This window comes from Lactuca virosa, chromosome 5 (assembly GCF_052849685.1).
Source record: "Lactuca virosa cultivar CGN04683 chromosome 5, Lactuca_virosa_CGN04683_v6, whole genome shotgun sequence".
Lineage (NCBI taxonomy): Eukaryota > Viridiplantae > Streptophyta > Magnoliopsida > Asterales > Asteraceae > Lactuca > Lactuca virosa.
This window is the reverse complement of record NC_136430.1, coordinates 27198773-27342951: the sequence shown is the minus strand read 5'-3', so window position 1 is coordinate 27342951 and position 144179 is coordinate 27198773.

Sequence of the window (144179 nt, the reverse complement as noted above, 5' to 3'; positions counted from 1 at the left end):
TTCCTAACACTCATTACTTGAATGTACAAGGCTCAGAACACTGAAACAGACTCTAAATTGTGCTAAACGATTGCAGGAGTGAGTTTGACTCTGAGTTGAGTTGACTGACTGAGCTTTCAAAGCAAAAAAATTTCGGGTTGTCACATTATACTTTTAAAACAACCCAAAAATCATCATTGTTTACAAATAGTTTTCAAAATAGGTTTAATATCAGAGTACTCCCGAAATCATGAAACAAAACATGAGGAGGTGCACAATCACACCTTCTCCTTCTCGCAATCCACTGAGGTACCTGAAACATAATCCAAAACTGTAGCCCCAAAGCTTAGTGAGTTCCCCAAAAATACCAATACACAAACAAATAGTACATATATACTAATAGCATGCAATGGGTCCATGGCTAAAAGTCTGGATTACCCCTGATCCCACAGCATAAGTCTGGCTTGCCCTCGGCCCACAGCTTATGTATGGCTTGCTCCCCGGCCTGATCAATCTTCAGACTGAACACCACTAAGCCCTCAGTACGAGTTTGACATGCCCTTCCCGACCCTCAGCTTGTATCTGGAATGCTCATGAGCCCTCAGTATGAGTTTGGTATGACCTCCCCGACCCTCATCTCATATTTGGTTTGCTCCATGGTTTGTTGGCTACAGCACGGAGCAGTACAACCTCAACCCAACCCACACAATATGTCGACATATAACAAACATAATCATATACATATAAACAGACAATATCACAAGTGTCCTACAGATCTACCGAACTAGTATTTCAAGACTAGCATGTATATGTATTCCATACTCAACATATCAACAACATCAGGTTATTAAACCAAATGGCCGGACTTGGTGCCTTCGACCCGAAAGTATAGTGAGGAAACTCACCTCACAAGCTCCACAGAACTGATAAGGTCCGACTCTAAATCTCAGCTCTCTACTCAATGCCTACATCCACCAAGTGACCAATTTCCATCAAAATCCTAAAATACCCTCGAAGTCAAACTTGGTCAAACTTGGTCAACTCAAAGTTAACTAGTCAAAGTCCATAAACCCACTTAGTCAACCCAACCGAGTTAACTCAACATGGGTTGACCCTTGCAAGTACGTGGAGCGTACTCTGGAGGTACGCTCAGCATACACGGAGCTTTGCAGAAACCATCATCGGGGTGGCTGACCGGGTACGCGGGGCGTACACCAGGCTATGCGGGGCGTACACCAGGCTATGCGGGGCGTACCCTTGCAAATCCCAAATTCTTCATTAAATTCTTAATGGCTTTAGCACTTAACCTCATACTTCAGATCAAAGGTCCATAGACATACTAGGGTCATAAAGTTTCCAAATTTATGACTTTACAAGTCCATAAAGTCTTCAACAAAAGGTCTTAATCCATTAAGACCTTCTACAAGATTGATGGATGCAAACTAGCTAAAAGGACCTCATTTGTATGGCTTAGGACCCTTCCTAGGGTCTAAAAGGATAGTCCAAAACTTCTATAGCCAAACATCCATAAAAAGGGGACTTTTGAGACAAGAAGAACATCATAAAGCTACAAAAATGAGATCCAAGCAATCAAAGCATCAAGGTGAAGAATTTTACCTTCTGGAGCTTCTCAAGAAGGTAATGATCCAAGATCCACAAGCTTGATTCCACTTCTAAGCTCCTTGCTGCAACACCTTCTCCCTTAAGCACACTAAAACACACTTTTTAGCTCAAACACACTCTTGAGGGGATAGGGTTTTGCAAGGGACGACTCAAGGCTTTGGAGGCTGAAAAGGTGGGGATAAATGATCCATAAAGATGTTTAAATACCCCCACAAACCCTAAAAATTAGGGTTTCCTTCGGACATGAGTATGCCCAGTGTACTAGGGCGCGCCCTAGTACGGTTCGCGTACCCACATATACGCTTAGCCTATACCTCCTGCCCCAATTCAAGGCCAAAAATGACATAATTTAAAACCAAGGGATTAATTGAAAATACCTGAAAACCGGGGTTTTACAACTCTCCCCCACTTGCTCTAGACTTCGTCCTTGAAGTCTGCCGTCGTGAACAAATCCGGATAATGCTCCCGCATCTCAGCCACCGTCTCCCAGGTCCACTTGGAGACCCTCCGATGTTGCCATCGTACCTTTACCAAAGGTACTTCCTTGCTTTGCAAAACCTTCACCTTCCTCTCCAAAATAGCTACTGGCCTCTCAACATTGTTCAGGCGCTCATCAACCTAAATATCATCCAAGCAAACCAGCGCATCCTCATCCAACATGCACTTTTGCAGCTGCGAAACATGGAAAGTGCTGTGAATCTGATTGAGCTCCTCAGGAAGATCCAATCTATAAGCAACCTTGCCAACCCTGGCGATCACTCAAAATGGCCCAATATATCGAGGACCCAAATTCCCCCTCTTTCTGAAGCGAATCACACCTTTCCAAGGTGATACCTTCAGTAACACCATGTCACCGACCTGAAACTCCAACTCGGATCGTCGTACGTCGGCATATCTCTTTTGCCGACTCTGAGCAGTCTTCAATCTCTTCCTGATCTGTTGAATCATCTCCGTAGTCTGAAGGATCACTTCGGTCGGCCCCATAACCCTGTGACCAACCTCGCCCCAGCAAACCGGGGTACGACATCTCCGCCGATACAAAATCTCAAAAGGCGGAGCACCAATGCTAGAGTGATGACTGTTGTTGTAGGAGAACTCCGCAAGAGGTAGGTAGGAGTCCCACATCCTACCAAAATCGATGACACATGCTCGCAACATATCCTAAAGGGTCTGTATCATCGACTCACTCTGATCGTTGGTCTACGGATGATAAGCTGTGCTGAAGGGAAACCTCGTGCCTAGATCCTCATGGAACTTCTGCCAAAAGTGGGAGGTGAACCGAACATCACAGTCTGAAACAATGGAGACTGGAACCCTATGTCGAGTAACGGTCTCATGGATATACACATCGGCCAACTTCTCGGCCGAAGAACTCTTCCGAATCGCCAAAAAGTGAGCACTCTTGTTCAATCGATCCATGATGACCCAAATAGCATCAAAACCCATTGTCATCTTCGGCAACTTGGTGATGAAATCCATTGAAATTTGCACCCATTTCCACATGGGAACCTCCAAAGGCTGCATCTTGTCATGCGGCCTCTGGTGTTCAACCTTGACCATCCTGCAGGTCATGCACCTCTCCACGTACCAGGCGATGTCCCTCTTCATACACGACCACCAATAGCTCAATCTCAGATCCCGATACATCTTGGTGGCCCCCAGATGGATAGAAAAACGAGACTTGTGAGCCTCTTCAAACATAATCTGTATGACCCCACCAGACATTGGAAACCATACCCGACCACAACAGGTCAACAATCCACGACTATCCAGAACAAATATGGCGATCTCACCCATGATCCTATCTATCTTCCGGTTCTCTTCCCGGACACCCTCGGCCTGAGCCTCTGTAATCAATCCTGAAAGCGGAGAATCCATTGATATCCTCATACACGCTACCCCATCTGAAGACCCAGCCGACTTGCGGCTCAAAGCATCCGCCACCACAATTGCTTTACCCGGATGATAAAGGATCTCGCAGTCATAATCCTTGACTACGTCCAGCCACCTGTGCTGCCTCATGTTCAAGTTTGGATGATCCATAATATATCTCAAACTCTTGTGATCTGTGTAGATAGTACAGCGGACCCCATAAAGATAATGCCCCGAAATCTAGAGGGCAAAAACCATTGCCGCCAACTCCAAATTGTCACACCCCAAAACCGGAACGGTGGAAACGTTCGGGGGTGGAGAACGTCATGTACAGTATCACAACAAAGCATAGTAGTAAACAAGCAACAACATCATCCATTGAATTAATAATATAATTTAATACAAGTGTGTTCTGTGAAGTTTATAAGACACCAAAAATGTAAAACAAAATAAGAGATGAGTCTTGATCGAGCTCCATCTTCTCAAAACCTGGCATCGGTACCTGTCTACTGATGACCTGAGAATACAAGTTATTTTGAAAGAGTTTATCAGCTTTAAAGTTGGTGAGATCATAAGCATTTTAGTGTCACTGTTTGTATGAAAATGTTTATAAGTGTTTGATGTATATGTTTGTAAATGTTTGTAGTAAATGTTTGTATCTCCTCGAAAATCCTGTATTTTCTACTAAACGTAGCCTTCTACCAAGGCATCAAATGTCCTGTATGTTTGTTTCTTGTAAAAGTGTGTATTTTCCCAAGTATGACTATCATTAACCAAAAATATAGTTTCTACATTACTGTTTATGTGAGAAGATCACATTGAATATTGTAGTGTTGTATTATAGTAACTACTGCAGTACTTACTACCTTAAACCAATTGATATTTAAGGTATGCTGTTACCTGATGTTACCTGATTGTACCATAGATCTATACACAAATTCACGCTCTCCCTCTAGGAGATTCTGGATACAAAACGGGCCATGACAGGTGATGCCATGCCCCACAACGTGGCTCACATTTATGTTATAGTATTCTTGTATATGTATTGTATGTACTTGTGTAATGTATGTTCTCTCTGTCTAGTATGTAGTATGTTCTTTTTGTTTCTCATCATAGTATGTTTTCTTAGTTTCTCATAATAGTATGTATTGACTCATGTATGAACTGACTCTTTGTATGGTTCATTGATCTAGTAATAGTATTAGTAACTTCCTAAACTATACCTATTATAGTTTACTAGCAATGTTGTTGAATGAATGAACATGTTTGTATACCTTTGCTACCCAAAGATATTGCACTGAATGAAGGAACTTTTATATCTATACACATATACATAATATATAATTAAGATTCAAACGACCTTCGGACAAAAAACCGATACCCTAAGTCCACAACCAAACAAGGAACAGGGAGTAGGGCGAGCTATCAGTCCTAAGTCCTTTCAATCCTACTTATATAACTATATCTATATATATATGCATTTGACAAAATATAAGTTTAAAAGAGTTTAATATAAAGTATTTAACATGTAAAAGAGTTTATAAAACGGTTTGAAGTAGTTTGTTTGATAACACAGTTTGAAAAGTAAGAAATCCACTTGTTTGGTAGTTATTAATCACATGTGATTGATATAATGACTATAATAGTTCAACTTGTATCCCCCCCATAAAAGCATTTAGAATCATTTAGAAGATAAGTTAAGGGGTATGAACTCACCTGCAGTGAGTGGTTTGGATGAAAGTGTTGTATAGGATGCTAAGTGTCAAGTGAAGACTTGAGCACACACACGGATCCTATTTAACAATGTAATGGCACATATATGTATCTAATTAGCTAATTAAAACAACTAATAATGAAATGGAACAACCTTAGGGACTAGTAAACACTTGTAATGAAGTGTTAAACCACATAGGGTTGCATATAAGGGATGTAGGGCCTCACATAGGAGTTTACAGCCCAAATGGTATTAACCACTTGTGTTTACGGCCCAAGGGTTTACGGTCCAATGTGTTTACGGCCGTAAACTCATGGTATCTTGTACCATTTTGATGTTTAAGGTCCTATACTCCTATTGGAAGTTTTCTAGGTTCGAGTATAAGCTTTAGGAAGGAGTGGTGGCACAATTGCACCACTAATTAGTGTTTACGGCCCAAGGTGATTGCTTTGGCCGTAAACACCATATGTTCTTGAGTTTCTTGATGTTTTCTAAGTGTTTAACAAGTGATTCAAGCATATAACAAGCTAAGTGTAGTGTACTTACTTATAAGAAGCTTGTAAGGGTGTTTAAGGTCCAAGAACACTAGTGTGTGTTCTTAGTGTTCTTGGTGAAATGAAGAACACTTGAAGATCTATCAAAATGAAGAGATTTCATGGATGAAATCATGTACAATCAATAGATATTGAAGGATATCAACTAATAAAGGGAAGAAACACTTACAATCTTGAAGATCTTAGTAAAAAATGGGATGATACTTGAGAGAGAATGAGTTCTTTGGCTTAAAATGGTAAAAGTGACTAAAAATGACTAAGTGTCATTTATATACCATAGAGTTTACGGCCGTAAACTCCATTTTATGGCCGTAAACTCTAATTCTTGGAGTTTTGAGACTTGAATGTTGCACAATGAACTCTAGAGTATACTTCCTATAATTACCTCTTGAAGGTACTAGGCTTTAGAACACTCAAACAGACTCTAAACAATGCTAAAAGTTAGCAGAAATAAGTCTGACTTCGATTTAAGTGAATGGTTGTACAAGATAGAAATTTCGAGTTGTCACCTCATCCCCCCGTTAGAGGGAATTTCGTCTCGAAATTAGAGTTTAAGCAAATAAGTAGTTACAAATAACTAAGTAAAAGATGAGGAGATTTCAATTTCATTTGATCCTCGCACTCCCAAGTGAATTCAAGTCCTCGCTTGGCGTTCCAGCGAACCTTCACTATCGGGATACGGCTTTGCTTCGTTTGCTTGACCTCCCGGTCCATGATCTCTAAAAGTTCTTCCACGAAGTTGAGGCTCTCGTTGATCTCGATCTCGTCGAGTGGGATTACAGGAGTCTCGCCGGACAGACACTTTTTCAAGTTCTAGACGTGGAAAGTAGAATGTACGTTACTAAGCTCGCGGGGTAAGTTGAGTTTGTAAGCTACAGGGCCGATTCTAGTGAGAATCTCGAAAGGCCCTACGTATCTTGGATTTAGCTTTCCACGATTTCCGAAGCGTATCAAGCCTTTCCAGGGTGAGACCTTCAATAGAACACGGTCGTCCACCTGGAATTCCAACGGTTTCCTTCGTTTATCTACGTAGCTTTTCTGTCGGTCTCTAGAGGCTTTCAATCGTTCACGAATCTGAACGATCTTCTCTGTCGTTTCCCGAATGATCTCCGGACCGGTGAGAGTGCTGTCAGGAACTCATCCTTTAGCTAATTGGGTGGCACCCACCTCAGCCCTGCACAGAGGGGATCTGCACTTTCGGCCATAGAGGGCTTCAAATGGAGCAGCCTTTATGCTCGTGTGATAACTGTTGTTGTAGGAAAACTCGACAAGGGGCAAATGAGTATCCCATGCCTTCCCAAAGTCGATCACACAGGCTCGCAACATATCCTCTAAGGTTTGGATAGTCCTCTCACTTTGTCCGTCGGTCTATGATGGGAGGCTGTACTCATGTCCAGCCTAGTTCCTAGGGAACTTTGTAGCGACTACCAGAACCTCGAAGTGAATCTACTATCTCTATCAGAGATAATAGATATGGGAACACCGTGCAGTCGTACAATCTCCCGAATGTATGTTCTTGTGAGCTTCTCCATCTTGTCAGTTTCTCTGATAGGTAGGAAGTGTGCGGACTTGGTTAACCTGTCAACGATAACCCATATGGTATCGAGACCACCCGTTGTCTTGGGAAACTTGGTTATGAAGTCCATTGTGATTCGCTCCCACTTCCATTCAGGTATCACGGGTTGCTGTAGTAAACCTGGGATTTTCTGGTATTCGACCTTGAACTTGGCGCAAGTAAGGCATTTACTCACGAAGGTAGCAATCTCTGCTTTCATGTTAGTCCACCAGTATAACTTTTTAAGATCCAGATACATCTTATCTAAACCTGGGTGGACGGAATATCGAGTGTTGTGCGCCTCGGTCATGACCAAGTCGCTGAAACCACCGTGTTTTGGTGTCCAGATCCGGTCCATGAGATATAAGGCTCCACCATCCTTGACTTCCAAGTTCTTATCCATCCCTCTAAGGGATTCACTCGCCACATTTTCAGGTTTCAAAGCATCGAGCTCAGCTTCCTTAATTTGTGTGGACAAGTGTGAATGGATAGTCATAGTCAATGATTTGACCCTACGACCAGAGTATTCTTTCCGACTTAGGGAGTCAGCTACTACGTTGGCTTTACCCGGATGATAACGAATTTCGCATTCGTAATCACTGAGTAGCTCGACCCACCGTCGTTGTCTCATGTTGAGCTCCTTCTGGTCGAATATATGTTGTAGGCTTTTGTGGTCTGTAAAGATAGTGCTTTTCGTACCGTACAGGTAGTGTCTCCAGATCTTCAGAGCAAACACAACTGCTCCTAACTCAAGATCATGCGTGGTGTAGTTGACCTCATGTGTCTTCAGCTTGCTTGAGGCATAGGCGATGACCTTACCTCTTTGCATCAGAACACAACCGAGCCCTTGATTGGATGCATCGCAATAGACCACAAAGTCTTCTATTCCTTCTGGGAGGGATAGTATCGGTGTGGTGCATAAGGCTCGTTTCAGCGTTTGGAACGCTTTCTCTTGCTTCTCTTCCCAGTCAAAGGCCACACCCTTCTGGGTCAAAGTCGTAAGAGGTTTCGCGATTCGAGAGAAGTTCTGAATGAACCTACGATAGTAGCCAGCGAGGCCTAGAAATTGAAGAATTTCCGTAGGCGTCTTCGGTGCTGACCAGTTCTCAATGCCTTTGATTTTGGAAGGGTCCACATGAATTCCCTCTTCACTAACAACGTGACCCAGGAATTCGACTCCTCGAATCCAAAACTCGCATTTAGAGAACTTCGCGTAGAGCTTCTCTGATCATAACGTTTCCAAGATCTGACGTAGATGCTTACTATGCTCTTCCTTACTACGAGAGTAGATAAGTATGTCATCTATGAAGACGATGACGAACTGATCCAAGTAAGGACGGCATACCCTATTCATTAAGTCCACGAATACTGCAGGCGCATTAGTCAATCCGAATGGCATCACTACAAACTCGTAGTGTCCGTAACGAGTTCGGAAGGCTGTCTTCGGGACATCCTCCTCTAGCACTCGCAACTGATGATACCCGGATCTCAGATCTATCTTTGAAAAGTAATTCGCCCTTTGCAGTTGGTCGAACAAATCGTCTATACGAGGTAGAGGGTAACGATTCTTAATGGTAAGCTTATTGAGCTCCCTGTAGTCGATGCACATACGAAACGATCCGTCTTTCTTCTTGACGAACAAGACTGGAGCTCCCCAGGGTGAGAAGCTTGGTCTAATAAAGCCCTTGCTGAGCAGTTCGTTAAGTTGACCAGAGATTTCTTGCATCTCTGCAGGTGCTAGTCGATAGGGCTATTTGGCTACTGGGGTAGCCCCTGGAACTAAGTCGATTCTGAACTCGACTTGACGTTGTGGAGGTAATCCTGGGAGTTCTTCTGGAAAGATGTCGGGAAAGTCGTGTACTACTTGGATGTTCTTAATGTCCTTCAGCTCTTGGCTCATATCGACAACATGGGCAAGGAATGCGTGACATTCCTTCCGCAAGTATTTTTGGGCTTGAATACTCTAGATGATACGAAGGTTAGTGTCGGGTTTGTCGCCATAGACTACTAAAGTTTCGCCAGACGGCAAATTAAGGCGAACAACCTTTTCATAACACATGATGTCGGCACGATGCAGACTCAACCAATCCATGCCGATAATGACGTCGAAACTTTTAATTGAGACCGGCATGAGGTCAATTGAAAATGAATGGCTATCTACAGTTAGAGTACATCCTATATATATACTGCTAGTGCTCTCAGTCTTTCTGTTAGCCATTTCTACAGTGAACGGTTCTTTAAGTGCTCGTGATTGTTGCTTAAGTAAATGAGAAAATTTTTGGTTCACGAAACTCCTCTCCGCTCCACTATCAAACAGAATGCATGCATAAGAGTTATCGAGGAGAAACGTACCAGTGACCACTGTGGGGTCGGCAACTGCTTCCTTGTGGCCTATAGCCAAAACTCTTCCTACTCCACCGGCGTTCCCTGCCTTCGGGCAGTTCCTTTTGTAGTGGCCCTCTTAGCCACAACCGTAGCAAGCTTGGCCCACACCAGCGCTGGGGACTTGGTTGATTAGCCTCGCCAGAGCTTTGTAGAAACGGGCAGTATGCCCCTTCCTGTTGCAGTTTGAACACTGCATTTCCCGGCAGGCTCCTATGTGGTGGAAGTTGCATTTGTTGCACTTGGGCAAACTTCCAGCGTATTGCTTTACCGGAGCAGCAGCGGCAGGTGCTATCGTAACATGAACTGCCACGACCTGCTGCTTCTTGGCAGCCTTCTGCTTCTTCTTGTCATCCCAGAATTTCCACTTGGTATCAGCGGTTTTGGAGGGTTCTGAGATGGCAAGGGTTGTTCTTGACGACGGGGTACGGACCCCATGGTCAATGAGCCGTTATGCCAACCGCTTGGCACTATCAAATGTAGTGGGTTTGAAGCCAAGACATTTCCTTGAAATGGAGGCACCAGCCCCCAGATGTACCTCTCTATTTTCTTTCCTTCCGTGTGAACCATGTTGGGACACAGGGCCACCAGCTCGCAGAATTTGGCTGTATAGGTAACTATGTCGGAGCCCTTCATGGTTAGGCTCCATAGTTCTTGTTCCAGTTTCTGTATTTCGCCCCTCGGACAGTATTCTTCAATCATGAGCTCTCTCAGAGCTTCCCAGCCCATAGAATTTGCCACTACTAGAGATAGTGACTTGACATGGCTATTCCACCATGTCAGGGCTTTTGCCTCGAAGGTGCACGCAACAAATTTGACTTTGCTCCCTTCTGGGCATGAGCAGATCTCAAAAATCGACTCTGTCTTTTCGAACCATTACGAGAGGGCAATGACTTCGCCAGTCCCTTTAAAGGACATAGGCTTGCAATTGGTGAAGTCCTTGTAGGAGCACTCTCTCGAGCGCACGGGGACCTCACCTTGAGTAGGTTGAACAGATGCTCCACCTCCGCTAGCATTGGTAGTATGATATTGAGCCATGGCTGTTGCCACAGCCACAGCTACTGCAACATTTAGAGCTGCCGTATCGATTTGTGGAGGAAGTGGTGGTGTTGGAGTTACTCGAGGCTCGCGTCTCGTTGATTGGCGCGGAGGCATCTTTTAAACTAAAAGTTTACAAAGATGAAGATACTAGTCAGAATTTAATAGAGAGAGATGATGAGAATGACTCATGGACTAACTCTTCATAGCCCAACAACACAATTGAATAGTATGATTGAATGTAGATCTAGTACTAAGAGACGATAGCATTTTGGATAATAATTTCCATGAGATGAGATATCTGTCAATAATGCTGGTATTACAGATGTAATAAGTTCGGGAAAAATGACCTAGAAGTAGGTCTTACATCAAACCAAGATGGGAAAATTTTGATAGAATTACGACCTAATGAAGACTTAACAGATCCAAAGTCTTCACAATGACAGGAAATTAAACTAGAGTTTTACATAACTTATGTTATATCCAAAAGAGAAAGTTGAGTAGGCTTTATCTACGACGAAAACCACTAGAATGAGTCCTTGATTCTGACAGACGACGCTCCATGTCTCTCATGCGCCTTTCAGACATTGCCTGCTGTAACATCCGAATTTCCAGGCATGACGATTTGAGTATTTCTTTTTGAGTTATAAGGAGGGACTCGACGAGTCGACGCCTAGACTCGTCGAGTAGGATCGCGAATTGCTGACTGGATTAATGAAGGGACTCGACGAGTCGATGGGTGGACTCGACGAGTCCGCGCTGTGGATTGAAACCCTAATTGTCGGGGTATGTGCCCTATTTAAAGGCCTTTATGGCCTCCATTTGCGGCCACTTCACCCCTGAGAAACCCTAGAGAGCAGAGAGATCGTTTGTGGTTCAAGAGGAAGGCTAATTCACCATTTTTTGTGTGTTTTAGCAAGAAGGAAGGAGGTAGAACAAGCTAAGCGGGTTGAGGAGCTTGGATCCACTTCTATTTGATCAGAGGAAGCTGTTGGAGGTAACAATCTGTGCCATTCTCGTGTTTTTAATGATTCTAGTGAAATCTAGGGTTTTCTTTATGCCTCTTTTAGTTAAATCTGGAGTATGTGAGGTCCCAAGGTGAGATGATTCATAGATCTGGACCTTAAGAGGTCCAGAGAGTCCTTACCACTCTGCTTTATGCCATACCTTTTGAGTTATGAGCCTAGGAGGCCATTTTAGAGGTTATTTCACCAAAAGAAGCTTTGGGTGTGTTGAATGTGTACCAAGATTCGACCTTTACGTGATTATCATGCTTGGGAAGGTCAGATATATAGATTAGAGAAGCAGATCTGACCTTAGAAGGTCATTTGGGTATGAACATGGAAGCAACTCGCCGAGTTCATAAGTGGACTTGACGAGTCGAGTCGGGGTTGCCCCACGATTCGTGACAGGAGGAACCCGTCGAGTGGAAGGATGACTCGACGAGCCAAGAGAGGCTAGAAGGATTCAGAGGATCCGTATGGACTCGCCGAGTCGCCCGTGTGCACTCGACGAGTCGGGTCAAAGTTTGACCGTTGACTTTCGTTGACCTTAGGGTTCTGGTCAAGACTGATTCAAGAGAGTTCAGGGAGGGGTAGAATAGCCTTCTACCCAATCTTTAAAGATGAGACTATGATAGAGTATTGATCGGGGATGTTATTTGAATGATAGGAGGAGGCTAGGTCGGGACGTTAAGCACGAGAGTTATCCGACTTCATTGAGGTGAGTCTTCTCACTATACTGTACCTGGAAGGGTACCTATGTGTGACTGGAAGGTCTTATATGCTATGAGATGTATGTGTTGTATGCTGTTATGTGATATGTATGTGTTATGAATGTTATGTATGATAAGGACCGGAAGGTCAAGATGATATGGACCGGAAGGTCGATACGGGTAGGACCGGAAGGTCTACCGGGATTCGGGACGGAAGTCCCCTGAGACACTTGGATCGGAAGATCCTACAGAGCTATGGCCTGGAAAGGCGTATGTGTTGTATGTGGTATATTGGGGAACTCACTAAGCATTTATGCTTACAGTTGCTGTGTTATGTGTTTCAGATACTAGCGACGATCGTGGGAAGGCGCCGGCATGATCCGTACACACTCATAGAGATTATGTTTTGAGATTCTGGGATTTGTCTGTTATGATGACATTGGATACAATTTGTTTGATATTGTTTTGATGATCGAAATTATGATTTAAAAATGAAAAAATTGTTTTGAAAATTTACGTTGTTACAAGTTGGTATCAGAGCCTTGGTTTGAGGGATTCGGATGCACCTTCCGGCGTATCTGAACTCAAACTGAGGATTTGAGAAAGTTTTTCATAAAAAGGAAATTTTTTTTTCTAAAAGAGTAAAAGACTTTGAGAAATGCAGAAAGGAGCAGTGTGTACGATAAGCCAGCGCCCGAACGGTGATTTCCCAAAATACCCTTACATTATGTATTATGAGATATGATATGATATGCTATGCATGCTAGAGTAGGCTAGGTATTCATATTAGGACTAGAGTGGCCTGATTTGTGATGCCTTAGCCTAGGAGATTACTACTGCTATGTGATGCTTCGAGAGTGAGTATGTAGCAGTGAGGAGCTTATGAGAGGTCTACCGAAGGGTAGCCTATGCTTAGCAAGGTGTAGAGTACTTGTGATCTGGGATCCTAGGAGGAGGACTTGGGATGAATACTGATGCGGTGTGAAAGGTAGTATAGGGCCGGTACTACTGAAAACACCGGATCAGTGAGCAGTCCAAGTAAGAATCCTTAGGGCACCAAGGAACAAGTAGGGTTGGGTGGTCGAGTGCGAGTATACTCGATCGAGTCTCTGGTATCTTCGTGTTGTGTTTCAGAGACATCATGGTTGGTACACCACACACACACCGGAGAGCAGCGGTGTTAGCGATGATGAGATTCACCGTATGATTCACGACGAGATGACTGTGGCGATCCGGAAGGCTACTCCAGAGGATGATAAGTAGAGGATGATAAGTAGCGGTTAGTATTTCTGGTTTTTACAGGTTATTCCGTGGGGATTGTCTAGACTGAGATCAGAGGTGAATGAGTATGGGGCCAGAAGGCCTTGATGAACTAGTTTTAGTGGAGCATCCCTTGAAAAGGGAAATCGAGTGAGCTCCGAGGTATTGTTGGTGATATGCCAGTTGGAGTCGCAAGACTCAGGGATGAGTATGGATGGTGCGTTATGGGAGAATACGGTCTGGGCTGGGCGACCGGCCGATAGTGGAGAGGTCACTTTCTGTGACCCGAGTGGTGCTATTTCCGTTTCCTGTGGGAGACGTAAGAGGTAATGAGATTTTGGTTTTTGAGTTTGGGGGTGAGCCTTGTGGGATTGCACGAATGGTGATCTCCAACCAGAGTATATGGCAGTAGATCTGCCGCGAGGTAAAGATATAGCTTGAACAGGTCGTCAGTGGGGGCTGAGATGGTCAAGGACCAGGATACACCCTAATTGAGTATATAGTAGGGCATGTTTTAGCTGCAGCATCGGATGATCAAGAGGAGTATATCAGGGCGGTGGCCCTTATTGTCTTTAATGGGTATTAAGAGTGGAAATATGGTTTCTGCTCATATGATAAGTGGTGTGATGGAACGTTGGTTGAGGAGTCGATGATGAGGAGTACGGTAGATCATTACTTCCAGACTAAGAGGCAGAGTTAATACTGGACAGTTGGGAGGTCCGGTGATGGAATGGTGTGAGATTCTGAATGACTAGAGGCAGTCATGGTGGGAACTTCTGAGGATTTCATCTGAGTTTCAGGGCATTTGGAGCTGCTCGATCTCTGTCGGGAGATCATCGAGCATTGCGTGGCACCTTCCAAGAGTAGGTGCGGTGATTACTGGTGGAAACAGTGGGTGTGATAGGTTGCTGGCACGCCGATTGGGGATGGTTCGAACCCTAAGTGGGGGAGAACCGGGTATTTTATTGAGGGGATCAGAGGTTCGATCGAGAATGGTTAAGAGATCTGGATATAGAGATCGGCGGTGCGAATTCATTGAGCCCAAGGTTGTTGGTGATTGAGACGAGGTGCAGAGCGAGATAATGCATGATTTATGTTTGAAAAGGATGAGTTCCTCCACGGAAAGTGGCCGTGGATCGGAAACCTTGGGGTGAACGGGAATTCTTCAAGGTTATAATGGTGAATTCGAGATGGTTGGCTCGTAGGGTGAGTTCGGCGGTTGAGAAATTCTGGTTCAATAATGGGGATGTTATTCAGCTTGGAAAGGGCAGAAGTTGATTAGACAACCAATTTCAGGTTGTGGCACAGGAAGATCAGTGGATGAGACGAGACTTCATGAGGTCCTATGAGGTGTATCGAGGTATCCGAATTTAATGCATTGGATTTCGGATAATTTTGAGTCTTGAGCGGAGACGGCAAGTAGTGGGTCAAGCATCGATGATTCCAGTGGGAGCCCTTTCGCTTAATGACAGCAAGTGAGATTGTCCAAGAATATGGATCGTAGCAGGGAAGGATGTTTGTTATGACGGTTGCCACCAGATATAGTGATGCATCATTTGGGTAAGTGCATGCACCTATCTATGATTGATCCGCGGATTGTGAACCAGTCAGAGGTTATTGTGATGCTACGGGAAGCCATAGTACTCACTAGTCAGAGGTTGTTGTGATGCTACGGGAAGCCGTAGTACTTACTAGTCAGAGGTTGTTGTGATGCTACGGGAAGCCGTAGTACTCACTAGTCAGAGGTTGTTGTGATGCTACGGGAAGCCGTAGTACTCACTAGTCAGAGGTTGTTGTGATGCTACGGGAAGCCGTAGTACTCACTAGTCAGAGGTTGTTGTGATGCTACGGGAATCCGTAGTACTCACTAGTTAGAGGTTGTTGTGATGCTACGGGAAGGCTTAGTACTCACTAGTCAGAGGTTGTTGTGATGCTACGGGAAGCCGTAGTACTCACCAGTCAGTGAGAGGTTGTGGTGATACCTCGGGAAGCCGTAGTATTCAACAGTCAGTGAGAGGTTGATGTGATGCTACGGGAAGACGTAGTACACACTAGTCAGCAAGAAGTTGTCATGATAAGGTACTCTTTGATCAGAGCATGGCGCAGAAGAGTTTTAGGCATGGGGTGGCCCTAATTTATGACTTTTTGGGAACCTGGTGGTCGGACCAGGGGCGAGACCGGGGTCTCCTCAATGATAGGGAGTCATTATGTTCTGAGTAAGGTATGGTCATCGCAATCCGAAATAATGGGATAAGTGAGGTACGCATGGGTTGCGGGAAATGAGTTCTGAGTTGAGTGCTTCGTTGGGACGAGTGGTTCCAACTCTGGGTCGGACCAAACTCTCGAGTTTGAGTTTGGCTCTGGTGGTGCGTTGGATAGGCAAGATCAGATTCTGGATTCGGAGGTGAGTTCCATATTGAGGAGTATTGTTTGTCATCTGATGTCTTAGACCTGTGTGGGTCAGTACTCGGGTACGAGAGGTACCGCAAGTCGTATGGAACGATGAGTAACAGGTGAAAAAGGTCGGGGTTGAGTCGATCTCCAGTTGGGGAGGTAGCATTCGCTTAGGGTTTAGCGAAATTCGTTATTTGTGTGTCACATTGGGTCGATGTGGCTATAGTAAGAAGAAAACCATGGAGACGGTTGGGATAATGCAACAGATGACCCTGGAGGTTCAACTGTTGGGTCGAGATCAGATCTGGTACTCAGTATTAGAAAGGGATATGAGGGATGCAACCGAGGCTTATGATTTTAGATGTCTGAGGACTTCTGAGCGAGCACGATTCTCTTGTGTCATAGAACATGATGTTGAAAGTTTATTGTTCGGATGGATTCTGATAGTAGTTCAGTGGATGAGCCATGGTGGGATGTAAACCCTTTCGTTTCTTGTGGCGTGATTCGGACTGTTTTGGTACGTTGGTATGAGCGATCGGTAGCCGATTGTCGGATTTTGTCTTGTGAGAATCAGAGGAGCAGGGAGTTGGTGATATGCCAGTTGGAGTCGCAAGACTCAGGGATGAGTATGGATGGTGTGTTATGGGAGAATACGGTCTGGGCTGGGCGACCGGCCGATAGTGGAGAGGTCACTTTCTGTGACCCGAGTGGTGCTATTTCCGTTTCCTGTGGGAGACGTAAGAGGTAATGAGATTTCGGTTTTTGAGTTTGGGGGTGAGCCTTGTGGGATTGCATGAATGGTGATCTCCAACCAGAGTATATGGCAGTAGATCTGCCGCGAGGTAAAGATATAGCTTGAACAGGTCGTCAGTGGGGGCTGAGATGGTCAAGGACCAGGATACACCCTAATTGAGTATATAGTAGGGTATGTTTTAGCTGCAGCATCGGATGATCAAGAGGAGTATATCAGGGCGGTGGCCCTTATTGTCTTTAATGGGTATTAAGAGTGGAAATATGGTTTCTGCTCTTATGATAAGTGGTGTGATGGAACGTTGGTTGAGGAGTCGATGATGAGGAGTACGGTAGATCATTACTTCCAGACTAAGAGGCAGAGTTAATACTGGACAGTTGGGAGGTCCGGTGATGGAATGGTGTGAGATTCTGAATGACTAGAGACAGTCATGGTGGGAAGTTCTGAGGATTTCATCTGAGTTTCAGGGCATTTGGAGCTGCTCGATCTCTGTCGGGAGATCATCGAGCATTGCGTGGCACCTTCCAAGAGTAGGTGCGGTGATTACTGGTGGAAACAGTCGGTGTGATAGGTTGTTGGCACGCCGATTGGGGATGGTTCGAACCCTAAGTGGGGGAGAACCGGGTATTTTATTGAGGGGATCAGAGATTCGATCGAGAATGGTTAAGAGATCTGGATATAGAGATCGGCGGTGCGAATTCATTGAGCCCAAGGTTGTTGGTGATTGAGACGAGGTGCAGAGCGAGATAATGCATGTTTTATGATTGAAAAGGATGAGTTCCTCCACGGCAAGTGGCCGTGGATCGGAAACCTTGGGGTGAACGGGAATTCTTCAAGGTCATAATGGTGAATTCGAGATGGTTGGCTCGTAGGGTGAGTTCGGCGGTTGAGAAATTCTGGTTCAATAATGGGGATGTTATTCAGCTTGGAAAGGGCAGAAGTTGATTAGACAACAAATTTCAGGTTGTGGCACAGGAAGATCAGTGGATGAGACGAGACTTCATGAGGTCCTATGAGGTGTATCGAGGTATCCGAATTTAATGCATTGGATTTCGGATAATTTTGAGTCTTGAGCGGAGACGGCAAGTAGTGGGTCAAGCATCGATGATTCCAATGGGAGCCCTTTCGCTTAATGACAGCAAGTGAGATTGTCCAAGAATATGGATCGTAGCAGGGAAGGATGTTTTGTTATGACGGTTGCCACCAGATATAGTGATGCATCATTTGGGTAAGTGCATGCACCTATCTATGATTGATCCGCAGATTGTGAACCAGTCAGAGGTTGTTGTGATGCTACGGGAAGCCGTAGTACTCACTAGTCAGAGGTTGTTGTGATGCTACGGGAAGCCGTAGTACTCACTAGTCAGAGGTTGTTGTGATGCTACGGGAAGCCTTAGTAGTCAGAGGTTGTTGTGATGCTACGGGAAGCCGTAGTACTCACTAGTCAGAGGTTGTTGTGATGCTACGGGAAGCCGTAGTACTCACTAGTCAGAGGTTGTTGTGATGCTACGGGAAGCCGTAGTACTCACTAGTCAGAGGTTGTTGTGATGCTACGGGAATCCGTAGTACTCACTAGTCAGAGGTTGTTGTGATGCTACGGGAAGCCGTAGTACTCACTAGTCAGAGGTTGTTGTGATGCTACGGGAAGCCGTAGTACTCACCAGTCAGTGAGAGGTTGTGGTGATACCGCGGGAAGCCATAGTATTCAACAGTGAGTGAGAGGTTGATGTGATGCTACGGGAAGACGTAGTACACACTAGTCAGCGAGAAGTTGTCATGATAAGGTACTGTTTGATCAGAGCATGGCGCATAAGAGTTTGATCGGACCAGGGGCGAGACCAGGGTCTCCTCAATGATAGGGAGTCATTATGTTCTGAGTAAGGTATGGTCATCGCAATCCGAAATAATGGGATAAGTGAGGTACGCATGGGTTGCGGGAAATAAGTTCTAAGTTGAGTGCTTCGTTGGGACGAGTGGTTCCAACTCTGGGTCGGACCAAACTCTCGAGTTTGAGTTTGGCTCTGGTGGTGCGTTGGATAGGCAAGATCAGTTTGGCTCTGGTGGCTCTAGTTCCATATTGAGGAGTATTGTTTGTCATCTGATGTCTTAGACCTGTGTGGGTCAGTACTCGGGTACGGGAGGTACCGCAAGTCGCATGGAACGATGAGTAACAGATGAAAAAGGTCGGGGTTGAGTCGATCTCCAGTTGGGGAGGTAGCATTCGCTTATGGTTAAACGAACTTCGTTATTTGTGTGTCACATTGGGTCGATGTGGCTATAGTAAGAAGAAAACCATGGAGACGGTTGGGATAATGCAACGGATGACCCTGGAGGTTCAACTGTTGGGTCGAGATCAGATCTGGTACTCAGTATTAGAAAGGGATATGAGGGATGCAGCCGAGGCTTATGATTTTAGATGTCTGAGGACTTATGAGCGAGCACGATTCTCTTGTGTCATAGAACAGGATGTTGAAAGTTTATTGTTCGGATGGATTCTGATAGTAGTTCAGTGGATGAGCCATGGTGGGGTGTAAAGCCTTTCGTTTCTTGGGGCGTGATTCGGACTGTTTTGGTACGTTGGTATGAGCGATCGGTAGCCGATTGTCGGATTTTGTCTTGTGAGAATCAGAGGAGCAGGGAGTTATCAGGGTTTGATGTTCGAAGAGCGAATATCATGGTGATAGCGTGAGTGGAGGATCTGGCGGCAGGCCAGGCCACTAGAGTTTCTCGATTCTGGGAAGGTCAGGAAGGGGTATTTTAGCAACAGAGGGGCCGGTTTTGTTCCAAATTTGGAGTTCCTGGTCGGATCCAGGTATTCATGGGGAAGGATATCGTTTTGGTGTGAGAACCTCTCACTGGTGCTTTTCGAGTGTTTGGTTTCCATCTATGTGGGCGAGGAGCGATTTCGAGGGCGAAATCTATTTCAAGTGGGGGAGAATTGTAACATCCGGATTTCCAGGCATGACGATTTGAGTATTTCTTTTTTAGTTATAAAGAGGAACTCGACGAGTCGACGCCTAGACTCGTCGAGTAGGATCGTGAATTGCTGACTGGATTAATGAAGGGACTCGACGAGTCCGCGCTGTGGATTGAAACCCAAATTCTCGGGGTCTGTGCCCTATTTAAAGGCCTTTATGGCCTCCATTTGCGGCCACTTCACCCCTGAGAAACCCTAGAGAGCAGAGTGATCGTTTGTGGTTCAAGAGGAAGGCTAATTCACCATTTCTTGTGTGTTTTAGCAAGAAGGAAGGAGGTAGAACAAGCTAAGCGGGTTGAGGAGCTTGGATCCACTTCTATTTGACCAGAGGAAGCTGTTGGAGGTAACAATATGTGCCATTCTCGTGTTTATAATGATTCTAGTGAAATCTAGGGTTTTCTTTATGCCTCTTTTATTTGAATCTGGAGTATGTGAGGTCCCAAGGCGAGATGGTTCATAGATCTGGACCTTAAGAGGTCCAGAGAGTCCTTAACACTCTGCTTTATGCCATACCTTTTGAGTTATGAGCCTAGGAGGCCATTTTAGAGGTTATTTCATTAAAAGAAGCTTTGGGTGTGTTGCATCTGTACCAAGATTCGACCTTTATGTGATTATCATGCTTGGGAAGGTCAGATCTATAGATTAGAGAAGCAGATCTGACCTTAGAAGGTCATTTGGGTATGAACATGGAAGCAACTCGGCGAGTTCATAAGTGGACTCGACGAGTCGAGTCGGGGTTGCCCCGCGATTCGTGACAGGAGGAACCCATCGAGTGGAAGGATGACTCGACGAGCCAAGAGAGGCTAGAAGGATTCAGAGGATCCGCATGGACTCGCCGAGTCGCCCGTGTGCACTCGACGAGTCGGGTCAAAGTTTGACCGTTGACTTTCGTTGACCTTAGGGTTCTGGTCAAGACTAATTCAAGAGAGTTCAGGGAGGGGTAGAATGGCCTTCTACCCAATCTTTAGAGATGAGACTATGAGAGAGTATTGATCGGGGATGTTATTTGAATGATAGGAGGAGGCTAGGTCGGGACGTTGAGCACGAGAGTTATCCGACTTCATTGAGGTGAGTCTTCTCACTATACTGTACCTGGAAGGGTACCTATGTGTGACCGAAAGGTCTTATATGCTATGAGATGTATGTGCTGTATGTTGTTATGTGATATGTATGTGCTATGAATGTTATGTATGATAAGGACCGGAAGGTCAAGATGATATGGACCGGAAGGTCGGGAGGTTACGGACTGGAAGGTCGATACGGGTAGGACTGGAAGGTCTACCGGGATTCGAGACGGAATTCCCCTGAGACACTTGGATCGGAAGATCCTACAGAGCTATGGCATGGAAAGGCGTATGTGTTGTATGTGGTATATTGGGGAACTCACTAAGCATTTATGCTTACAGTTGCTGTGTTATGTGTTTCAGGTACTAGCGAGGATCGCGGGAAGGCGCCGACATGATCCGTACACACTCATAGAGATTATGTTTTGAGATTCTGGGATTTGTCTGTTATGATGACATTGGATACAGTTTGTTTGATATTGTTTTGATGATCGAAAATATGATTTAAAAATGAAAAAATTGTTTAGAAAATTTACGTTGTTACACCTGCCGAGCTCGAAGTTCCCTGACTTCCGCTTGGGATGCAGCAAGATCTCTCTGCAGAGCCTCATTGGTTCTCCTAGTCCCATCAGAGCCTCTTTTAGACGGCGAATGCGGACCGTGTTAACGCCAGAGTTGGCGTCAACTTCCATGACTCGGTCGATGGCTGCCCAACCTTGCTCGACATTTCGAGCAATCCTACGGACCATGATGGGCAGGACTCGGTCAGCTAAGCCTCCCTCGCTTAAATTGTAAAAGCTTCAGTCTCCATTGAAGGGTAAGGGCTGACCCTGCTCATCACTCCAACGGTTCAAGTTTGTCGCCCACAAGGGTGTGGGACCTAAAAATGCTGGTCGGGGGTTAAGGTTTGGGATTTGAGCCTCTTGTGGTAGGTTGTTGACTTCTGGCTCAGAGTCAGAACTATCAGAAAAGCCTTCAGCATGGTGATCATCCAAAGGAATTGGATAATCATTTTCTGGCCCTTCTTCAAGCCATCCAGCATTACCTTCGTTTGGGAAGTATGGGTCGACGTGAGGATGGAATCCAACCATGTTATCTACGTGAGAAAAGGGGTAAAGAAGAAATTAATAGACGTACTAATTAGATAATTATAAGATGATCTTTATCAGTTACTTCAATCCTTGCTTAGTGTATACCAGTTATATGTAATCAAAACAGGATAGACCTTCGAATAAGTGACCCTAACTCCAAATCCACAACCAAACAAGGAACAGGAGGTAAAGCGAAGATCATAGATTCTAAGTCTATGATATCCTAGTCACATCTAACCTTAGTGTATCCACTTAGCAACTATTGACCTATTAATATAGACCTTTTTAGTTCTCAAATAAGTAATTATAGTAACACAAAACACTCCTATAGTATTTTAGGTTTATGTTTTGTTCTAATGTTTTCATTGTAGTAGTGTTGGTAAGTTTTTAGACTTGTTGCAACCTCACAACCACTCTTAGGCACATGCTAGTCACTCCTCGGAAAATATAGTTGATCAGGCTATATCATTCCTAGGGTTGACTACATGTCTCTAAGTCTAATTGTGTTGCCCAACAATCGTAATACTTTTGTTTTGTCCTAGTGACACTGATTTTAGTATGAATGCAGGTATGTATACTTGGTTAAATATTTTAGTATTTAAAAGTATAAACTCTTGATCAGAGTATTTTAATCTCGCTGTGTTTATAGTTTGTATATCTTTTATGGGTTGATATACTCGATTCACTATAAACGATGCTCTGATACCAATCTGTCACACCCCAAAACCGGAACGGCAGAAACGTTCGGGGGTGGGGGACGTCATGTACAGTATCACAACAAAGCATAGTAGTAAACAAGCAACAACATCATCCATTGCATTAATAATATAATTTAATACAAGTGTGTTCTGTGAAATTTATAAGACACCAAAAATGTAAATCAAAATGAGAGATGAGTCTTGATCGAGCTCCGTCTTCTCAAAACCTGGCATCAATACCTGTCTACTGATGACCTGAGAATACAAGTTATTTTGAAAGAGTTTATCAGCTTTAAAGCTGATGAGATCATAAGCATTTTAGTGTCATTGTTTGTATGAAAATGTTTATAAGTTTTTGATGTATAAGTTTGTAAATGTTTGTAGTAAATGTTTGTATCTCCTAGAAAATCCTATATTTTCTAATAAATGTAGCCTTCTACCAAGGCATCAAATGTCCTGTATGTTTGTTTCTTGTAAAAGTGTGTATTTTCCCAAGTATGACTATCATTAACCAAAAAGATAGTTTCTACATTACGGTTTATGTGAGAAGATCACATTGAATGCAATGGGGAAATAATAAAGTACTGTAGTGTTGTATTATAGTAACTACTGCTGTACTTACTAACTTAAACCAATTGATATTTAAGGTATGATGTGACCTGATTGTACCATACTATCGACTAATAATACGACGATGAAAGACGTCAGAAGAAATGACATTTGGCACCCGTAGACTTGCAAGTCCCACTGTAGCGAACATCAAGGTGTAGGATAGTCAATCCAGTATAGATCTATACACAAATTCACGCTCTCCCTCTAGGAGATTCTGGATACAAAACGGGCCATGACAGGTGATGCCATGCCCCGAAACGTGGCTCACATTTATGTTATAGTATTCTTGTATATGTATTGTATGTACTAGTGTAATGTATGTTCTCTTTGTCTAGTATGTAGTATGTTCTCTTTGTTTCTCATCATAGTATGTTTTCTTAGTTTCTCATAATAGTATGTTCTTTTAGTTTCTCATAATAGTATGTATTGACTCATGTATGAACTGACTCTTTGTATGGTTCATTGATCTAGTAATAGTATTAGTAACTTCCTAAACTATACCTATTATAGTTTACTAGCAATGTTGTTGAATGAATGAACATGTTTGTATACTTTTGCTACCCAAAGATATTGAACTGAATGAAGGAACTTTTATATCTATACACATATACATAATATATAATTAAGATTCAAACGACCTTTAGACAAACAATCGATACCCTAAGTTCACAACCAAACAAGGAACAGGGAGTAGGGCGAGCTATCAGTCCTAAGTCCTTTCAATCCTACTTATATAACTATATCTATATAGATATGCATTTGACAAAATATAAGTTTAAAAGAGTTTAATAGAAAGTATTTAACATGTAAAAGAGTTTATAAAACGATTTGAAGTAGTTTGTTTGATAACACAGTTTGAAAAGTAAGAAATCCACTTGTTTGGTAGTTATTAATCACATGTGATTGATATAATAACTATAATAATTCAACTTGTATCCCCCCCCATAAAAGCATTTAAAATCATTTAAAGATAAGTTAAGGGGTATGAACTCACCTGCAGTGAGTGGTTTGGATGAAAGTGCTGTATAGGATGCTAAGTGTCAAGTGAAGACTTGAGCACACACACGGATCCTATTTAACATATAATGACACATATATGTATCTAATTAGCTAATTAAAACAACTAATAATGAAATGGAACAACCTTAGGGACTAGTAAACACTTGTAATGAAGTGTTAAACCACATAGGGTTGCATATAAGGGCTGTAGGGCCTCACATAGGAGTTTACGGCCGAAATGGTATTAACCACTTGTGTTTACGGCCCAAGGGTTTAGGGCCCAATGTGTTTACGGCCGTAAACTCATGGTATCTTGTACCATTTTAATGTTTAAGGTCCTATACTCATCTTGGAAGTGTTCTAGGTTCGAGTCTAAGCCTTAGGAAGCAGTGGTGGCACAATTGCACCACTAATTAGTGTTTACAGACCAAGGTGATTGCCTTGGCCGTAAACACCATATGTTCTTGAGTTTATTGATGTTTTCTAAGTGATTAACAAGTGATTCAAGCATATAACAAGCTAAGAGTAGTGTACTTACTTATAAGAAGCTTGTAAGGGTGTTTAAGGTCCAAGAACACTAGTGTGTGTTCTTGGTGAAATGAAGAACACTTGAAGATCTATCAAAATGAAGAGATTTCATGGATGAAATCATGTACAATCACTAGATATTGAAGGATATCAACTAATCAAGGGAAGAAACACTTACAATCTTGAAGATCTTAGTAAAAAATGGGATGATACTTGAGAGAGAATGAGTTCTTTGGCTTAAAATGGTAAAAGTGACTAAAAATGACTAAGTGTCATTTATATACCATAAAGTTTACGGCCGTAAACTCCATTTTATGGTTGTAAACTCCAATTCTTGGAGTTTTGAGACTTGAATGTTGCACAATGAACTCTAGAGTATACTTCCTATAGTTACCTCTTGAAGGTAGTAGGCTTTAGAACACTCAAACATACTCTAAACAGTGCTAAAAGTTAGCAGAAACAAGTTTGACTTCGATTTAAGTGAATGGTTGTACAAGATAGAAATTTCGAGTTGTCACACAAATCATGAATGGGATATCATGTCTCGTGCAACTTTAGCTGCCGTGAAGCATAGGCTATCACCCATCCGAGGGAGATTTTGGAACCTCCAACTGCATCACAGCATCGATCTTGGCCGGATCGACCAATATCCCATCCTGGTTAACGAGGTTTCCAAGGAATTGAACCTCTCATAACCAAAACTCGCACTTTAAGAACTTAGCATAAAGCCATTCCCGCCTCAAAACCCCCAGAAGCTCACGAAGATGCTCCTAATTCTGCTCTCTGGTCTTGGAATATACCAAGATATTGTCAATGAACACAATAATCGAACGATCGAGCATCGTCTTGCATACTCGATTCATCAAATCCATAAATATTGCAGGCGCATTGGTGAGCCCAAATGGCATCATCACGAACTCGTAATGCCCATAACGATTCCGAAACGCGGTCTTCTCCATGTCCTCCACTCTCACCTTAACTTGATGATACCTGGACCTTAGATCTATCTTGGAGAACCAAGATGCACCCTGAAACTGATCAAAGAGGTCATCAATCCGCATAAGGGGCTAACTTTTCTTTACTATTAGCTTGTTCAACTCCCGGTAATCAATGCACATCCGATTTGAACCATCCTTCTTCTTGACGAAAAAAACCATGAACCCATCCTGCTGCCCTCCCCATAGATAACTAGTTCTCCCCCACTTGGGGTTCGAACTACCACATGTTGGCCCTCACAATCAATCATAGCAACGAAACGGCTCAACCAGTCCATCCCCACAATCATGCAAACATCCCACATGGGGATCAGGATCAAATCAATCGGATATGGAAACCCGAAGATCTCCAGAATACAACCCTGATATACTGATGATGTAGAAACCCCGTGTTCGTTGGCAATAGAAACTCGCAACGGACACTCTAACTCCCCAATGGGCATATCAAACTCTCTACTGAATGATCGTGAAACAAAAGACCGACTCGCACCCGAGTCAAACAATACTAGAGCAGGCAAAGGGTTCACTAGGAACGTACCTAACAGAGGCAGATAGATAAGCATAACATAAAACATAATCAACAGAACAAGAGATAGAAACATACCAGTCAAAACATCTGGAGCTGCTCTGGCCTCCTTAGCAGTGAGCTGGAAAGCACGACCTCGGGCCCTCGGGGGCTCCCATACAGTCAGCCAAAGCCTGAACAGGAGAGTGGTTCCCAAAATACCCATACTTGTTATATGCGTTGAGTTCTTAATTTTGTTGATATGATTTTTATGATAGAACATCATGCTAGTAATAGGCTAGGGATCTTCAGGAATTGCATGATAAAATTCCCTGATGTATGATATCTGATAGCCTAGGCGTGCCTCTTGTATGAAATTGACATCATTACTGTAGTTGCTTAGTGTATGCATCATAGCCATACATAACTAAGATTTTATAGCCTGAGAATGTTTGGTTTTCTCTTATTTCCCATTCATTGTTTGGTTGTGGGATTAGGGTAGAATCAAGTATTCAACTATCTATAGGATCCATTGTTATGTATGATTAGCATACACGAGTGTTGCAGGGTTGGTGGAAGTTTCATGGATGAGTATATACGTGAGTAGCCGGCCAGATGTAAAGTGTTTAGCCACTCACGAGAGAGTGAGGATAGGATGTATGCATATCCTATTTGTGGTATTTGTGTTGGGCGGTTGTGATGATCCTTGAGACAAATACGGGTAGGTGTGGAAGGTATTATGGGCCCATACTGCTGAAAGAACAAGAACTATACACGTAGCAAGGAAATCACAAACCCCGAGGAATCGAGTCTAGTCTTGCAATTGTAGCAATGTGTAACGTGGGATTCTGATATATTCTGGTTTATTTTCAGTATGGTGTTTACGAGAGGATCCGGTTCCGGGTCTAGAGCAAGTGGCCAGGATAGGCCAGGGTTGACTAATGATCAGATTTGAGAGATCATCGACACTCAGGTGGTTGCTTCTGTTCAATGTTCTATGTTGGATATGTTTGTGTCTATCAAGACCACCACGATTGAGCATTTTAATGATCGGTATGCTGCTTTTTTGGATGTTGTTGTTGCTGCAGGCACCGTGGTGGTTTCTATGGCCGGGATTCAAGGGGAGAGATCTTTCCAGTGTCGAGATTTCGACAATACGAAGCCTCGGGAGTTTGATGGGGTTGGGGACCCGATTGTAGCGATGAGGTGGTTGTCTAATGTGGAGGGTTGTTTTTCACTTGCCCTTTCCCTCCTGAATAGAAGGTCAAGTGCGCCATGAACCTTATCAGGTTGGGGGTAAATAATTGGTGGAGATTGGTGACCAGTGCTTACACCTCTGAGAAGAGAGCTGTTATTACCTGGGAGTAGTTCTCAGAGATATTCTATGCAATAGATGTTCCCTTGGTGGAGAGCGAGAGGTTGGCTTAGGAGTATTTCGATTTGAGCCAGATTATTGAGACGGTGACGGAGATCACCAAGATGTTTACGGAGAGGGCTCTCTTCTTCCCTGAGTTTGTAACCTCTGATCAGGCTTAGATGACTCGGTAATTTAGTATGCTCAAGGCGAATATTTGGTAGTTTGTGTCTACCCAGCGATACAGTACCATCGCTGAGCTTCAAGATGTCGCAAGGAGGTGTGTAACATCCCAAAAATAAGACCTAAAAATTTCATTTTTAAATTAATAAAACCAGTATCCCAAAAACATCATCATAAAAATCCAGAATAAACAAATGTATCAATCATAATATCACATCAGAGTAAATCAAGAAACTGCAGAACAATCCTGAACTCAACCTGCCTCTCCGGAGGCACCCCCGGAAAATCCTTCATAAACACATCTAGGTAATCCTGCACAACCAACACATCATCCATGGTCGCCTTACCCTTATCCCGAGTATCAATAACATAGGCGACATAACTGGAACAACCCTGCTGAATATAGCATCTGGCCCTCACTGTTGAACACAAAATCGACCCACGCTGAGATCTCTCCCCATGAACCACTAACTCTCCCCCACTTGGGGTCCAAACCCGAACTAACTGTTGCTCAGTATCGATCACCGCCCCATTAGGGCTTAACCAATCCATACACACAATAACCTTTTTCCTACGCAGAGGAATGGAAACCAAATCGATTGTATACTGGTCAATGAATAACTGAAGAGTACAACCCTGATGAACCCGAACAGACCTATTATTCACAATCTTAACATGTAGAGGACAATCTAGCTCCCCCGGAGCTCCGGAAAACCTCTTGCTAAGCGCAAGCGATACAAACGATCGGGTAGCCCCGGAATCAAACAATACTAAAGCAGAAATACCATTCAAAAGGAACGATACTAAAATAAAACACATAAATATAAGCAACAATTCAATATAAATAAAGAGATAAGGAGAAGATACATACCTGTCACCACGACGGGAGCTGCTCGAGCCTCATCGGCTATCAACTGAAAATCCCTGCTCTTCACCACAGGTGCATCCGCCCCGCCCTGGCGACCATCAGTAATCCGAAGAGTTGCAGGAGCGGGTGCTGACACAGGTCCTGCAGGAGCCAAACTCGGACAATGGGCCTTCTTGTGGCCCCTCTGATTACACTGAAAGTGAATCAGATCAGATAATGGGTGGTGGTGGTAGTAGCAGTGAATCCCTGCTAATATAACATGTCTGTCGACACTTGAAGCAGCCCGAACCACCCACCCTGCACGCTCCCTCGTGCACCTTGTCGTATTTTCCATAACGGCTCCGGCCCTAATGGCCTCTCGACCTGGAATCAGATACCTTGGGCCTCTTTCCCGAACCCTCAGCACTCGGCACATAATCTGTCTTCTTCTTCTTCTCCATCTCCAGATCAATCTCCCTCTCTCTAGCCCTCGCTATAATATCCTCCAGCGTCTTGTAGCTGGATCGGCTCACAAACTGCCACATGTCACTCCTCAACATCTCATGATACCTAACATTCCTCATCTCCTCATCCGCCACATACTGCGGAACCAAAAGTGCCCTCTACCAAAACATCGCGGTGATCTCAGCCACCGTCTTAGTAGTCTGGCGAAGATCCTAAAACTCTCATGCCAACTGTTGTACCTCAATCATCGGTGCGAACTCAGCCCTGAACCTGGTCACAAAAACATCCCAGGTCATCGAATCAACAACCTCATCACCAACTGTTCGCCCGACCTCCTCCCACCAATCTCGTGCCCTGTCCTTCAGAAGACAGGAATCAAGTCTGACCTTTTCCCCCTCAGGGAAACTGTAGGTGCGGAAGGTGTTAACAACATCCCCTAACCACCTCCTGCTCGCTATCGGGTCCTTCGCCCCGTGATAGTTAGGAGTTCTACATGCCCGAAACTCCTTGAAAGTCAATGAACGCGCCCCCACCAAGTCCACTATCTCATAACGAAAGGCACTCAACCTCTCATCTAAAATCTCCAGAATACCCTCGTTGATCATGTTGGATATAGTGTCTAAGTCCATAACTATATTTGGTATGTACTTGACCCGACCCGGCATGGTCTATTTGGGTTGCACTTCACCCGAACAATTTATGGATAATCGTTTGAGAATAGTATAAGTTATGATTTATTAATATATTATAAGTCCTAATATATTAATATAAAATCATATTATTTAATTAGTATTGATCTATAATTAATTTAGAATTAATTTAGAGATCAAAAGTATGACTAATTAAATATGGGCTCTTGTATTTATATAGTGTGGGCTAATGCTTATTTGGAATGGGCTAGGCTTGCATGGAAAGTCCATGGATACTCCATGGAGAATTAACCCATGGATCTCATGGAAATGAAAAGACATGGGTATTAGGGTTTACATGGATGTAACCCTAATCCACCACACTATATAAAGGAAGCTTTGGTTCTTGAAATTGCACTAGTTGATGTGTGTAAACTAAGAGGGCCGATTTCAAGAAGTTTGTGACTATTCTCTCAAGTTTCCAAGTTTGTGGTGATTTGTGACTTCCATTTGAGGCATCCACATTATTGGTGCTAGGCTCTCAAACTCCAAGCAATCAACTACTACTACAAGGTAAGTAATCCTACTAGTTTTATTTGATTCAAGTATCCCCTGCCATGCTAGTTAGGATAAGAACCTTGGAAAAATAATTATTTGCATGTATCTTAGTCAAACATAGATCCAAGGTTTCTAGGGTTGCATGTACACCATAGGAGTGTTAGAATGCTCAAAGCCCATCAGTGGTATCAGAGCCAGGTTTGTTTATTTGATACTTGATGCAAAAAAAAAAAAAAAAAAACTTGAAAATCGAAGTTTTGTTCAAAAGCTCGTATCAAAATTTCAAGTTTTGTATATGTACTTACGATTCTTGAAATTTTTTATATGAACACTCATAAACATATGAGTTTAGAAGATCATAGAAATATGTGCTAATAATTGATTAGATTAATTCTTGATCTTTATGTGTTTTAATGGAGTCCATAACTAGTTCTTAAGTTATGGATAACCAAAAGTCACATTTATAAATAACCATTAAAAGAACACATAGGTTACAAAAAATGAAGAGTCTTCATTTTTAATAACCATTAACTCATAAGTTATGAGAAATGAAAAGTTTTGAAAGTTTACAAAACTTGCCCTCAAGTTTTGGAACATGTAAAGTCATATTAAAAACTTTAGTTCCAACCCCTAGAATTTTAAAAGTTAAAATTCAACCCTTATACTTTATAATATTATAAGTTTAATAATATTTATATATACGTATAAGATCAAGTCGTCTTACCGCTAGTACGCCTCATTCACGAAGCCAGTCTATAAGGGGGGTATAAGGTTGTTGCCTATAAAATGGCAACTTAATGGGTGTCCACTCTCACCCACCGCTTCCTTGATCGGTGGAGGGTCGTTAGCCGAACGGGTAGGACAAGGACTTATAAATTCTCATTAAAAGTATAATGATAATACTAAAGTAACTAAACTTTATTGAATTCCCAATCTTAGTTATTTTAGGAAAATGGGAATAAGGTGCTAATCCATGAAATTACACTTTACACTTTGTTTAAGTAGTTAGTGGAGCGTGTGTGGTTAACCGGCACACTAACTTGAACTTAACAAGGTAGGTAAAGGGTGACTTAATGTTTATCATAGTATCGATGGAGCATGTGTGGTTAACCGGCACATCGATTGAGGGGTAATACATTAAGGGTACCAAGTAATTTGCATGGTTACCTTGTTTTGTGATCCTCGGCATCCCAGTCACAAAACTTGAAGGGCACACTCGAGATTGAATCATGCCATTGAAGAAAGTTCAATGAATCTCAAAGAATCTAGGAGTTTCTAAACCAATTAAAACCTAATTAAATATTTCGTTTTTCATGGTGGAAATTGGTGAATCGTCATTCACCTACCTTCAAATATCTTATAGCTTAGATTACGACATCCCTCTTCTAAGTTATAAAATATTGTGTTGGGTCCTAGCCTTAATATTACATTTGGGTGTTTTGTTAAGGACTATCTCTATATCTAATCTAATCTATTCCCTCTTCTTTTCAGATGTCTTCTAATAACAATGCTTCTGGCTCAAACCCTACTAGCTCCTTCTCTCTCATGAATCTTTGTGGGAGAGTCATCTTTGATGGGTCCAACTTTACAGATTGGATCAAAAACATCAGGATGGTCACTCGGTATGAGAACAAAGAATATGTTCTCGACAAGGAGCTGAAGGTACCCGAGCCAACTGCTACTCCTGAAGAGCTTGCTGAATATGAGGTACATGAAAGAGATGCTACAAAAGTGGCATGCATCATGATGGCCACCATGACAGCCGAGCTCCAAAAGTCCTATGAGGACTATTATCCTTTTGATATGCACTAGGACTTGATGGACCGCTACCATCAAAGTGCTCGTCAAGAGCGATATGAAATAATCTCCTCCATGATAACAACCCGAATGAAGGATGGTGAACCCATCACGGGCCACATGCAGAAAATACAAAGGTATGTGGACCGTTCACTAAAGCTGAATGTGAACTTCCCTGAGGAGTTAGCAATAGACATCATTTTGCACTCCTTGCCATCGTGTTATGATCAATTCCGCATGACATATCACATGAACAAGGAAGAAGTCACCCTCAGCAAACTTCAAGGACTCTTGAAGACCGCCGAAAGTGGTCTAAAGCGTAAGTCGGTTGTTACTACTCCTAATCCTACTCCAACTGCGGCCAATGTCTTGGCAATCGGGCATGGCAAAGGGAAGAAGAGAAAGAACCCTTCTAAGGGTACCAAGGGTAAGACCCTTGAAGGCTCCTCTTCAAGCAAAACCAAGAAAGGTTTTGTCACTCCTTCTGCTAACCCTAATGAGGCTGAATGCTTCTATTGCCATGAAAAGTCGCACTGGAAGCGTAACTGCCCAAAGTACCAGCAAGATTTGAAGGATGGGAAAGTAAAACCCAAGCATGCAGGTATATACACTATATTGTCTAATAACTCACCTCATTCTAAGTCTTGGGTCCTTGATACATGTTGTGGTTTTCACATATGTTGTGATTTGCAGGGACTAAAAAGAAGTGAGAATGTGGAGCAGGGAAAGATAAACTTGATCATGGGAAACAGGAAAGCTTCACCTGTCACCAAGATAGGAGTTTATTCCTTAGTGCTAAATAGTGGGTTTACATTAGATTTGAATAAATGTTATTATTCGCCAGAAATGGCAAGAAATGTTATTTCCTTTCATGCATTGTATAAACAAGGTTTTACCTTTTATTTTGATAATAATGATGGTAGTATTGATGCTTTCTTTAATAATGTTCTTTATTTTAAAGCATTACCTTGTGATGAAGTGTATGAAACTGTATCTGTTGTAGATAATCTAGGAAATAATGTATTGTGTATTAACTCTTCCACTAGCTTAGATAAAGCATCCTTATGGCATTGTCGTCTTGGACATGTAAGAAAGAAACGCATAGGCCAACTCCAAAAGGATGGAGTCTTGGAGTCATTTGACCTAAAGTCAGATGATAGTTGTGAATCTTGTTTGCTTGGTAAAATGACAAAATCACCTTTTACTGGCACTTGTGCTAGGGGTGAAGGTTTGTTGGACCTCATACACACGGATGTGTGTGGACCCTTCAGAACCGCCACAAGAGATGCTAATCGGTTCTATGTGACTTTTACTGATGATTTTAGTAGATATGGATATGTCTACCTAATCAAGCATAAGTCAGAAACCTTTGAGAAATTCAAAGAGTTTAAGCAAGAAGTGGAGAATCAGTTGGGCAGGAACATTAAGATGCTTCGATTGTCTCACAATTGACACCTCCTAGGACACATTAAGATGCTTCGATTGTCTCACAGTTAGGCAGGAACATTAAGATGCTTCGTGGTGGTGAGTATCTTAGTACTGAGCTCCTTGACTATCTTAAGGAATGTAGGATTGTCTCACAATTGACACCTCCTAGGACACCACAGTTGAATGGTGTAGCTGAGAGGCGCAATCGGACCTTGTTGGACATGGTTCGTTCCATGATGAGTCGAGCTTCGCTACCAATCTCATTTTGGGGGTACGCCTTAGAGACTGCCGCCCATATCCTTAATCTAGTCCCTACAAAGAAGGTTGCCAAAACACCTCACGAGGTGTGGACTGGAAAAGTTCCCAATCTAGACCACATCAAGATTTGGGGTTGCGAGGCTTTCGTGAGACGCGAGACTCACGATAAGCTCGAACCCCGAAGCGAAAGGTGTATTTTCATCGGCTACCCACATAAATCCTTTGGTTACATCTTCTAGAGACCCAGTGATAATGTGGTCTTTGTAGCAAGAAGAGGATTCTTTCGAGAGAGAGAATTCATGAGCCAAGGAGACAGTGGGAGGCAAATTGACCTTGAGGAAATTCAAGAGTCAAGTGGTGAAGGAACCTCAAACCCTAGCCCTCAACCTGAGGAGGAAACTCCTGTTGAGCCGACTGAAGAATCTATACCTCTGAGGCGTTCCACCAGAGTTAGGAATGCACCTGAGCATTATTATGGTTTGCATATTACTGCAGAAGGTGAGTTACCCATCCAGAGTAACGGCAGATTAAGTAAGACACAAAGCCCTAGTACTGAGGCTGAGATAGCAGAAATGAGTCAAATACCTTATGCTTCAGCTGTAGGATCGATCATGTATGCTATGACGTGTACTCGACCTGATGTAGCCTTTGCTTTGAGCATGGTTAGCAGGTATCAGGGGAACCCTGGCAAGGCACACTGGACTGCGGTAAAGAATATCCTCAAGTACCTACGGAGGACTAAGGACTGGGTCCTTACCCTCGGTGGCAGTGAGGACTTGAGAGTTGTAGGGTACAGTGATGCTAGCTTTCAGACTGGCAGGGATAATTTCCGCTCTCAGTCGGGCTGGGTCTTTACTCTAAACGGAGGGGCAATTACTTGGAAAAGTTCCAAGTAGGAGACAGTGGCTGATTCCACTTGTGAATAAGAGTATATAGCAGCAAGCGAGGCAGCAAAGGAGGCTATATGGCTAAAGAACTTCATCAGAGACCTTGGAGTTGTACCAGCTATAAAGGAGCCTATGGAGATTTTTTGTGACAGCAATAGTGCGGTTGCCTTAGCCAAGGAACCAAGAGATCATGGGAGATCAAGACACAGTGACAGAAAATATCACTTCATCAGACATCGAATAGAAGAAGGAATCCTCGTGGAAAAGAGGGTATCATCGGATGAGAACCCATCAGATCCCCTCACGAAGGGACTGACTCGGGCTAAGCATCTCCAGCATGGTCGGAGCATAGGGATGAAGGATGATATTAGTTTTAGTAGTTAGATAATCTTGAAATTTGTAAAATGTAATTGACATTTGATGATAAATAAAAGCTGTTATTTATGAGTAAAGCTGTTATTATTCAAACTCTCCACAGTCGGTCATATGTTGGAAGTAGATATGAATCAAGACTGTCATGGGTTGGCTTGTAGAGGTCTAAGATGTTAGACAAAGCGGGGCTACAGCACTCATGAGTGCTCATAAGTTCTGAGTATTGGATTCAACCCACGCTCACTTGTATCACTTCATGGAATTTATCTCGAGTGATCGTGAGACGGTAATATCATATAAGTCTTCAAACCTTGAGATATGATTTGTTGCCTATGAGTTGGTTATGCATTGATTGCACGAAAACGCATTGGTAACTCGATGTTATAAACCGTGCTTTTGTGTGTAATTCAACAAGTAGTAGGGCAAACATATGAGTCGAAGTTTATCTGTTCCTTCTAGAATTAGAAGCGATATCTGGGCCCCTTTATGATTTTGTTTTGACCTATGTACCGGGCCCGGTCAGAACTAAATTGATGTGTTCAGTTAAGTTCTATGTCAAACAAATCGGAAATCGGGAAACAAATGCTGGACAATAAGCAAGACCATGTTCCATGTATTTGTCCGGCTGATATCTAGAACAGAGGATTATATGATCACTTATCTAAAATGGCGCTTCATAGTTCAACAGAGTTTAAAGAGCTACGATTGCTGATCGGTTCCTAAAGTCATACTTGCAACTATAGTTATTAGACTTATCCAAGTGGGAGACTGTTGGATATAGTGTCTAAGTCCATAACTATATTTGGTATGTACTTGACCCGACCTGGCATGGTCCATTTGGGTTGCACTTCACCCGAACAATTTATGGATAATCGTTTGAGAATAGTATAAGTTATGATTTATTAATATATTATAAGTCCTAATATATTAATATAAAATCATATTATTTAATTAGTATTGATCTATAATTAATTTAGAATTAATTTAGAGATCAAAAGTATGGCTAATTAAATATGGGCTCTTGTATTTATATAGTGTGGGCTAATGCTTATTTGGAATGGGCTAGGCTTTCATGGAAAGTCCATGGATACTCCATGGAGCATTAACCCATGGATCTCATGGAAATGAAAAGACATGGGTATTAGGGTTTACATGGATGTAACCCTAATCCACCACACTATATAAAGGAAGCTTTGGTTCTTGAAATTGCACTAGTTGATGTGTGTAAACTAAGATGGCCGATTTCAAGAAGTTTGTGACTATTCTCTCAAGTTTCCAAGTTTGTGGTGATTTGTGACTTCCATTTGAGGCATCCACATTATTGGTGCTAGGCTCTCAAACTCCAAGCGATCAACTACTACTACTACAAGGTAAGTAATTCTACTAGTTTTATTTGATTCAAGTATCCCATGCCATGCTAGTTAGGATAAGAACCTTGGAAAAATAATTATTTGCATGTATCTTAGTCAAACATAGATCCAAGGTTTCTAGGGTTGCATGTACACCATAGGAGTGTTAGAATGCTCAAAACCCATCAGATCATGCCAAAGATCACAGGAGTCTGCTCAAGAATGCAACACGTAATCTCAAATGAGATAAACTCCCTAGTCTGATCATCTAGCTCCATAGCTCTAGAACCTGACCCCAAGCCCTCTCCAACACCAGAACTGGCAACAAGTCTGCCTCGCAATGTCACCATACTAAAAATAGACCATCTAAACCATCAGAATAAGCATCAGAATATATCGAGGGATCACAATCTCTACAAGCTTCCTCGTTTTCATCGCAGCTCTCCTTGACTCGAGTACGTATCCTCTGCTTCTAGTAGTATGGGCACATAATACCTTCTACATCTAGCTGTACTTTTCTCAAGGATTGCCGCCAAGTCACCCTATATCCATACAATCAACTCTCATGAAGACAAGGCTCCCAACACTAGATATCATCCTAGGTTTCCTAGGTTAAACTTTGATGGGTTTTGAGCACAATAACATCCCTATGGTGCACATACAACCCTAATGCTTTGGATCTAAGTTTTCTCAAGTTATACATGCAATAAAATTATCCAAAGCATGAAACCTACAACTAGCATACAACTTTGATATTTGAAACATAAAAACTAGTTAGATGAATACCTCTTTGTTGTACCTTGTAAAACTTGACCTTTCAAGAGCATAGCACCTCAAATGTGATGCCTCAAAAGAGTCACAAACACCACCAACAATCAGTCCCCGTTAATTTAATCAGTCTCTTTTGATCACTAAATTAATTCCAATTAATTCTTGACCAATACCAATTAAATAATATGATTTCTCAATTAATATATTATTCTTATAATATATTAATAAATCACAAATACCCTTTTTCTCAAATATCCATCCTATCAAATTACTCCGGTGAAGGCAACCCAAAAGGACCATGCTACTATCGGGTCAAGTAAATACCAATTATTTTTATGGGCTTAGACACGTAATCCAACAGTCTCCCACTTGGATAAGTCTAATAACTATTATTGCAAGTACGACTTTAGAATCCGATTAGCAATCGTAGCTCTCGAAAGCAGTTATTGAACTCTGATCTTATCAGTAATGAGTCCTTTAGATAAGGGATCATATATTCCTCCATGCTTCAAGATATCGTATGGACTGAGACATGGATTATAATCATTCTCTCTGTCCATGTGTTGTTTCCCGACTTTCGATTTATGACGACTGACATTGGACTACATTGAACACATCAACTTAGTCCAGGCTTGGCCAAACGCTTAGGGTGTCATCACTAAATCATCGAGGGGGGCCACAGATATCGCTTTTATCCCTCTTAGGGTAAAAGGAACGGATAAACTTCGTCTCATATGCTTGTACTATTTACTCATCAAATCACACACGACAATACGTTTTATAACATCAAGTTACTGATGCGTTTACGTATTATCAATGTGCAACCGACTTGTAAACAACAACTCATATCTCTCTGTTTCAAGAATATAAGATATTATCGTCTCACAATCACTCTTGATAAAATCCATGAAGTGATTCAAATGAGCGTGGGTTTAATCCAACACTCAAATTCTTATTTCAGGAGTACTCAAGAACACTGTAGCAAACTTGTGCCATGTCTAAGAACTTAGACAATCTACAGTCAGATTCATGACAGTCTTGCCTCATTACTTACTTCCAAAGTATGATCAACTATGGATGTTTGAATGATCTTATTATTCGGGAAGTAAAACATGTAAAGTGAAACACTAAAACAATCAAATACGGTCTCAAAACTTTTGAATATAAATAAAACACTTATTATATAATCACCATATTGATTAGAACTTATTCATTGTATAATGTTTCGAACAATCAACTTAATACTTGAATTAAAACAATAGTTATCCCATGCTCCAAGCATGCATACTACGTTCATCTATGGTCCTTTCCTTTATGAAATAGATCAATTGAACACATTTTCCAATGATGTTCATTTCACAATTTCCTAATCTTTATCACAAATGTAAGAATACCAGATTCTTGCCACTACTAGAATATGCTCGAGTCTAAACTTACATGCAATGATCCTTTTGTAATGTCCAGGCACAAAAGTCACAGAGACTTGGCCAATGATATTACAAAGTATTCCATTTGATAATGTTACAAGACAATTCCCTGGAATTGAATTCTCACATTCAAAGAGCATTTTTTGAACATCCTTCTTGCATTAAAGTTTCAAACTCACACAAAGATTCTTAATATCCAACTCCCATTATGGTAACATTTCCATAATTGCCATATGAGTATCTATTCTAAATAGAATCCTATCTATTTGGAATTATATCAATATGGTCCATCAATTACTATACCTCCAACTGTTCACAAGCAACCGATCTTCGGTGAACCTTAGATTGTCCTTGACAGTTCTTTAACAACTTTTGTCATATAAAGTTCTGGTCCTTTTTCCCTCTTAATGCGCTAGGCATTTGGAAAAATCAGTACATGCGAATATTACAACATATGCAATCGATCCTATATCTAAAGCATATGGGATACGATTCATAATGTCTTACATAAAGACATGATATTTGACCAGTCTCTTGCTATAATGTTCTAATATAAAATTTCCAATGTTGAAACATTTCAACCTGACATTCATATATGCTCATGACTAATTCTTGACTAATACTTCAATCTACACTTTTAGATAAGTATCCTCTCCCTTACTATAGCGAAACAACTTTTCAAACCTTGCAACTTTGCAATTTAAAACTTTGTTTGCTATAAATAGCATTGTTGACTCGCAATACTTAGTATAACAATTACGCTCCCACTAGCATAATAATTACATACTTATTAGCATAACACTTATGCTCCCACTAGCTTTGACATGTACCCATAAATCAGCTGGACTTTTAGAAGTCATTACTTATTGACTTTCTTACAAAAGTTCATATTTCTGATACCAGATGCTTCGATAAGTCTTTATCTAAGCTCATACACATTTTATTAGAAAGCTCATATGTGTGTCTAAACTATTTCAGAACTTACAACAACAAGTCCTGAATGTTCAAACTTTTTGCCATTTCTCACAATTCGAACTATGAAGAGGGATGCCGTAATCATAATCAAATTCGAGAACTCAATTAACACAACTGCTATCTCCTCAAAATCTTCTTAGTGAAAGTATTTCCTCACAATCATTTTCATGAAGTGGAGAGAAACCTTATGTCACTTGGATTTTATGGTGTATGTGTTCCTATCCATGTGAATCTGTCATTTCCAATCATTATCATAAGACAACGTCTATGACAAATTCTAACTCATATGGACTAAACTTGTTCAATCTTAATTTCTTGCCATATGGTAGCACAAGGGCCTACCATGTCTTCCAAGTTGTTCAACAACTCACCCTTACTGATCAATGTATTTTCACTGATCTAGGTGGTTTGCCTTATGCAAACAATTTAGAAATCACAGAACTCACATGCATAGTCAACTTTAACTGGAGTGGGCACATAAATAATAATGTGTCAACATGATAGGTTATAAACCTCAAGTCGTGTGCTAGTGATTAACAATAGGTTTATTCTTGATTGGTTCCTGAACTTTTCAAGATCTTTAAGAGTCCCACTGACTTTTTAACATATAAGATTCTCTTGTCAAGAAACATTCCTTAACAAACAAATATTCAAGAGTTAGTGTGGGTTCTTATCAAGAAAATAACTTCATACAATTGGTCTTAGTTGGTCTTTGTTTTATCCAAAACATCACAACTACTAATCTCAAATGTGCATGAGTAAGAAAACTTTTCTACTCCACATTTCATGATGTGTTATAATCCTATCTAGGATATGTCACTCGAGACACAATCTTGGAGTATAACTCTAAGACTTGATTTTGGAACGAAGTATGACTCACCTTCTTGATTTAACCATTTCAACAATTTCCGATACCACTTCTTAGTCATGTAAATGCACTGAGGTGTACTTTGAGTATCAATTGTGACATCGTTCCATAATCATTGGGATGGTGATAAAACACGATACTAAAGTACTCTCCTTTCCTTTCAGATTGGAGAAACTTTTATCTTTCTGCCTAATTGATTCTTCTTATTCGTTCTGCTATACATTGAAACTTTTTCAATGATTCAGAATTACACTTAATCTTGTAAGTATAACCATATTTACTGGACTTCCAGTAAATCATGACGAATAGACTTTATCATACTTTGTGGTGGATCTGACCAGTCCACATCAATGTGTACTAGATCCTTCATTCCTTCACTTGACTTACATACATATGTAAATAAGGAATTAGTCTTAATTTCCAAAAGATAAAGATTCTCATTCATCACACAATACAAGTCGCATGATTCCAAGTTTCTGTCCAATTGAAACTTGAGTGATGAGAATCCTTCCTTCTTTGGTAAATTATGACATTTCCACAAGAATCAAATTCATTTCCAATATTGCTAATAATATATGAACACCAATTTTCACCAATGTCATTGCAAGGATAATATAAAATAAGACAAAATCAAGATTTTTCTTTATTTATAAAAATGCGGAAAACTTGTCCTTACAACGCAAATACATATGAAAACTATGTTTCTAAATATTCTTAAGCAATCTATCATAACTCCTAAGCAGCAGCTTAAAAATCTGATCATCGAACCATTCGATCGAAATCCATTTCTTCGCGACCAGACTCAGCTCACTCTTCCTTTAAGCTTCCTTTCCTTTCTTAGATCCTACAAAACATCAAAATGCAATCTTATCACATCAAAATGCGCATGGGATTATCTCAGACTCGGCCTTTCTCTTATGATCAAACTTTTTGACCATGGCTGATTTGTCTCCCTTAGGAGAAGAAAACATTTTTGGACTATCGCCTTCTCCATCGCTAGGTTCCATGGAGATCTGGGATGCAGATCTTCCAATCAAATTTGCTTTACTGGTGCGCCAAATCATTGTTGATTCAGTAGCAATTAGCAAATATGTTAGATCAATAAGGGTCACGTCGTGATCTCCGATATAGTAGTCTTTAACAAAGTGACCATATGACTCAGGAAGTGATTGAAAAACCAAGTCAACAGCCAACTTCCTCAGGAAAACGACACCCAACATTCCCAGTTTGTCAATGTGTGACTTCATCTCCAAGACGTGTGCACACACAGACTTTCCATCTTCGTGTTTGCTTGCCAATAGAGCTTGAGTGACCTTGTACTTTTCAAGTAGACGAACACGTGGGTCAGGGAGAATAATTGGAGGAGGTGGAGGAAGTGAAGCTCCACCAAAGCACGAAAAAGGGATTGATCTTTCACCTCGATCGTCACACGGAATATCATCTTCGAATGGAAAGCCTTTTCCAAAAGGATAAGGAAGACCATAGTTGTCAGAACTAGACATCTAAAAGGGAGAAATTCAAGTTAGTTGATTTCGTCCTTAATATAACACCCAAATCAAATATCAAGGCTAGGACCCGACACAATAATTTACAATTCGAAAGAGGGATGTCGTAATCCAATTGCAAACTATTTGTCGGTAAGTAAATGACGATTTACCAATTCCACCACGAAAACGAAATTTTTAAACGAATTAGGTTTGAAATGAAACTCCTATATATTTTGAGATTCATTGAACTTTTCAATGGCATGTTTAAATCTCGATTATGCCCTTCAAGTTTGTGACTGGGATACCGAGGATCACAAACAAGGTGTGAATAACCATGCAAATGTGCTTGGTATTCGCGAAGTCATTTATCACCTGATCAATGTGCCAGTTAACCACACACGCTCCATTGATCTATGACAAACTATGAGCTACCCATTGCCATCGTTCATTAGTCCCATATTAGTGTGTCGGTTAACCACACACGCTCCACTAATGACCAACAATGTGCAATGTGCAATTACATGGATTGGCACCAAATTCACATTTTTCCTAAGTAACTAAGATGGGGAATTTATAAGACATTTATTTACTTGGTATTTCATTATACTTATAATGGAAGTTTGTGTCCTATCTTACTCGTTCGGCTAACGACCCTCCACTAGTCAAGGGTGCGGTAGGTAAGAGTGGATACCCAATGGCGTTCATTTTACAGACCGCTTCCTTAAACACCCCTTATAGACCAGCTTTGTGAATGAGGCCTACTAATGGTAAGACTGACCTTTTACTTATACATATAATATATTAGACTTTTAATATTATATAGTATAAGGGTGTATTTTACACATTTAAAATACTTGGTGGTTTAATCTATTATTAAATTAGACTTTTAATTTAATTAAATTTAAACCATATTATTATGGATTTATTAATTTTCTCTTTTAATTAAACATTTAATTAATTTAATAAAATCCCTAAAGGTGTAATTTCAACTATTCCAAAACATCAAGGTTCTAAATATAAAAAAAATTCAAAATTAAAACTATTTAATTAATTTTTAAGTTACGAAACCAAGAGTTGCACATTTTGAATCCTTTTCAATTACTAGGGTTCTGGAATTTAATGTTTCATAAATGAGACTTTTAAAATTCCAAAACTTGAGGGCAAGTTTTGAAATTCTTCAAAACCTTTTGAATTCCAAAACTTGAGGGCAAGTTTTGAAACCCTTTAAAACCATTTAGATCAAATTTTAAACTAATAAAATAATCATATAATTTTATCTTTTACCAATTCGACCTAATGCAATTCATATAGCAAGATAATTTCAAATCAAATGATACACATAATTAGTTTATCGTATAAACGAGTAATTATCTTAGAATTTTGACAATTTATCTTTTGATTGGATGAGGATAGTCACTACCATATCAGAAAAAACAGATTTTATGATACAAAACAGTTTATGGCAATGATCCTAATCCAATTATGGCCAAAAAAACCGGAAAATATGCCAACAGACTGTCCAACTCGTCGAGTCTGGCAATGGGCTCGTCGAGTTCATCATGGACTCTTCGAGTTGCATTATGGACTCATCGAGTTCATCCTGCAGATGGCAGATTTCAATTTGCTCCAGCTTTGAACAATTAACCAATGCATCTATATAACAGAAAACACCCTAGGCTCTAATACCACCGATGGGTTTTGAGCACTATAGCATCCTTATGGTTCACATACAACCCTAATGCTTTGGATCTAAGTTTTATCAAGTTATACATGCAATAAAATTATCCAAAGCATGAAACCTACAACTAGCATACAACTTTGATATTTGAAACATAAAAACTAGTTAGATGAATAGCTCTTTGTTATAGCTTGTAAAACTTGACCTTTCAAGAGCTTAGCACCTCAAATGTGATGCCTCAAATGAGTCACAAACACCACCAACAATGGAGGATAATGAGAGAGAGGCTAGGAGGCACACAAAACGGCTAGGGTTCTTCTTGGAACTCTTAGGGGCCTTTTTGGTGATGCTAGGGGTTACATTTATAGTGTGGAATTCTTAGGGTTTCACTTGTAAACCCTAATTCACTTCCTTGGGCCTTTAGTTCAATAATCCATATGATAAGCCCTTTGGACTAACTCTTCATGGATTCCCACATAAAATTAGCCCAACCTAATCAACATGGATCATTAGCCCAAACTATATGTATTACTGATTTACTTAATCAGTCCCTGTTAATTTAATCAGTCTCTTTTGGTCACTAAATTAATTCCAAATTAATTCTTGACCAATACCAATTAAATAATAAGATTTCTCAATTAATATATTATTCTTATAATATATTAATAAATCACAAATAACCTCTTTCTCAAATATTCATCCTATCAAATTGCTTCGGTGAAGGCAACCGAAAAGGACCATGCTACTATCGGGTCAAGTACATACCAATTATAGTTATGGGCTTAGACACCTAATCCAACAAACTCCACACCACTCTCCGCCATCAGCTGCAGAAAGAACTCCCGCTAACTTTCTCTAATTAGCTCACGAATACAATTACATATCACTAAAACCAGATAACTCTTCGAATGAAAGGTCTCACACTACAATGGTTGGACTCAGACAAGAGCTACGCAATAGAGTTAAAACCTGACCTTCTAAAATTATTTAGTTCCCATATTATGTAACTTAGCATATTTTCTTACTAGTTAGATAAAGCTTGTGGGAACTCCTAGAAAGCACAAAACAAGCAGCATTCGGGCATCAAGTAATTAGTGTTGGATTAGGTGTTTAAGCCCATAACTATAATTGGTATGTACTTGACCCGAGAGTAGCATGGTCCTTTTGGGTTGCCTTCACCAATGCAATTAGATAGGATGGACTTCTGAGAAGAAGGTTATTTGTGATTTGTTAATATATTACAAGTATAATATATTAATGTGAAATCATATTATTTAATTAGTATTGATCAAGAATTAATTTGGAATTAATTTAGTGATCAAAAGAGACTACTTAAATATACGGGGACTGATTTGGTAAATCAATGATTCTTATACTGTAGGCCAATCATCCATGGTTAATTAGGATGGGCTAAACCAACATGGATAGTCCATGGAGGTTTAACCCATGGAGCCTAAGTAATATGAAGGGTCATGGTGTATTAGGGTTTGCATGGATGTAACCCTAGCACTTGTCACACTATAAAAGGAACTCCCTAGAGCTAAAGTCGGTTGCCAATACATTCTTCGAGAGTGTGAACCGATTTTGTGCTAAGTAACTTATTCTCTCAAGCCTTTTTTTCACTTGGTGTTTGTGACACATTAGAGGCATCACATTTGAGGTGCTAAATCTTTTGAAGGCCATGAACTACAAGTCTTACTAAGAGGTAAGTTATCCAACTAGTTATATTGTTCAATTTTCAAATTGTACGCTAGTTAGGATGTGTGCTTTGGAAAATCAAATTGCATGTATAATTAGAGAAAACATAGATCCAAAGCATCTAAGGTTGCATGTGCACCATAAGGTTGTTAGAGTGCTCAAAACCCTTCAGTGGTATCATAGCCTAGGATTGTTTTCTGTTATACATGATGCTTATTAATTTTCAAAGTTGAAAATTTTGATTTTTTGGCCTCTGACTGATGAACTCGCCGAGTCCACTGGATGACTCAACGAGTCCACTCAATAAAAGGGCAACTCGACGAGTCAGGATCATGCACTCGTCGAGTTGATGGCTCTGGTTGCATAATTTCGAGTTTTTGGCCAACATTGGATTAGGATCATTACCACAAACTGTTTTTTGAAACATAAAATCTGTTTTCTTGATATGGTAGTGATCATTCTCATCCAATTAAAAGATAATTGTCAAAATTTCAAGAATTGTATTAGTTTATATGATTAGGCTAATTTCTTTCAAATTATTGATATGAATTATCTTGACTTATGAGTTTAACTAGATCATAGATAAATTATTTGATTATTTTGTTAATTAAAATGTTGATCTAAATGCCTTTAATGAATCCCATAACTTGTCCTCAAGTTATGGAAAATGAAAAGTCTCACTTTTAAAAGTCATTAAACTCATAAGTTATGGAAATGAAAAGTTTTGAAGAGTTTCAAAACTTGCCCTCAAGTTTTGGAATTTGTAAAGTCACACTTATGAACACTTTAATTCCAAACCCTAAATTTTTAAAGTTTAAAATTCAACCCTTATAATATTGTAATATTAAAAGTTTAATTATTATATATATGTATAAGATAAGTCAGTCTTACCGTTAGTAGGCCTCATTCACGAAGCCGGTCTATAAGGGGGTATAAGGTTACTACCTATAAAATGGTGGTTTAATGGGTGTCCACTCTCACCCACGGCTTCCTTGACTGGTGGAGGGTCGTTAGCCGAACGGGTAGGATAGGACATTAATTCTCGTTAAAAGTATAATGATAATTATAAAGTAACTAAATGTTTTATTAAATTCCCAATCTTAGTTACTTTAGGAAAAATGTGAAAATGATGCTAATCCATGAAATTGCACTTTACACCTTGCCAAATCATTAATGGAGTGTGTGTTCTTAACCGGCACATTAACATAGACTAGTAAGGGTGGCAAAGGGTAGCTTGATGTTTTTCATACATCAATGGAGCGTGTGTGGTTAACCGGCACATTGATTAGGTGATAAATGACATCGAGTGTACCAAGCACATTTGGATGGTTTTTCACACCTTGTTTGTGATCCTCGGTATCCCAGTCACAAACTTGAAGAGCATAATCGAGATTTAAACATGTTATTGAAAAGTTCAATGAATCTCATAGGAATCTAGGTATTTCAATTCATTTAAAACCTAATAATCAATTTCGTTTTTCATGGTGGAAATTAGTAAATCGTCATTTACCTACCTTCAAATATTTTGCAATTGGATTACGGCATGCCTCTTCCAAATTGTAAAATATTGTGTTGGGTCCTAGCCTTAATATTTCATTTGGGTGTTATATTAAGGACTCTTATCTAATCTAAACTTTGTCTTTCTTTTTCATATGTCTTCCAACACTGCTTCTGGCTCAAACCCTACTGGCTCTTTCTCCCTAATGAACTTGTGTGGGAGAGTTATCTTTTATGGTTCCAACTTTAATGATTGGATCAGGAACATCAGGATGGTTACTCATTACGAGGACAAGGAATATGTCCTCGACAAAGAGCTTAAGGAAATTGATGAGTCGTCTGCTACTCCGGAGGAGATTGCTGAGTATACGACTCATGAGAAGGATGCCACCAAGGTGTCTTGTATCATGTTGGCTACTATGACAACTGAACTCCAAAAGTCCTATGAGGACTATTACCCTTTTGAGATCCACCAAGACCTGATGGAAAGATACCATCTGTGACAACCTGAAACCTCTATCTCGTACAACCATTCGATTAAATCAATGTTAAGCTCGTTTATGTTGCCTTTTAGCACCGTTTAAGGGTTCATTTGAGCGTTCTAAGCTTAGGTACAACCAAGATTGAGCCTAGGGAAGAGTCGTCAAAGTCATAAAGTAGCAAACCGGGCCATACACTCCCTTAGGAGGAGTGTGTGGCCGCACACATGGGTGTACGGTCGTACACCCCCCCCCCTTCCTGGCCGCGCACCCAAGGTGGTGGGTCACCCACCCCTATATATATGGGTAGACCTCCTTCTTTGATTCCTTTCTTCCCTTGGCAGCACACTACTCCTTCTTTTCTCAAGATTCTTCAACCGCAAACCCTCCCAACGCCTCAAAAACGTGAGTTTTCCATCACCTAGCTTACTATATTTGAAGGACCCATTGATCTCAGCCTTGAATCATCATGTTCTTCACCCTTGAAGGAGTACGGCCGCACACCTTCATAAGGTTGGGCGTACACCCCTTAAAGGCTCTCCAAAGTGAGAGTTTGACCCCTATTTTCTAGTTGGACATAGCCCTAGACTTGATACACCTTAAAGTCGAAAACTTGGACATAAACATGAGGAGTGTACGGCCGCACACCCCTTTGTACGGCCGCACACACACCCTATGGCCGCAAACCCACTTTGATGATCATTTTGGGCATCAAAATTGCATTACAACCAAGCATGGGGCCTAGAACACTTCCTTGATGCTTCTTAGGGCCTTGAAACACCTCAACATATACACGTTTTCATGACTGTATGGCCGCACACCCATGGTCACACACACCCTTAGGGTGGCCGTACACCTCCTTCACTCAATCCTATGTTATTTTAGCACTTTGTCCAAGTGTTTTCAAGTCCTTAGGGTGGTTTTCTATCATGTCTAGTAGTGAAATACCGTAATTTGGCTCGTATATGTGTTGTTACATATTAAATAGGGTCCAATTGTGTTCGGAGTTTCACTTGACACTCAGCATCCCGTATAGATCTTTCATACAAACCACTCATTCAAGGTGAGTTCATACCCCTACGCTTTTACGATTTTTAAACGTTTTTAGCGGGGGAATACAAGCCAAACACAAATGCTTTTGTGAACTAATACAAAAGAACTTTTAACAAGTATAAAACTGATGCAATTGATTCAGACAACGATTTTCATATATTTAGATATCTTATCCCTTTTGTACTATGTTGAGCATAAGGGACGTTTTCAACTCACCACCAAAATTGCATAGTTTTTCAGATTCAACATTCACATCATATACATGTAAACTATAATAGGTATAGTTTGGGGTTTCAAATCATAACTTTTACGAATTCAGAGTTAATCACCACTAAACATATAAACTATGGTAGATTTAGTTTATAGTATTCTTTACTACAAGGGCATGGCATTTAATAATTATTTAAGTATAATTATTACCGTATACTGCATCCAAATGATTCTAATACAAGAAAACACTTTAGAATTACATGTAAACTAGATTGTACAACATTGTGAGGCTCTACTTCAAAACTGTACCCTTAGGGTACTGAATTAAATCTTATCCTTGTATAACCAGAGTCTCCTGGAGGGAGAGCGTGAGATTTGTGAATAGATCTATTCGGGATTGACAATCCCACACCTGAACTGCTAGCTACAGTTAGGCAGGCATGCCTGGGGTGACAAATGTCATTTAACCAACACTTGAAGAACATTATAAAGGTCTCTAGGTCATATCAAGCATGGTTATACGACTCACAATAAGTATAAACTAATCATTTGTTTACGGGATTTCACTCTTCAATGGTTTTATTCTAAGCAATAAACCTAATATACATACTGGTATAAACCAGGGTTTTCACACCATACGATACTTACGTTACTGGTGATAGCCAGGGATCTCATGCAAGTACTTTCAGATATAAGAACCGAATTCAATAACGAACTTACCATGGGCCTTAGGGTTTAAGGCTACTTTTCATTATTTAAGAAAATATTGGATTTTCTTGGAAACATACAACCTTTCTACAAATTTATGAATAAGATTTTTGCTACATAACCTCGCTTATGAACTCACCAGCTTTATGCTGATACTCTTTCAAAACTGTTTGTATTCTCTGGAAATCAATAGACATGTACCTCTTGGGATTTTGAGAAGTTGGAGCAACTAAAGTCATGTCTTCAAATTTACTTTCAATTTTTATGTATTTAAACGAGGCTTAAACAGATGTAAACCTTTTCGTATATGTATTCAATGTAATGGTTGAGTTTACTATGATTGCTATGATACAATGGTTGTGATACTATACATAACGTCATCCACCCCCGAATGTTTCCGCCGTTCCGGTTTGGGAGTGTGACACCATCAGAGTGCTCGTCAAGATAGGTATGAAATCATCGCCTCCATGATAACAACAAAGATGAAGGATGTAGAATCCATCACCGCCCACTTGCAGAAAATGCAAAGGTTTGTGGACCGCTTGCTAAAGTTGAATGTGAACTTCGATGAAGAGTTGGCCATAGATATCATTCTACACTCTTTAACTCCATGTTATGATCAGTTATGTATGACCTATCATATGAACAAGGAGGAGGTCACTCTTATCAAGCTTCAAGGCCTTTTGAGGACTGCTGAAAGTAGTCTCAAAGGTAAATCTTTTGTTTCTACTCCTACTGCTACTGCTCCTGTCTTGGCAATTGGACATGGGAAAGGGAATAAGACGAATGCTCCCTCTAAGAGCTTAATGGTGTGGTTGAGAGGCGCAATTGAACCTTGTTGGACATGGTTCGTTCCATGATGAGTCGAGGTTCGTTACCTAACTTATTCTGGGGGTATGCCTTAGAGACTGCCGCCCATATCCTTAATATAGTCCCAACTAATAAGGTTCCCAAAACACCTCACGAGATGTGGATAGGGAAGGTTCCCTCGTTAGCGCACATCAAGGTTTGGGGTTGCGAGGCTTTCGTAAGACGCGAAACTCGCGACAAACTCGAACCTCGTAGTGAGTGGTGTATTTTCATCAGCTACCCACAAAAATCCTTTGGATATATCTTCTATAACCGAGTGACAATGTTGTCTTCGTTGCGAGGAGAGGATTCTTTTACAAGAGAGAACGCATAGGCCAAGGGGACAGTGGGAGGCAAATTGACCTTGAAGAGCTTCAAGAGTCAAACAGTGAAGGAACCTCAAACACTAGCGATCAACCTAAGGAGGAAACTCATGTTGAACCAGTTGACGAGTCTGTACCTCTGAGGCGCTCCGGTAGAGTTAGTGTTCCACCTGTGTTATATGGTTTCCATATAACATCTGAGGGTGATACATTTATCAGTGATAGTACACTGGTAAATTTGGATGAACCTAACAATTACAAGGAAGCCATGGCAAACCCTGATTCTGTAAAGTGGAAAGAGGCTATGGACAGCGAGATTCAGTCCATGTATGACAATCAAGTTTTGAACTTGGTTGACAATATACCGGGTCGTGAGACATTCGGGTAGAAATGGATCTTCAAAAAGAGGACCAACATGGATGTGAAAGTACACACATATAAGGCGCGACTGGTTGCGAAGCGATTTACTCAAACTCATGGAGTTGACTATGATGAGACCTTCTCACCAGTAGCGAGGATTAAATCTATTAGGGTTATGTTAGCCATAGCTGCATTTCATGACTATGAAATATGGCAAATGGATGTCAAAACCGCTTTCCTTAATGGGAAGTTGGCTGAAGATGTTTACATGAGTCAGCCAGAGGGTTTTGTCAATGCAAAGTACCCTAATAGAGTGTATAAGCTTGAGAAATCCATTTATGGATTGAAACAAGCATCTCGCAGATGGAATCTTTGTTTCGATGAGAAAGTCAAAGAGTTTGGATTTTTGAGAAACGAGGATGAGTCCTATGTGTATGTCAAGGCTAGTGGGAGTATAGTTAGCTTTCTGGTGTTGTATGTGGATGACATACTGCTCATAGAAAATGACATTCCAACCTTGCAGGATGTTAAGTCCTGGCTTGGGAAGTGTTTCGCTATGAAGGACCTTGGAGAAGCTGTTTACATCCTAGGGATAAGGATATTGAGAAACAGGAGTAAAAGACTAATTGGACTTAGTCAAAGTACCTACTTGGACAAGGTGTTGAAACGATTCAGCATGGATAATTCCAATAAAGGTGACTTACCCATCCAAGGCAATACCAAACTGAGTAAGACTCAGAGTCTGAGTACAGAGGCTGAAATAGCTGAGATGAGTCGAGTACCATATGCTTCCGCAGTTGGCTCAATCATGTATGTTATGACTTGTACTCGCCCTGATGTGGCCTTTGCTTTGAGGATGGTCAGCAGATATCAAGGAAATCCTGGTAAAGCTCACTGGACTACGGTAAAGAATATTCTTAAGTACCTATGTAGGACTAAGGACTGGGTCCTTACTCTTGGTGGGAGTGATGACTTAAGAGTCATAGGGTATAGTGACGCCAGTTTTCAGACCAATAGAGATAATTTTCGCTCTCAGTCGGGCTGGGTTTTTACCCTGAATGGAGGAGCAATAACTTGGAAAAGTTCCAAACAGGAGACTGTAGCTGATTCAACGTGCGAATCAGAGTACATAGCAGCAAGTGAAGCGTCGAAGGAGGTGATATGGCTGAAGAACTTCATTGGAAACCTTGGAGTTGTACCAGCTATAAAGGAGCCTATGGAGATTTTCTGTGACAATGAGTAGGGTTAAGCATTTGCAGCATGCGAGGAGCATTGAGCTGAAGGATGATATTAATTTTAATTTTTAGATAGCTATTTTGAAACTTGTAATAGATAAAATGTAATTGACATTTGATGATTAAATAAAAGGTGTTTTATTTATGAGTAAAGTTATTATCTTGGGTCAATTGTTTACTATTTTTTCATTTTGCATGTTTTGACTTCCAAAATAATTATATTATTCAAACTGTCCACAGTCGATCATACTTTGGAAGTAGGTATTGAGGCAAGACTGTCATGAATTTGGCTTGTAGATTTTCTGAAGTGTTTTAGACATAGCAAGAGATTGCTACAACATTCATGAGTGCTCATAGGGTCTGAGTATTGGATTAAACCCACGCTCACTTGAATCACTTCATGGAATTTATCACGAGTGATCATGAGACGATAATATCATATAAGTCTTCAAACCAAGATATATGAGTTGTTGACTATGAGTTGGTTGTACATTGATGGTGCAAAAACGCATCAGTAACTTAATGTTATAAAACGCATTGTTGTGTATGATTTAACGAATAGTTAGTACAAGCATAAAATGTCAAAGTTTATCTGTTCCTTTTAATTCTTAGAGGATTAAAAGTGATATCTTGGGCCCCTCGATGATTTTGTTTTGACTTATGTGTCGGGCCCGGTCAGGACTAAATTGATGTGTTCAATTATGTTCTCTGTCATACAAATCGGAAATCGAGAAACAAACTGCTGGACAATAAGTATGACATTGTTCCATGTATTTGTCCGGCTGATATCTTGAAGAATAGAGGATTATATGATCCCTTATCTAAAGGACGCGTCACTGACTGGGTTAGAGTTCGACAGCAGCTTTTAAGAGCTACGATTGCTAGTCGACTGTTTAAGTCGTACTTGCAATTATAGTTATTAGACTTATCCAAGTGGGAGACTGTTGGATTAGGAGTTTAAGCCCATAACTATAATTGGTATGTACTTGACCCGAGAGTAGCATGGTCCTTTTAGGTTGCCTTCACCAATGCAATTTGATAGGATGGACTTCTGAGAATAAGGTTATTTTTGATCTGTTAATATATTACAAGTATAATATATTAATGTGAAATCTATTATTTAATTAGTATTGATCAAGAATTAATTTGGAATTAATTTAGTGATCAAAAGAGACTAATTAAAGGTAACGACGTAAATTTTCAAACCAATTTTTCATTTTTAAATCACAAAAAACTCATATATTATATATCATAAAAATCATAAGTGTCTCAAGTCAACATAAATCCATGACAAAAGTCAAATCCCAGAATCCTCAATAAAGACTCGAACAGATGTGTACAATCATGTCGGTGCCTTCCCGCGATCCTCTGTGGTACCTGAAACACATAACACGGTAAGCACGGAGCTTAGTGAGTTCCCCAAAATACCACATACAACAATTAGCCACTCGAGGTTAGAACTCTATATGACCCTCTGGTCAATGTGTCTCAGTGGGACCCTCCAGTCCCACAACTCTGGTCGACCCTCCAGTCCTAACTCTGGGGACCCTCTGGCCCTAACTCTATGGACCCAACGGTCCGAAATCTGTAAACTCTGAATAACACATAGCATAAATCACAGAGACATAATGCAGTAATATCACAGTACTCAAATAAACATATAAGATACTCTGGCGCAAACTCGTAATGTCCATAACGAGTCCTAAAAGCTGTCTTCTGAATATCCTCCTCACGTACTCTCATCTGGTGATATCCTGATCTCAAATCAATCTTGGAAAACCAAGATGCACCCTGCAACTGATCGAACAGATCGTCGATCCTCGGAAGTGGATAACGGTTCTTTACCGTCAGCTTGTTCAACTCCCGGTAATCAATGCACATCCGGTGTGAACCATCTTTTTTCTTGACAAAAAGGATCGGCGCTCTCCAAGGCGAGCTACTCGGTCGTATAAAGCCCTTCCCCAAAATCTCTTGAAGCTGCGAGGATAACTCCTGCATCTCGGGCGGCGCAAGGCGATAAGGAGCCTTGGCAATAGGCGCTGCTCCCGGAACTAAATCAATCCGAAACTCCACCTGCCTCTCGGGAGGCACCCCCGGTAACTCTTCGGGAAAAACATCCGGAAACTCACTCACTATCGGAACCTCAGCAGTAGAACTCGGTCTCTCAGCAGTAACCCGCGTATCCATCACATACGCCAGAAAACCCATGCAATCCTGCTGTAAACTCTGTCTCGCTCGGGTGGCAGAGCAAAAAGTTGATCCAGATTGAGTACCCTCGCCATATACTGTAAGCACTCCCCCACTAGGGTCTCGTATGGTCACCAACTGACGCTCGCAGTCGATTACTGCTCCGTACCGGCTCAACCAGTCCATGCCCACAATGACACAGACGTCACCCATCGCGATCGGCACCAAATCAACACCAAAAATCTCGAGTACACATCCTCGGATCACATCAGTGGCGAACACCGCACACTCATCGGCTATAGAAACTCTCAGAGGTCGACTCAACGATTCACGTCTGATACTGATGTGGTGACTAAATGCTAATGATACGAACGATCGATTCGCACCCGAGTCAAATAACACTAAGGCAGGTACAGAACTCACCAGAAAAGTACCTACGTATATCACAATATAAGCACAAATAACTCAAAATAGAATAACAAAAGAATACATACCGGCCACAACATCAGGTGCAGCGCGGACCTCCTCCACTGTCAGCTGAAAGGCTCTCCTGCGAGCCTTCGGTGCCTCGACCCTAGCTGGCCGACTCTCTGTAGCTCGAATAGCAGCGGGTACAGCTCCCTACGCTGATCCCTGAAGCAGCTGCGGGCACTCGGCCTTCCGATGGCCAGTTTGGTTGCAGTGAAAGGAAACTGCAAATCCCTTGGGGCAGTCCTTCGCCATGTGCCCCTCCTTGCCACACTTGTAGCAAGACCCTGCTCGACATATCCCCTCATGACCCTTGCCGCACTTTCCACAAGTGCGGCCCTTCTGACCTCCTGATCTCAAATCAGCGGGCTTCGCCCGCTTGGCTGCCGGCTGAGACTGTACCGGCCGCCGATCCCTCCCCTGAGACTCCGCCTCCTCCCTGGCCTGAGTCTCTAGCTCGATCTCCTTCTTCCGGGCATTTGCCTGAAGCTCAGCAAATGACCGGTACGACGAGTTCGCCAAGAACTCACGAATATCCCTCCTCAGAATGCTCAAATACTGACTCATACGTGCCTGCTCGGTAGACATGTGCTCAGGGCAGAACAACGCCCTCTCATGAAACATCCTCGTAGTCATTGTCACAGACTATGTCCTCTGCTTGAGGGACAGAAACTCATGGGCCAACCGTTCCCTCTCCACCGGGGGAACATACTCATCTCTGAACATCGTAGTGAAACTCTCCCAATTCACGGCAGTGTGCTCTGCAGGAGTAAAATGAGTTGTCACAAACTTCCACCAATCCTTCGCTCCCAAGCGAAGCTGGTTCAGTGCGAACCGTACCCTCAAGTGCTCTGGACAAGAACAAGTGTAGAAACACCCCTCGATCTCAGAAATCCATCTCATAGCAGTAATCGGATCCTACGTCCCATCAAACTCTAGTGGCTTCGTGTTGCTGAACTCCCGGAACAACAACGAGTCACCTCCCTGTGGTCTAGCAGCAGCGACAGCTGCGGTGGCGGCAGCAGCAGCAGCGTGAGTGACAGCAGCGTATCGCTCATCAAATATCTCAATCAGGGTGGTCTTAATAGACCAAAACATCTCGGGAATCTCTGCTCGAATGGTTGCGGCTACCTCCTCATGAATCATCCTCCGGATCTCATCGTCACTAGTACCACTGCCCCCTGGGTTGTGGCGCGTACCCACCATGATGTCTCTGTAATACAACACAAAAGTAATCAGAGACTAGCTCGAGTATACTCACACTCGATCACTCCCCCTACTTGTTCCCTGGCATCTCAAGGATTCTTACTTGGACTGCTCACCGACCCGGTGCTTCTAGTAGTACGGGCCCAATACTACCTTCCACACCGCATCGATAATCACCCCAAGTCCTCCTCCTAGGATTCCAGATAGCAAGTACTCTACATCTCGCCGACCCCAGACTACTCTCATAAGCTCATTCCCGCTACAAACTCGTTCTCAAAACAAATCACAGGTAGCAGAAACACCTAGGCTAAGGCATCACAAATCAGGCCACTCTAGTCCTAAAATATGAAATACCTAGCCTACTCTCTAGCATGCATAATATATCTCATAATATCTCATAAATATCTCATAACACAGAAAGTAAGGGTATTTTGGGAAATCACCGTTCGGGCTCTGGCAGATTGTACACATTGCTCTTTCTCGTTTTTCTCTTAGAACTCTTGCTCGTTTTTAGAAAAATCGTTTCTCTTGGAAAAAATTTCTCAAATCCTCAGTTTGAGTCCAGACTTACCCGAAGGTGCGTCCGAATCCCTCAAACCAAGGCTCTGATACGAACTTGTAACGACGTAAATTTTCAAACCAATTTTTCATTTTTAAATCACATAAAACTCATATATTATATATCATAAAAATCATACGTGTCTCAAGTCAACATAAATCCATGACAAAATTCAAATCCCAGAATCCTCAATAAAGTCTCGAATAGATGTGTACAATCATGCCGGTGGCTTCCCACGATCCTCTGAGGTACCTGAAACACATAACACATAACACGGAAAGCACGAAGCTTAGTGAGTTCCCCAAAATACCACATACAACAATTAGCCACTCGAGGCTATAACTCTATATGACCCTCTGGTCAGTGTGTCTCAATGGGACCCTCCAGTCCCACAACTCTGGTGGACCCTCCGGTCCTAACTCTGGGGACCCTCTGGTCCTAACTCTGGGGACCCAACGGTCCGAACTCTGTAAACTCTTAATAACACATAGCATAAATCACACAGACATAATGCAGTAATATCAGAGTACTCAAATAAACATATAAGATACTCTGGCGCATAACTCTGATTACCACTGTAGGTATGTATAGTGAGAAGACTCACCTCATAAGCTAGTAAGTGAAGCCTCTTGCTTGGGAATCCTCGATCTAGCCTCCGCCTAACACAAGGATAATATCTCTAATTAATACCCTCCTCATACTCGACTACACCATTCATTGGTCTCTCTTACACTCTTAACCCTAGAAATGGGTAAAAGACCATATTACCCTTTCCTGACCTCCATTACTCATTTGACCAACCCTAAAGTCAACAGAATTCAATTCCAGTGAACAGCCCAAATTGACCAGACTCGCCGAGTGCACTTGCGCGACTCGTCGAGTCCCATCGTTCTAAGGAATCTCATGAAGGTCCAGCTCGTCGAGTTAACCCCTGACTCGTCGGGCCGTCGCATGGTAAAGCTTCATCGGGACAAACCCTAATCTACTCGCCGAGTCGGTTCATCAACCCGGCGAGTCCATTCAGACTCAACTTGTATTCAGACGACTTTAAGGTAGGAGACCTTCCCAAACTCCAGATCCATACTCTCAGGGCTCATTTATCACGTAAAGTCATAGACTTTACGTCCATGCATGGCATTTTGGGCATGAAAAGCCAAGAACATGATCTAAATGGGTTATTCACTCATAAATTCCATCAAGGCTGAATAAAGCAGGAACCTTTAGATGTTAGGGACCTCCTAAGGTCCAGATCTGGAGTTCAAGCCTCCTCATGAACCCCAAATCCTCAAAGTCCCAATAATATAAAGAAAGGAAGCCCTAATCTTCAAAATGAGAGATCTACTCAAATAAAAGAGAAAGCTTCGAACTTGATACCTCTAACAGAAGCCCTTGGACGTATAAGCAGTAGATCTACCAGCCTCTTCACAATCCTTGCTTGGAATCTTCCTTTCCTCCTCCAAAATGCACTCACAAATCTCAAGTAAGGCTCAAAACTTCTCTCACAAGATCAAGGGGGCGATTAGGGTTTCTTCTCAGCGAGGTGTGGCAGCAAATGAGGCTATAAGTGTCTTTAAATAGGTCTCAAACCTGGGGATCTAGGGTTTTCACTCCCAGCGCCTACTCAGCGAGTCTACTCCCGGACTCGTCGAGTAGATCATTAAACCCACATGGCCATCCCGTCTCTACTCGGCGAGTTATAGCACCAACTCGTCGAGTAGGTCAATGAACCTCAAAATAAATACTTAAAATAACATACCTGGGAATCCGGATGTTACAGTAAGTATACGGGGACTGATTTGGTAAATCAATGATTCTTATAGTGTGATTTGGAATTAAGTTAGCCCTAAGTAGCATGCGATTCACAGATTCACAGGTCAAATCATATCAGATAACATGTATGGGTATTTTGGCAAAACTTACTTGAGCTCGGCTGATTGCATGCACCACACCCTTTCTTGCCTTAGAAAACTCTTTTCTTACAAATACATTTCTTTTTTAAAAACTTTACCAAATCCTCAGTTTGAGTTCAGACACACCCGAGAGTATGTCTGAATCCCACAAACTGAGGCTCTAATACCAACTTCTGACGTCCCAAAAATAAGACCCCAAAAATTTCATTTTTAAATTAATAAAACTACTATCCCAAAAACATAAACATAAAAATCCAGAATAAACAAATGTATCAATAATCATATCACATCAGAGTAAATCAAAAAAATGCGGAACGAGGTGCTATGCGCTCTGCAATCATCCCGAGCTCTTCCTTTTGGAACTGGAAGTACCTGAAACATAAACTAAAAACCGTAAGCATAAAGCTTAGTGAGTTCCCCAAGATACCACATACTATACATAATTAACACATAATGGGCCCCACCCGTCATCGGGCCCCACCCGACATCGGGCCCCGCTCGGTATATAGATCAGGCCCCGCCTGGCATACATATAAACAAATAACATATAAACACATACACATGCAATAATCAAAAAGATATATAGCATACAAAATGGTCATCAGGCCCCGCCCAGTAAACATAAAATTACATAACACATGCAAGAGTCACGCAGACATCTAGCATCCTAACATAACAAAATCATAGGGTGGCATTGGTGCCTTCGACCTGCTAAACCTAGTGAGGAAACTCGCCTCAAACTGCTGAATCTCACGGATAAATCCCTGGCTGCTAGCCCGCTAAAATCCTCGTGCTATAATCACAAAACATCATCCAATTAATAATTAGATCCCAATCCATTACCATCAGTCCAACATTAGGGTAAAAAGACCATTTTACCTCTTACCTAGTTTGGTCCAAGACTAAGGCCCAAACCTACAATCCAAAAGTCTCAAATCCAAATTAATCATCCAAGGCCCAATCATGGCTCAATTTTCCAAATTAGGCCCAATCTCTTTTATGGGCCTTTTCCAAGAACCCAAAACAAGCATCAACCCAAAAACTTGCTGGACCAATAAGGCCCTAAGCATCTAAGTCCAAATATGGCCCAAACATCTGAAGCCCAACCTGCAGAGTACGTGGGACGTACTCAGCACGTACGCACAACGTACTGACTTTAGGGCTTGTACGCTAAGCGTACCTGCTTTTATGCCCACCGTACTCCTCCTATATGGCCAACTTCCATTTTCCAGCTGTTAATCGATTAAGACCTCCATCCAAACTCAGATCGGACTTCCTTAAGATGGTTTATCACATAAAGTTTCCAGCTTTACGTGCATGCATGGCTTAATGAGGATCTAGAGCTAAAAAGTGCTTAATAAATGACTTAATACATGCATGAGACCATAAACACCATAGAGTTTGCACCTTTAAGCATAAGGAACCTTCCAAACATCCAGATCTACAAGATTAAGTTTCTAAAACAGCCTTAACCCATCAAGACCAACCAAAAAGGGACAAAGAAGCATAAAACTATATCATGAAGAGATCTAAGCAAGGAGAAGACAAGGTATGAACTTTATACCTCAAAAGACTTCCAAAATAAGTGATGATTCTGGATCTCTAAGCTTCACACTAAGCAATGCACCTTCAACCTTCTTCTATCCCTTCGAAATGAGAAAAACAAGCACCGACTTCTTCTCAAGAGCTCAAAGACACAACAATGGAGGCTAAGGGTCGAAATTTAGGGTTTAGTAGGTATGGAGGCTGGTAAAGAGGCCATCCCTAGGGACTTAAGGAGTTTATATAGGGTGCAACACCCTAAAATTAGGGTTTCATTAAACACTTGTACGCCTAATGTAATCCTCGTACGACCAGCATATAAGGCCTCGGTCCCATGATCAATCCCACTTAGTATGCTAAGCGTACCATGTAGTACGCCCCACGTACTAGCTTCTCAGCTAGTACGCTAAGCATACTCAATGGTACTCCCCGCGTACTAACCCCAAGGACCAAATTTCAAAATTTTAAATACAAATGGGCTAAAAAGGAACATAACCAAATCCGAGTGTTACAAGGCGAGAGATTAAGATAGAGACCCAGACAAGGGAGCAACATCAGGCTCCGTTTCAGTCCCAGTCTACAGCAAAGCGGTTCAAGTCCATCGGTCGGAGTTCGGGATCAACAAAAGGGAGGTACAAATCTCTTGTATGTCACAGGTGTGGCGAGGAGGGCGAAGTATGCAAGTTTGTGTCCATTGCAGCCAGTAAGGCCACATCAGAGCTAGTTGTCTTCTTCTCGTTTTCGGTGAGGTGTTGGATCCCTCACCCCTAGCTTGGCAGTTACCCGACGGTCGTCTTGGGACGGTCGGAGTTCCGGAGACCGAGATTTGAGTTAGTAGTTCTTCTATTTAACAATTTTTGCATTATTGGTATTTATATGTAATTCATGTTTTATGTTTGGAAGTTTGGTTGTAACCTTAGATGATCAATTGATTGAAATTGCCTTGTTCACTCTATTTTAATTGAGTTATTATTATAAATGGATTAATTATCTTGTCCTCGATTGTATGTGTGATGGAATTTGTGAATGTTGTGAGGGATTAGATTCTCCTGTGTATGTGAATATCAATGGTTGGAACAAGTAGTAGGGAACCAAAGGACTGTGAAGTTCTCAAATACCATTATATTTCAAGTGGGGGAGAGTGGAACCTCGTAGCAGGATAACCTTGTGCCAAGCTTCGGTTCTCAATTAGATTTCTCCAAGTTCAAGACTTCCGCACAGCTGCTGAATCTTTTGGTTTTGCGTCAAGATCATCGTCAACTGTTGGATTTCCCTTCAATATATATTAGTTTTAGTTGTGGCATGATATGTAGGCGTGCTTGTTGTAGATGCTAGTCCATAAACTCTTGGGTCCTCTTGGGAGGCTTGGAAGTTTATGAAGAATGTGGAACCTTTGAGACACCTACAATGACTCAACTTGATGTAGATGCTAGTCCATAAACTCTTAAACCCTTAAGCTTTAAGTTCATAATCAATATGAACTTAAAGAAGGCATGAAGATGCAAGTGTTCTTGAAGAAATGAAGAACAAAAGGGAGAGAGTTACATGCTCTAAGCATGTTACGGTTTCAAGAGGAAAGAAAAGTAGCAACATTTCAAGAATGCAAGCCTCTTATTTATATGCATAAAGTGAAAGTATTAAACATTAGATCCTAACACTTTAAGCACTTATGTCCCCATTTCATAAACATGTCTCCCATGCTTCATTTCTTTTGAATAAACTAATGGAAAGCTCGTACCTTTCTTCTTTCCATCAATTTCTGAAAAATGATTAAAAAGGGAAGTAATAAGTTTAAATTTTATAAAACCAAGTTTTATAAAATATAAACTTTGTCTTTTGATTAAAAGACAAAAGGGTTTCAACTAGTCCAAAAAGTTGTACACAACTTATTAATTCATACCATATGAATTACGTAATATTACTTGCTAATGAAAATTATTATTTCCATGTAATAAATAATTTCTAATTTAATTATAAGAGTTTTATTGAATATTTATTAAAATAAATTTATAATAAATAATCAATTATATCAAGTTGTTGTTAGTGTGACCCATTAGTATCATATGTTAATTAGCAATATCACTTTAATATGACTCTTGAGCATATTAGACCTTTCAATCTCCCACTTGCGCAAGACTCATATTAGACTGATATAGATAGTGGTGAACGTCTAGCAACATTTCAGTGCCTCCAACAACATACGACTTTGTGCCTTTCTATCAACGCCCAATTCCCAAAAAGCTCAAAGCTACAATTGGTGTATAAGGTAAGTTTATCAGTTATCCATTTGCTAAAGACATCATGTTGAACGTGAGATACGGATCGCGATCAATCTCATTAGTTGTTCAACTTTTAGTAAGGCGCCTTATATGTCTAACTCTCAACACATAAGAGGAACAAATCCCATCTTGACTGCAAAAGCCTCTTGCATAGTTTACACCATACCTGAAAAATGGCTTTTATAACTGCCCGGTTAAGGAACAGAATTTGACCATATCAAAGCATAGTTTTCCCTACACTTAAGTCCCACTATGTATCTCAGGTGTTAAGGATACAAAGATAGTACCTTTTAATCAAGTATCATTCCTGATAGCGATCCATGAGATGATCTTGATGCGGGTCAGTTCAATACTAGTTCTCTGACAAGTACCTACGAAACTTGGTTACAACCACTTGCCTACTTTCATCTAATGAGAGTCAACCAATCCAATTCATATTAGTCTTACTTCATAATTGCTCCCACAATTATAACCGACTATGAACTTTTAGAATAATAACATTATTCATGGATTAAACATGTTAATATAAAACACAACAAGTATTAATGTGATGACTATATCCCAATATATCATAACATTATCTAATAGTTGTTGTTATAATATTCCAATATCCAAATACTAAATCCAAATCAAAAACCCATTTCTAGAATAATAAAGTCTTATAGCTGAAGTGTGACCACTCATACTTAGCTAAAAAGAATGACCTTATCAATGGATTTGACAAAATTTAATTTGTGTGAATTCTGTGAATATTGTCATCTCCATCCTTAACTTTACTCTATGTATAGTTAAATATTTTGGAGAACATGATTGGTGTTATTTCGTGACATAGAGTCTCTTAGCTAGATTAAGTATACTCTCAAAGTCACAAAGATTTCTATGTGATCCTTGAATGGCAGAAATCAACATAGTTTTTCAATGATCCATTCATCCAATCATATTTGAATTCAACTTCTAAAGTAGTGTATTCTTATTTTGTAGTAAATTGTGTCATTATGTTTTGCTTGGACCTCATTCCAACAAAACTTACTCTTCATTCCATAATGAAGTCTAAAATCTAATTATAATTCATAATTATTTATATCTGTTTAGAAATTAACATCTTGTGTAGCTCTTTCATAAAGATCTTTTCTAAACTGATTGTCTCATATACATTATCTTAGTTCTTATAAAGTACTCTTAGATTGCTCTCTTAGTCATCTAGTGACTTAACTATGTATTCAATTAGTATCCTATGACATGCTTACAGCATGACCAAATACCATGTCCTATGCATAATATGGCGTAAATGATGAATTCATTTGCCAAGCAAATAGAATATAAATTAGTTCATCTAGTTCAAACCTATGAGCTATGTAATTTTGAGACTAGCTCAAAATGGTGCCATATGACAATGCCAAGAATTCTCCAGAAGAATCTTGTGCCTTGATCCCTTTCAAGATATTGCCAATATATGTATAAGGACATGAAACTTTTAACATTCATTTTATCTATCCCTTATAGATTTTACATTCCAAGAATTCATCTTCTCCTTCCTAAGTCTTTCATTTTAGAAATACTTTCTGAGTCAAGGTGAAAACGACCTTGCATAGTCAGAATGTTATTTCAAATGATTAAGTATGTCTCATTTATACAATATTAGGAATCTCACTATGCTCCCACTAGTTCTTAGTAAGCACACACGTTCTATTCATTTTGATATAAAAATACACCTTGTGGTCTTATATGAAATGAAGATTGCAACATTGAGATGTTTTCTTTATGTCCACAAGTGGATCTCAAGCTCTACACATTTTGTTAGGATAACATGGATTAAGAAAACCTCCAGGCTAATCTATATAGATATCTTCTAGTAGATGTCTATTAAGAAAAACGGTCTTTCTTGAAATCTATTTACTATATCTCATATTAAGAATATGAATTTATAGTAAATAATATCCTTGTTGATCTAATCATAGCTACTTGTGAAAAAGGTTTGATCACAGTTAATGTCATGAGTATGATGAGGACCATAATCAATGACATGAGTATGAGAGAATCCTTTTACAAAAAGTCTTGCTTTAAATGTGTATGGTTATCCATGTTTATTTATTCTTTCTAGAAGAATCATTTTCTCCTTCTAGCCTTGCTATAGGGATAAATTTTAATCAAGCCCATACTTGATTCTCATACATGGATTTCATCTCATGTTCACGACTCTAAGTCATTTATCAGATTCGAGATCTGACATAGCATATTGGTATTTGATGGATTTTCCAGAAACCATCAATGAGAGCTTCCATATTTCTCAAGTCATAGATGATTTCTACCACTAATGCAAACAATTTGTGTTTGTGAATAGCTATTATTCAATTTTAACAATCCTTGTTAAAACTAGTGCCAACTATTACTACATAAGGTTATGGTTCTTGAGCTGCTTCAAGTTCCATGTACCTCCCACTTACTTTGTCATTAGAAGCTTGCTTTCTACTAACTTAGCCTTCACAAGAATAAGAGAACTTATTCTTGGTGGGTTTGAATATGATAATCTAAGCCACATTTAGAGTATTATACAAATATCTATTTAGCTGATTTTGGGTTTAGAAGCTTTAGTCCAACATCATCCTCAAATCCATAAAACATTAAGTAAGATGAGGATGGAGCCTTTCCATACTAAATCTTATAAAGTGTTTAATCTACTTATTAGTTGGTATTTGAATTCAATATACAGTTAATAGTGATTGAAGTATTATCCCAAAAAGATTAAAGGAGGATATTTCTACTGATTAGAAAGTAAATCATACCAAGTAAGATTTAATTCATCATTTATTATCATTAAGGCCTTAGATGGCTTTTACGGGTTTGTATTTCAAATTTTGAAATCTTCGACAAAGATTTCACAATTATGCTTTACAATGTAAAATATAATTAAAACTACTATAGTTGTTAACAGAGTTGATTTGGTATCTTGTGCTTAAAAACATACATTCATTAGAAAGGAGGTCATACATAAAAGTGTATAGTTCCTTAATTATTTTCTCTACAGTTTAGTGAAAATATAATTATGAATCCTTTTTCATATAAATAAGGTTCACATATGTTAAATAAACTACATTATTTTCCTTCAAATATCCCTTTCTTGAAGTTGGAATATGTGAATGTCATGTATATAATAAAGATAACAATGTCAAAGATAAGTTTGATTTAAAACAAGTTAAGTCAAAAGTGCGTGCATATAGAACTTAATTTTATTTATGAAATGTTGATACCTACATCACAACTCTATTAAGAGATCTAGTCTCATAAATAGAAGTTAATCATTTCAGAATATGAATATTAGCGTTATGAAAAACGATTAAGTAAATGATCAAACATTTGAAATAACTAAGACATGAATTTATATATGCTAAACTGAAACATACATTGTTCCAAAACAAATATTGTTTTACATTACAAGTAATTTATGTTCTAAGCATAAATAATAAACTAAACTCCGAGAGTGTAGTTCCTACTTGACTGTGCTCAATTGGTACTTTTCAATAAATATTTGCAAGCCATTTACAAATATTAGATTAACACTAAAGTACCAAGTACCTAAGTGTTATATGAAAAGTATGAGTTCTATCTAGTAGATACTAGAAGTACTAGTCTCTTCCAGACTTTCTTTCCAAATGAGAGGAGTAAATCCTCTTCCAGTGTCCAGTTTCTTCATAAAAGAAACAAGATCCTTCTATGTGGGCTTTAGTAGATTTCTTGGGTTTAAAGGTGTTCACACAAGGTGATTCTTTTAGCCTTGTGTTATTCTAATGTTTAAACTAGCTTTAAATAAAATATCACTGTATTTATTGGAATATTGCTTGACCTGTTATATCATCAGATATATGTTTAATTTATCCTAGATTTCCTAGAAGTCATGAATAACTATTCCTAGCTTGATGTTAGAAGCATCTTTAGCATCACAGTGATGCCTTTACTAGGTATCATGTTCAGGTTTATTGCTCAAAGCAAATAGTTTAGGACTAGGACCTTTAAGTGTATACAATTTCATATCTCTTACGAGATTGTCTCTTAAGACATGAACTCATTCATTGAAGTTGTATCTATTGAATGTTATTGTTTCATTAAGCCATTAAAGAAAATGACATTTCATGATAATGAGAATGGATTATTTAACTACAAAATTTTAACAAAATTCATTTAGTATTTTCAATATTTAATCTTTAACAATTAATACCCTTTTAGTTTCCAAAAACATTAATTATCAAAGTCTAGGATCCAAGTTGCAAAACAAATAAATAGTTAGGTATCCTTTATCCCATCCATTTAAATTCAACCCGGTAGATATCGATTATCAATTATATATTGCTATATAATTCCTAGATTTATGGAATCTCTAATAACAAATTTAATTAGACATGTTTGATCTCATCTATGCCTCGGAACTCTCTTGCTTAGGTATCCTTTATCACAAAAGATTTCCGATCAAATCATCCAATTTTAAAAACATGTGTAATCATCCTATAACGTGGTTATAGAAATCGCGAAGACACCCCGACCATCAAAAAACAACACTAAGCGGTTAGGTATCCTTTATCCCACTAATGCATACAAGAAATGTACGAGTGTTTTTCAAAAGGATTGCATAGATTTGAGGTTTGTAAAATAAGGGTCTTCATATGTTTTATAATTCTAGTTTAAAAACACATGATATCATGGTTATTACATGCATATAATAAACCATAGTATCAATTTTCAAAAGAAAATCACTTTTAAAGGTTCTATATAAAAAGCTAGTTTTTTTATATAATTTGACGCAATTTAATTTTAATAACCGGTATTAATTTTGAGTGCATTTGAACCTTTTATATCTTTAATAAAACTTCATTTTATTACTTATATATATGGAGTTTGTATAAATTACAAAAATAACCATTTTAAAACTTATAATGGAGTATTTCAAAATTTGCCGTTATTAACGATTTTATAAAACCGAGTTTTATTTTAAAAATAATAACTTGTTACATCTTATGTCCAATTTTGAAAACTCAAACTCCATGTGATGTTTATTTTGTCCAAAATTATTTTAGCATGTGAAAAACTAATTTTATCAACCACACAAAATAATGCATAAAATAAACAACAGAAACATACATAAAAAGATATGTTCATAAACATAACCAACTAATGACATTTTTGTGAGCCAACACAAAAGATGTCAAGTCCAATCCTAAAGGGACATTTACGGGGACCAAAAAACTTTTTGTAATGTTGTTGTAGAAGCTCTCACTTGAATAAACACTCATTGCTTGCAAAAGATAGGAAAAACTTTTTGAAGGCTAAAATTCAGCAATTGTCGCTAAAGTCCAACAACCCTCTATAAACAGCATTAGTGACACTTTTCAGAAAATGCTACTGAAAATCTTGCACACCTTTTAGACTCGTAAATTGTTCTTTGAGACTCGTAAATTGCACACCTTTTGTCTTAAAAAATTTGTTCCAACTTCATTTCTTGTTATATTTTTGTACAAATAAATTATTTCTAAAAACTAATCTATTACTTTACAAAAATAAACAAGAAAATTAATCTATTTAATTTATTACATACCATATGAATAAATAAATTATTACAACCATTTTATAAAACAACCAACACTACATAACAAACATAATGGTACTTGGCTAGTTTATACACATCATATACATCAACATACACACAAAACAACCTTTGTTTTTCTAAGACAACTTTAAATGACAAAAGATGCATGAAACTTTTGTCATATAAAATAACAAATATAAAGTTGTCATAGAAAATATGTATGAACTTATTTTTTTATGCAAAAACAAGTTATGCATATTCTTCAAAAACTAAGATTTCCAAAAATCAAAAATCTAACCAAACTTGCAAGGTGGCTCTGATACCAATTGTTGGGTTTTAGTTCAAAAATAGTTTCATAAACTTGAAAAATATGGCAACGGAAAACTTTAATTTTTGAAATAACATGAACATTTTATACCCACCAAGGATCTTCTTGCAAGTTATATAAAGATTAAATACCAACCATAGAAAGGATGAAGAAGTAACAACCTTTGTAGTTCTTTGGGTCCTCTTGGGAGGCTTGGAAGTTGATGATGAATGTGGAACCTTTGAGACACCAACAATGACTCAACTTGATGTAGATGCTAGTACATAAACTCTTAAACCCTTAAGCTTTAAGTTCATAATCAATATGAACTTAAAGAAGGCATGAAGATGCAAGTGTTCTTGAAGAAATGAAATATAAAAGGGAGAGAGTAACATGCTCTATGCATGTTACGGTTTTAAGAGGAAAGAAAATGAGCAACATTTCAAGAATGCAAGCCTCTTATTTATATGCATAAAGTGAAAGTATTAACCATTAGGTCTTAACACTTAAAGCACTTATGTCCCCATGTCATAAACATGTCTCTCATGTTTCATTTCTTTTGAATAAACTAATGGAAAGCTCATACCTTTCTTCTTTCCATTAATTTCCGAAAAATGATTAAAAAAGGAAGTAATAAGTTTAAATTTTATAAAACCAAGTTTTATAAAATATAAACTTTGTCTTTTAAGTAAAATACAAAAGGGTTTCAACTAGTCCAAAAAGTTGTACACAACTTATTAATTCATACCTGATGAATTATGTAATATTACTTGCTAATGAAAATTATTATTTCCATGAAATAAATAATTTCCAATTTAATTATAAGAGTTTTATTGAATATTGATTAAAATCAATTTCTAATAAATAATCAATTATATCAGGTTGTTGTTAGTGTGACCCATTAGTATCATATGTTAATTAACAATATCACTTTAATGACTTCTAAGGATACTAGACCTTTCAGGTTAGTGGATCAAGGTTACGTCTGAGTGTTTTCAGTAGATAGCTAAGCAGGGTTTTCGGAGCGAATTAGGAGCATGGCCTAGTTTGGTATGTGACCAGTTGGTTCTCGTCACGATGGTGCACTTATGGGCGGGATTAGAATGATGACATTTGGACGAGGAGGTTTCGAGCCAATCAAATCTACGGGATTTCGATTAGTTTGGTTGATGTGAGGGGTTGCATCATGAAGTGGAAGCGAGAGCTGATTTTGAGGAAGATATCTAATTCAAGTGGGGGAGAATTGTAACATCATGTTTCCTATCATTTCTTATTTCAGGGTCGTGGGCCGGAAGTCGATTTTGTAAAATCTTTGGGCCTTAAGGAGGTAAATATTAGACCTTGTGGAATGAGGTAATGATGGTTGAGAGATCTAATCCTTGAATTGTGTTTTGGGCCGAATGGTAAAAAGGGAAAAGTCATAGGTCGGGTTTTTGCATGAAATATGGATTTTTGTTCGAGAATTTTTAGCCCAATATATTTAGATATTATTGTAGAGCTCTTCAACATCTTTTCATGGATATAAAGAACGTTGAAAACGGAGTTGGAACGAAGAAGTTACGACCGTTTGAAGTTATGAAGATTTTTGGGTTAGCCGCATACGTTGGGCGTACTAGGAGTACATTGGGCATACTAGGGCATCCCTAGTATGCTGGGCGTACCAGGAATACGATGGGAGTACGCGATCAGTTCCCAAATCCTATTTTCATGGTTTAAGTCCTATTTAAGCTCCTTAACTTCCCCAAACCCACTCCATTCTCAGCCTCCACCTCTCCAACACCCTCTCTTGAGACCCTAACCCTAGTTTGAGCCTTGTGAGCAAAAAGAAGGTTTTTTTAAGTGATTTGGAGTGTTCTTGGTGCACCTTGGAGAAGAAGGAACTCATTGAAGAAGTGTTGGTTGCATTGGAGCTTGTAGATCCAGACCTTGTCCACTTTGATCTTTCTTCTGGAGGTATAAAGTTTGAATCTTGATGATGAAATTGTTAGATCTAACTAGTTTTGGGTGTTATGAGCTTTTGGTCACTTTAAGTGCATAAAGTTTAGATCTTGAAAGTCTGTGACCTTGTTATGGATAAAGTTTGAAACTTTATCTATCAAAACATCATATTGATTCAGATCTGAAGGTTGTAGGCTAGGACTTAATGGATTAAGTTGAAAAAGATTCACTTTTGTTCCCTTTAAGACTTAAAGACTAGATCTTGTTTGTTGGGACCATTCTAATGGATAAATTTTGAAACTTTATCCATTATGGAGCTATTAGGAACCATAAAAATGTGATCTTGGTCCTTCTATCCCTTCCATGCAAGAGTTGTGATGTCTTAAGGGATTAATAAGTTCGGGTTTTAGCTTTTGGACCTTCCCTAGCCATGGAAAGTCATAAAGGTGGAAACTTTATGGCTTAAGACAATGTTTTGAGGCTAGATCTAAGTTTGGGTGAAAATTACTTAAGGGATTAAGTGCTTAATAGAAAGGATGGAACCAGCTTGAGTACGTTGGGCGTAATTTTCGTACGTTGGGCGTATTAAGCCATCCCATGTACGAGGGGCGTAACCTGAGTACGCAGGACGTACTCAACCAGCCTTGGACTTTGACTTTTGTTGACTCTGTCGACCATTGACTTTTTGACCAATTTTGACTTTAGGTCAAACTTGAGGGTTTTGATTGGTGATTAAGGTTTTATGTGGTTTTGATGTTAGTGGATCCGCGGGAGCAAGAAGTGTATCAGGGAGCATATCACAGTGTTCTCGGGTTTCTTCATTTCAGGTGAGTTTCACCTCACTGTACCTGTGGGTCGAAGGCACCAATGTCGGCCCACTAGTTTTGGTTATTTGTTAGTAGAGGGATGCCTTAGGGACTATATATAGTTATGTAGGATAGACTGAAGACTCTTGATCTAGGCTCTTTTACCTGTTCCTTTTTTAGTTGTGGTTCTAGAGTAGGATCACATGTCTGAGTGTCTATCTCACCTCTGAGTATATATGGTCATGCATTCCTTAGATTGTTAATATTTAGTATGTTGCTATATGGTAGTGATATGTAGAACTGTATGTTATCTGTACTTGCTGGTTATCATATGGTGGAGTGCCCTAGGGACTGTCTGTGGTCATGTAGGATAGCCTAAGAACTCTTAATCTAGGCTTTCTTGCATGTTCCTTGTTTGGTTGTGGCTCTAGAGTAGGATCATCTGTTCGAGTGGCTATCTCACCTCTGGTTACTTATGGTTACGCATTTCATGAAGGTTATATGGTAGCAGGAATTTATGTTGTGAGAGGACTAGTAGGCGGTAGTGAGTTGTATGATTGATGTTTATCTGTATTATGTGCCTACTTGATCCTTGATTGTTCATATGTCGACATATGGTAGTGGTGGGTTGAGGCGGTCCTGCTTTGTGTTGTAGGCCAAGATACCTGGTGTGGGCCGACTGTAAGACAAAGGTACGAAGGCTCGGGAGGAGCGGTTGGGTTGAGACGGTAGGCTAACAAACCCTGGTATTCCGGCCCGGATAGACTAAAGGCCTACGAGGCGGTCCAGTTAGGCCGAAGGCCCGAAGAGCGGCCGTTATGCATGCTTGTATGTTTATTGTATGGGGTATTTTGTGGGAAAATCATTAAGATTTGTGCTTACCTAGTTGTTAAGTGAGGCCCTGCGGCATCAGAGAGCCAGAGAAATAGAAGTGCGCGGTATTGAAGTATTGCCTACATAATTTCCTAGTTTATGCTAGAAACTCTTTGTAAGTTAGGCTACACTTACTACATTTTAAGTGTAACTTATATTATATTCGCAGTCGTTGTTATAAATATTTAAATATGATTTATCAGTAATTCTAATTATAATACTGATTGATCTACTTACAAGAGAGGTGTCTAGAATCGTCACGTTACCTTGGTTGTTGGATTTCAGAAAGGCTATATGTCGAAATGTTCATGCCTCCCAACTTTCCTGCCTGGCTGATCCTTATTTGATAGAACTCTCGATATTCATTGGGATTAGTGAAATATCTAGCTTTCATTACCAGATTGTCATAGAGATTAATAACTTATAGTATTATAGGTTAATACTTGTTAGGCGCGTTACTTGCTAGTTGGATCACCGGTAGGATCACCCATATAGATGTCAATTGTCTGAGTAATTATCCAGGTGAGTTATCTCACTATACTATATATTACAATATATGTCCATGTATGTTAGGATATAGAGCTAGTAGAATAGAGTTGATAGTGTAGTCTATATGTACTTGAAACTGAAAGAGTAGAAACAATAAATGTGATTATACTAGTAGAGTCTAAAGTGCAGTCTCTATATGCGTAATTGTTTTAATATTAGATTTAGATAGGAGATGATGATGGAAAGACAAAGAGGTCGGGAGCCTATAGGCCTGTGTCTTGACAAAGAGACATGTAGGTCGTAAGTACACATAGACTCGTATTGACGAAATTGCATGTAGTTCGTAAGTACACGTAGACCCGTGTTGAAAAAGAAATGGTTGGTCCGTAAGTCTAAGATACATATATTATTGGCAGATCGTGAGCCATTGTTTGTATGCATGTATATCTATTGGGATATATGATATTTTGGGGAGCTCACTAAGCTTCGTGCTTACCCAGTTGATTATAAATGTTTTTCAAGTGTTTCATTGATTCTAGAGAAGGGCAAGGTTCGACTGTACGCACACGCATTTATAAAATGTTTCCGCATAATGTAATTATACTTTCATATATTTATATAAATAAAAATGAAAATTTTAGGTTGAAAATTGGGACGTTACAGTCTTGTAAAATGATCTTTTGGTGGGAATAAGACTAGTTTTATTTTGTTCAAATCTAAAGTCTTCAGTTGCTATCTTTGTGTTCTTGAAACAATTTTTGAATAAAACCCAACATTGACAATTACTACAACTTGGGCACGATCATTTGAAGTGAAAAGGTTGCAACATGTAATGTACGCGTGCTTCATATTACATAATATGATTCTAGAAGATGAAGGAAGAGCAATATGTTGATATGACGAAAATGAAGTTTTGCCAAACGTCGAAAGAGTATATGTTGGTACACAAGAGTATAGGGCAAAAAGAAGAGAAATACATGATCGCAACATTCATGACTCTCTTCGTGTGGATTTGGTGGAGCACATTACAGGGCTCACATACAGCCTATGGTCGAGTATTGGCATGATGATTTGTTTGATGAATCAAATGAACATTCAGATATGTTCGCCGAGGATTCGGGAGAGGATTCAGATAACAAGAACGACTATTCAGAGTGACATACTTTTTAATAATGGTTTATTATTTTTATTATGCAATTTTTAATTATGTTCTCTAGGTTTTATTATGTAATTTTTACTTTTAAAAAATAAAATATTTATTTTTTAATTAATTTGTGTGTTTATTAATCATTTATTAATTATTTTTTATAGTTAATGAATTTAAAATTAAACTAATTTTATTTTTAAAAAAAAAATGAAAGGTAGAGAAAGGTGACTATTTTCTGGTTTTTATGAAGTTAATATGATGGTAACCTGTTATCACCGGTAAAAAGGTAAAACCGAAATTTTTTTGGAAAATGTTAGGATAAAAACGGACATAAAATTCAACTTTGGGCAAAACCGACAAAACCCTATTTAATTAAAAAAAAATCGTATATAAATATGATTTTTCTGCATGAATACGTATAATATGAAAAAAAAATACATAGGGTAAAAATGTAAAAAAATTATAAACTTAAGGGTAAAAACGTAAAAAAAACTGTAAACTTAAGGGTTTTTTATGAAGTTAATATGATGGTAACCTGTTATTACCGGTAAAAAGGTAAAACCGAACATTTTTTGGAAAATGTTAGGATAAAAACGGACATAAAATTCAACTTTGGGCAAAACCGACAAAACCCTGAAAACTTGAGGGTTTTTATGACATTAACCCTTAAAAATAAAAGTAGCTATTATTTTTTCTTTTTTTATTTTTATTAGAACTTTTTATAGGTTAACAATTGGCTTGGGTTAACTTTTTTTTTTTATGAAAAGACAATTTCCATTAAAACCACTATGGTTTTTTCCCTAGTTTTACAACATTTTTTTTATAATGACCGCTACATAAAGGTTTCAATTTTATAGAAGCCACCAAAGTAATCCAACTACTAACTCTCACACACCATGTACTATTACATAAAAAAATTATCATATTTACTTCATGTATAATTACACGCATGACACTAATCTGGTGAAGTGAATGTAAATAAGAGGCCTCACCAAAACCACAAATTAATGTTCTACACATATATGTAACAAATCGATAAATGGAAACAATGCCTTATTAAATACATAAATTTAAATGTTGGGTACTATTGGTTAAATCTATTATACTCATTTCTTGGATCACAAGTCTTCACTGATCATAATAATATCAACTACAATTCTACTACAATTCTGGTGTAGATGTCTCAAAGTCACCTACTACAATGCATAAAGCACCTCAGCAATAGAAAAGAAAATTATTTATGCATATGAAGAAAAGGGTTTTGGTTAAGGTTCTTATGCTGCATAGATCCTATAATCTCATCATGCTCACCTTCTACCCTTAAAAGTTTGTAATATAAAATTTGTCAATAATGCCAATGAGTAGGAAAATGACATCTTGTCCTTTTCATAATTTTTTTATAACATTTTATTCTTTGCATAACAATTGATAATAGTAGACACATACTCATACAGTATACCTTTAAAAAGGCTACCCAATTCTACTATTGTACTTTCATAGTACATTGATTTAATAAGAAAAAATAGAATAAAATTATAAGAGTGAATTGAAAGTAAGACGCCATATTAAAAAAAAACTAATGAAAGTAAGTTGTTATTTCAATCCTGGACATACTTTCTCCATATTTTTATTTTAGCAATGTATGAATAGTTTCACAACATCTATGAATAAAAAAAATTATTCACAACATCTATATAGTTTCCAATTACCACTCTAACTCTAAAGACAATGTTAAATAGTTCCTTACATATCTATTGCAATCTTAAGAGGATCTAGAAAAACATATAAAACAATTGGCTTAAAAATATTAGCTTAAGTCTTACTTGTTAAATGAGACAAGGTTAAAGTTTAGGCCAATTGAGTTATAGTTAAGTGTTAACAACCTCCATGTTGATTTTTAGAGTCTGGAGAACACCATAAGCAATCAAGCCACTAATATTTCTAATCTTCTTCTATTGTTCATCCACCATCCATCACCCCCTTATTTCTTACCTCTCCTTGTCACGGAATTGCATATCTACATTAAAAAAATTAGACCAGTCAATCTATATTTGATCAAAGCACTTGGTTTTATTTCTGCTCTAAATTTCCTTCTCCTGTAGAAATTAGTTTATCCTAAATCATTTAAGCAGTTAAAAGCTGTTAAAGGGGTTTATTGAACGAAATCCTTATCTCGTTGGGATTTAATTCTTTGTTCGACAATACCAATAGTAAGATACCTTTGAAGATGAATTAACTCATATCTGATTTTTTTTACAATACCTCTTCTAATTGTTTTCCCCAAATTATACATGACACATAAAACAAGAAAGAAACAATTTTGGAATCAAGCAACTCAACTTCACTGAGACATATTAACAAACAATTGGTGTGCACATCAAAACTTTTTCAATTCCACCGCCACCGATGATATCCTTCTCAATCTTGGAAACTAAAAGAAAAACAAAAGATCAAAAACTTATAATAAAAGTAAATAAGATATGAATATGCATGAAAAGTTGAACGAAGTACCCATAGTGAAATGAGGTATAACACCCGGAATCCAGAAGGCTAATTAAAGGAAGAAAAACCCCATGTAAAGAAGGTCTACTCACCGAGTCCAAGGAAGATAACTCGAAGAGTAGAAGCAAATCAAGGACGCGGGTGGAAGAACCTACTCGCCGAGTCGGGGAGGACCAACTTGACGAGTTGGTCTGGGTTTGGGAAACCCTAAATTCGGGTTTTGTACCCTATTTAAGCATCTTTAACCCACACCTCCTGGCCTCATTTACAGCCTCCATTGTCCAAACCCTAATCCACGAAAACCTAGTGCCTTCCATGAGCTTGTGAGACATTTTTTAGTTTACTTGGTGTGTTTTGAAGCTAGTAAAGAGAGTAGAAGTCGAGGAATCAGAAGGAAGCTAGTAGATCCAGAAACAACATTCCATCCTCATCATCTTCTGGTAATCAAGTCTCTATCTTGCTTAGTAGTTTCTTAGATCTCCTTATGGTCACTTTTATGGGGTTTTTGTCCAAGAAGCTTGATCTAAGGGACATGGACGTCCCAAAGGATTATATTTTTAGATCTGGAACCATTAAGGGTTGTTATGTCTTAAAGGTGCAAACTTTATGCCATTGGAGCCCCGATGTAAGTTATAGGGGGTGACTCGACGAGTTGAGTCAACTCGGAGTGTTGACTTTGATCGTTGACTTTGACTTTGACCGAGGTTGACCTAGTTTGACTTGTGAGGGGTGGAATGGTCTTATTCCCCAGTGAGGACTTATGTTAAGTTATAAGAATCTTGTACTTATCTAATTTGTATGATGATCGGTAGCTGGGGAAGTCGAGAGATCAACAGTTCGGGGATCTGCCAGCTAGCAGCGAGGGGTTATTCGCGGGATTCAGCAGTCAGCTTGTGAGGTGAGTGTCTTTACTGTGTGTATGGGTCTACGGCCACAATGCCAGCCCATTTAGTTTATGTATGGTAGGAAGACCCGGGGGTTAGCCCTAGGCATTATTCATGAAACACCAGGAGGCAGTTCCTGGCACACAATATGTTATTATGTATGGTAGGAAGACCCGGGGGTAAGCCCCAGGCAATATGTATGGAAGACCGGGAGGTGGCTCCTGGCACATTATATGCTCATTAGCTAAGTACAGTAGTATTTATGCTAGTTGTCTTTGTGTTACTTGTACGGGAGACCAGGAGGCGGCTCTTGGCACTTGTCTGTAAGACCCAGGGAGTGGCCCCCGGCTTGGCAAGAAAGACCACGTGGCGGCCCGTGGCATAATAGCAAGACTATGTACGGTGCATAGCAACTTATTTGATATATGATTGATATGTATGGCTCACAGTATGTATGGCATGTATGGCCCAGTTGATATGTATGGTATATGATATTTGGGGAACTCACTAAGCTTCGTGCTTACGGTTTACAGTTTTGGTTTCTGGTATCTTCATTTTTCAAGAAAAGGAGCTTGGGACGATCGAAGCGCATTCACCCATATTATTCCGCATTATGTGATCTTTGGGATTAAACTCTGATATTTATTTTAAATGAAATGTTTTCAATGTTTGGAACAAAGTTATTAAGTGTTTTCTGATATCAAAAACGAAATTTTTAGTCTTGAATTTTGGGATGTTACAAGTTGGTATCAGAGCCTTGATTTGAGGGATTCGAACACACTTCCGGGTGTGTCTGAACTCAAACTGAGAACTTGGTATGAAAGTTTTTAAAAGAGAGTCATATTTTTATAAAAAGGGTTTTAAAAGGAGAAAAAGGGGTGATGCATGCAATCGACCGAGCTCAAGTAAGTGGTTCCCAAAATACCAATACATGTTTATTATGTGATATGATATGATTATGTGATTCGCATGCTAGATTAGAGCTAAGAATCTAGGAGAGATGCCTTTGTATGCTTATATGAGCTTGTGGATTTGCATGCTAGAACTGATCAACCAGTGATAGGATGGTCTGTTTAGGTTATGTCTGATTGTGTGAGCCTTTGAATTACATGTTAGTATAGATTCCTGATAAGAGGATCGAATGGCTTCTTTGGTGATAGGAGTTAGCTACTAGATGAATATGTTAATTCACATGTGACCAGGGTTGAATAATCTCAGAGTGTTGGATTTGACCCTATTGCGCAGCTCTCGTTTGAGTCTAACCGTTGTAGGGACGAGTCCTTTACTCGAAGGATTATCTGAGCCTCTTCACATGTGATGGTATTCATGTAGTGGTTAATTGGCATTATGAAGAGTCTTTCAGCAGTTGAGGACTGGGTGAGTTCGGGAACCTAGGAAAGCCTATGATATGCTTCAGTAAGCGAAGTGGTGCGGTGTAGTGAGTTTTGGTTCCTTTATTGAGAAAGTAACTTAGAGAATTCGGGATGATAACTGAGGAAAGTATGGATAGGTGTGGAAGGTAGTATTGGGCCTGTATTACTGAAAGCACAGGATCCATACTCGAATTGGTGAAAGTATTGGAGAATCTAAGAAGCTTATGGAGAAGGACCCTTGGTTATGTTTTGACTTTTGGTATGTCATGTTTCAGTTAGAAATGAGCTCTCAGGGAGATGGTCCGGGTTCGGGTTCTGGCTCAGGTGTAGGTGTAGAGCCTATTAGCGAGCACTTGCGAGAGTTCATATCATCAGAGGTTTCTCGTTGTGTTTCGGAGACAGTAGATGAGCGCTTAGGCGCGTTCCGTGCAGAGGTTATGGCTATCATTGGAGTTCGCACACTGACTTTTCAGGAGTTTAGTGCATGTGGAGCACCTGTGTTTCATGGAGAGAGGGACCCCATTGTCAGTAGGAGGTGGTTAGCGGATATGACTAGTGCATTCAGGACAAGTTTCTGCCCAGAGAAAGAGAAGGTTAGATATGCTTCCTGCCTGTTGAAGGATCGGGCACGGGATTGGTGGGAAGAGGTCGGTAGTGAGTTGGGTGATGATACGGTCGATGCTATGTCGTGGGACGACTTCTCGACCAAGTTTTGAGCTGAGTTTGCACCAGCAATTGAGGTGCAGTAGTTGGCACGAGAGTTCCTGGATCTCCGCCAAACTACAGAGAATGTGGCAGAGATCACTGCCAAGTTTCGGGAGAGGGCGTTATTGGTACCGTAGTATGTAGCAGATGAGGAGATGAAGAAGGTGAGGTATCATGACATGCTGCGGGATGACATCAGGAAGTTTGTGAGTATTTGAGGGTGTGAGCCCCTAAATGACATGATCTCTAGAGTCCAAGAGCGAGAGATTGATTTGGAGCACATTGAGAAGAGGAAGTCAGGTCAGGTGCACATTTTGGAGGGTCCCGGGAAGAGACCCAAGACTTCTGACCAGCATTCGAGAGGTCAGCAGGATCGGAGTCAGTGCAGCACATGCGGAAAACTACACAAGGGATTTTATCGTTCCTGGGGTGTAGGCTGCTACAAGTGTGGCAGTGTTGGTCACGTCAGCAGGGATTTCCCTCAGGGGGCGAGCCCATTGTGTTTTCATTGTGATCAGGTGGGCCACAAGAAGGCCGACTGCCCGACGATAAGGGGAGGAGCAGGGAGTGCGTCTGCCCCGGCTACTTTAAGGATTACTGATGGACGAGAGGATAGGGCCTTGGAGTGACAGACGAGGGAGATCAGGATTCTAGCAGGCCATGTGGCAGGTATGTATCTTTTGCTCAGTTTGTTATTATCTGTACTTAGAGATTTTGTTTCCTCGCATTGGTTGAGGGTAGTGTATCTATGAGTTTATCTCTCTACTTGTATTTGGATTATATTTTCAAGAAACTTCATATGCCAATTGCATACCGAGAATTATTAGTAGTTAGTGTAAGTTATTTCCTTGTTGCTGGATCGGAAGTGTTTAGTGTTATTTTGGTTACCGTCGAGGTCGGTTCCGGGGCATTATGTGACGGTTTGCGGTCAGGGTTCAGCAGGGTGGTTATCCACCATCATCAGGATTCGGTAAAGTTCAATCTTTGTGCAAGGGTTAGCTGTTGCAATCATCAAGAGAAGCAGTCTATCGCTGAAGAAGTTGCTCTGAGCATCGGCTAATTGGACTTTAAGGTTGAGTGGGACATCAGGTTAAGCTTTTGGGGTCATTAGTATTGGGATTTCGGAAAGCGTTCATCTAGTCTTCAATAATTTTGTGGTCTTTAGAGTAGGCTAGTAATGGATCACTAGCAATAATAAGCGTTAGTAGTTAGTGTGTCTATCGTGTAAGGAAGGAAGGAATGGGAATCCTCCAACGCTCGCGTGCCGTGAAGACTTAGTCGAACCTAAGTGGGGGAGAAACAATCATGTATATAGAAGCGGGAGGGGTTTTGAAACTGGGATAAGTTTCACATCCATGTCAGGAAGAAAGGTGGCCCAAGCGGCTGTATGCAGTGAGGGTAGTGTAAGTCGGAAGTTCGGAAAACTTGCCAACATTGAGGACGCGTTCTCGTGATGGTTGATAGCAGGTCTTAAGAAATCAGGATGGGGATTTCAGTCAAGACATGAATTTAGCTTGGGATATTAGATCGTGCATGTATGCTCGACTTTGAGCGCATTCGGATTAGTAGTCAGCGAAAGACCATGTTCAGCGGTTGATTTAGTATGGGAAGTGATATGAGGCTACGGGATAGGCGTAGCGTGCACTAGTAGCCAGTCGGCGTGGAAAGTGTTGTATGACTGCAGGATAGCCGTAACGTTCACTAGTAGCCATTCAGCGTGGAAAGTGTTGTAAGACTGCGGGATAGCGGTAGCGTTCACTAGTAGCCAGTCAGCATGGAAAGTGTTGTAAGACTGCAGGACAATCGTAGCGTTCACTAGTAGGCAGTCAACGTGGAGAGTGTTGTAAGACTGCGGGATAGCCGTAGCATTCACTAGTAGCCAATCAGCGGGGGAAGTGTTGTAAGACTGCGGGATAGCCGTAGCATTCACCAGTGGCCAGATAGCATGAGAAGTGCGGCAAGACTGCGGGGTGGCCCGTAGCATTAGTTAGCAGATAGTATAGAAGTGTTGCAAGACTCTGGGGTGGCCTGTAGCGTTCACTAGTTGGCAGATAGAGAAGGAACGTTGTAAGACTGTGGGGTGGCCCGTAGCATGTGTATAATGGTATAGTAAGACTGCAGGGTGGCCCAGAGCACTCGTTAGTTAGTCGTTAGTTTATTGGTATAGCAAGACTGCGGGGTGGCCTGTAGCATTCGTTAGTGGTCAGTTAGTATGGCAGCGTAAGACTGCGGGGTGGCTCGTAGCATTCATCGGTCCATATTCGCCAGTGAGAATGTATTAGATGCGTGATTCACTTGTGGATTTCTTCAGAGGGGTTAGACCAGGTCAGGAAAGCCCCCACGGATGTGAGTGGCCCATAGTATGATTAGATTCGGGAAGCGGTAGGTTTTTGGAGACCAGGAGTGAGGTAAGGCTACTACGGTTCTGGTAGCATTCACCTTTTGTAGTAGATTCGGTGGCAACGGGTAGTCGGACGGTGTGATCGGGAGGATCAGCAGGAATAATGGAGCCATGACTGGCAATGTGGATAGAGAAGTTTTTGATAGCCGAAGTTTCTTCGGAAGTCGCTGGAAGCGACTGAGAAAGTGTTCTTTAGTTCAGTAACCGGTGAGAGTCCGGTATTCCAAATACTAACCGATCAGTGGGGACCAGAGCGGTCTCGGTTCATCCGGAAAGCGAATAATAGACAGCAGGATCTTCACACAGAAAGTGATAAGAGAATTCCGGTGTGGAGCAACTAGTTGATTGGGAGATGCTAAGTCATTCACAATAGGATTAAATAATCTCAGAGTAAGGGGTTTGACTCTGTTGCGCAGCTCTCATTTGAGTCTAACTGTTGCAGGGACGAATCTTTTACTCGCAGGATTATTCAGTTTACATGCTGAGTTGAGCGTTCAGCATCTAAACATAGTAAGTGGAAGCATTCAGTGGGTGACGATGAAATGACCGGCACTGGGAATGGTTGGGATTCAGTTGCGACGAAGGATTTATCCTTCATAGAAATAGAAGAGGGTTTTGTCGCTATTGTACAGTTGCCTTGGGAAGGCCATCGACTGCGCAGGGTAATGGTTGGACCCTCAGGATGTCAAGTGTAGCGGTCCTTTCGGGGGTCGGACCGAGCAGACAAGGTTATGTGTTGTATAAGAATTGTTGCGTGCATTCAGGCTAGTTTGGAGTGACTACAGTGTTCCATGATAAGCATCAGTTAGTCCAGGATAGATAGCGGAAGCCGAGGGCGTGACGCGTGAGAAGTATTCGAGATAGGTAACCGTAGAGGACTTCTTCGAGGACGAAGTCTAGTTTAAGTGGGGGAGAGTTGTAACACCCGGAATCCAGAAGGCATATTAAAGGAAGAAAAACCCCAAGTAAAGAAGGTCTACTCAACGAGTCCAAGGAAGATAACTCGACGAGTAGAAGAAAATCAAGAATCGGGGTGGAAGGACTTACTCGCCGAGTTGGGGAGGACCAACTCGACGAGTTGGTCTGAGTTTGGGAAACACTAAATCCGGGTTTTGTACCCTATTTAAGCATCTTTAACCCACACCCCCTGGCCTCATTTACAGCCTCCATTGTCCAAACCCTAATCCACGAAACTCTAGTGCCTTCCATGAGCTTGTGAGCCATTTTTGAGTGTACTTGGTGTGTTTTGAAAATAGTAAAGAGAGGAGAAGCTCGAGGAATCAGAAGGAAGCTAGTAGATCCAGAAACAACATTCCATCCTCATCATCTTCTGGTAATCAAGTCTCTATCTTGCTTAGTAGTTTCTTAGATCTCCTTATGGTCACTTTGATGGGTTTTGAGCATTCTAACACTCCTATGGTGTACATGCAACCCTAGAAACCTTGGATCTATGTTTTCTCTAATATACATGCAAATTTGATTTTCCAAAGTTCCCAACCTAACTAGCATGTTATGGGGTACTTGTAATATAAAACCTTAGTAGAATAACATACCTTTTCTTGTGGTTGATTGCTTGGAGCTTCAAGAGCCTAGCACCAATAATTTGGATGCCTCAAGTGAAATCACAAATCACCAAACCAACATGGAAAACTTGAGAGAATAGTAATGCACACTTAGAAATCGGCTATGCCTTCTTATCTCACACACTAGTGCCAATTTCAAGTGCCAAGGACTCCTTTATATAGTATGGTGGATTAGGGTTACATCCATGTAAACCCTAATACCCATGACCTTTCATTTCCATAGGATCCATGGGTAAAAAGCTCCATGGACTTCCATGCAAGCTTAGCCCATCCTAAATGAACATTGGCCCATTCTATATATATAAGAGTCCATATTTAATTAGTCTCTTTTGATCACTAAATTAATTCCAAATTAATTCTTGATCAATACTAATTAAATAATATGATTTCATATTAATATATTATAACTTATAATATATTAATAAATCATAAATGAACTATTCTCAAAAGATTATCTATACAAATTGTTTCGGTGAAGTGCAACCCAAGTGGACCATGTCGGGTCGGGTCAAGTACATACCAAATATAGTTACAGACTTAGACACCTTATCCAACAGTCTCCCACTTGGATAAGTCTGATAACTATAGTTGCAAGTATGACTTCAGGAACTGACCAGCAATCGTAGCTCTTAAAACTCTGTTGAACTATGAAGTGCCATTTTAGATAAGTGATCATATAATCCTCTGTTCTAGATATCAGCCGGACAAATACATGGAACAATATCGTACTTTTTGTCCAACAGTTTGTTTCCCGATTTCCGATTTGTTTGACAAAGAACTAAACTAAACACATCAATTTGGTTCTGACCGGGCCCGAAACATAGGTCAAAACAAAATCACCGAGGGGCCCAGATATCGCTTTTAATCCTCCAAGGACTAAAAGGAACATATCAACTTCGAGTCATATGCTTGTACTAACTACTTGTTGAATCATACACAAGAGCACGTTTTATAACATCAAGTTACCGATGCGTTTTCGTACAATCAATGTACAACCAGCTCATAGTCAACAACTCATATCTCTAGGTTTGAAGACTTATATGATATTACCGTCTCACAATCACTCGAGATAAATTCCATGAAGTGATACAAGTGAGGGTGGGTTTAATCCAATACTCAGAACTTATGAGCACTCATGAATGTTGTAGCAACACTTGCTATGTCTAAACACCTTAGACATCTACAAGCCCAATTCATGACAGTCTTGATTCATACCTACTTCCAAAGTATGATTGACTGTGGAGAGTTTGAATAAAGTAATTATTCTGGAAGTCAAAATATGCAAAGTTGAAACAATAGAAAACGATTGACGCAAGATAGTAACACTTTACTCATAAACAAACAACAACTTTTTGTTTAATCACCAAATGTCAATTACATTTTACAAGTTTCAGAAATAGCTATCTAATTAGTAAAACTATCATCGTCCTTCAGCCCGATGCTCCTCGCATGCTGCAAATGCTTAACCCTAGTCAGTCCCTTCGTGAGGGGATCTGCGGGGTTATCTTCTGACGATACCCTCTTTTCCACGAGGAGTCCTTCTTCTATCTTGTGTCTAATGAAGTGATATTTTCTGTCAATGTGTCTGGATCTGCCATGATCTCTTGGTTCCTTGGCTAAGGCCACCGCACTATTGCTGTCACAAAAAATCTCCATAGGCTCCTTTATAGCTAGTATAACTCCAAGGTCTCCAATAAAGTTCTTCAGCCATATCGCCTCCTTCACCGCTTCACTTGCTGCTATGTACTCTGATTCACAAGTTGAGTCAGCTACTGTCTCCTGCTTGGAACTTTTCCAAGTAATTGATCCTCCATTTAGAGTAAAGACCCGCCCCGACTGAGAGCGGAAATTATCCCTATCAGTCTGGAAACTAGCGTCATTGTACCTATCACTCTCAAGTCATCACTCCGACCGAAGTTAAGGGCCCAGTCCTTAGTCCTTCGCAGGTACTTGAGAATGTCTTTTACCGCAGTCCAGTGGGATTTGCCAGGGTTCCCCTGATATCTACTGACCATGCTCAAAGCAAAGGCCACATCAGGGCGGGTACAAGTCATAGCATACATGATCGAGCCAACAACGGAAGCATGTGGTAATCGACTCATCTCAGCTATCTCAACCTCTATACTCGGACTCTGAGTCTTACTCAGTCTGGCATTGTGCTGGATCGGTAAGTCACCTTTCTTGGAATTCTGCATGTTGAACCTTTTCAACACCTTGTCCAAGTAAGTGCTTTGACTAAGTCCAATTAGTCTCTTACTCCTCTCTCTCAATATCCTTATCCCTAGGATATATGCAGCTTCTCCAAGGTCCTTCATAGCGAAACACTTCCCAAGCCAGGAATTAACCTCATGCAAGGTTGGGATGTCATTTCCTATGAGTAGTAAGTCATCCACATACAATACCAAAAAGCTAACTATACTCCCACTAGCTCTGAGATATACACAAGACTCATCCTCGCTTCTCAAAAAACCAAACTCTTTGACTTTCTCATCAAAACAAGGATTCCAGCTGCGAGATGCTTGTTTCAATCCATAAATGGATTTCTCAAGCTTACACACTCTATCAGGGTACTTTGCATTGACAAAACCCTCTAGCTGACTCATGTAAACATCCACAACCAACTTTCCATTACGGAAAGCGATTTTGACATCAATTTTCCATATTTCATAATCATGAAATGCATCAATGGCTAGCATAACCCTAATAGAGTTAATTTTCGCCACTGGCAAGAAGGTTTCATCATAGTCAACTCCCGGAGTTTGAGTGAAGCCCTTCGCGACCAGTCGCTCCTTGTAAGTGTGTACCTTCCCATCCATGTCGGTCATCTTCTTGAAGATCCATTTGCACTTGACTGTCTTACGATCCGGTACATTGTCAACCAAGTTCCAAACTTGATTGTCATACATGGATTGGATCTCGCTGTCAATAGCCTCTTTCCATTTAGCAAACTCGGGGCCTACCACGGCTTCCCTATAATTGTTAGGTTCATCCAAATTTACCAGTGTACTATCACTGATAAATGTATCACCTTCCACAGTAATATAGCAACCATAATAATGCTCAGCTGCATTCCTAACTCTAGTGGAACGTCTCAGAGGTACGGGCTCGTCAGTTGATTCAACAGGAGTTTCCTCCTCAGGTTGATTGCTAGGGTTGGAGGTTCCTTCACCGCTTGACTCTTGAAGCTCTTCAAGGTCAATTTTCCTCCCATTGTTTCCTTGGATTACGAATTCTCTCTCACAAAAGACTCCTCTCCTTGCCACAAAGACCACATTCTCACTGGGTCTGTAGAAGAGGTAACCAAAGGATTTCTGTGGATAGCCGATGAAAATACATTGCTCACTTCCAGGTTCGAGCTTATCATGAGTCTCGCTCCTCACGAAAGCCTCGCAACCCCAAATCTTGATGTGGTCTAAAGTGGGAACTTTCCCAGTCCACATCTCGTGAGGTGTTTTGGCAACCTTTTTAGTTGGGACTAAATTAAGGATATGGGTGGCAGTCTCTAAGGCATACCCCCAAAATGAGATTGGTAACGAAGCTCGACTCATCATGGAACGAACCATGTCCACCAAGGTTCGATTGCGCCTCTCAGCCACACCATTCAGCTGTGGTGTCCTGGGAGGTGTCAATTGTGAAACAATTCCACATTCCTTAAGATAGTCAAGGAACTATGTGCTAAGATACTCACCACCTCGATCGGATCGAAGCATCTTAATGTTCCTGCCCAGCTGATTCTCCACTTCCTGTTTAAACTCTTTGAACTTTTCAAAGGTTTCTGACTTATGCTTGATTAAGTAGATATAACCATATCTACTATAATCATCAGTAAAAGTCACATAGAAGCGGTTAGCATCCCTTGTGGCGGTTCTGAAGGGTCCACACACATCTGTGTGTATGAGGTTCAACAAACCTTCACCCCTAGCACAAGTACCAGTGAAGGGTGACTTTGTCATTTTTCCAAGTAAACAAGATTCACAACTATCATCTGACCTTAAGTCAAATGACTCCAAGACTCCAGCCTTTTGGAGTTGGCCTATGTGCTTCTTGTTGACATGTCCAAGACGACAATGCCACAAGGATGCTTTATCCAAACTAGTGGAAGAATCAATATGCAACACATTATTTCCTAAGTTATCTATAACATTCACAGCTTCATATACACCATTGCAAGGTAATGCTTTAAAATAAAACACATCATTATAAAAAAACATTAATAGCACCACATTCATTATCAAATGAAAAACTATAACCTTTTTTGTACAATCCATGAAAAGAAATAATATTTCTCGCCATTTCAGACGAGTAACAACATTTATTCAAATCTAATGCTAACCCACTACTTAGCAATAAAGAGTAAACTCCAATCTTGGTGACAGGTGATGCTTTCCTATTCCCCATGATTAAGTTTATCTTCCCGTGCTCAACTTCCTCACTTCTTCTTAGACCCTGCAAATCAGAACAAATGTGAATTCCACACCCTGTATCAAGGACCCAAGAATTAGTATGTGGTGAGTTATTACACAATATAGTGTAAATACCTACAAAGGAGGGCTTGATCTTTCCATCCTTTATATCCTGCAAGTACTTGGGGCACCTTCGCTTCCAGTGCCCCTTTTCCTGAAAATAGAAGCATTTTGCTTCTTTTGAGTTGGAAGTAGGAGTAGCAGAACCACCTTTGGTTCCACTTTAAGAGGAGCCTTCAAGAGACTTTCCCTTGGTACCCTTCGAAGGGGTCTTCCTCTTTTTCCCTTTTCCCTGTCCGATTGCCAAAACAGGGGCAGTGGTAGGAGTAGAAACAACATTTTTCCCTTCGAGGTTGCTTTCAACAGTCATCGAAAGTCCCTGAAGCTTGGTCAAGGTGACCTCCTCCTTATTCATATAATAGGTCATGCGGAACTGATCATAACATGGAGGTAAGGAGTGCAGTATGATGTCAATATACAGCTACTCATCAAAGTTCACATTCAGTTTGAGCAGACGGTCCACAAATATTTGCATTTTTTGTAGGTGGGCCATGATGGACTCTCCATCCTTCATCTTAGTTGTTATCCTGGAGGCGATTATTTCATACCTCTCTTGACGTGCACTCAGATGGTACCTTTCCATCAGATCCTGGTGCATCTGAAAAGGGTAGAATTCCTCATAGGACTTTTGGAGTTCAGGTGCCATAGTGGCAAGCATGATACAAGCTACCTTGGTGGCATCTTTCTCATGTGTCCTAAAATCAGCAACCTCTTGTGGAGTAGCAGACGACTCATCAACTTTCTTAAGCTCATTGTCAAGGACATATTCCTTTTCCTCATAGCATGTGACCACTCTGATGTTCCTAATCCAGTCATTGAAATTAGTTCCATAAAAAATGACCCTCCCACAAAGGTTCATGAGAGAGAAGGAGCCAGTAGGGTTTGAGCCTGAAGCATTGTTGGAATACATCTAAAAAGGAAGAAAGACAAGTTTAAATTAGATAAAGAATCCTTAATAAGACACCCAAATGCAATATTAAGGCTAGGACCCAACACAATATTTTATTACTTAGAAGAGGGATGCCGTAATCCAAGATATAAAATATTTGAAGGTAGGTGAATGACGATTCACCAATTTCCACCATGAAAAACGAAATAAATTATTAAGTTTTAATGAATTGAAATTCCTAGATTCTTTTGAGATTCATTGAACTTTTCAATGGCATGTTTAAATCTCGATTGTGCCCTCTCAAGTTTGTGACTGGGATGTCGAGGATCACAAACAAGGTGTGAATAACCATGCAGATTAACTTGGTACCCTTAATTTTATCACCTAATCGATGTGACGGTTAACCACACACTCTCCACCAATCTATGATAAGCATTAAGTTACCCTTTGACACTCTTACTAGTCCATGTTAGTGTGCCGGTTAACCACACACGCTCCACTAACGACTTGGTAAGGTACAAAGTGTAATTTAATGGGCTAGCACCAAATTCACATTTTCCTAAGTAACTATGATTGGAAATTTATAAAAGGTTTAGTTACTTTATATTTATCATTATACTTTTAATGAGAATTATAGTCCTTGTCCTACCCGTTCGGCTAACGACCCTCCACCAGTCAAGGAAGCGGTGGGTGAGAGTGGACACCCATTAAGCTGCCATTTTATAGGCAACAACCTTATACCCCCTTATAGACCGACTTTGTGAATGAGGCCTACTAACGGTAAGACTGACTTGATCTTATATATATATATATATATATATATATATATATATATATATATATATATATATTATTAACTTATAATATTATAAAGTATAAGGGTTGAATTTTAAGCTTTTAAAACTCTATGGTTTGGAATTAAAGTGTGTGTGAGACTTTACAAATTCCAAAACTTGAGGGCAAGTTTTGAAACTATTCAAAAACTTTTCATTTCTATAACTTATGAGTTTTAATGGTTTTAAAGAAAAGACTTTTGGAATTCCATAACTTGAGGACAAGTTATGGAGTCCATTAATTGGCATTTAGATCAAGAATTACACTAACAAACTATTTGCAAATAATTCCTATGATCTACTAAAACTCATACACATGAACATTCATAAAAATGGATTAGCATAATCATTACCACATCAAAAACATATTTTATAAGTCTAAAACAGTTTAGGGTAATAATTCTAGTGCATTTCCAGCAACAAAACTCGAAAATCAGCACTCTGGGCCTCCTAGTCGTCGAGTGCAAGAACCTACTCGACGAGTAGGATGAGTTTTCACTTGGACTCGTCGAGTCCCCCCATGGACTCGGCGAGTCCACTGAACAGTGAATAGATTTTCGACTTTTTTCAACAATTTGCATCAAGTATAATGAAAACAAGCCTAGGCTCTGATACCACTGATGAGTTTTGAGCATTCTAACACTCCTATGGTGTATATGCAACCCTAGAAACCTTAGATCTATGTTTTCTCTAATATACATGCAAATTTGATTTTGCAAGGTTCTCAACCTAACTAGCATGTTATGGGGTACTTGTAATATAAAACCTTAGCAGAATAGCATACCTTTTCTTGTTGTTGATTGCTTGGAGCCTCAAGAGCCTAGCACCAATAATGTGGATGCCTCAAGTGGAATCACAAATCACCAAACGAACTTGGAAAACTTGAGAGAATAGTAATGCACACTTAGAAATCGGCTATGCCTTGTTATCTCACACACTAGTGCCAATTATAAGTGCCAAGGACTCCTTTATATAGTATGGTGGATTAGGGGTACATCCTGTTGGGTCAAAATTATGGTTTATACTTTTCTTTTCTAGGCAACTGTATTTTTATGTAATGTTTTATGAGTTTACGGTCAGGTTTACGGCCAGGGAGGTGTTTACGGCCGTAAACAGGTTTACGGTCGTAAACCCTGTTTACGACCCAATGGGTGTTTACGGCCGTAAACCCATTTATGGCCCATATTCCCCAAATCTCTATATAGGTGTTAAGTGGTTGAGGATGGATTGATGAGCAGAAGAGAGTGTATGGCCAAGAGGAGCTTAAGTGTGTGTATTCTAAGGTGTGTTAGAGAGAAAAAAGTGAATCTTGTGTAAGGAACTTAATTCATATCATCAATACATTCAAGATTCATATTCTTCTTCTTCTTCTTCTCTTCTATTTTGATCTGGAATCATCCATTTGATTGGGATTCCGCACCATCAAACGGATCAGATTGATACACAAGCATTTTGGGGACTTACAATTGGTATCAGAGCTTGGTTGTATCAATCATTTTTGTCAGATCTGGAGCTTATTTGATCTTATTTTTGAAGTATTCCTGCGTTTTTGGATAGATCTTGGCAAAATAAGGGGGGGTTAGTTCTTCGCGTTTTTCATAAAAACGAGTTTTTGATCAAGTTTTGGAGCAAAAAGAGGTGAAAAACGCTGTTTTTCACGAAATTTGTGAAGCGTTTACGGCCACTGAAGGGTTTACGGCCGTAAACCCGTTTACGGCTAGGGTTTCTCGGCGGCGGCGGCGTTTACGGCTAGGGTTTCCTGGAGTTTACGGCTCGGCGGCTTGCGGCTCGGACGTGTGCGGCTCGGCGGTTTGCGGCTCGGACGATTGCGGCTCGACGGTTTGCGGCTCGGAGCTTGCGGCCTCGGCTCGGTGGACGGCTTGGTGGGTTAGGCTCGGCTGGGCAGCATCAGTGGCTTACTCGCGCGTCCAATAAAAAAAGGAAGCGAAATTGAGGGTGCCGGGGATCGAATCCGGGTCTCCCCCCTAATCAGTCCAACGCCTTAACCAACTCATCTAGTTTGCTAGATGATAAATCCCTTCGCTTCTTAATTCAAATATCGTATCTGCACTTCTTCATTTTCGCAAATTTGTCACTTTTAGCCCAAAATTCAAATTTCTTTTATTTTTAAATTCTATTTTCTTCCAAAAATTTTAGCTTTTATTTTTTTATTTCTAAATTGACTTTTTCCTTAAATTTTGACTTTTACTTCCAAGTTTGACCTTTGACTTTAAACTTTGACTTTCTCATTTAACTTTTAAATTTTCAAATTTAGCTTTTCGGTTTGACTTTTAAGTTTGACTTTTCAAGTTTGACTTTTGAGTTTGATTTTTTTTAAATTTGACTTTTAAGGTTGACTTTTGAGGTTTGTAGTCAAAGGGTTTGACTTTTAAGTTTGATTTTGGCTTCTAGTTGTGCTTTTAATGGCTTTTGAGGTCTACGAGGGAAATGAAGACATGAAAGAGAGTCGTCAGGATATGTTAAGACAAAAGTTCAACATGTTCAATTATATCCCTGGAGAAACCCTGGAAGCTCAGTTGCAGTGATTTACTACACTTACTACTGAGATGAATATAGCTGGGATCTTCTTAACTAAATCTGAGATAAACAAAAAGATGTTGAATTCACTTCCGAAATCGTGGGATATGAACGTGGCTGTCATCAAGAAGACAAAAGATCTCAGTCGTCTTAGTCTTGCTGCTGTAACTGAAGAACTTGACGCTTTGGAGTGTGGAAAAACAATGAGTTCCGCAAACATCCCGGTCAATGAAGTTTCATGTACTCCATCTTGTGAAGATACGATTAAAATTCTTCGTGAACATAATGATTTGCTAAAAAGGGAAGTCGATGACCTAAAATACGAAGGATATCAACTTAGGAAAGGACAGAAACCTCTGAAGGCTGAATTAGAAGCAAAAACCAAAGACTTTAGGAAGCTTCAGGAAGACTATAGTAATAAATGTGAAAATTATGACTATGTTAAGAGACAACTTGCTGAATTAACTGCTGAGCTTGACACATTAAAAAGCAAATTTGAAAATGTAGATTTTGATTTTAGAAAATTTGATGTGTCAAACGAAGTAGTTGCGAACATGATAGACCATTGCATGCAATTTAAACATAACCAGCAAAAGGGTTTAGGATACGATAAAGCGCCTCCTCCTTTCAATCACACGTATCAGTATCACCCTTTGACTAAAGAGGAGATTGCCAACGAACCATTCATGGTTTATGGAAACTAGCTGGTTTTGTATTAGGAGGCATTATTAATGTTGAAAATACTAATGTTTCTACTTCCTATGCAGATCAATCCTTAAACCAATCCAAGCAAGTAACTGGAGAGAGTGTGTCTGATAGTAAAGTAGCAGAAGATGAGAACAAGGAGAAAAGTATTGAACAAACCAACATCTCCTTGAGCTCTGAATCTGTTGCTTCGAACTCAGCTGCTTCTGATCAACCTGCTGTTGAGAAATACAGGCCACCAATTCCAGTGAAACAGAGTGCCTGTTGTAATTGTGCTTGTGGGAAAAATAAGAGACAAGGCAAGGATACGCCACCAGGGGCAGGAAGAAACAACTTCATAGTGAAGAAAAAGACATGTTTTCACTGTGGAACTCCTGGACACATTGCCAGAAATTGTCCTAATCGCGCATACGTTCCCTACTATGCATAAGGGTGGCAGAACGCGCCAAGAGAGAGATACTCCAAAAGAAACCCCTCAAGGTCACGTTTAGACCATGGTGACTGGAACGCGCAGAAGGCCAAGAATCCAACTCCCAAGAACAAGAAGGGAATGTCAGCCAAGAAGTCCAATCCAATAGATGCTCCAGCGAAACCAAGACCGGCTAGGTCAAAGTCATCTCGGTGATCGGCTTCGAGTTCAAAATCAAGTGTCGAGGCACCCATCCGATCCAACAAGAAATGGGTTAAACCCAACTACAAATGGGTTCCAAAAGCGCAATCTCCCAAATCAACTAATAACTCTAATATTTCTACATCTTATGTTTGTGATAAATAGGACATGTCGTGGGAGAATGTATCTTGCGTAGACAACAAAGGTCGACCCAGTTTCAAAATGGACTGGGTTCCAAAGACCAACTAATCCCGCTCTGTGTCGGAGCAGCTATGGAGGCATATCATCATACTTCGGTTTGTTGGTAGTGGCTGTTCCAGGCACATGATAGGGGACATCTCTCAACTGTACAACATTCAGACCTTTGTTTGAGAGTATGTGTCCTTTTGCGGGAAAGGAGGAAAGAAAGAGATCACAAATCGGGTTAGTGCTTAATGACATGAAGAATTTTTGGATCTGTTCTGAGATTACCCGTGCTGTTCTCAGACCTTCTGGATGCAAATTCAATCGGTGACTTACGGTTTGAGTTTTCTTCTCTATACTCCTGAGTTTTTCTTAAGCTGATTCGCTTTAAAGACTAATTTTTGTTTTAGGATTGTTTAAATTTGTGCATTACTTTCGTTTCTCTCCTATGCACAAATTTAGGGGGAGAAATAAAAACAAAAAAAAAATCCAAAAACATTAGAAAATCAGAAAATCCAAAAATATGGTGTTAATGAAATGTGCTTGAGGGAGATGTTTTGGGAAGTGATATAATCATGTGATAACAGGCAATCTGAATCTGTGTAAGAGACTGAATCTGAATTGTCTAGGCTCTGTGTTCGATGTGCTGGTAGGCACGAAAGATTAAAATGGACTTAACTAGGCATTAATGAACTTAAGGAATCTAGAGACTTGAAAAATCTTGACCTAGATAGATCCATTTAGCCTGACAATACGACACTCAGATAGTTGAGCATGGAGATATACATGATAATCCACCGGTCACACTAAAATAATCTGTATCTAGAACTGTGGTTTAACTCTTCCTCGATGTACGAACTTTGTCCTTAATTCCGGTATTGATGGGGCGACTGGGGAATTCCGATAAAGTAGGTCTGTAGGAAATTATTTTCTTGCTTTCTTTCTGTTAGTCATATGTTGCCTCCTCTGCGTGATTGAAATACATCCGACCTGGACTGTAACATATGCAATTCTATTTCTCTGCATCTTCTATCTATGCAATTCTTCCTGTCTGTTAGTCATATGTTGTCTCCTTTGCGTGATTGAAATACATCCGACCTGGTACATAGCATATGCACCATTCTACTTCTCAATCCCTCTAAATGTGGTTAGTCATATGTTTCACCCTCTGCGAGATTGGAAAAGATCCGACCTGGGTGTATAGCATATGCACTCTAAATCTGACTTCTCTCATAATAATTGTCTGCTCACCTAAAGTAAGGAGTACTTTGGAAGTTCCTGATTATTGGGGCATGTCAGGAAGCGGGAAACATGTTCTAGTACATTTAAAATTGAACAATCACTAGGTTGTCTGTAGATCTCGCTGCTCAATTTAGGTGGACAACAATATCTTTGGTCGTCGTCAGCTGAATGGTCCTTAAGGAATATTATCTAGGAACTTAGGATCACATTGTCTTGTCACTTATAGTATTTCCTAATTTTGTCATAATCTCTCGTGTTTAAGTGGACCACAATACCGGCGATTGACCAGATCTATTCATGAAGGGAGAGGTACTGATAAACGGATAAAGGCTGTCTAAAAACTTTGATCCCAAATCACTCTTAAAGTTAGATATCATTTTTATTTTTGTTAAATCTGTTCATAGTTTTCTTCTAATTTAAATATTAGGGGAGAATTAAAAATTTTGAAAACCAAACAAAAATCAAAAAAATTAAAAATCCAAAAATATTTTTGTTTCTGTTTTATTTTTTCAGAAAATATAAAAAATCCAAAAATATTGTGTGCTAAGTTTTCTTTTAGTTTTGTTTTGTCTTAAAAGTGAATCCAGATGTAGATGAGACTCATGGAGACTGAATCGAAAATTTCTGAGCCAAGGCTTCATCCGTGATCATCGAAGAATTCTCATTCGAAGGAGCAAGAAATGAAGATTATTCTTTCGACATTCAATCTTTCAACCCCAGAAGCAAGGTGAAGCTGAAATTGAAGATTATGTGACGGATTGCATTGAAGCCTCCTCAATCAGTCTGCTGACTTGAACCTGCTGAAGTGATCCAGAAGATTTGTTCTCTCTGATATTATCTCTGAAGATTCTCAAGCTGAAAGCGCTATCTTTCAAGAATCAGTACGTCAAGCCTCCTCACCCAATGTGCGTTCAATGTCAAATTCTGAAGAAAAGCCCAACTGCTCAAGATGAAGTCATTCACTGAAGATTCATCAAGTTTCATCTTGAAGTTGAGAAGAATTTGAAGATAAAAGTTGAAGCCAAACCTCCCAATGAAGATTAGTAAGAAAAGCCAGCTACTTTTTAGGGGGAGATTGTTGGGTCAATTAATAAAAGAAAGCTATAAACCAAGGAGAGATTGTTGGGTCAAAATTATGGTTTATACTTTGCTTTTCTAGGCAACTGTATTTTTCTGTAATGTTTTATGAGTTTACGGTCAGGTTTACGGCCAGGGAGGTGTTTACGGCCGTAAACCCTGTTTACGGCCCAATGGGTGTTTACGGCTGTAAACCCATTTATGGCTCATATTCCCCAAGTATATATATATATATATATATATATATATATATATATATATATATATATATATATATATATATATATATATATATATATATATATATATATATATATATATATATATATATATATATATAGGTGTTAAGTGGTTGAGGAGGGATTTATGAACAGAAGAGAGTGTACCGTCAAGAGGAGCTTAAGTGTGTGTATTCTAAGGTGTGTTAGAGAGAAAAAAGTGAATCTTGTGTAAGGAACTTAATTCATATCATCAATACATTCAAGATTCATATTTTTCTTCTTCTTCTTCTTCTCTTCTATTTGATCTGGCATCATCCGTTTGATTGGGATTCCGCACCATCAAACGGATCTGATTAATACACAAGCATTTTGGGGACTTACACATCCATGTAAACCCTAATACCCATGGCCTTTCATTTCCATAGGATCCATGGGTAAAAAGCTCCATGGACTATCCATGGACTTCCATGCAAGATTAGCCCATCCTAAATGAACATTGGCTCATTCTATATATATATATATATATATATATATATATATATATATATATATATATATATATATATATATATATATATATATATATATATATATATATAAGAGTCCATATTTAATTAGTCTCTTTTGATCACTAAATTAATTCCAAATTAATTCTTGATCAATACTAATTAAATAATATGATTTCATATTAATATGATATAACTTATAATATATTAATAAATCATAAATATACTATTTTCAAAAGATTATCCATACAAATTGTTTCGGTGAAGTGCAACCCAAATGGACAATGCTGGGTCGGGTCAAGTACATACCAAATATATTTATGGACTTAGACACCTTATCCAACACACTTTTATGGGGTTTTTGTCCAAGAAGCTTGATTTAAGGGACATGGACGTCCCAAAGGATTATATTTTCAGATCGGGAATCATTAAGGGCTATTATGGATTAAAGGTGCAAACTTTATGCCATTGGAGCCCTCATGCAAGCTATAGGAGGACATTTTGGCCTTTTAAGCCCCAAAAGGCCATGCATGGAAGGAAATGTGGAAGCTTTTCGTGTTTATGATGGGTCAAGGGTCCAGATCTATGTTTGTATGTTGTAGTTTGGTATATGGATGGCTTGTGGACCAAGATCTAGGTCTTAAAGAGTTAGGGTTTGAGTGAAATCCATTAAGTGAGGGTATTAACGGGTAAAGTTGGAAAATTTACCCTTTGAAGGTCTTTTCAAGAGTGTATTCGAAGTTTGGAGCTTAGATCTGAAGAATAGTGGCTTAATCCATTAAGGAAGGCTTAACAGGCAGAAGAAGTCGCCGAGTCCAGGGAGGGACTCGGCGAGTTAAGTTGGTTTGTCCTGATTATGTACAGAAGGAACTCGACGAGTTGGTTCGTGGTTTCGCGACTATGAGTAGCATGGGAACTCGGCGAGTCAGGGGGTGACTCGACGAATTGAGTCAACTCGGAGCGTTGCCTTTGACTTTGACCAAGGTTGACCTAGTTTGACTTTTGAAGACCTTTGGACAAGAGTATGCGAGGGGTGGAATGGTCTTCTACCCCAGTTAGGACTTATGTTAAGTTATAAGAATCTTGTACTTATCTAAGTTGTATGATGATCGGTAGCTCGGGGAGTCGAGAGATCAGCAGTTCGGGGATCTGCCAGCTAGCAGCGAGGGGTTATTGGCGGGATTCAGCAGTCAGCTTGTGAGGTGAGTCTCCTCACGGTGTGTATGGGTCTACGGCCACAATGCCAGCCCATTTAGTTTATGTATGGTAGGAAGACCCGAGGGTTAGCCCTAGGCATTATGCATGAAACACCAGGAGGTTGTTCCTGGCACACAGTATGTTATTATGTATGGTAGGAAGACTCGGGGGTTAGCCCTAGGCAATATGTATGGAAGACCGGGAGGTGGCTCCTGGCACATTATATGCTCATTAGCTAAGTAGAATAGTATTTATGCTAGTTGTCTTTGTGATACTTGCATGGAAGACCAGGAGGCGGCTCTTGGCACTTGTCTGTAAGACCCAGGGGGTAGCCCCAAGCTTGACAAGAAAGACCACGTGGCGGCCCGTGGCATAACAACAAGACTATGTGCGGCGCATAACAACTTATTTGATATATGATTGATATGTATGGCTCACAGTATGTATGGCATGTATGGCCCAGTTGATATATATGGTATGTGGTATTTGGGGAACTCACTAAGCTTCGTGCTTACGGTTTACAGTTTTGGTTCAGGCATCTTCAGTTTTCAAGAAAAGGAGCTCGGGACGATCGCAGCGCATTCACCCATATTATTCCGCATTATGTGATCTCTGGGATTAAACTCTGATATTTGTTTTAAATGAAATGTTTTCAATGTTTGGAACAAAGTTATTAAGTGCTTTCTTATATCAAAACAAAATTTTTAGTCTTGAATTTTGGGATGTTACATGAGGCTTCAAAAATATTGATGTATGTCCCATTGGTCTATACCACCTTATAGTTGCCATTTATGCTTTCTTTGATGTAATTAGAATCCTTTATGATTACATACCTGAATTCTCGGAAATTTTTGAAAAATATTATCATTTTCAATCTTTATGCAATGGATAAGGATTCAATTAAGCGCAAACTTGTGAACCGGAATTGCATTTGTCCTTGATTTGTAGTTATCATATAGTTTATTTGGAATGAAAGAGCGATATATTTTTTAAATGGATCACCTTCTGGTCGAGATTTTGGGTGATATTGCTAATTTCTTGTTTTGAATGTTACAACGCATATCTCTTCCAGGTGTAAATACAATGAATGACAGAAAGGTAATTTAACTTTTTTTTTTAAAAAGAATGCATTGAGAATATACCACCTGGCAAATACTCTTTTATTAGAGTAGGAAGATGATAAATTTAGTCATTGATCGAAAAAATGTTAAAAACTGAGAAACTGTTGATTCTGACATTTATTTACTTGTATTAATATCTACCGTATAAAGGGTATTTAGATTGTGATTTTTTTTTGGAAATAAAGAAATTCTCAGAGGAATTAAAATATGAATGAATTGGAATATATTATTTGTTTTGTTGATATGGAATGAAATAAATCTGTTTTTTGTTTCATTTACAAATTTGTCAATAACATGAAAATAAGTTAAGTAATATGACTAAAATTCAATTTTATAGATTTTTTAACTTATTATTATTTTTAATAAAAATAATAAAGGTATCAACTAAATTATATTTTTGATTTATTAAACTTTTACTCGTTGAAACCTATTTTTTATTTGCACGTATTGTAGAAAGCAAAAAACGATAATCATATATATATATATATATATATATATATATATATATATATATATATATATATAAAGGTTCAATTGAAAAAATGGTTGAAAATGGGAGAATCAATCTCAGTTATATATTTACTTTGCCGCAAAACACTCTAGTGTACCGACGAAAATAGGCAAAGGGTGTGTATATATATATATATATATATATATATATATATATATATATCTTACTATATTATTATACAAACCTTACTGTTTCTATAAATAAATTTAAGTCGTCCAAAACTTTAAGCTGAATGTACAATAAACAATGCATATTTGATAAGAAGTTGAATCGTGAGAGAGCTCTAATCACCAAATGAGGAATGTGTCGAATAGGTCTCTAGATCTTATCTCCTTTGACGTAGCCATTTTAATCCCCAACGGAATCAATGTTGAATCCTGATATCTGGGCTGATATCCCTCGATTCTGGCAACCGTTCCCTTATTATAAAACATAACATTTACCAAATGTTATTTCACTGTTCTTAAGATCAAATCGTTGAAACAGGTTCTTCACTGTGCTTCCTTCCTCAGGACACGCTTCTTATCTCACAACCACAACTCCATTTTCAATCTTTCTATGTACAATCTCGTCTCTCCTCCTTAAAAAACCATAGACGACCTTAATGTACAGCATTGCACGAACACCACTTTGCCACCATTGCACCATCATCACAACACCAGACTACCGTCACCAGACCACCAAATCTTCGCAACACGGATGTCGGTGCTAAACACCACAACGCCTTCAAAATCCTAGATCTAAACCACTACCATCGTCGTTACTCAAGGTATGTTTCCATGTCTACACACACGCACCACTTGTCGTTGTGGTCATCACAATCTGCCCATGTTTCTCTTTCTAAACCTCCTCTCCAAAAGAACCTTATTCTAACCCAGAACAACTTCGTTCTTTTATGTTTCTCTTTGTTCCTCATTTTGAAACTCAAATTCAGACTCTAGCTGGTTTATTTTTGTAGATTGTGTAGATTGAAAGTGATACTGTGAGAGGGTGAGTGGTGACCGGTCAGGGAAGGCTAGATGCAATGTTTCTAACGACGGTGGTTGAGTTGGGTCGTGATGGCGGTGGTGGAAATTGTAAATCATGGCGATGATCGAAGATTATGGTAGCATCGATGGCGATTGGCGAAAGGTGATTCTGGTGGCTGAATTTTAGAGAGACGTATGTGGAATGGGGAAATCTCTTCTATCTAGATTGTTGCTTGATGACCTCTAGAAATCCGATTTCCCCCAAAAGCTTCTCATTATCGTTGGCTCCATAAAGGTACTAAATTTTACAAAATCAACTCCAAACCTTTAAATATGGAAATGTTTGATGAACTGGGTTTTTGGGTTTTAAGTTTTTTAAAGCGAGTGGGAGCACTAACACCGACAGATAACCTAGGAGATCTGAGAGGGTTGGCTGATGGCTCGAACAGACTGAACAATTCCACCATGCTTGCCAGGGAGATTTTGATGGTGCTAATGCCTGAACAGACAAAAGTATATCACTAAAGGGTATATGTGGGAAGAAGAAGAAGCATAAAAATGACTACAAAGGTTAGAAAACATACAACTTTTAAAGCATGAGGTACGATTGATCAAGGTTCTGACAAAAAAAATTAACGAAATTGAAGGTGTATAGGAGCTAGAACAAGATCTGCTTCATTTGAACACCAAGTTTCAATCGTTTTCCATCTCCATCTCAAAAAAAAAAATTCTCTTTTGATTTTGTTTCCATGATTTGATATAGGTTGCAGGTGGAGGGTCTTGTCTGGGATACCTGTTTGTTTGTTGATGGTAAGAACGGATATTGTTGTAAAATATGATAATCATGTATTTATTTGCCATGGGTTTTGTTTGGATTATATGTGTGGTCCAAAGAAAACTTAGCAGATTTCGAAATTAAGAATTGTAATATATGTTTGTTCCTAATTTCACATTGTTTTTTCCATTAAACATATATCACCCATTTTTCTAATGTTTTGACTTCCATTGGTAAGTGAGACTGCTTTCTCTTTCACTCTATTTGCCTTTTCTGAATCTGTGTTTTTCACAACCAAGCTATCGACTCTCCGACCTTCTGGGTTCGATATCTCCTCCCTCAATTCCATATGCAATGCAAGATGGAAAGGATGGCTTCCTGTGCTACTCCTCTACATACCCTCTCGCTCTGTCTACGCACACACACACATATACACCACCAATGGATCGGCCGACACCACCATCTGCACTGATACTGAACAACCACCACCACCATCGATTTTATTTTTAAGCAAGGCCTTAATTGATTCCCATTTCTTGGTATGATTGCAACAGTAAGTGATATTACTGTCTTTTGTTGTATCTAAACCTAATCCTGATTATTTGAATATTCAAATCAACTATTTTAGTTAAAAATAACTGGTTTTGAATTGGATATGGTTCTTTTTTTTTTAATCTTCAAATCTCTGATTATTTGAACCTCCAAAATCGCAGAGAAACTTTGAGATTTATTGATTTTTGATGTTTGATTCAGATGGTTGTGGGAAATTAAGCATTAAGAGAAAAGAATCGACTCTTTGAGTTAATGGAGATGATTTGCTGCAAATGGATCAAAATTGGTTGTCCTGGTGTTGTAGTCCTTTCTTCCCTTCCATTTCTATTCCTAGACTTTTAGTTCGATGTTTGACCTTTTTATTTGTAGAGATACCTTGTATCAAGAACCCTATCTCAATGGAGTGGTTTATGCCTTACATATTTCACTTAGGAAGTGCAATAATTTCAATAGAACTCATCATTCAACATTTTTATTCTCCAGGTGGTAAAGTTGTTTTTCTCCATCTTTTATAATTTCAAATATTTTACCATGGCTCATCATAGTGTTTTCTCAGGTGGTTTTTCTTTTTGGATTCTGAGTTTCAGCACCGCACCACCGCCTCTATATCACTCTTTTACACACAAATTAGATATGGGTATTCTTCTTTCTCTTGCACACAAATGGGTTTAATGTTAGTTTTTCTGCAGCCAACCCCAAGGAGATTCCCGGTATGAAGCTTTTTTTATGATTTACTACAGTTCAGGGTTAATTTATGATTTATTATGATACCTATTTTTAAATGTCCTCTATTGATGCCCTCTCCAGTTTTTTTTTAACTGAGTGTTTTGATACCAACTCTCGACCTTTATAATCATATCATTAAACTTCACTCCAACTATTGCTTTTGTTAAAATTTTATGTCAAATATGAGCATAATTGCTAATTGGTAGTTGGGTGCATGTTGGATACTTATATACAGTATAGTAACAATCATGTCATCTAGAAGAAAGAAATTGGGATTGAGAGATTTTATCAGTTTGGGAGATCTTTACCAAATTGTTGATATTGCTAAGATACTATTATCTTCCTCTCCACAACCACTCATCGTTCTTATCTTCTTTCCTTTATGTACTTTGCATTTTTTTAATTCTATTTTTGGTGGATATTCTATTTTCTATGGTTTTTATAGTAACATCGACTTAAAAGTAATTTATCAAATGTATTAGGTATTCCATGGCTTTTCTCTAGTAATCCATTTTATATGTTCTTAATTGGTAGGCAATTTTGAAGGATTGACTTCTGAGGTTTGTTTTATGGGCAGTCTTTTACATTTGCTTCTTCTTGGAATGGAATGTGTCATGCTGCAATTGCTGACGTTTCCCAATTGAGCTTATCCAATAAGCGTGAAAAGTGTCATGCTGCAATAGCTGACATTTCATAATATGAGGAACCATTCCCAGAGATATTGGATGAAAAAATGCCTAAAATACCCTCATGTTTTGTAAAACAATAATTCTTTGATACTTTTATAACAATTTTAATTTTTCATGTAAACTTCTTAAGATACCATCATCTATTATAAACAATCATTTCATGTTTTTCCTTAGTATTTGTTGAAATTAGTTTTCATTTAAAAATTTGGGAAGAAATTCTATGAAATTTCCACAACATCCGGAGATGATGAATAATAAGGAGCGGAAAATTATAGGAAATATCAACATACATTTTTTACCTATATGGGTAACATACTTTAATTTTTACCATTGTCTATCTATTTTTATGCTCAAACTCCTAGATTTTAATCAACCCTTTGGCAAAAGCCTTGAGTTTTAAGCTCTGGATGATGTTTAGTTGGCCAGGAAGTGAAGAAAAGGAACGGAGTGGTGATTGACATCTATCTGCGTGAAATAGACCATCTTTTTACCAAAATAGATGCAATAGTTTCTTTTTTAGCAAAATTCCAACTCAGTTTTCAGTTTGCCAGTTAACTAATAACGTTGAATTTGATAGTTGATTTTTTTTAATCAAATGGTATGTTATAGATTAAAGTTAAAACTTTAATCAAAATTGTGTATAAGGATCGTAGCAGCTGTATGTATGTTGTTATCATATTATGACTTTTTGAGTGAATTACAAGAGTGGTCCACATGCTTTACCCAATTTATATCTTCATGTTTTTTTAATAAACCTTTACCCAATTTATATCTTCATGTTTTTTTAATAAACTGAACTTTACGAATAATATAGTAAAATTAGTTCTCATTTAAAATCATTAAAGTATTTAATTTTTTTATTATCATCATTAAATTCCAAATTTAAATCAAGTTTAAGCTAGCATAGATAAATATGTTAAGATGAGTGCGCGAAACATTTAACCGTTCTTTTCTTTTGAGCAATTTTGAAGTGGAAATAACAAATATTAAACCGAACATTATTTGTTTGGTTATGCTAAAATAAAATTGTTAAACCGCGCCATAAACTACACCGTTTGGTGTTTCTAGGTGCGGTTCCAACCACCACTCATCTTTCCCACATTACACATCTAGCCTAATGGTATTACAACATATCTTAGGTTTTTCTTTAATGAAAAATAGTATTTCCCGATTTGGAAGCAAACCTATAATTAACTTCGAATTTATAATATAAAGTAATAACAATAGATTTATCTATAATATCGTCTCTATACTAATTTCTGGAAAAAGAAAAAAAGACTATTCCCACATGTCGCTTCGCGCGGGTAAACGGCTAGTATATATATATATATATATATATATATATATATATATATATATATATATATATATATATATATATATATATATATATATATGTGTGTGTGTGTGTGTGTGTGTGTGTGTGTGTGTGTGTGTGTGTGTGTGTGTGTGTGTGTTTTCAAACGAAACATGTTTACTTAAATTATGCTAATAATTGTTTTAATTACTATATATAAAAACATAGTTTTTTTTAAAAAATATTTAAAAAGCTATTTTTATCGAAAAGTTATTTCAAATATATCTAAATTCATAATTTTTAATTCTCTATAAATAGACATCCATATTGATATAGTTTGAAGATAAAATATATATTTTTTTTAGTTTCAGCTCTCGTTATTTATAAGTGAATAAAAATGCGTCAAATTTTTATTATAGTAGATTCGTTATTCACTTATAAATAAAATGTATGCTTATTTTTTTAGATAGTTTAAGTATCATTCATATATGAACATAGCACGTAATAAAGTTTTCTTACCGAAAATATATTTTTTATATCATCTTTCGTCACATGTTATATTTATATATGAATAAAACATGTGTAAGGTTTTTGTTTCCGTTTGTTATCCATATATTAATAACTAATATGCTAATAAAAGACGAAATGTTTTGAAAATTCGAACTACTTATTCATATATAAATAACAAATAAACTGTAACAAAATTATAATAAACATGTTATTCATATATGAATATAACTTCTAAGTAGAACTAATACTCATTTTATTCATCTGTAAATATAACATTTGACAAGAACTCATGTAAACTTTAAAAAATTATTACATGTTATATTCATAAATGAATGATGCTTAAATTGTAAAAAAAATAAACAAATTTTTAATTCATAAATTAATAATGAATGTACTGTAATAAAAATATGATACACTTTTATTCACTTATGAATAATGAGAACGGAAACTATAAAAGAATTATTTTATATTAAAAATATATCAATATGGATGTCTATTTATAGAGAATAAAAAATTATAAAATTTGATATATTTAAAATCGTTTTTCAACAAAAATAGCTCCTTAAAAATAAAAATAAAAACCAATTTTTTTTTTGTATATATTAGGTAATGATTAAAATATTTGAAGTAAACATATTTTGTTTTAAAACACATGTATATTTTTTTTTTCCTATTTTTGACCGTAAGATGGATTTGCGGCAAAAATAATAATTCCTCATTCTCAATCTTTTTTATTTTCTCAATTGAACATATATATATATATATATATATATATATATATATATATATATATATATATATATATATATATATATATATATATATATATATATATATATATATATATATATATATAACGACCCAATTTTCAAAAGAAATTTTTCATTTTTGATTAACCAAAAGACTTTCCACAAACCATGAAATCCCAATTACAATTGTTTTCAAAATTCATATCAAATACAATTTTATTTCAAATCATCAGAGTGTCCCATAAAAACGCCTTAGAGAGAGTGCGCGCCACGCCATCAAGCTTTGCCCTTGCCGTTGGGCTCAGATGTACATGTAACAAATCCACAAACTGTAAGCTAATTCTTAGTGAGTTCCCCAGAGCATACCCCACAAACAATCCACATAACACATATCATATTAGCTATAAAAATCTACATATATCACATAAGCCATGCATACAACATATAAGGAAGTCATTGAAACCCTCCAGGGTCTTACACCTAGTGCCACTGGAACCCCCACGTGGTCTTAACTACCTGCCATGGGAACCCCCACATGGTCTTCTCTACCAAGCAGATACAATACAAACTAAACATGGAAATATATACTAGGATTCCATGGGAAACCCTCCAAGCTCTTATACTAAATGCCACGGGAACCCCCCGTGGTCTTCCATACAAATGTCATACTAACATAACTCATAGTCAATCGACAATCCACATATCATAAAATAGGTCGGCCTTGATGCCTTAGACCCATTGGTATGGAGAGAATACTCACCTCTCGAATCCTGAACTGACAAGCTAAGATTGGATGAATCCCACGTACTGTTCCAACTCAACTGCCTATAATCATTATGTAATTAACTTGTCACAAACCCAAAATACGATAAATACCCTCAAAGTCAACCTTGGTCAACCCTGGTCAAAGTCAAGGTCAACAGTCCATGATGACCTTAACTCGTCGAGTGCATCCTAGCAACTCGTCGAGTTCCTCCCGAGTCCAATCCACTGAGTCCATGTCAACTCGCCGAGTCACCTAAGTGACTCGTCGAGTTCATCAAATGTCCAGAAAACTAAGAGTTCATGTAGTCCCAAAACCCTAATCCTTCACTACACTCATTCAAAATCTCGAACAAGAGTAAACCCTACCCGACTCGTCGAGTCAGCTAAGGGACTCGACGAGTTCCTTCAGTCCCTTTTGTGTCCAGCCCTTTTCAGTGGGATCTAAGGTCCTATACTTCGGATCCACCCTTCCCAAGTGCAGTTACCAGGTAAAGTTGCAGACTTTACATGCATGCAAGGCCTCACAAGGCTAAAGCATCAAAACTAAGCTCCCTACAAGGTTTTAGTGCATGGAAAGGGTCTAAACTGGATAAAGTGAGCAACTTTATGTCATTGGGGACCTAGAGAGGTCCAGATCTGGAACCATATCCTTGTGATAAGTCCAAATCCGAGTATGACCCCATTTTGCACCAAAAGTGGCCTTTTACTTCAAAGAAAAGGGATCTAAGCAACTAAAGATCAAGGTAATGACTTTATACCTCAAGATGGTTGCCAATACATAGTAGATGTCGGATCTACTACTTCTCTCCTTGCTCCTTCTTCTTCAAGCTCCAAAATCGTTCATAACCACACAAAAATTGCTCACAAAAGCTCTCTATCTCACTCAAGAAAGTGCAAGGTCAAACTAGGGTTTTTCTCTGGCTAATGAAGTGGTAAGGGAGGCCACAAGGGGCGGGTTATATTTTTTAAATAGGGTGCAAACCCTAAAAATTAGGGTTTCCCTTTACAGCACCTACTCGTCGATTCGGGGCCTTCCGAATCGTCGAGTAGGATTTAAAATCCGCGTCCTCATTCGATCTCTACTTGACGAGTTGGAGCTCCTCAACTCGCCGAGTCCATGCACAAAACCTTAAAAAATTAGATAAATTAAATAATACCTGCACAGGTATATATATATATATATATATATATATATATATATATATATATATACTAAAAAAAGATAATGGTTTAACCTACAAAGAAGCATTATATTTTCAAGCAAAAACGTTGTTTTATGAGTTAATGAACAAATACAACCACATGTTGTTGATATTCTAATTTATCACAGTTTTCAGAATGAAATGAAGGCCAATAAGAAGCTGGAGAATTAAAAAAAGCTGAAAATGAAAGCTTAACTACACCAAACAAACACCAAGATGCATATAGGATGCAACAAGAAAGATCCAACAATAGCAATGAACTTTGGATTTATATTCTCGCAATGAACTTTCAATATCTCCCCAATATCAGTGTACTTTCAAGATCTACCCAGTAATATTAATGGTATTAGAAAAACAATCATCCCCGATTCAAGTGTACTTTCATGACTAACCCAAAATTAACAATGTACTTTCAAAAAGAAAAACATATGAGCACCTCCGATTACACAAGCTGATTGTATAATTTATGATGCACCGAGATATTAACACCCATATTTCCATAACTTCCTATGACATACCTCCAAAACCATAACATGCAAACCCTAGATTCATCTGATGGTTTAATCTGTAAAATCATAAAACGGGATTCCAAAGATATTCATAATTTGTGATAATCAGAAATCAAAAAAATAAGAAAAGTTCTAAAAATTCATAATAATCAATAATTAGGAAAAGTTGGAATCGTCGATGAAGATATTAATAAAAATGATTCCAAAATCACTTATTCATTCAACACCTATTGGAATCAAATTCATTGATGAATAAATCGACGTTGAGTTCAAAACGACGAAGCAACGACGACAATGGGTTATTTCATATTTGTGTCGTTTGTGTTTCCACTTTTCAAACTCTGTTGGTGTTTATCGTGTATCATGGTATGGATACAGAGTATTACAACAATATGAAAACAAGGGTAGTATTGTCAATTTAAACTTGTTTTTAATTAAAATGATATTAAATAATAAAATTGGATTAAAAAATATTTAAAAATATAATTTGGTTAAACATGATATTTTGTTGTGTGTCATGGGTATATACAAAGTTCTACCTCTATCTTTATCAACAAAGCATAATTTTTATAAGGAATGACGTTTCAAGTTTTCTAAATTATCTCAAATTTTATAAACGAAATAGGCAAATACTCCTGGTTGACTTTTAAAATTAGATTTGCAATGTTACAACATCTCAAACGGTGGTCGATCAATACTAGCATGATAACTATTATTGTATGAAAACTCTGCTAGCGGGAGGTATGTATCCCAACTCCCTCCAAAATCCAACACGCATGCCCGAAGCATATCCTCAAGTGTCTGGATTGTCCTCTCACTCTGGCCATCTGTCTGGGGGTGGTACGCCATGCTAAAATGAAACTGAGTGCCCAGTTCCTCGTGGAACTTAGATGTAAATCGAACATCTCTGTCAGAGACTACCGACACTGGCACCCCGTGTCTAGCCACCACCTCTCGTACATAAATATCCGCCAACTTCTTAGCGGATATACTCTCAGAGATCGGAATAAAGTGGGCACTCTTCGTCAGTCTATCCACAATCACCCATATGGCAACCACACCCCTCGCTGTCCTCGGTAACTTCGTGATGAAGTCCATAGTGATCTCCTCCCACTTCCTCATGGGAATGGGTAGCGGCTGAACCTTGCCATGAGGCCGCTGATGCTTGGCCTTGACCTTCCTGCAGGTCAAACACCGCTCCACGAACCAAGCGATCTCGCGCTTCATGCAGGGCCACCAATAGCACAGTCTCAGATCTCTATACATTTTCGTAGCCGCCAGATGTATAGAGAACTTGGACTTGTGTGCCTCCTCCAATATCTTCTGTCTCACTCCTCCAATCACCGGTACCCACACCCGGCAACACTATGTCAAAAGACCTCTGCTATCCCGAACAAACAAGGGATACTGACCCTGGATCCGCTCTATCTTCCAATTCTCTTTCTTCACACCCTCGACCTAAGCCTCCTTGATCATATCCAACAATGGAGAGATCACCATCATCCTCAACACATACATTCCCAATCGGGGAACCCTCCGTCTTGAGGCTCAAAGCATCGGCCACCACGTTGGCCTTCCCTGTGTGGTACAAGATCTCACAATCATAATCCTTCAGCACGTCCAACCACCTCCTCTGCCGCGTGTTGAGGTTCTGCTGATCCATCATATACTTTAAACTCTTATGGTCAGTATAAATAGTGTACCGCACTCCATACAAGTAGTGCCTCCAAATCTTGAGGGCAAACACTACTGCCCCTAACTCCAGGTCGTGAGTGGGGTAGTTCGCCTCGTGAGGATTCAACTGTCTCAAAGCGTACGTAATCAAATGCCCTCTCTGCATCAGTACCGCGACTAACCCTAAGATCGATGCATCAAAGTACACTACCAAATCATCCAACCCCTCAGGTAGTACCAAAATCGGAGCCTCACATAACCTCTATCTCAGGGTCTCAAAAGCCAACTGCTGATCTGTGCCCCATCGAAATGTTACATTCTTCTTGGTCAAGCGGGTCAAAGTCACAAAAATCTTGTAGAAGTCCTGGATAAATCTCTGATAATAGCCCGCTAAACCCAAGAGCCTACGAATCTCGTATGCGTTCTTCGGTACTTCCCACCACATCACTGCCTCAACCTTGGCTGGATCAACTGAAATGCCCTCCTGATTGATGATGTGCCCCAAAAATTATACCTCTCGCAGCCAGAAATCACACTTGGAGAACTTTGCATAAAGCTTCCCCGCCCACAGTGTCTCCAATACCTCCCTCAGATGCTGATCATGTTGTTCCTTGGTCTTAGAATATACCAAGATATCATCAATAAAAACGATCACCGACCGATCCAACATCGGTCTATATATCATGTTCATAAGATCCATGAATGCTGCTGGGGCATTAGTGAGCCCAAATGGCATCACCACAAACTCATAGTGCCCGTACCGAGTCCTAAAAGTTGTCTTTAGTATATCCTCATCCCGAATCCTCATCTGATGGTATCCCGACTAAAGATCAATCTTGGAAAACCAAGACGCACCCTGAAACTGATCGAACAAATCATTGATCCTTGGTAACGGATAACAGTTCTTCACCATTAGTTTGTTCAGTTCTCGGTAATCAATGCACATCCTGTAGGATCCGTCCTTCTTTTTCACGAACAGGATCGGTGCTCCCCACGGGGAACTGCTCGGACGGATAAACCCTCGATCTAGCAACTCCTGAAGCTGTGTAGATAGCTCTTGCATCTCGGGCGGTGCTAGCCGGTATGGTGCCTTCGCTATCGGAGCGGCACCCGATACTAAATCAATGCGAAACTCCACTTGCCTCTCCGGAGGCACTCCCGGTAACTCCTCGGGAAAGACATCCCGAAACTCCTGTACAACCGGCACACTGCCCACATCTGTCGTAGTCTCAACCCTCGTATCCAAGATATATGCCAGAAATCCCGTACAACCCTGCTGCAGAAACCTCCTAGCTCTCGTAGTTGAACAGAGGGTTGGGCCCATGCGAGGCCCTCTCACCATGAATAACTAGTTCTCCCCCACTTAGGGTTTAAACCCTCACCAACTGGCACTCGCAATTGATCATGGCCCTATTGGCCCCCAACCAATCCATCCGAAAAATCACCTTCAGCCCTCGCAACGGTATCGGGACTAGATCAACACGAAACCTCTCCCAAGAACATTCAGGACACAGTCCCGATGCATCCTCACAGCACTCACAGTGCGGTTATCCGCAATATCCACCTCGATCGGGGAATCCAAAGTCCCCGGCGCATCCTGAAACTTCTTGCTAAGCGCAAGAGACACAAACGATCGGGTAGCTCCCAAATCGAACAAAACGTGGGAAGACATACCATTAACCAAAAAGGTCCCTATACATAAGCATAATACACACATAAGCAATGCAATAAATATAGAGCAGGAAGATAAAATACGTACCAGCCACAACGTCTGGCGCTGCCCGAGCCTCATCGGTGGTCAACTGAAATGCGCGACTCTTCACCGCAGGAGCATCCGCCTTAGCAGGGCGGCCATCAGTAATCCTCAACGTAGCGAGTGCAGGTACCGCCACGGTTCCTCCCCCTCCCTGCAACCTCGGACAATCGGCCTTTTTATGGCAAGTCTGGTTGCAGTGGAAACAAACTAAGCCCTTCTTGGGGAAATCCCTGCTCATGTGGCCCTGCTGACCACAAGTATAACATACCGGGCCCGTCCCCCGTCAAACTCCACCATGAGATCTCCCACACTTGGCACACCGGCCACGACCCTGCTGGACCGTACTAGATGAATCTGAGGTCTTAGGCTTTTTAGCCTGACCTACTACTGTATGTGCCTGCTCAGGCTTCCGCTTGGTGCGAAAGTCCAACTCCATCTCCCGCTCACGGGACTTCTCCACCATGTCATTCAAGTTTTTATACCCTGTAAAGCTCACAAACTCCCATATATCATCCCTCAGAATGGAATGATACCTCTTCCGCCTCATATCCTCATCTGTAGCATACTGTGGGATCAACAAATCTCATTCCCGAAACTTGGCGGTGATCTCTGCCACAGTCTCGCTAGTCTGCTAAAGGTCATGAAACTCCCTCACAAGCCGTTGCACCTCAATAGTAAAGGATTTTTAGTACTATAACACTCCTATGGTGCACATACAACCCTAATGCTTTGGATCTAAGTTTTCTCTAGTTATACATGTTGGTGATTTGTTATCATCAATATTTATTTAAGTGTAATGGGATTATTTTGTTGACCAAAAGAGATCTTGATAAATATTAAACAAGTAGGGAAGGTGTAGAGTACACACTTGTTTAAGTTTGATCAAGTTTCAAAGTACACTGTCATTTAGGGGCGAAGCCCCTAAATGAACGGGGGTCCGGGGGCAGCGCCCCTGGGAGCGGGGTCCAAGGGGCGGCAGCCCCTAGCGGGGTACAAGGGGCAGAGCCCCTGGCTGGGGTCGAGCTATATTAAAAATGCATCAGAAAATCGGATTTTCAGAGAATTGACCATTGTTTGACCCTTATCCAAACTTCCGTTTTTATGATAGTTTTTATAGTTTGATGACAGTTTGAAACTGTCATATGACAGTTTTCAGACAAAGATCATAAAGTCGGTTTTGGTCTCATTTCTGATATACGAAACTATCTTCAAAACATTCTATGTTCTTGTCTCTCTGAGTCTTATACGATTAAAAGAATATTAGGAGTACCACCCAAATGCTTTAATCTGAAAGTGTTTAACACAATTCCCAGAATTCCAAGCCTTTCTATACCCTATTTATCTAACAAAGATTAAAGCATTTCTGTGATCATGGCAAGTGGTGATTCTGTGAAAGAAATGACAAGTAAGTTTGAAAAATTGAACAAGTTTGAAGGGCAAGATTTTCGTAGATGGCAGAAGAAGATGAAGTTTCTCCTTACCACTCTAAAAGTGGTGTATGTTCTGAGTACACCCATGCCAGTCTTACCATAATCTGTTGAATATGAACCTTTGGAGGCAACAAGAAGAAGATCAAAGTGGGAAAATATGTCGTGGTCATATTCTCAATGGTATGTCTAACTCTCTTTTTAATATCTATCAAAATTTCGAATCTGCAAAATAACTGTGGGATTCTCTTGAATCCAAGTACACGGCTGAAGATGCTTCTACTAAGAAGTTTCTTGTTAGTAACTTTATTGGTTACAAGATGATTGACTCCAGGCCTGTTATGGAATAATTCCATGAAATGTTAAGGATTTTGGGACAGTTTGCTCAACACAATTTGAAAAAAGATGAAGCCATTTATGTGGTTGTGATCATTTACAAACTGCCCCCTTCCTGTAAGGATTTTAAACACAATTTGAAACATAACAAAGAGGAATTGAATTTGACTCAACTTGGAAGCCATTTAAGGATTGAAGAGTCAATAAGGACTCAAGAACTTGACAACAATCCTAAAGGCAAGAACCAAGTTGGTTCCTCTTCTGTGAACATGGTGGAAGGAGAAAGTTCAAAGAATCCCAAGAAGTCTAATGGAAAAAGGAAGTTTAAAGGAAAGGATGACAAGTCTTCTAACAAGAAGGCTAAGTTGTTTTGTTGGAATTGTAACAAACCGGGTCACTTCAAGAAAGATTGTCATCTTCGCAAAGTGAACAAGGATGGTGCTGGACCAAGTGGATCCAAGGATCCAGAAAAGCAACAAGGTCAGATTTTTGTTTTCATGCAGAATTCTAAATATATTCAGAATTATATTTCTGTGATTTCTAAAGCATTTTATAGTTTATGCTGTGGGAAGGCTTAGTAGATATACTAGTAATCCTAGTACACATCATTGGCAAGCTGTGAGTAGAGTATTCAAGTACTTAAAAGGGACCATGAATTATGGTTTAACTTATAGTGGATATCCTTCTATTTTGGAACGTTATTCAGATGCCAACTGGATTAACAACTTAGAGGATCACTCCTCTACTAGTGGTTAGGTGTTTCTTCTTGGAGGAGGTGCCATTTCTTGGGCATCTAAGAAACAGACTTGTATTACTAACTCAACCATGGAGTCTGAGTTTGTTGCTTTGTCTGCTGCTGGTAAAGAAGCTGAGTGGCTAAGGAATTTGATTTATGAAATTCCATTGTGGCCCAAACCGATATCTACCATTTCTATCAAATGTGATATTGCTACAACCTTGGCTAAGGCTTATAGTCAAGTGTACAATGGAAAGTCTAGACATTTAGGTGTTAGACATAGCATGATTCGTGAGCTCATCATGACTGGTGTGATATATGTGGAGTTTGTAAGAACTCAGTTGAATTTAGCCGATCATCTAACCAAAGGGTTAGCAAGAGATCTTGTGCACAAGGCGGCTGCAGCGATGGGCTTAAAGTCCACTTAAAATCTTTTATATCGAGATACCCAATTCCCATCTAATGTGATATTAGATGTTGAATTCAATGTGGAAAGCTTTATATTTGAAGATTGGAACACATTATTATCATCATCCCAAGGTATGTGTTCAGTACTGCAAGTAAAGGAGGTTGAATTTATATTCTTAATAGTTCTTTTGAAAAATTGCATTTGCAGGTACAAGAATAAAAGGACTACCTATATAAGCATAAAGTTTAGCTGCTTCAAGAAGTTAGGACTTGACTTTGATATGCTTATTGAAGGATGGGACACAAGCTAGTAAAATATAGTGTCAAGTTAGAACTTATGAGAATGTACACAAGCTAGTAAAATATAGTGTCAAGTTAGAACTTATGAGAATGTCAACTGTTGTGTGTATTATCTTCATGTATTCACTATGGATAGAAAGGGTTCAATCCTTAGTGACACCCTGATATTCGAATATTAGGATTGTGTAATATACTACTGTGAAATTCAATCATCACGACATTTCATTTATGCATCAGTTTGTTGGTGTTATGTTTCATTTTAAGTTAATCAAGATTACACTTAAATGGGGGAGGTTTGTTGGTGATTTGTTATCATAAGTATTATTTAAGTGTAATGGGATTACTTTGTTGACCAAAAGAGATGTTGATAAATATTAAACAAGTAAGGAAGGTGTGGAGTACACACTTGTTTAAGTTTGATCAAGTTTCAAAGTACACTATCATTTAGGGGCGAAGCCCCTAAACGAACGGGGATCCGGGGGCAGCGCCCCTGGGAGCAGGGTCCAAGGGGCGGCAGCCCCTGGTGGGGTCCAAGGGGCAGAGCCCCTGGCTGGGGTCGAGCTATATTAAAAATACATCATAAAATCGGATTTTCAGAGAATTGACCATTGTTTGACCCTTATCCAAACTTCCGTTTTTATGACAGTTTTTATAGTTTTATGACAGTTTGAAACTGTCATATGACAGTTTTCAGAAAAAGATCATAAAGTCGGTTTTGGTCTCATTTATGATATATACGAAACTATCTTCAAAACATTCTATGTTCTTGTCTCTCTGAGTCTTATCCGATTAAAAGAATATTGGGAGTACCACCCAAATGCTTTAATCTGAAAGTGTTTAACACAATTCTCAGAATTCCAAGCCTTTCTATACCCCATTTATCTAACAATACATGCAATTTTCATTTTCCAAAGCATGAAGCCTAACTAGCATACAAATTTGATATTTGAATCATAAAAAACTAGTTAGATAATTAACTCTTGTTGTATCTTGTAGAAGTTGGCCTTTCAAGAGCTTAGAACCTCAAGTGTGATGCCTCAAATGTTTCACAAAACACCACGAACAACGGAGGATAATGAGAGAGATGCTAGGAACCACCAAAACCGCCTAGGGTTTCCTCGTGGAACAGAAGTGTCGATTTTAGGGTTGAAGGGGTTACATATATAGTGTAGAATTCCAAGGATCACTTGTAAACCCTAATCCATTCACTTAGGCTTTTGATCCAATAACACTTCATGGACTCTCATATAAACTTAGTCCATTACTTTATAAATTATGGATCATTAGCCCAAACTATATGTATTACTGATTTACATAATCAACCCCTGTTAATCTAATCAGTCTCTTTTGATCACTAAATTAATTCCAAATTAATTCTAGATCAATACCAATTAAATAATATGATTTCTCAATTAATATATTATTCTTATAATATATTAATAAATCACAAATAACCTCTTTCTCAAATATCCTTCCTATCAAATTGCTCTGGTGAATGCAACCCAAAATGGACCATGCTACTATCGGGTCAAGTACATACCAATTATAGTTATGGGCTTAGACACCTAATCCAACAGTCTCTCACTTGGGTATGTGTGACAACTCGAAATTTCTATCTTGTACAGCCATTCACTGCAATAGAAGTCAGACTCATTTCTGTTAACTTTTAGCACTGTTTAGAGCCGTTTGAGTGCTCTAAAGCCTAGTACTTCAAGAGGAAATTATAAGACGTATACTCTAGAGTTTATTGTGCAACATTTAAGTCTCAAAACTCCAAGAGTTTGGAGTTTACGGCCATAACATGGAGTTTACGGCCGTAAACTCTAAAGGTATAAATATGACACTTAGCCATTTTAGTCATTTTTACCATTTTCAAGCCTAGAAGTCATTCTCTCTCAAGTATCATCCGATTTTTCTTCTTGATCTTCAACTTTGTAAGTGTTTCCTTCCTTGATTAGTTGATATATGACAACATCTAGTGATTGTACATGATTTCATCCATGAAATCTCTTCATTTTGATAGATCTTCAAGTGTTCTTCATTTCACCAAGAACACCAAGAACACACACTAGTGTTCTTGAGCCTTAAGCACCCATTGAAGCTTCTATATTGTAAGTACTGATGAATCAAAGAATCAAGTATAAAACAAATCAGAGTATGAAATCAATTAAGAATGCGAGATTGAACACCAGATGTAAATATGATCTTGTTTCAGCTCTTTTACGCTTTCAAATGTTTACAGAGAATAAAGACAGGTCTGTAAAAACTCTTATCTAACTCTAGTAAATATCCCTATTTATAGGGAACTGAAAGCGTACAAAAAATATACTAAGGCATAGACACTAACGCTTCGAATAAAAGCGCCTTAGTAAAATACATTACAAGACATTCGAAGAGTACAGAATACAATTCGAATTATTACAATAATTCGACCCTTACAATCTCCCCCTTTGTAATCAATGTCGAACTACTTAATTTGTAAGAAGCTGGATGGAATACATCATTACTCTTCGAATCTCCGTGTACTAGGAAATTATCTTCTTCAGCTCTTTCTTATCTCCTTCATTGTTCTTCTTACAGTGATTCATACGAACAATTAAGTTCGTATATTGAGACGTTGAATACCTTTCCACTTCGCATGCCTGGAACAAGAAACGTTTTGCTTTACCAGCTTTGTCTTTTCCTGCGAAGACCATTCCAAAAGGCTTCAGGCAAATTTCACCATCAGCATACCTCTTCAAGTCTCCCTGAGTCTTCGTAGGAGCCATCAGAGCTTTAATTTCCATACCTTTAGCCGTAGCTAACTCCACATCTGTAAGAGCCAAGCACTCATAGTAATTTTCGATGAAAATCTTGATGTGAGCAACCCCAAGCTTGAATTCATCAGGTTCTGTGCTTTGAAAGTATGAAAATGATTTGTCTTTTAAAATTAATGCAACTTGTATAAGATCATACAAGTTCATTAATGGAAAATCTGCAATAGTAAACTCACAAATATTTCCATTTGCCCTGGAAACCACATACTTGAAATTTTGGACTGTGTTTTCGAATACCACATCCTTTTTCATACTGATCACTTTCTTGATTTTAATCAATGACCACACTTCCTCAGGGGCTTTTTCAAGAACAGCATGAAAACGAATTTTCATGTGTGTACCTTCATCCTTTTCTTTAAAATTTCCTTCTGCTTTGAACTGAGGCATGATGAACATCATTTCGTTTATTGGAAAATCCAGCTGGCTTGCATCAGTATTCGTGACCAAATAACTTTGTTTTGGTTTCTTCTCAAACGAATACATATGATTATACGCTACCTTGGCCTCAATTGTTTCGTAATTGTAGTGTTTGGATGGATCACCTTTGTCCATTCCCTTCGGATCACCAGCACGCTGAGCCATAATGCTTTGAATTAACCTTAGTTTTTCAATTTCAGCTTCTGCTTCAGCCTTCTTTTCTTCTTTCGACTTTTCCACAACAATCGATTTCCCTTTACCTTTCAAGGCTGAAGTATCAATTACTTCTTTTGGTTTCGAACCACTCTCACCAGTCTCTGTAGATTTACCAATTACAATTCCTTTCAAAATAGGTCTTGTAATAGGTAACGTTGTAACGACTGTTGAAGTAACCATCTCAGCAGAAACTATAACTGGCTTTGTCATTGGGATCTTTGAAGAAAATACCTTTCCTACAACTTTCGCATCTTCATCACTCGCCTTCGATTCACCAGTTTTTCTTTCTCCCCCTTGCACCCCTGTGAAAACAGGTGGGGCATATGTTGTTGGAAGAAGGCTTGTAATGCGAAATATAGGAGCGAGTTGCTTGTTGAGAAGTGCTTCGAATTGTATGAATTTTTGTGATAAAAATTCAGGAGTAATTAGGGAAGAAGAAACCGGCTTGTCTGATAGATCTTTTAACTCTTTTAACAAAGCGATCACTTCCAAAAAGTTGTCACTTTCGGATGTTGAAAGTTGAGTTAGTTGTGGACTCAAATTTTCATACAATTTAACAAATCTTGTGACTACATCACAAATGATATCAACCTTTGATTCAGAGAAGCATAATCTTGTTGAAAATTTCCAATTTCTTTTTGCATGTCTTCGCGGAGTTCACAAATTTGCAAATTGACATCCTCCCTTACTTTCTTCACTTCTTGAACAAAAAGAACATGTCGTTCTTTTGTGACATTCTTCAATTCTTTCACATCACTGGTAAACTTTGAATTTTGAGAATTGATCCAAAGTTCATTATTTTGATCATTATGATCAACCTTCTCCAAAATTCGAGATTCAGAGTCTTGAATCATCCCCGATACTTTACTGACAATTCTGGCTTCGAACATTTTCAACAATGAATCAACCTCCAAACTTGAAACAGACGAACCACCCCCATATCAGCTTGAGATTGAATTATAGAATTCAACTTCTGATTCAGAATTTTAAATTGTTTCATGGTCAGCAGCATATGATCTGGAAACGCCTCTTCCTCTTCATGAAATTCTAATTCTTCAAACGTACCTCCAAACCCCTCAGTATCAGTTTCTGTCTCCATAAAAATGTTTTCTTGAACATTTGAATTCGGTTTGGGTGTGTCAGTGGATTGTGAAGAAAAAATAGAAGTGAATGGTTGATTGATAATGTTTTCGAATGTAGGAGAATCAGTGGTTGAAGTAGTGGGAATAATGGATGGTGGTAAAGAAACAATACTTTCGAAGGGAGCAGAAGTAGAATGATCTTGATCTTCATTCTTCGCATCTCCATCACCCATATTGACATTTGCATCCGTATCAGATACGTTTGCAGGGATGCATGAAGTTCGTACCGCCTCAGAAACTGATTTGGCAACCGAATCTTCGGGTGGTATGACGACTGTCTGCTCAGGAGTTGGACTTCCTGCGTGAGGAGTTAACTCTGGTGTTTATGAAATTCTTTCATCATCATCTTCTGTTGACTCAGTAGAAATCACGAGTTTTCGGGTCTTCTTCTTCTTCTTCTTTGACAAATGTTTTGCCATATCCTCAACCCTTCGTTTCTTGGACAACGGAGAAACATATGCTGGCACTTCTCTAATTAAAACACCTTGATTAGTGATTTGAGGTTTTCGAACCACTTTATTTGTAGGAGACTTGATTTTATGGGTTGACTTCATTTTGATTCTTCGAAACATACTAGTGTTCGAAGGAATGACTACATGATCTTGTGTTTCCTCAATAATAGGCTCAATCACTTGAGTCTCAGCAACAGACACTTCAACTGTTTCAGGCTTCTTCTTTGGAGATTTCGAAGATTTTAACTCTGTTTCAGTCTTCTTCGTCTTCTTGGATTTCTTATCATATCTTCCCAATTGTATGCCAGTTTCGATTGTAGAATCAATGGTCTTCAAATATGCCACCAAGACAGAATTCTAAGGATCAACTCTTTTAAGCATTGCATCAGGAATACGAGCAACTGATGGAAAAACTTCAGCACTATCTGTGACATCCTTCGGATAGTGGTACAATTGAAAAACGGCTTTTTCTTCATTATTGGGTACCAAAATCCCTTCCTTGTTGTAAAAGTATTGCAAAATCAAGCTCCAGTATCTTGCACACGAAATACCATGAATAGCATTCGTGTGTTCTACACCCTTTTGGAATTCCTTCCATAATTGTGTAGAATAATCCACTTGAAGATCATAATAGATTCCAGCAACCATTGCATAAACCTCCATTCTTCCTTTATCAAGACCAATTGTTCTCCCAGTTAAACATCTTAGAAAAATTCCAAATAAGAAATTCCATAGTCGTGGAAGACCAGATTTCTTAAAATCACTGATCTTTGATAGTGGAGGCTGATATCCCATCTCATTAAACATATTGACAATTTGAGGAAATGTGAAAGAAACATATGGAGGTGAATTCGGAATTTCAAGAATTTGACAAAATAGTTTCTTGGATAGCCTGACCTTTTTGTCGTTCACCAGATGAAAAGTAATCGTATCAGAAGCTTTGTTGTAAGTAGCAGTTGATCCTGCTTGAGAAAGCCAGTACATTGGAACAGAGAATGAACTGAACATCGCCTTAGACAAAACATAGTTCTTTAAGGCAACAATTAGCATCTTCAATTCTTCCGGGTATTGAGAAACATCACCCTCCAAGTGATGGTTTGTTGCTTGAATCTTCATTATTGGTAATGAAGAGGCTTCTTCAGTGGTATGAGAATCAACATGAACAGAAGTCGCCATTGTTAGGGTTTGAAGATTTTGAAGATCAGAGAATTTGGGAATTGTTCTTTTTGATCGCGTAAACTGATAATGAACCCCTTGAATCCCCTTTTATATGTAACCCTGAAGTTTGAATTTGAAGCGGGATAGGTATTTAATGATATCCGACGTGGCACCTTGAAAATCGGACCATTACTGCATAAAAGTAGCCATGCGTCAAAAAGTAGCTGTCACATCTCCTTGAAAAACGGACAGAATACCATACGTCATTTATAGACAGCCTTTATTGTTATCCCCAAGATGATTGTAACCGTCAGAACCCTTCGTATGGAAGCAAGGCTCTTTCACTTTTGGGATGAAAAGCGAAGTCATATGCCAGATGTTTGAAATCATCAGCCTGAGTTGGTATTACTCAGAACCTCAAGGATTTCGTGAGTGCAGTGTTCCAAAGAATGTAGACAAGAAACAAAGATAAGAAAAATTTGGGATATTGTGATGTCAAAATTTCAATTTGACACAAAAGCAGATGAAATCCCGGGCAAAGATTGCTTTGTTAATCATTAAGAAAAATGATCAACAGCTTGTGTAGGTTCCCGTGAATTACAATCGAGTACTTGTTGATAAGTATCGAAGGGTTTCTTTTATAATGCTTCGTGGGTAGGAAAAAAAATTTCGTTACATATCAACCTAAACATAAGGTGAGAAATTGTAACAAAAATTGCTTGTTTAACCAGTGTAGTCAGTGACAAGTGTGTTTTGAAAATTTTAAGTGACATGGACTTTCGAATGAAACTCACACGGAAATCATATTCAAGGAAAAAATTTGTGGTGGATCTTGTTGGGTAACAAACATCATGGTTTTCGAATGTTTGATCAAGACCACTCATTTGAAATGAATATGATTTGGAGTTTCGAATTTTGGTACTGAAACAAATGTTTTGTGAAAATCTGGAACATTGTTCCCCGTCAATTCCTTAAAAGTATATTGAAAAATGGGTTTCACTTTCATCACGGTCTCATGATGTCAGATCATAAACACATATTTTTGATATGTCTAAGTCTCGATGGGTTTGATCAGAGACCTCTCGGACATATGTCTTCGTGTGTGATCGTGTAAGAACTTTATAGGTGAAAAAGATTGATGTAAGACACGAAAAGTACCTCTCTTATTTTTGGACCAAACAGTAAACTCTTAACTCATTTTGAGAAGAGTCAGGTAGCTCAGAGACTAATGTGAATATAAGCCTGATTGGGAAGAAATTTTCGTATGAATAATTTCATTAAGGCTTTCGTACACACACATTGAGTCATTGGATGCTTTTGGACAACATGCAGCAGCATGCTTCTAGGGACAACTTGGCTAGTTCAAGTGATGAAAAATGTATTAATTCATACGAAAAAAATGTACCTGACCCTAGAACTGCAAGCATAATCCACTTTACTTTTTCATGATGTTCTGCAACAAAATACTAAAAAGAAATCAGATTCAAAATTTTTTTGTTGTTTTGAATTTTTCGAAAGTAGAGACAGAACAAACAAAAATCTTTTTGGATTTTTAAGTTTTCGAAAATTGAATGACAAAACAAAAGAAAATCTTTTTGAATTTTTGATTTTTCGAAAATTGAATGACAGAACAAAAGAAAATCTTTTTGGATTTTTGATTTTTCGAAAATTGAATGACAAAACAAAAGAAAATCTTTTTGAATTTTTGATTTTTCGAAAATTGAATGACAGAACAAAAGAAAATCTTTTTGGATTTTTGATTTTTCGAAAATTGAATGACAAAACAAAAGAAAATCTTTTTGAATTTTTGATTTTTCGAAAATTGAATAACAGAACAAAAGAAAATCTTTTTGTATTTTTGATTTTTCGAAAATTAAAAATAAACTGTAACTGTTGCAAAAATACGAAATTTTATCATCCCCTTATAAGTGACAAATGTACGAATTCGAAGGGGTCGAAGCGTTGATTATGAACAGTAACCTCTGAATCAACCCTTAAAATAAGTGACAAATTTACGAATTTGAAGGGGTCGAAGCGTTGACTATGAACAGTAACCTCTGAATGCTGACGGATATTGCTTTGTCTTTCATTCAGCGCCTCTGAATCATTCCTGGTCATTCATCATTTGCCTTTTTCACATGGAACAGAATTTCCATCGATCATTCCCAGTCCTTCTATAATTTTCATAAGGGATTTTTCATCTAAAGGTTTCGTGAAAATACCAGCTAACTGATCAGTTGTTTTCACGAAATGTACTTCAATATTCCCATCCTCCACGTGATCCTTAATGAAATGATAACGAAGTGCTATATGTTTAGTCTTCGAATGCTGCACAGGATTATGACAAATTCTTATTGCACTTTGAGAATCACAATATAATGGAATCTTTTTCATATTGATTGCATAATCACGCAATTGACTTTGAATCCATATAATCTGTGAAGTGCAAGCAGCAGCAGCCACATATTCTGCTTCAGCTGTTGAAATGGATACACATGTTTGCTTTTTCGATTGCCAGCTCACCAATTTGCCATCTAGAAATTGACATCCACCACTTGTGCTTTTTCGATCAAGATTACACCCACCCAAGTTTGCATCCGAATATGCTTGTACAAAGAACCCAGTTTTCGAAGGATACCACAATCCTAACGAAATTGTTCCTTTAAGATAACGAAATATATTCTTCACATCAGTGAGATGTGGTTCTCGTGGATTAGACTGATACCTTGCACAATTACACACAGAAAACATCATATCAGGTCTACTTGGTGTAAGATAAAGTAATGAACCAATCATGCTCCTATAAAGAGTTATGTCAACTGCAGGTTTATCTAACAAATGTGTCAACTTTATGCCAGTTGCCATTGGAACTCGTAACTTTGTGCTATTCGTCAATCCAAACTTTTCTAGCAGATTCTTCGTATATTTTTCTTGATTAATAAAATTCCTTCTCCGCTTTGACGAATATTCAAACCAAGAGAATTATTGATTTTTCCCATCATGCTCATTTCGAACTTACTTTTCATCAAATCTTCAAATTCTATAGATAAAGCAGGGTCAGTTGAGCCAAAAATAATATCATCAACATAAATTTGAACAAGCATTAGATGATCCCCAACTTTCTTTCGAAATAATGTGGGATCAACAGATCCTTGTTTAAATTTAGATTGTTTCAAAAATGAAGTAAGAGTTGCATACCATGCTCATGGTCCTTGTTTCAAACCATAAACTGCCTTATCTAAACTATAAACATGATTTGGAAATTCCTCATTAATAAAACCTGGGGGTTGTTCCACGTAAATTGTTTCTTCAAGCTCTCCATTTAAAAATGCACACTTTACGTCCATTTGATAAACATCAAAGTCTTTGTGAGCTGCATAAGCCAGAAATATACGAACCGCCTCGAGTCTTGCGACAGGGGCAAAAGTTTCTTCATAGTCGATTCCTTCTTGTTGTGAATATCCTTTAACAACAAGTCTGGCTTTGTTTCGAACAATATTTCCATCTTTGTCGGTTTTATTTTTAAAAATCCATAGTGATCTCCTCCCACTTCCTCATGGGAATGGGTAGCGGCTGAACCTTGCCATGAGGCCGCTGATGCTTGGCCTTGACCTTCCTGCAGGTCAAGCACCGCTCCACGAACCAAGCGATCTCGCGCTTCATGCAGGGCCACCAATAGCACAGTCTCAGATCTCTATACATTTTCGTAGCCGCCAGATGTATAGAGAACTTGGACTTGTGTGCCTCCTCCAATATCTTCTGTCTCACTCCTCCAATCACCGGTACCCACACCCGGCAACACTATGTCAAAAGACCTCTGCTATCCCGAACAAACAAGGGATACTGACCCTGGATCCGCTCTATCTTCCAATTCTCTTTCTTCACACCCTCGACCTAAGCCTCCTTGATCATATCCAACAATGGAGAGATCACCATCATCCTCAACACATACATTCCCAATCGGGGAACCCTCCGTCTTGAGGCTCAAAGCATCGGCCACCACGTTGGCCTTCCATGTGTGGTACAAGATCTCACAATCATAATCCTTCAGCACGTCCAACCACCTCCTCTGCCGCGTGTTGAGGTTCTGCTGATCCATCATATACTTTAAACTCTTATGGTCAGTATAAATAGTGTACCGCACTCCATACAAGTAGTGCCTCCAAATCTTGAGGGCAAACACTACTGCCCCTAACTCCAGGTCGTGAGTGGGGTAGTTCGCCTCGTGAGGATTCAACTGTCTCAAAGCGTACGCAATCAAATGCCCTCTCTGCATCAGTACCGTGACTAACCCTAAGATCGATGCATCAAAGTACACTACCAAATCATCCAACCCCTCAGGTAGTACCAAAATCGGAGCCTCACATAACCTCTGTCTCAGGGTCTCAAAAGCCAACTGTTGATCTGTGCCCCATCGAAATGTTACATTCTTCTTGGTCAAGCGGGTCAAAGTCACAAAAATCTTGTAGAAGTCCTGGATAAATCTCTGATAATAGCCCGCTAAACCCAAGAGCCTACGAATCTCGTATGCGTTCTTCGGTACTTCCCACCACATCACTGCCTCAACCTTGGCTGGATCAACTGAAATGCCCTCCTGATTGATGATGTGCCCCAAAAATTGTACCTCTCGCAGCCAGAAATCACACTTGGAGAACTTTGCATAAAGCTTCCCCGCCCACAGTGTCTCCAATACCTCCCTCAGATGTTGATCATGTTGTTCCTTGGTCTTAGAATATACCAATATATCATCAATAAAAACGATCACCGACCGATCCAACATCGGTCTATATATCATGTTCATAAGATCCATGAATGCTGCTGGGGCATTAGTGAGCCCAAATGGCATCACCACAAACTCATAGTGCCCGTACCGAGTCCTGAAAGTTGTCTTTAGTATATCCTCATCCCGAATCCTCATCTGATGGTATCCCGACTAAAGATCAATCTTGGAAAACCAAGACGCACCCTGAAACTGATCGAACAAATCATCGATCCTCGGTAACGGATAACAGTTCTTCACCATTAGTTTGTTCAGTTCTCGGTAATCAATGCACATCCTGTGGGATCCGTCCTTGTTTTTCACGAACAGGATCGGTGCTCCCCACGGGGAACTGCTCGGACGGATAAACCCTCGGTCTAGCAACTCCTGAAGCTGCGTAGATAGCTCTTGCATCTCGGGCGGTGCTAGCCGGTATGGTGCCTTCGCTATCGGAGCGGCACCCGACACTAAATCAATGCGAAACTCCACTTGCCTCTCCGGAGGCACTCCCGGTAACTCCTCGGAAAGACATCCCGAAACTCCTGTACAACCGGCACACTGCCCACATCTATCGTAGTCTCAACCCTCGTATCCAAGATATATGCCAGAAATCCCGTACAACCCTGCTGCAGAAACCTCCTAGCTCTCGTAGTTGAACAGAGGGTTGGGCCCATGCGAGGCCCTCTCACCATGAATAACTAGTTCTCCCCCACTTAGGGTTTAAACCCTCACCAACTGGCACTCGCAATTGATCATGGCCCTATTGGCCCCCAACGAATCCATCCGGAAAATCACCTTCAGCCCTCGCAACGGTATCGGGACTAGATCAACACGAAACCTCTCCCAAGAACATTCAGGACACAGTCCCGATGCATCCTCACAGCACTCACAGTGCGGTTATCCGCAATATCCACCTCGATCGGGGAATCCAAAGTCCCCGGCGCATCTTGAAACTTCTTGCTAAGCGCAAGAGACACAAACGATCGGGTAGCTCCCAAATCGAACAAAACGTGGGAAGACATACCATTAACCAAAAAGGTCCCTATACATAAGCATAATACACACATAAGCAATGCAATAAATATAGAGCAGGAAGATAAAATACGTACCAGCCACAACGTCTGGCGCTGCCCGAGCCTCATCGGTGGTCAACTGAAATGCGCGACTCTTCACCGCAGGAGCATCCGCCTTAGCAGGGCGGCCATCAGTAATCCTCAACGTAGCGGGTGCAGGTACCGCCACGGCTCCTCCCCCTCCCTGCAACCTCGGACAATCGGCCTTTTTATGGCAAGTCTGGTTGCAGTGGAAACAAACTAAGCCCTTCTTGGGGAAATCCCTGCTCATGTGGCCCTGCTGACCACAAGTATAACATACCGGGCCCGTCCCCCGTCAAACTCCACCATGAGATCTCCCACACTTGGCACACCGGCCACGACCCTGCTGGACCGTACTAGATGAAGCCGAGGCCTTAGGCTTTTTAGCCTGACCTACTACTGTATGTGCCTGCTCAGGCTTCCGCTTGGTGCGAAAGTCCAACTCCATCTCCCGCTCACGGGCCTTCTCCACCATGTCATTCAAGGTTTTATACCCTGTAAAGCTCACAAACTCCCATATATCATCCCTCAGAATGGAATGATACCTCTTCCGCCTCATATCCTCATCTGTAGCATACTGTGGGATCAACAAATCTCATTCCCGAAACTTGGCGGTGATCTCTGCCACAGTCTCGCTTGTCTGCTAAAGGTCATGAAACTCCCTCACAAGCCGTTACACCTCAATAGTAAAGGATTTTTAGTACTATAACACTCCTATGGTGCACATACAACCCTAATGCTTTGGATCTAAGTTTTCTCTAGTTATACATGTTGGTGATTTGTTATCATCAATATTTATTTAAGTGTAATGGGATTATTTTGTTGACCAAAAGAGATCTTGATAAATATTAAACAAGTAGGGAAGGTGTAGAGTACACACTTGTTTAAGTTTGATCAAGTTTCAAAGTACACTGTCATTTAGGGGCGAAGCCCCTAAATGAACGGGGGTCCGGGGGCAGCGCCCCTGGGAGCGGGGTCCAAGGGGCGGCAGCCCCTGGCGGGGTACAAGGGGCAGAGCCCCTGGCTGGGGTCGAGCTATATTAAAAATGCATCAGAAAATCGGATTTTCAGAGAATTGACCATTGTTTGACCCTTATCCAAACTTCCGTTTTTATGATAGTTTTTATAGTTTGATGACAGTTTGAAACTGTCATATGACAGTTTTCAGACAAAGATCATAAAGTCGGTTTTGGTCTCATTTCTGATATACGAAACTATCTTCAAAACATTCTATGTTCTTGTCTCTCTGAGTCTTATACGATTAAAAGATTATTAGGAGTACCACCCAAATGCTTTAATCTGAAAGTGTTTAACACAATTCCCAGAATTCCAAGCCTTTCTATACCCTATTTATCTAACAAAGATTAAAGCATTTCTGTGATCATGGCAAGTGGTGATTCTGTGAAAGAAATGACAAGTAAGTTTGAAAAATTGAACAAGTTTGAAGGGCAAGATTTTCGTAGATGGCAGAAGAAGATGAAGTTTCTCCTTACCACTCTAAAAGTGGTGTATGTTCTGAGTACACCCATGCCAGTCTTACCATAATCTGTTGAATATGAACCTTTGGAGGCAACAAGAAGAAGATCAAAGTGGGAAAATATGTCGTGGTCATATTCTCAATGGTATGTCTAACTCTCTTTTTAATATCTATCAAAATTTCGAATCTGCAAAATAACTGTGGGATTCTCTTGAATCCAAGTACACGGCTGAAGATGCTTCTACTAAGAAGTTTCTTGTTAGTAACTTTATTGGTTACAAGATGATTGACTCCAGGCCTGTTATGGAATAATTCCATGAAATGTTAAGGATTTTGGGACAGTTTGCTCAACACAATTTGAAAAAAGATGAAGCCATTTATGTGGCTGTGATCATTTACAAACTGCCCCCAACCTGTAAGGATTTTAAACACAATTTGAAACATAACAAAGAGGAATTGAATTTGACTCAACTTGGAAGCCATTTAAGGATTGAAGAGTCAATAAGGACTCAAGAACTTGACAACAATCCTAAAGGCAAGAACCAAGTTGGTTCCTCTTCTGTGAACATGGTGGAAGGAGAAAGTTCAAAGAATCCCAAGAAGTCTAATGGAAAAAGGAAGTTTAAAGGAAAGGATGACAAGTCTTCTAACAAGAAGGCTAAGTTGTTTTGTTGGAATTGTAACAAACCGGGTCACTTCAAGAAAGATTGTCATCTTCGCAAAGTGAACAAGGATGGTGCTGGACCAAGTGGATCCAAGGATCCAGAAAAGCAACAAGGTCAGATTTTTGTTTTCATGCAGAATTCTAAATATATTCAGAATTATATTTCTGTGATTTCTAAAGCATTTTATAGTTTATGCTGTGGGAAGGCTTAGTAGATATACTAGTAATCCTAGTACACATCATTGGCAAGCTGTGAGTAGAGTATTCAAGTACTTAAAAGGGACCATGAATTATGGTTTAACTTATAGTGGATATCCTTCTATTTTGGAACGTTATTCAGATGCCAACTGGATTAACAACTTAGAGGATCACTCCTCTACTAGTGGTTAGGTGTTTCTTCTTGGAGGAGGTGCCATTTCTTGGGCATCTAAGAAACAGACTTGTATTACTAACTCAACCATGGAGTCTGAGTTTGTTGCTTTGTCTGCTGCTGGTAAAGAAGCTGAGTGGCTAAGGAATTTGATTTATGAAATTCCATTGTGGCCCAAACCGATATCTACCATTTCTATCAAATGTGATATTGCTACAACCTTGGCTAAGGCTTATAGTCAAGTGTACAATGGAAAGTCTAGACATTTAGGTGTTAGACATAGCATGATTCGTGAGCTCATCATGACTGGTGTGATATATGTGGAGTTTGTAAGAACTCAGTTGAATTTAGCCGATCATCTAACCAAAGGGTTAGCAAGAGATCTTGTGCACAAGGCGGCTGCAGCGATGGGCTTAAAGTCCACTTAAAATCTTTTATATCGAGATACCCAATTCCCATCTAATGTGATATTAGATGTTGAATTCAATGTGGAAAGCTTTATATTTGAAGATTGGAACACATTATTATCATCATCCCAAGGTATGTGTTCAGTACTGCAAGTAAAGGAGGTTGAATTTATATTCTTAATAGTTCTTTTGAAAAATTGCATTTGCAGGTACAAGAATAAAAGGACTACCTATATAAGCATAAAGTTTAGCTGCTTCAAGAAGTTAGGACTTGACTTTGATATGCTTATTGAAGGATGGGACACAAGCTAGTAAAATATAGTGTCAAGTTAGAACTTATGAGAATGTACACAAGCTAGTAAAATATAGTGTCAAGTTAGAACTTATGAGAATGTCAACTGTTGTGTGTATTATCTTCATGTATTCACTATGGATAGAAAGGGTTCAATCCTTAGTGACACCCTGATATTCGAATATTAGGATTGTGTAATATACTACTGTGAAATTCAATCATCACGACATTTCATTTATGCATCAGTTTGTTGGTGTTATGTTTCATTTTAAGTTAATCAAGATTACACTTAAATGGGGGAGGTTTGTTGGTGATTTGTTATCATAAGTATTATTTAAGTGTAATGGGATTACTTTGTTGACCAAAAGAGATGTTGATAAATATTAAACAAGTAAGGAAGGTGTGGAGTACACACTTGTTTAAGTTTGATCAAGTTTCAAAGTACACTATCATTTAGGGGCGAAGCCCCTAAACGAACGGGGATCCGGGGGCAGCGCCCCTGGGAGCAGGGTCCAAGGGGCGGCAGCCCCTGGTGGGGTCCAAGGGGCAGAGCCCCTGGCTGGGGTCGAGCTATATTAAAAATACATCATAAAATCGGATTTTCAGAGAATTGACCATTGTTTGACCCTTATCCAAACTTCCGTTTTTATGACAGTTTTTATAGTTTTATGACAGTTTGAAACTGTCATATGACAGTTTTCAGAAAAAGATCATAAAGTCGGTTTTGGTCTCATTTATGATATATACGAAACTATCTTCAAAACATTCTATGTTCTTGTCTCTCTGAGTCTTATCCGATTAAAAGAATATTGGGAGTACCACCCAAATGCTTTAATCTGAAAGTGTTTAACACAATTCTCAGAATTCCAAGCCTTTCTATACCCCATTTATCTAACAATACATGCAATTTTCATTTTCCAAAGCATGAAGCCTAACTAGCATACAAATTTGATATTTGAATCATAAAAAACTAGTTAGATAATTAACTCTTGTTGTATCTTGTAGAAGTTGGCCTTTCAAGAGCTTAGAACCTCAAGTGTGATGCCTCAAATGTTTCACAAAACACCACGAAGAACGGAGGATAATGAGAGAGATGCTAGGAACCACCAAAACTGCCTAGGGTTTCCTCGTGGAACAGAAGTGTCGATTTTAGGGTTGAAGGGGTTACATATATAGTGTAGAATTCCAAGGATCACTTGTAAACCCTAATCCATTCACTTAGGCTTTTGATCCAATAACACTTCATGGACTCTCATATAAACTTAGTCCATTACTTTATAAATTATGGATCATTAGCCCAAACTATATGTATTACTGATTTACATAATCAACCCCTGTTAATCTAATCAGTCTCTTTTGATCACTAAATTAATTCCAAATTAATTCTAGATCAATACCAATTAAATAATATGATTTCTCAATTAATATATTATTCTTATAATATATTAATAAATCACAAATAACCTCTTTCTCAAATATCCTTCCTATCAAATTGCTCTGATGAATGCAACCCAAAATGGACCATGCTACTATCGGGTCAAGTACATACCAATTATAGTTATGGGCTTAGACACCTAATCCAACAGTCTCCCACTTGGGTATGTGTGACAACTCGAAATTTCTATCTTGTACAGCCATTCACTGCAATAGAAGTCAGACTCATTTCTGTTAACTTTTAGCACTGTTTAGAGCCATTTGAGTGCTCTAAAGCCTAGTACTTCAAGAGGAAATTATAAGACGTATACTCTAGAGTTTATTGTGCAACATTTAAGTCTCAAAACTCCAAGAGTTTGGAGTTTACGGCCATAACATGGAGTTTACGGCCGTAAACTCTAAAGGTATAAATATGACACTTAGCCATTTTAGTCATTTTTACCATTTTCAAGCCTAAAAGTCATTCTCTCTCAAGTATCATCCGATTTTTCTTCTTGATCTTCAACTTTATAAGTGTTTCCTTCCTTGATTAGTTGATATATGACAACATCTAGTGATTGTACATGATTTCATCCATGAAATCTCTTCATTTTGATAGATCTTCAAGTGTTCTTCATTTCACCAAGAACACCAAGAACACACACTAGTGTTCTTGAGCCTTAAACACCCATTGAAGCTTCTATATTGTAAGTACTGATGAATCAAAGAATCAAGTATAAAACAAATCAGAGTATGAAATCAATTAAGAATGCGAGATTGAACACCAGATGTAAATATGATCTTGTTTCAGCTCTTTTACGCTTTCAAATGTTTACAGAGAATAAAGACAGGTCTGTAAAAACTCTTATCTAACTCTAGTAAATATCCCTCTTTATAGGGAACTGAAAGCGTACAAAAAATATACTAAGGCATAGACACTAACGCTTCGAATAAAAGCGCCTTAGTAAAATACATTACAAGACATTCGAAGAGTACAGAATACAATTCGAATTATTACAATAATTCGACCCTTACAATCTCCCCCTTTGTAATCAATGTCGAACTACTTAATTTGTAAGAAGCTGGATGGAATACATCATTACTCTTCGAATCTCCGTGTACCAGGAAATTATCTTCTTCAACTCTTTCTTATCTCCTTCATTGTTCTTCTTACAGTGATTCATACGAACAATTAAATTCGTATATTGAGACGTTGAATACCTTTACACTTCGCATGCCTGGAACAAGAAACGTTTTGCTTTACCAGCTTTGTCTTTTCCTGCGAAGACCATTCCAAAAGGCTTCAGGCAAATTTCACCATCAGCATACCTCTTCAATTCTGCCTGAGTCTTCGTAGGAGCCATCAGAGCTTTAATTTCCATACCTTTAGCCGTAGCTAACTCCACATCTGTAAGAGCGAAGCACTCATAGTAATTTTCGATGAAAATCTTGATGTGAGCAACCCCAAGCTTGAACTCATCAGGTTCTGTGTTTTGAAAGTATGAAAATGATTTGTCTTTTAAAATTAATGCAACTTGTATAAGATCATACAAGTTCATTAATGGAAAATCTGCAACAGTAAACTCACAAATATTTCCATTTGCCCTGGAAACCACATACTTGAAATTTTGGACTGTGTTTTCGAATACCACATCCTTTTTCATACTGATCACTTTCTTGATTTTAATCAATGACCACACTTCCTCAGGGGCTTTTGCAAGAACAGCATGAAAACGAATTTTCATGTGTGTACCTTCATCCTTTTCTTTAAAATTTCCTTCTGCTTTGAACTGAGGCATGATGAACATCATTTCGTTTATTGGAAAATCCAGCTGGCTTGCATCAGTATTCGTGACCAAATAACTTTGTTTTGGTTTCTTCTCAAACGAATACATATGATTATACGCTACCTTGGCCTCAATTGTTTCGTAATTGTAGTGTTTGGATGGATCACCTTTGTCCATTCCCTTCGGATCACCAGCACGCTGAGCCATAATGCTTTGAATTAACCTTAGTTTTTCAATTTCAGCTTCTGCTTCGGCCTTCTTTTCTTCTTTCGACTTTTCCACAACAATCGATTTCCCTTTACCTTTCAAGGCTGAAGTATCAATTACTTCTTTTGGTTTCGAACCACTCTCACCAATCTCTGTAGATTTACTAATTACAATTCCTTTCGAAATAGGTCTTGTAATAGGTAACGTTGTAACGACTGTTGAAGTAACCATCTCAGCAGAAACTATAACTGGCTTTGTCATTGGGATCTTTGAAGAAAATACCTTTCCTACAACTTTCGCATCTTCATCACTCGCCTTCGATTCACCAGTTTTTCTTTCTCCCCCTTGCACCCCTGTGAAAACAGGTGGGGCATATGTTGTTGGAAGAAGGCTTGTAATGCGAAATATAGGAGCGAGTTGCTTGTTGAGAAGTGCTTCGAATTGTATGAATTTTTGTGATAAAAATTCAGGAGTAATTAGGGAAGAAGAAACCGGCTTGTCTGATAGATCTTTTAACTCTTTTAACAAAGCGATCACTTCCAAAAAGTTGTCACTTTCGGATGTTGAAAGTTGAGTTAGTTGTGGACTCAAATTTTCATACAATTTAACAAATCTTGTGACTACATCACAAATGATATCAACCTTTGATTCATAGAAGCATAATCTTGTTGAAAATTTCCAATTTCTTTTTGCATGTCTTCGCGGAGTTCACAAATTTGCAAATTGACATCCTCCCTTACTTTCTTCACTTCTTGAACAAAAAGAACATGTCGTTCTTTTGTGACATTCTTCAATTCTTTCACATCACTGGTAAACTTTGAATTTTGAGAATTGATCCGAAGTTCATTATTTTGATCATTATGATCAACCTTCTCCAAAATTCGAGATTCAGAGTCTTGAATCATCCCCGATACTTTACTGACAATTCTGGCTTCGAACATTTTCAACAATGAATCAACCTCCAAACTTGAAACAGACGAACCACCCCCCATATCAGCTTGAGATTGAATTATAGAATTCAACTTCTGATTCAGAATTTTAAATTGTTTCATGGTCAGCAGCATATGATCTGGAAACGCCTCTTCCTCTTCATGAAATTCTAATTCTTCAAACGTACCTCCAAACCCCTCAGTATCAGTTTCTGTCTCCATAAAAATGTTTTCTTGAACATTTGAATTCGGTTTGGGTGTGTCAGTGGATTGTGAAGAAAAAATAGAAGTGAATGGTTGATTGATAATGTTTTCGAATGTAGGAGAATCAGTGGTTGAAGTAGTGGGAATAATGGATGGTGGTAAAAAAACAATACTTTCGAAGGGAGCAGAAGTAGAATGATCTTGATCTTCATTCTTCGCATCTCCATCACCCATATTGACATTTGCATCCGTATCAGATACGTTTGCAGGGATGCATGAAGTTCGTACCGCCTCAGAAACTGATTTGGCAACCGAATCTTCGGGTGGTATGACGACTGTCTGCTCAGGAGTTGGACTTCCTGCGTGAGGAGTTAACTCTGGTGTTTATGAAATTCTTTCATCATCATCTTCTATTGACTCAGTAGAAATCACGAGTTTTCGGGTCTTCTTCTTCTTCTTCTTTGACAAATGTTTTGCCATATCCTCAGCCCTTCGTTTCTTGGACAACGGAGAAACAGGTGCTGGCACTTCTCTAATTAAAACACCTTGATGAGTGATTTGAGGTTTTCGAACAACTTTATTTGTAGGAGACTTGATTTTATGGGTTGACTTCATTTTGATTCTTCGAAACATACTAGTGTTCGAAGGAATGACTACATGATCTTGTGTTTCTTCAATAATAGGCTCAATCACTTGAGTCTCAGCAACAGACACTTCAACTGTTTCAGGCTTCTTCTTTGGAGATTTCGAAGATTTTAACTCTGTTTCAGTCTTCTTCGTCTTCTTGGATTTCTTATCATATCTTCCCAATTGTATGCCAGTTTCGATTGTAGAATCAATGGTCTTCAAATATGCCACCAAGACAGAATTCGAAGGATCAACTCTTTTAAGCATTGCATCGGGAATACGAGCAACTGATGGAAAAACTTCAGCACTATCTGTGACATCCTTCGGATAGTGGTACAATTGAAAAACGGCTTTTTCTTCATTATTGGGTACCAAAATCCCTTCCTTGTTGTAAAAGTATTGCAAAATCAAGCTCCAGTATCTTGCACACGAAATACCATGAATAGCATTCGTGTGTTCTACACCCTTTTGGAATTCCTTCCATAATTGTGTAGAATAATCCACTTGAAGATCATAATAGATTCCAGCAACCATTGCATAAACCTCCATTCTTCCTTTATCAAGACCAATTGTTCTCCCAGTTAAACATCTTAGAAAAATTCCAAATAAGAAATTCCATAGTCGTGGAAGACCAGATTTCTTAAAATCACTGATCTTTGATAGTGGAGGCTGATATCCCATCTCATTAAACATATTGACAATTTGAGGAAATGTGAAAGAAACATATGGAGGTGAATTCGGAATTTCAAGAATTTGACAAAATAGTTTCTTGGATAGCCTGACCTTTTTGTCGTTCACCAGATGAAAAGTAATCGTATCAGAAGCTTTGTTGTAAGTAGCAGTTGATCCTGCTTGAGAAAGCCAGTACATTAGAACAGAGAATGAACTGAACATCGCCTTAGACGAAACAGAGTTCTTCAAGGCAACGATTAGCATCTTCAATTCTTCCGGGTATTGAGAAACATCACCCTCCAAGTGATAGTTTGTTGCTTGAATCTTCATTATTGGTAATGAAGAGGCTTCTTCAGTGGTATGAGAATCAACATGAACAGAAGTCGCCATTGTTAGGGTTTGAAGATTTTGAAGATCAGAGAATTTGGGAATTGTTCTTCTTGATCGCGTAAACTGATAATGAACCCCTTGAATCCCCTTTTATATGTAACCCTGAAGTTTGAATTTGAAGCGGGATAGGTATTTAATGATATCCGCCGTGGCACCTTGAAAATCGGACCATTACTGCATAAAAGTAGCCATGCGTCAAAAAGTAGCTGTCACATCTCCTTGAAAAACGGACAGAATACCATACGTCATTTATAGACAGCCTTTATTGTTATCCCCAAGATGATTGTAACCGTCAGAACCCTTCGTATGGAAGCAAGGCTCTTTCACTTTTGGGATGAAAAGCGAAGTCATATGCCAGATGTTTGAAATCATCAGCCTGAGTTGGTATTACTCAGAACCTCAAGGATTTCGTGAGTGCAGTGTTCCAAAGAATGTAGACAAGAAACAAAGATAAGAAAAATTTGGGATATTGTGATGTCAAAATTTCAATTTGACACAAAAGCAGATGAAATCCCGGGCAAAGATTGCTTTGTTAATCATTAAGAAAAATGATCAACAGCTTGTGTAGGTTCCCGTGAATTACAATCGAGTACTTGTTGATAAGTATCGAAGGGTTTCTTTTATAATGCTTCGTGGGTAGGAAAAAAATTTCGTTACATATCAACCTAAACATAAGGTGAGAAATTGTAACAGAAATTACTTGTTTAACCAGTGTAGTCAGTGACAAGTGTGTTTTGAAAATTTTAAGTGACATGGACTTTCGAATGAAACTCACACGGAAATCATATTCAAGGAAAAAATTTGTGGTGGATCTTGTTGGTTAACAAACATCATGGTTTTCGAATGTTTGATCAAGACCACTCATTTGAAATGAATATGATTTGGAGTTTCGAATTTTGGTACTGAAACAAATGTTTTGTGAAAATCTGGAACATTGTTCCCCGTCAATTCCTTAAAAGTATATTGAAAAATGGGTTTCACTTTCATCACGGTCTCATGATGTCAGATCATAAACACATATTTTTGATATGTCTAAGTCTCGATGGGTTTGATCAGAGACCTCTCAGACATATGTCTTCGTGTGTGATCGTGTAAGAACTTTATAGGTGAAAAAGATTGACGTAAGACACGAAAAGTACCTCTCTTATTTTTGGACCAAACAGTAAACTCTTAACTCATTTTGAGAAGAGTCAGGTAGCTCAGAGACTAATGTGAATATAAGCCTGATTGGGAAGAAATTTTCGTATGAATAATTTCATTAAGGCTTTCGTACACACACATTGAGTCATTGGATGCTTTTGGACAACATGCAGCAGCATGCTTCTAGGGACAACTTGGCTAGTTCAAGTGATGAAAAATGTATTAATTCATACGAAAAAAATGTACCTGACCCTAGAACTGCAAGCATAATCCACTTTACTTTTTCATGATGTTCTGCAACAAAATACTAAAAAGAAATCAGATTCAAAATTTTTTTGTTGTTTTGAATTTTTCGAAAGTAGAGACAGAACAAACAAAAATCTTTTTGGATTTTTAAGTTTTCGAAAATTGAATGACAAAACAAAAGAAAATCTTTTTGAATTTTTGATTTTTCGAAAATTGAATGACAGAACAAAAGAAAATCTTTTTGGATTTTTGATTTTTCGAAAATTGAATGACAAAACAAAAGAAAATCTTTTTGAATTTTTGATTTTTCGAAAATTGAATGACAGAACAAAAGAAAATCTTTTTGGATTTTTGATTTTTCGAAAATTGAATGACAAAACAAAAGAAAATCTTTTTGAATTTTTGATTTTTCGAAAATTGAATAACAGAACAAAAGAAAATCTTTTTGTATTTTTGATTTTTCGAAAATTAAAAATAAACTGTAACTGTTGCAAAAATACGAAATTTTATCATCCCCTTATAAGTGACAAATGTACGAATTCGAAGGGGTCGAAGTGTTGACTATGAACAGTAACCTCTGAATCAACCCTTAAAATAAGTGACAAATTTACGAATTCGAAGGGGTCGAAGCGTTGACTATGAACAGTAACCTCTGAATGCTGACGGATATTGCTTTGTCTTTCATTCAGCGCCTCTGAATCATTCCTGGTCATTCATCATTTGCCTTTTTCACATGGAACAGAATTTCCATCGATCATTCCCAGTCCTTCTATAATTTTCATAAGGGATTTTTCATCTAAAGGTTTCGTGAAAATACCAGCTAACTGATCAGTTGTTTTCACGAAATGTACTTCAATATTCCCATCCTCCACGTGATCCTTAATGAAATGATAACGAAGTGCTATATGTTTAGTCTTCGAATGCTGCACAGGATTATGACAAATTCTTATTGCACTTTGAGAATCACAATATAATGGAATCTTTTTCATATTGATTGCATAATCACGCAATTGACTTTGAATCCATATAATTTGTGAAGTGCAAGCAACAGCAGCCACATATTCTGCTTCAGCTGTTGAAATGGATACACATGTTTTCTTTTTCGATTGCCAGCTCACCAATTTGCCATCTAGAAATTGACATCCACCACTTGTGCTTTTTCGATCAAGATTACACCCACCCAAGTTTGCATCCGAATATGCTTGTACAAAGAACCCAGTTTTCGAAGGATACCACAATCCTAACGAAATTGTTCCTTTAAGATAACGAAATATATTCTTCACATCAGTGAGATGTGGTTCTCGTGGATTAGACTGATACCTTGCACAATTACACACATAAAACATCATATCAGGTCTACTTGGTGTAAGATAAAGTAATGAACCAATCATGCTCCTATAAAGAGTTATGTCAACTGCAGGTTTATCTAACAAATGTGTCAACTTTATGCCAGTTGCCATTGGAACTCGTAACTTTGTGCTATTCGTCAATCCAAACTTTTCTAGCAGATTCTTCGTATATTGTTCTTGATTAATAAAATTCCTTCTCTGCTTTGACGAATATTCAAACCAAGAGAATTATTGATTTTTCTCATCATGCTCATTTCGAACTTACTTTTCATCAAATCTTCGAATTCTATAGATAAAGCAGGGTCAGTTGAGCCAAAAATAATATCATCAACATAAATTTGAACAAGCATTAGATGATCCCCAACTTTCTTTCGAAATAATGTAGGATCAACAGATCCTTGTTTAAATTTAGATTGTTTCAAAAATGAAGTAAGAGTTGCATACCATGCTCATGGTGCTTGTTTCAAACCATAAACTGCCTTATCTAAAATATAAACATGATTTGGAAATTCCTCATTAATAAAACCTGGGGGTTGTTCCACGTAAATTGTTTCTTCAAGCTCTCCATTTAAAAATGCACACTTTACGTCCATTTGATAAACATCAAAGTCTTTGTGAGCTGCATAAGCCAGAAATATACGAACCGCCTCGAGTCTTGCGACAGGGGCAAAAGTTTCTTCATAGTCGATTCCTTCTTGTTGTGAATATCCTTTAACAACAAGTCTGGCTTTGTTTCGAACAATATTTCCATCTTTGTCGGTTTTATTTTTAAAAATCCATTTTAACCCGACAATCGAAACATTTTCAGGTTTAGGAATTAATCTCCAAACCTTGTTTCGTTCAAATTCAGACAATTTAGATTGCATTGCAACAACCTAGTCTGAGTGTTCCATGTCAACCTTAACTGTTTTTGGTTCAATTTTAGAGATGAAAACATTGAACATGCAAAATTCTTGATGAGTATTCAATACCTCATTCTTTGCACGAACTTGAGCTCTTGTTAAAACACCCTCTTGTGGATTCCCAATCACTTGATTCTTCGGATGATCTCTTGTCCATTTTTCCATTGGGCGGATATGCTAGATCAAATTCCAAAGGCGCATCTTCGTATATATCTTCATTCTCTGAACCTGCAATCGAACAAACATCGTCAAAATCATTATTATTCTCAATGTTTTCTAAATGCTCCCCCTCAACATTAGGCTCCTTCTCAACATCATGCTCCCCCTCAACATCATGCTCCCCCTCAACATTAGCATTCACTCTTCCATTCTCCCCCTCGAAAGAATGTTCTTCCTCAACTAGAGTATTCGAATCCAATTGCTCCCCCTCCACTGGATTATTTTGCATACTTTCGCCTTTCTCTGGAGAAGTTGATGTTGAATCGTCAGTAAGCTTCGTTAGTTCAGAGAAATGATTATCATTTGCATTTATTTCAGCATCAACAGCATGATCTGAAATTCCAAAAATTAAATCATAATCAATATCTAATTTTTGTGAGGATTCAGATTCATCTTCTATGTTTTTCAGAATAGGATGATTTTCAAACTGCAATGTAGTTTGTTTAATGTAATAATCATCAAATGTAAGATTAAAAGTTTCTTCAACTTTTCGTGTTCTTTTTTTCAACACACGATATGTGACTGAATTATGCGAATATCCCAAGAAAATCCCTTCATCTGCTTTAGCTTGAAATTTCGTAAGATTATCCTTGAGATTCATAATGAAGCACCTGCATCCGAAAACATGAAAAAATTTGATGTTAGGTTTTCGATTGTTGAGAATTTCATATGGAGTAATGTTAAAACGACGATGAATGAAAGATCTGTTTTGAGTGAAACATGCGGTGGATACTGCTTCAGCCCAAAGGTATTGTGGAAGATTCGCATATGCCAACATAGTCCTTGCCGCTTCTCATAGAGATCTATTTCTTCGTTCAACAACACCATTTTGTTGTGGTGTGTATGGAGATGAAAAGTTATGCGAAATTCCTTTGTCCACCAAAAATGAATCAAGGACCTTGTTCTTAAATTCAGTTCCATGATCACTCTTAATTTTTCGAACAATCTTCTTCAATGTTGTTTCCATCTTTTTGATAAAGTCAATCATGATTTGTGCAACTTCGGATTTAAGCCTGAGAAAATAAACCCACATAAATCTGGAAAAGTCATCAACAATAACTAAAATGTACCTTTTCTTGTTGAGAGTTGAAACGGTTGAAGGACCACACAAATCAATATGTAAGAGCTCCAAAGGTGCAACAATTTTTGAATCTATCGTAATTGGATGACCTTGTTTATGTTGCTTTCCAACTTCACAAGCTGCACATAAAGAATTATTGTCAAATTTAAGTACAGGTAAACCTCTGACCAAATCTTGTATCACTAGTTTATTGATGTTTCAAAAATTGAGATGAGAGAGTCTTCGATGCCAAAGCCAACTTAAGTCTGATGTTGCTTTCGAAAGAAGACATATAGCAGGTTTCCCTACTATCGGATTGATGTCCAAAGTGAACATGTCACCTTTCCTTTTGGATTTCAGTAACACTTCTTTTGTGTTGACATTCGAAATAACACTTCCTTCTTCATTAAAAAGAACTTGATTGCCAGTGCCCACAACAAGTTGGGAAACACTTATCAAGTTATGTTGAAGACCTTCAACATACGCCACACGATTCACTGTGAATTGTCCGTTCGTGATCTTCCCATATCCTTTGACTTGACATTTTTGATTGTTCCCAAACTTCACAACTCCAACATTTTTTAGACTTCGAAAATCACGTAAATTCTCCTTCTTCCCAGTCATGTGACGAGAGCAACCACTATCGATGTACCATTTATTATCATATTTCTCGTCACATAGTACCTACAATCAATGGAAAAATTTAGGTACCCAAGGCGTTTTGGGTCCTTGGAAATTATTTTTCAATTTCGAATGAAATGAAGAACTTTTAACCCAATCACAAACTTTGGTTTTGAGACTATCAATTAAGTTTACATCTTCATTTAAAGGAACCGAAACATAAGTTTTTGATGGTTTCGATTGTTCACTGACATTACCCTTCGAATTCTGAGTTTGTGAATGAACATTCTTTGCTTTTATTACTGGTTTGCAAGCTTTGACTAATATGTTCGAATCCTTAGATGATGAACTGACGTTTGATGAAGTATACACATACTTCTCATATGCTTCGTGAATTTGCTCCTTTGAAAATGTATTCGACTGATACATCTTTCCTTTGCCTTCAAGCCAATGATCAATGTTCTTCCTTGAAGTCATTCCTTTTTCTCGTGAAATTTTCATAGTTTCTTTCTTCGTTTGATTTGGAAAATTTGGCCTTTGAGGAACAAAATCAACTTTTGGTTTTGTTATAAACGACTGAGCATATGATTTATCAACTGTTGATTTAAAATGTTGAGTTTGAAGAAATTTTTGAGTTGGATTTGAGTTATTTGAAAATTTTCTTGGAATATTAGTTTCTGAAACTTTCAAAAACCTTGGTTGTTTATTCACTTCAGACTTTGAATGATTTGATTAAGATGAATGTTGAGGTTTTGTTGAAAAAGAGGAAATTTTAGCTTTAAAAACATTTTTGGGTGATTGTGATTCAGACATCTTTTGAGACTCAACATTTTGCCAAAATATTTTCTTTCTTGCTTGTCTTTTTGAAATGTTGTTTTCTTTCGAAAATCTGTCAATTTGATCTTTGAATTCCTTGGAGTTTAGTTTGACAACTTTTTCATTTTCCTTTATAACTTGTTTTGAATTCTCTTTTTCAATTTTTGATTTTTCAACCCATTTTCTTTGTGGTTTTTGACGTTGAAACACGTACGAATTCTTTGTTAAGTTGTTTTCAACTGTGCTTTGATTTGCAAAAAAACCTTCATCAGTTGTTTTTGAATTATCCTCCTCAACTAATTTCTTTAATTCTGGTTTGATGTTCTCAACATTTCCAGTTGTTACGAAAACTTGATTTGGAAAAATGACATCATCTGTGCACTTGAAATTTGGATAAACCAATGTATTTGTTTCAAGGTAATGTTCACCTTTTTCATTCTTTACTTGTTCGAACTTTTGTCTATCACCATACACCTGATCAACCACTATTCGTGGAGTTTCTTCTTCCTTTGAAGATTTCTTTTCTTTCGAAAATTTCTCTTCATTTTCATCATCGCTATCATCAGTTTGACTGTCTTTGATATCCACGAAGTTCATATCACAAACTTTCGAAGTTGAAGGTATATCAATTTCTTTCTCAACCATCAAATCCTTAACTATTTCTTTTCCTTTAAATGTAGATGCAACATTAACAATAGACAACTGGGAACAATCAACATCCTCAAGTTCACTAATTTTTCTAATATTGTCAGAATTATCTTCAATATCAGCAAAATTAGATTGAGAATCAGATGTTGAATTCTCAGTCTTTTTCAAATTTTGAATTTGTTCAGATTTAGTCAAAGTATCATTGACTATGTTAACTAATTCATTCGCATCAAGACATTCATCAATTTTGACAATTCCATATTTATATCTATCATCAGGAACTTTGTCAAAATCAGCTATAATTTGCTCACAATCATACGAAATATTATCTACCTTAGCTCTTTCGTATGCTAGAAAACGTAGTAACTTTCTATGTTGCTCTTTACGTATTTCACATGAATGATGGAAATCAGTTAATTTTACATAAAGTCTTTTAGCAGCATTACAATAAATGTTTCTTTGTGCTAGCAAAAGTTTGACATCACTTGATAAAGTATCCCTATCACACATAATATTTGTTATTTGTAATTCCAAACAATCAATTTTACTTATTTTCATTTCTAATCGCTTTTTGGTCTCTAACAACTCCATTGACAACTTGTTGGCCTCATTGCTAGCAGACACAACAATTGAATCAAAATAAGTAACCGTCTCATCAAAAGATATTAGTTTAGAATCATAAGCATGTGTAGGAATATTGAAAGATTCGAGAATTTTACGTACCTTTGTTGTCATTGGTGATTTGTCTGCTGTCTTGGATACGAAGCATCGTCCTTTCACTTCGAATTCCTCATCATCTGAGTCCTCCTCCATTTTCGCATACATTGCTCCATGTGTTGGATTCCTCATTTCTTCATCATCTGATCCGGATGACCAGATTTGATATGTTACATCTTCATCCTCATGTTAACCTCTTGCAACCAATGATAAGTTTTTGTCTTTCGCACGAACCTCCTCAAGCTTCTCTGCATAATACGCCTCATCTTTAACTTTATTTTTCCTCTCATCCTTCTTTCTAAGCATACAATCATTCGCAAGATGATTAGCTTCGTTGCAATAATGACAATCTACACCAACATCACCTTTCAGCTTTTTCTCGATTTTTCCTTTAGACATTTTCGAATCTTTCTTCCCAATTTTCTTTTTCTCCTCAACATCAGTTTTACTCACAGCATTTCCTTTTACCTCAGCAAGCTTAGTCTTCGGATTGAACGGCTTTTTGAAAAACTTCTTAACACGATTATTCGAGTAAAAAGCTATCGCCTCATCATCCAAATTCATGATGAATCCTTCTTCTTCCTTAGAATCACCATTTTCAGCTTCTTTCTGAGATATCTTTGACACAAGTGCCAATGGACCTCCCAAA